General features: G+C 39.3%; 6 protein-coding genes and 1 long non-coding RNA gene across 10 annotated transcripts; 2 read left to right on the forward strand and 5 right to left on the reverse strand.

The window, feature by feature from the left end:
• Positions 1-4,795: 4,795 nt before the first annotated feature.
• LOC137296349 (uncharacterized) lies at positions 4,796-12,803 on the reverse strand. 3 transcript variants are annotated; one of them, XM_067828127.1, is made up of 6 exons: positions 12,728-12,803; positions 10,650-10,825; positions 10,221-10,318; positions 8,431-8,497; positions 7,387-7,531; positions 4,796-5,454 (listed from the first exon to the last, which is right to left on the reverse strand). In XM_067828127.1, exons 2-6 carry the CDS (start codon positions 10,786-10,788, stop codon positions 5,400-5,402), a joined length of 504 nt encoding a protein of 167 aa, XP_067684228.1. In that variant the 5' UTR covers positions 10,789-10,825; positions 12,728-12,803; the 3' UTR covers positions 4,796-5,399. The 3 variants fall into 3 exon arrangements, with proteins under 3 accessions (XP_067684228.1, XP_067684230.1, XP_067684229.1); XM_067828129.1 differs by having other exon boundaries at positions 7,367-7,531; XM_067828128.1 differs by having other exon boundaries at positions 10,650-10,821; positions 12,728-12,775.
• Positions 12,737-19,582, reverse strand: LOC137296348 (uncharacterized). The gene is made up of 6 exons (XM_067828126.1): positions 19,509-19,582; positions 18,106-18,164; positions 16,892-16,917; positions 15,947-16,286; positions 14,058-14,355; positions 12,737-12,807 (listed from the first exon to the last, which is right to left on the reverse strand). Exons 1-6 carry the CDS (start codon positions 19,517-19,519, stop codon positions 12,795-12,797), a joined length of 747 nt encoding a protein of 248 aa, XP_067684227.1. The 5' UTR covers positions 19,520-19,582; the 3' UTR covers positions 12,737-12,794.
• Positions 19,583-41,700: 22,118 nt separating this feature from the next.
• Positions 41,701-57,007, reverse strand: LOC137295871 (large ribosomal subunit protein mL46-like). Its single transcript, XM_067827432.1, has 6 exons — positions 56,892-57,007; positions 55,626-55,836; positions 53,621-53,754; positions 53,236-53,378; positions 45,915-46,040; positions 41,701-42,925 (listed from the first exon to the last, which is right to left on the reverse strand). Exons 1-6 carry the CDS (start codon positions 56,953-56,955, stop codon positions 42,773-42,775), a joined length of 831 nt encoding a protein of 276 aa, XP_067683533.1. The 5' UTR covers positions 56,956-57,007; the 3' UTR covers positions 41,701-42,772.
• A 142-nt stretch (positions 57,008-57,149) lies between these two features.
• Positions 57,150-60,936, forward strand: LOC137295585 (uncharacterized). The gene is made up of 2 exons (XR_010957588.1): positions 57,150-57,306; positions 57,862-60,936. It is a non-coding gene; the product is annotated as an uncharacterized lncRNA (long non-coding RNA).
• Positions 60,937-62,705: 1,769 nt separating this feature from the next.
• Positions 62,706-74,225, reverse strand: LOC137295586 (uncharacterized). Of its 2 annotated transcripts, none has more exons than XM_067827008.1 (3): positions 74,162-74,225; positions 66,315-66,639; positions 62,706-65,932 (listed from the first exon to the last, which is right to left on the reverse strand). In XM_067827008.1, the coding sequence occupies exons 2-3, from the start codon at positions 66,637-66,639 to the stop codon at positions 65,613-65,615; spliced, it is 645 nt and encodes a 214-aa protein (XP_067683109.1). In that variant the 5' UTR covers positions 74,162-74,225; the 3' UTR covers positions 62,706-65,612. The 2 variants fall into 2 exon arrangements, with proteins under 2 accessions (XP_067683109.1, XP_067683110.1); XM_067827009.1 differs by having other exon boundaries at positions 74,133-74,187.
• A 183-nt stretch (positions 74,226-74,408) lies between these two features.
• On the forward strand, positions 74,409-96,898 carry LOC137295588 (complex I assembly factor ACAD9, mitochondrial-like). The gene is made up of 18 exons (XM_067827010.1): positions 74,409-74,747; positions 79,662-79,755; positions 80,264-80,365; positions 81,366-81,472; positions 83,568-83,668; positions 84,199-84,349; positions 86,254-86,356; positions 86,956-87,029; positions 87,570-87,645; positions 88,053-88,123; positions 90,478-90,597; positions 91,994-92,122; positions 92,820-92,899; positions 93,245-93,368; positions 93,756-93,833; positions 94,157-94,285; positions 94,533-94,605; positions 95,384-96,898. The coding sequence occupies exons 1-18, from the start codon at positions 74,541-74,543 to the stop codon at positions 95,482-95,484; spliced, it is 1,920 nt and encodes a 639-aa protein (XP_067683111.1). The 5' UTR covers positions 74,409-74,540; the 3' UTR covers positions 95,485-96,898.
• Positions 96,899-98,448: 1,550 nt separating this feature from the next.
• LOC137297066 (large ribosomal subunit protein eL20-like) lies at positions 98,449-110,244 on the reverse strand. The gene is made up of 5 exons (XM_067829034.1): positions 110,192-110,244; positions 108,199-108,378; positions 105,963-106,092; positions 105,132-105,241; positions 98,449-98,591 (listed from the first exon to the last, which is right to left on the reverse strand). Exons 1-5 carry the CDS (start codon positions 110,207-110,209, stop codon positions 98,496-98,498), a joined length of 534 nt encoding a protein of 177 aa, XP_067685135.1. The 5' UTR covers positions 110,210-110,244; the 3' UTR covers positions 98,449-98,495.
• Positions 110,245-110,716: the final 472 nt, after the last annotated feature.

Here is a 110,716-nt window from a genome sequence, read left to right on the forward strand (position 1 = left end):
TGAAGAGAGACGTCCATGTCTTTGCACAAGAATCCTTGCATGTGTTTGTTGTTCAATGTAACAGTCAGCCATATTTCCAGCAAAATGAATTGAGGCCTGGACATAACCAATTTTGTATTGGACAATCCAGTGATTGATACTTTAAGCAACGATCAACAACATGAGTTATGTTTTATCAGGAAACTCGCCTCCATTGACTGCTGGGGGTGTAGTAGCCTGGACTTCCTGCAGGGTTTGATGTAAGGAGCCGTAACCAGAAGCTTTCCCAATGTGCAACAGGGAGTCTTTGACATGCAACTAAACAATCTTTTTATGTTTGTGAAAGCACTGAAATGGAACATGCATGTATCAGTTGTCTTCCACACTGTTCAAAAACTTAAGTCCATCAAACACTCAGCACTACATAACCAGCCAATCATAATAGAGCACAATATAACCAACCAATCACAGAAGATTCTAATATGATATGGATATAATAAATATCTGATACAACAGGGATACTATAGACATGATACAGCAAAAAGAAATGAGATGCCATATCAAATCAAAATTTATCACCTCAAACATACAAGTACCAAAAAGTATCACAGAAATGAACATTTAATGCAATATGAAACACATCTAAGAAAAGAAATCATGTAAAATGATATTTCCCTTCACATCTCCCTGACTCGTGAAAGTATTTTGGTTGTAGCATGTAAGCATTTTTGTAGTATAAACGTTATCATTGCTTAAAATTGTCAGTGCGATGTATACTGGATGATCTACCTGTACATGAGATACCACATACCGAAGGAAAAAACAATGCCCTGAAAGTTGACCTGAATCATATCTATCCCGTTAATAAAAGAAAGACTTTTATTACCCATATGATGAAGCATAACCTGTGTCATATATGTATCATATGTGCACATATCACTTTTGCCTAGAAACCATTGTTTCCTTGTTTTGTCGTCTGTGATGTCATAAAACAGTTGAATTAGTGGGACATCTCAGCTGCTTACTGTGTTTTAGTGCTCAAATGTAGATGAATAAAATGGATGGAAAGATATTGTTACACTCAAGCAACTGTGCACTGACTTGTACAAATCCATGCAAAATTCACACTCGTTTCATGCGAGTCGTATGAGACACTTGCTATTATACGAAATAGTCAGACAAAACGGCACCGTCAATAATACCTTATTGAGTTACGTAGCTTTTTCATTACAAAAGGACGATGTTGATGTTATACATGACGGAATGACACTTGAGCTGATTTTCGGTTGAGGTTGATCTTTCACAGACCCACCAAGCATTAGTGACTAAAGCTGACTAATCGTTAAACATACAATCAAGGGTTTCATCAGATACGGACTTAATACAAACTGTAGCAGAACCACATCAAAATATACACACACAAACTAAATAAAATGTAAAATTATCAAACCCAAATATTAGTAAAACAATCAGCACCTAAAGAGTATCCTACTAAACAGATTGGTTAAATGTTTAAAGAAAAAATAACGAAGTAACATCTTGGAGTACATCTCCAGTGATTATATGTGAAACACCAAATGTTTATAATGTAGCCCTCAATCAAATCAGAAAACTATAACATTCAGTGCTATATATGTGATAATCTGGATATGCAACACAACACAATTATAATTCCCGTCCATGACATACAGGAAGAATAGACATGCTAATGATAACCATCACAATATCATGAAATACATTCTGTGCAAATGGTCAGCATTTATTCGAAGGTCTTGACAGTATTTATTCGAAACATTTATTTGAAGGTGTGCTTCTGTCTAACTGCCACATCTCAACTGACCTTTCGTACCAACTCAGTTCTTTCCTTTTACACATACATTCTGTACTCTCTCAAATCCATAAATCACATTAAATTTTCTTTTTTATTTAAAAAAAGTAACGTTCTAGTTGGTAATTATAAAGGTTCTTGACTATCATTTTCAATTTGTTACACAATTCTGAAACTCCAAGCAATCCAAAAGCTGAAACAAGAAAGCACCTCTGTCGGAAAACTCATTATTTCTGGGACTGGATAACATCATTTGATCATTCTGTTTGACATGCACGTATGTGTGCAGGAACAAAATCATGACAGGCAACAGATTTCCTAAGAAATTCTGTCTGTTGTTGATTACAGGAAAGAATATCATCATCACATATTTTGAGAGGAACATACAACAAAATATACTTGTAAATAATATCATATGTCAATATATGTTAAAGTTTATACTCCTCAACAAGAATGTTATGGCATTTGTGTAACATTTGGAAATCTAGCAATACTAGCAACAGACATACCAACAAGACAATGTAATAAGCATGTCACTCATCTTTTAAACATCAACACTCTTCCAGTGTACAATATCTGCATTACATCACAATAACTACTGTACCCTCATTCAACCCACAGCACTGCTTTTAATTCAGCTTTGAGGATGTGATGCTTTAAATAATAGTCAAAACAAAACTTTGGTTTCTTGTTAATACTTCCTTCAGACTGAGAAAATGTGTAGCACAATATACACATCTAACCTGGACAAATCTGAATATGTAAAAATACCCTGCCATATATTATACTCAAATTCACACTGCTAGAATCAATCAATACTTGTATGTTTATATGGTTTGTATCTTAGATACTTTAGACAGTAGCAGTTACCCCATCAGTCCTGGACAGGTTAAGAGGATTGGATTAAAAAATATCCAGAAGAAATAAAACTACTGCCCTAACCTTCACAAAAAAAGGAAAATATACTTTGTTTGTTCTTTGTTGTTCAATATCACACAAAGCAATAATTATGTCACATGATGGTGGTCTGCACAAAATCAAGTGAGGACCAGATGATCCAGCAAATGAATAATAAAAACACTTGGTATCTGAATAACATTGTAATACACAGATGATGTTATTAATCATCAATTTGAGATGATTAATAAATAATCACAGTCCTATTTGTGTTTCAGAAGGTTGACCTGAAATGTAAAGGTTGTTCATTCTCTTCTCACAGAGGTTACTTGTCATATCCTACTTCTAACCTCTGTTATAATACAGCCGTATTACCCAGTTCTTATGAAATTCCCCAGTGACAAAAAATTCGCAGCACAAGTTATCTCCCTTCTTTCTATTCAATCGGAACACATGTTACATCGACTTAGATTCAACTTGACTAACACAATCAAAAGTGGGGACACAAACATCCGTTATCTGACGGGGTCTTGAGTTGATGTGACACATAAAACATTCAATGGCTAGCTTTTCCATTGTCAAAGAGGGCAATCTAGACGCCATTGCATGATTGAATTCTGTCTAGAGGACACATTTGCTCATCACGCTGGAGAAGACGTTCCAGTTTTCCTGAAGCATACCAAAATTACCAAAGCCCTACGAATGATCACTTGTGAAATGTCGCTGATTGCACACCTGAATCTGATTGCAACCAATCAGGAATCCTGAACACTAGCACAATGAAAGAGACATATTAGAACAAAGGTTCAATGGAAGATATGACAAGTAACTTTTGTGGAAAGAAAATGAGGTCGTTCATGTTCAGAATTAAACATAAATGTAGCAGTTGCAATTATTACATTAAACAGTAAAAGTCCTCAAAAGTCAGTTGAAACATACAGACCTGTCAGACTTGCCTGTCACGATCATGTGATATCCTACATCACAATTCTCAAATCCTCCATGACACACTGTATCCAAGCAAACTCTTGCCCAACAATAACATGTATCCATGGCATCGAAAATGAGCAAAATGCTCGCGAAATGTAACTCTATTATACATGGAAGCAATGCAAAGGATCGAGGCCTGTAAACTCGGAACACAACCACCTTCATTTTTGCCAAAATAATGCGACATGTTCGCACTTGATAAAATTGTTAAGGACATGTTGTTTAAGAAACATCACATGAATTACAGTTAATGAGGGTGAGATATCATATTGTATAGGGAAAATTCGGATTTCAAATTGTTCTGCTAAAAAGAAAATATCTGAAATAAAGTACTGAATCACATCTAAGAAATTTCAAAATGGCAAACCAAATGGTGAGTAAGTGGTATAATTTGAAAACTACAGGATTACAATGTTGAGCCCAACATACATTTCAAATAGAAATAATCAGAACAGCCAAAGAAATACACCTGTTTTTTATTTTGTCACGTTCATAAATGGAAGACTGTTCAGTACATAATTTGTACATGTTTCTTGATATGATTCTACACTTTATGCCTCTGTATCAAATAAGAATGTGCCCAATCCATTGATGTTTGACCAACAGATGTGCTGTTCATAGAGTTTCAACTGGTACTTTCAGAAACTGGACATTTACATTTAACAAGAGTCATTAGAAAATGGCATATCCCCCTGGTCCCTACATGTTTGAAAGGACAAATAATCTAAGAGTTACTCATTGTGTTTTTAAACTAAGTTTGACTTGTTTCCATGGAATTCATGAAAATTATAAATGTCATACATCTGTAACCAGCAAAGTCACAATTTCATATATCTGTCAAGATCTGTTGAAAGATATGAAACGGTTTTCGAGTTGTGCTCTGGGAACAAAGCCCACCCCTCCATTTTGAGACTAAGTCCAAAACGTTTCCATGGAAACCAAGAAAATAAAAAATCACAAAAACCTGTAGAGAGCAAAAGGCGCCACTTTGGGATCTGCCACACATATCTAGAAAGTTTTACTGACAGATATTAAGAAGTTTTTGAGTTCTGCTCTGGAAATGAAACACACCTCTCACTTTTCAGACTAGGTCCCAAACATTTTCATGGAAACAGAGAAAATAATAAATCACAAGATCCAGTACATAGCAAAAGGCACCACTATAGGTACAGATTGATATATCTACCAAGTTCTGCAGAAAAATATTGAACGGTTTTTGAGTTCTGCTCCGGAAACGAAGCCCAGACCACCATAAGACTAACACCAAAATGTTCCATGGAAAAACAAATAAAATATAAATGCCAAAAATCGCATTTTGTAAATAGCAAAAGGCACAACCATAGGCTGAGATTACTATATCCATCAAAGTTTGGTCTAAATATATTGAACAGTTTCTGAGTTATGCTCTGGAAACAAAATGATTACTGACGGATGAGGCGTCGACTATATCCCCATGCATTACATGCCAGGGGGATAACAATTTAATTTGGAGGCATAGAGTCCTGATTGAGTTGATTCCCTGTGGGGAACACTCAGGAAACTTGTGATGGTATTCAAACCATTCACCTTCAGATCCAAGATCAAATGGTTTCATCATCGGGAACAAAGAAGTGATCAAGCTGAGAGTGATGTTGGCTGTGAGGTGGCGCCAAGCTCCGCTACATGTGCTTGGCACCATGTTGGAGTCATCATGCATAGAATTGGGTCACCTTGGAAGTTTTCTGTTGATGGGTCTTGCTGGCATAGTAGTTACAACAGATCTGAAACAAAAAACAAATGAGTTGACAGGTGTGTCAGTATATATGACATGATGGTTACCTGCTGCTATATATAGAGAGAGACAATTTTAGATTGTACTTTTAATTATTTCTTTTTTAAATTTTGGGGTTGAAATACAGGGAGTTATATTACATCTCAAGTCTTTTATCAGCCAAAGTTCCACACATGTCAACAATATATAACTGAAAAAAAATCATCAGAAGATGACAGAGCCCCCGGCCACCACATATTTGCAAGGACAAATCATCTGACAGTTACATGATGTTTTCTTAGATTAAGTTTGAATCGTTTCCATGGAAGTCATGAAAAATATAAATGCCATACAGCAAAAGGCACCACTTCAAGATCTGTCTAATATATCTGCCAAGATCTGCTGAAAGATATGAAATGATTTTCGAGTTGTGCTCTGGAAACGATGCCTATCCCTCCATTTTGAGATTAATTCTGAATTGTTTCCATGGAAACCAGGAAAAATAAAAAAGTCAAAACATTGTAAATAGCAAAAGACACCACTTTGTGGTCTGCCTCAAATATCTGCCAAGTTTGGCTGTAAGATATTGAATAGTTTTCGAGTAGTGCTCCGGAAACGAAGCCCATCCCTCCATTTTGACACTAAGTCAGAATCATTTCCATGGAAACTGGGAAAATGATAAATCACAAAATCCTGCAAGTAACAAAAGGCACCACTTTAGGGTTTCCCTACATATCTGCCAAGTTTTGCAGTAAGATACTGAACGGCATTAGAAGTCGGGGAAATAAAAATATGTATATACAAAGAGGTGTGTGTCATATAACCAAACCTGAACATGTTCGCACTGGCCATGCTCATATGGCAATAATCTTATGAAAAGATTTGTGTGATTCCAGCACCTTAAGGGATCTGACCCTCCACATTGAATCTGCAGCACTCAAAACAGTTGTCTCTGGGCATTAACCATACAAGTATGAAGAACTTGAAGCGGCATACTATCTGGGCTACACCAGGCTAAAGCATGAAAGATCTCCACAAGACCAAAGTATTAAAGAACCCCAAAAGGATAAAGCAGTAAAGTACTGCTCAGGGCCAAAGTATTAAAGAACTGCATAAGGTCAAAGCATTAAAGAACTGCACATGGTCAAAGTAATAAAGAAGTGCACAAGGTCAATGCACAAAGAAATACAACAAGAACACATGGAGCCTGCAAGGAACATGTTAGAACCCTTAGGATCAGGTTATGCTGAAACTAAACAGTCCCAATACCTTGTGTGTTTAACATGTTGACTGCCCCTCATGAGCATGTTTATAGTATCAATACTGGTTGAATCTGCTACTACAGGTTTTGTCACTGTGGCAACATTGGTATTTCAAAACAAGTTTTACATTACATTATGATGTTGACAAATGAGCACAAGAAATAAACGGCTCCTGGCTTTACCACCAAAAGACAATTGCTCGTACTCGTGGTGGCAAACTGGGCCAGACATGATACAAGCATACTCGTTGTGGCAAACTGAGCCAGACATGATACTACGAGCATACTCGTGGGTGGCAAACTGGGCCAGACTTCATACTACGAGCATACTCGTGGGTGGCAAACTGGGCCAGACATGATACTACGAGCATACTCATGTGGCAAACTGGGCCAGACATGATACTACGAGCATACTCATGTGGCAAACAGGGCCAGACATGATACTACGAGCATACTCGTGGGTGGCAAACTCGTGGTGACATTCAACATTGTCTAAGATGAAGAAGTGGAGAAATCAGTACTCCTGCGTAAGTTCCTGCAAGTAGTCATGATCACACACCAGTTCAATGATATTAGTTTGTTTCTTGGAGGTTCACAAACCTGGTGCCCATCTACACTTCACAAATCCACCACCAGATTCACACTGAACAGTCTCACTTACATTGGTTTTCAAACACCAACCTATCTTTCTGAATGTTAATCTGAGATGGTAGAGGGACAGGCTTTCGGTCCTGAGAGAATTTGTCGATAAAGGAGTTCTGAACAGCTTTCCTGTCAGCTTGCAGTCGTTCAAACCTCTGAAGTCGCTGTTCTTCTCGCTGCTTCTCTGTAATACAAAAAGGAAACTTGTCTGTAAAAATCACTTTAAATACTGCATTTACTAACCAATGTTGCACCAAACAAGAGAATCTGAATAAGAAACAGAGGTTGAAGCAACAGAGGTTAAAAAATCCCACTGTCCGATGCCCGAGACCAGTCAGTTTTCATTTTGGGCAATCAAATAATGGTATCTTACTTGTCCATGGACTACTAGATAATTTCTGCTAATAGCTTGAAAACAAAAAGCTAAAAGAAAACTTGGATTTGATGTCATATCTGATCAAAATGTAGCTATCAAATTTCACATTCATAATTAAGCAGGGTTATCTTTCTTTGCTATTTATCACTTCTCAATGAACTAAACATTTAGAACACATACCATGTTAATGTATTCTTTCATAATTACATCATTATGACTGAGTCATGATAATTAGGTAAAATGAAAAATTCGTCAGGATATGTTTCTCCTGACAGTCACTTGTCTTGTGTGGCAAGTGGCTTTTAAAAAGAATTTTGAACCCCTGAAGCAAAGCAAATACACTAAATTGAAACAACTTCATAAAACTGAACAATACTGGAAAAATGTCGGATAAAATACTGTTATGAAATGTCTTTTTGCATTCATCTAACTCTGCTAAACTGGTGCTATGCCCAAGGCAGGTTCTCTGACAATGTCAAGAATAGCAGGAGAGATTTTATTCCATTATTACTCTCCTTGCCATGCTTTAACAAAACAGCCTCAAATGAGGGTGAGTGAGTATAGTTTTGGGCCACTCTTAACACCAGCAATTGCATAGCTGGGACACCATAGAGAGATTTGAACTCAGACCGAAGGCATGATGTGTAAATGCTTTAACCACTACACTACCCCAATGCTTGGAAGCCAATCAAGACAAAATAACTAACCAAGCTCTGCCAGCCACTTGGATCTCTCCTGTATCTTCTGCAGCAGCTTCTTCTCATCCTCCATCACCTGCAGGGAATAACTTAATTTATATTAGGAATCAACTGCAGGGAATAACACAATTTATATCAGGAATCATCTGTGGGGAATACACAACTTATATAAGGAATCACCTGCAGGGAATAACACAATGTATATCAGGAATCAACTGCAGGGAATAACACAACTTATATCAGGAACCACCTGTGGGGAATAACACAATTTATATCAGAAATCACATGTGGGGAATAACACAACTTATATCAGAAATCACATGCAGGGAATAACACAGTTCATATCAGGAATCACATGTGGGACATAACACAATTCATATCAGGAATCACATGTGGGGAATAACACAATTTATATCTGAAATCACACGTGGGGATTAACACAACTTATATCTGGAATCACATGTGGGGAATAACACAACTTATAGCATCCATACCTGTAAGAGAATAACACAACTTACAACATCAAAGGAAAAGGGAATAACACAACTTACAACATCCATAATCTGCAGCAAGTAATGCAACTCAAAACATGCATCAACTGCAGGCAACTCTCCGACACACACTTTCCTAAGGAAGATTTTCTCCAGATCAACTGTGGGGGGTTAACTTAAAGGTCACATGCAACCAATAAATCAAACATAATTAAAACACAGTTATCACTTATTCGTGACATACGATATAAATTTCTGCTTGTAATAAAACAAATAAACAAAATTATAAGTGTACAATCGCGATTTAGAAGTGCAATAATTTGTACTTGGCCTTACTTCCCTCGAAACAAAGCCCTCGGGAGACTCACTCAAGTGTAACAATGACTTCTCATTGGCTGGTTCATTTGCTGATACGCTGAGTGCTCATTGTGTGTACAGAAAGATGACATGTTTGATGGGCATTTTAGAAGTATGGCAAATAACAAGAAAGTAAGATTCTTCACGAATAACAACTTCTTTTATTGTACTTGATGTTTCGTTTCACTATGGATTTATATGCTGTTGTCAAACAGAAAAAATATACACCAGAGGAAGTTGTTATCCATAAGGAATGTATACAGAGATGTTGGGTTTTGTAAATACATGTTCTCTGAATTTGCGTTCAATCCAATCAAAAAACATCTCAGTAGAGATGGTGAACTACTGCTTGGTTGGAATCTGCCATTCGTCCAAGTACAAAGCAGGACTTGAAACCGACAAAAGTTTGCACCAGTTTCCGTCAGATTCAGTCATCCGAACAAAATGGATGTAGTTTGTTAGCAACCCACAGACATAAAAACATGCCATGTGTACAAGTATCACACCTGCCTAACTACATAATGTAGCAGAGACAGGACTTGGGTGCACGAGTCACAAATCAATACATTTTGTGTATGGCACATAGCCTGATAGGTGTTAAGTTCAAATTTCATGTGGTCAATGACTGAAGCTGTGTATTGAATATTGTCTTTAGTAGACAGGCAGGCAGACATATAGGTGTCAATAAACCAGACATAGAGCTTTCTCTGTGACAGAGGCTGCTTACCCCAATCAACAAGTTTTATTTATGTTACAATTTATGAATCGTTTGAACTCAGATTTCACGGGCTTTTTTTTCATTGCATTTTTTTCAACTTTATAGGTTGAATTGGCAATTTTGATGATTTGTTTTGGTAAGTGCATACCGAAAGGTATCAGAATCTGCAAAGCTGTGTTTTATGTTGCATGTGACCTTAATGAAAGGTACAGAAAGAAACATTATTCACTCACTGGATAATCTGTCAAGATGCTGCCAGCTCGACTCATGGATTGTCTGGTCTTGCTTCTACTCCGCCGACCCCAGGGATCATAGCAGGAATCAAACTCCGCTGGTACAATAAACAGCAGTTACATTAAAGAAAAGTTCTTGAACCAACAAATACACATCACTGATCTGTTAAGAAAACCTTGCAAATGAAAAAGAAAAATGTGTTCATTAATTTCTTTTGAGTTGCACAACAAGAAGTTGTACCCTGTCACTTGAGTACTGATTGCTCCTGTTCTTCATCTTAGATGTCCTACTTGTCATGAATGCATCATTCTAAAATATACTTCATGAAGCACTATGAGAGTTACTATGAGAGTTTTGATGTTAGAAGTACCCTGTCATTAATTCTTTTTGTTTAGTTTCATGCAACCATGACAACCGAGTAAACTAACCTCTCTCGCGTGCCCACTGTGGTTTCTTCTTCTCGGCCAACGTGAGATGTTGTTGTGGTACAAGGGGAGGTAAGTCAATGCTGAAGGAGGGGTCACTCCAGTTGGACATGGAGACTGTTGCAGAAGGGATTGTAGCCATCTTGACTGATTCTGTTGGATGTGGAGCTGTGGACTTGCTGTAAGTGTACAGAAACTGCTGCACCAACTGTGCATTGTACTTCAAGATGCATTCAATCGATAAATCTCCTGATAACAGTGTGATGGTAAGTTGTTCTCTAGACAAAAGAATTTTCCTTAACATCAATACCAGGGCCACGTCCCTAAAAGTGATCGCAGAGCTACAAAAGTCGTAAGTCTAAGTTAAAGTATGGTAGTTACGATCATCTTAGCGCTACGAACACTTTGAGGAAAGGGGCCCTGGGCATCAATGAAGAAGAGCACTGTTAATAATGCTTTCTAGACAAAAGAATTTTCCTTAACATCAATAACATCAACTATAATTTTGCATTAGAGTGAAAACTTGTCACTATAAGATATCTAAGCTGAGTTTAAAAGAAAAATTCAAATTGACATGCAACAACAGTGACTTCATGGTATGTGAAAAGTTGAAAGTTCAACACAAAATCTTAAATCTGTTATTACAGTATGATACTTTTTGGAACATTTAGGCTATAACAGGCACCAATAATGACGATAATCCTCGGAAAACCCATGTAGGGATTGAACCTGGTTCAGGGACAGACACTTCAATCACTTGGTTACCCTTCCTTCTCGAGCAGGCGTTCTAGATTAGCTGTCAAAGCAATTACCATTTCTCCATTGTAGCATTATCTTCATTTATTATGATAATGAAACAATGTCATTTTTTCTTTACCTGTAGTAGGTACAGTTGTTACTGTCTTTAAACAGTTTTGTTGTGGTAGTTTTATTGGAGAAGGTTTTTATTTTAGTATGTATGGTATTTGTTTCCAGTTGGATTGCCCCTAGTTGGACCTGGACTCTGTAATATTATTGTAGGAGTGCAGGGTGTTAATGAAGTAAAATGTGAATAAGAACATTTCTCTCAAACCTTCTTGACATCTTGCACTGTAGTTGTTCAAACACAAAAATATTTTGAAGAGTCACTGAGACCCTGATCAGTGCATGAAACCCCTAAAATACACAGTCGCCTTGACCTTGACCTAAAGGTCACCAAAATCAACTGGGCCCTGCACCTTCCCTAGAGAAAGCTTGCTGTTGAATATGAAGAAAATCCGGTGAATGGTTCTTGAGATATCTCGCTGACAAGGTAAAAAGCAAATGTCCACTTGTGACCTTGAGACGAAGGTCCTGTTTACCAAACCTGATTGAAATCTTTGTTTTACTGTGATAAACCAAGGTACCTTAAGACATCCCAATCCATACATATGTACATATGGATAGAAGGAACCTAGTACTATATGCCCCGGTTCACTCTAAACATGCAATGGGGGATGTAGATGGCCACAAAACAATTATGGTCAACTAACTATGCTAAAGGAATTGTTTTCTCATTCCACAACACAAAAGTATTAACTTTCTTCAAAATTAGAGTACAAACAATCATAAAACAAAAAACATTTGTAATAAAAACTATACAAGCGAGATCTATGAAAAAAATATTATTTACACACCAGTACCAGATTAACAACATCTAATAAAAACATATAGTACATATATTTCAATTGTAAAACGTGTGACACAAGATCTCAGTTCAAACATGATCATATATGACATTCAAGCTGAATCGTATAATGAGTGCAGAGTAATGTCCTTTGGCACTTGCAGAAGGTTCATTCAACACTTAGGCTATCAATGTGAAGCATTCTGAAGTCATTCTTACATCAAAACACACATGCATAGTTTAAAAACCCCATGTTTTTTCTTCTGTTTAGTCACTCAGATTTTGCAACAAATGTCATAACACGTCATTAGTGAAAAACATCCTAATAAAGCTGCTTGCCTATCAAGCAATCTATGTACCAATAATATTTCTTAACTCTCAAGACATACACAAGTACAATATTTAACAGGGGCTGGGATTAGGGGATATTGGGTACCTGTGATGGCTGCTGGTCACATCGTCAGCTGTTTCTACAACAGCTACAGTAGTTCCTCATGGACCTGCTAGGTGGCACTGCTGTCGGAGGAAGACATGGATAAGCACATAACGATTGGCCACAAACAACACAAAACAATGCTACTGTCCTCTCTCATATTGCTTGCTTCAAAATGTTGCATTTTGACTGAATGGGAAGATGGTGTGAGATAATCAAAGGACATCATGTTGGAGATAATGTGTGGAATCAAACCTGTTTTCAGTGACAAGTGAGTGCCTGAATCACCACTGTCCTACCCCACAACAGCCTACAGAAGCATGAACAAATCGTACACAATTCCCATTTAAATCTAGCATTCAAAGCACCTCTTTGGCACCTGATAGTCAAAGATGATGCATTAATCGATTTTCCTTGTACCAAAATATACCGTTATTAGCAAAATCGCGAAAACAGTTATTACTTTAACATTAATTAATGCCAATTTATGAAAGTCCTTTGTTACACAGATTTCATGAACAGTAAGTGCGCAATAATTAGAGATATTCAAAAGAGCATCATGATTAAATACCAATGGGTTTGTCAGTTCAAACTAAACATGAACATACCTGGAAAGGAAGATCTGGAAACTACATCTGGCATTGACTCATATGTCTTTAGTTATTGTGTACATGTTAGCCTGTGATCTGACTTTTATTGCAGAAAAAAACTGATGTACATTAAACAAGTAAGAGAGGACAAAAGCACAGATGTACACAAAACAACATGGTTAGAATAAACTCTATTACTCTATTTCATATCTGGGGACAAGAAAATAGCATAGAAATAAATTAGATGAAATAGATTACTTATGAGTATTGGTATTCAAAATAAAAAAAATAGTTACTGGCAGATGGAAGTGTGAAAGACTGCATATGACACAACAGATACAGGGAACTATGACTGTCTTGAATGTGCGGTAAAATAGCTTTTCTTAAACTAAAATAACTCATAAATTCAACCTGGAAAATTTCTATGCAGCTAAAAAGCTGACTGTATCCAAGCAAGCTCTTTTCTAGCACGAACACTTCAACAATGCCGAATAATTCACATCAGCAAGCAGTGTAAGTTTTGAATTTCTTGTAAACATCAACAAGTTACCTTGAACTTTCATCTCAAATCCACTAATTACAAATCATGAATAATATAACTATATGCACTATTAATGCAATAAACACATCTATAAATGTTTTAAATATTAGATAATAAATTTAAAAAATCCTAGAACAAGAGATGAATATAAAATCTATCAATAAACCCACAGCCAAATGTTGAATATACATCATTATCTCACCTCTCATCTTGATCCGCGGTGCTACTTAAGCGCTTATCATCTGAAGAAGATTCAAGCTCATCCACTATCGGAGACAGGCTTCCACCATCAAACATCCCACTTCGGTCTACCCCCCGAGGACGCTCAAGATCCAGGGGTCGCAGAACTGGTACAATCTCTTTACCCATAGCAGCAGGGTCAAGGTCGTATGTCTTCTCAGAAACTGTGGCTTGACTCTGCTTGGTATTTGGGGATGATTCACCTTGTTGGGAGTCTTTGTCACTGTTTGAGTTAACTTGAATTTCATTCAGTTTTCCATCTGGAAATGGTAAAAATAAAATGATACATCACTGATGTAACCATGGTTACACACTTCTTTGCCTCAACTGACTCATGGCTGACTGTTTGGTAAATGAATTATTTATTCTAATGAATAAAATATCTGATACACAAAAGAATACTTCCTGCAGAAGAGATTTCAAGTTTCCTGTTCAATTCTGCAGATACTAGTACAATTAATTCCTTGGAAAAAAACAAAGAACTCTTTCACAGAAATCAAGGTCAGTCCAATATTCAGACTCTGATACCAAATATATGTACCATATGGAAGGTGGCACAACACAACACTGATCAATCATCAGTGTCAACAATGACTTGGTTCTAGTCTCAATTACAGCAACATTTGTATGGTCAGGAGACTGGGAACGAGATTTAGGGCCAATAAAACTGAAGGTTGAAGGCATGAACAACCGTGCATGCAGTCAAATTGAAACCACTCAATACTCATTTCAACATCTCTCAATACATGCAAAGGATACATGGAACCTTATCAAACATGAACTCCTCTTCTCTACAAACTTCAAACAAAAATCTATCAATGGCAAGTGCTCCCTGGACCCTGGACAACTCTCCCTGGCAAGTGCTCCCTGAACCCTGGACAACTCCCCTGGCAAGTGCTCCCTGGACCCTGGACAACTCTCCCTGGCAAGTGCTCCCTGGACCCTGGACAACTCCCTCTTGCAAATGCTCCCTGGACAACTCCCCCTGGCAAGTGCTCCCTGAACCCTGGACAACTCCCCTGGCAAGTGCTCCCTGGACCCTGGACAACTCTCCCTGGCAAGTGCTCCCTGGACCCTTGACAACTCCCCCTGGCAAATGCTCCCTGGACAACTCCCCCTGGCAAGTGCTCCCTGAACCCTGGACAACTCCCCTGGCAAGTGCTCCCTGGACCCTGGACAACTCCCCCTGGCAAGTGCTCCCTGGACAACTCCCCCTGGCAAGTGCTCCCTGGACAACCCCCCTGGCAAGTGCTCCCTGGACCCTGGACAACTCCCCCTAGCAAGTGCTCGCTGGACAACTCCCCCTAGCAAGTGCTCCCTGGACCCTGGACAACTCCTCCTCAGTCACTACCTGAGTCAATTCCCCTCCTCCACAGCCCCATCCAAGATCATTTCCTCTCTGGTTCTTTCCATGCTAAATCAATTCCCAACAACAACAACAACAACAACAACAAAACCCAACAACTTGTCATTTAACACCAGCAGACAACAGCAGGTAACAAAATGCTGGCATAAAAATTGGAGGGATTGGGAATAGATGTCGACCTAAGAAACAATCAATTCGAAGACTGAGAAACTGGTGATTGACAGCAAGAGCAACAATCCACATCACTGGGTTGTAATTACACACAATCACCCAGGCTCATCCATTATCTGTGCTCCTTATAGTCAGTGAAAAAGAGAATCCTTACCCCGATTTTAGAACTCAGGCCTTCAGTATGAGGGGTGAACGCTTTCACCACTTCGCTACCCCACCACCCCGTGGCCCTTACTGTCAGCATGGTTTACTGGGTCTCACTTGAAACACGTGGCCATTGAAGATTTATCAGACAACAGTAAAGTGAATCTCACCAAGCTTGAACCTAATGGTGCTTTGACTGCTAGGGGACATGTTCCGCACTGCATCCAACAACGTGTTCAGCTGTAAGTCTGTCAGTGTGATGGAGTTGGTGTTTCTCCTTTGAGGTGTGCAACGGTTGATCACATTGTTCACGAAAGGCTTCTCACTTCGGTCGTTGCAATTGCTGTGATATTTACTTCGGATGTCTGTAATGTTTTTCTTCACAAAGTTTGTTCTCGGATGATGTTTAGGGGAATGCCTGTGAGATGTATTGAAACGGCATTCTTCACAGTATTCCTCAAAGTGCATTCGCCTTGGTGGAAATCTTTGATTTCTGCTTTTATAATCAAACTGAAAAGAAAGTCATCAAAGTCAGTTCGTAACACCAAATATCAAGACAAGCAGATGAAGTATAACTTGTGACAACAACTCATGTATTATTCAGTCAAACTACTATCACTCATTACTATAGCACCAACTTAAAGGAGAATTATTTCATACATTTTTAAAGGGAAAGCCACTTCATTAACTCCATGAAATACTTTAGGAGAGGTATCCATACTTGCAATAATTTTTGGCTACAATAATTCCATGATTAACGGTATTGCATCTCATAAAAAGAATACTGGTAGGTACAAGATAGGTTGGTTATTTACATCATATTATATTGTGACCACTTCAGTGTAAATTTACACCTGATTTTTATTAGTGGTAACACCAAAAGGTTTGCATTAGAGGTTACATCAAAAAGTTTGCATTAAAAGGTTACATCAAAAAGTGGGTCATGACAGAGTACTTTCAAATGTGTTCCTTGGAAATGAGAATACTACTAATTCTGAATTGGAACCAAAGTTAATATGCAAAACAAACCCTAACTTTTTAAGATTGGCAGAAGAGAGACAAATGTTTTGTGCACACTTATGCAAAATGCATACCCTAAATACCTGATACCTTACCTTCCTTGAGCTCTTTTTCTCCTTTGCTGCAATAAAAAAATGTCTCCATTATTATGGTACAATAATATGAGAGATTATATTACTAATTGCAATGGTAACTAGCATTAATGACATTAACAGAGAGCAGTATACTACTGGCAAACAAGGATAAGTTGGACCGGCATAGAGAATGCATGTAAGAGAAGTAGGCGGTGCATGACTATGAGCAAACCCATTTGGTTTGTGAACAGGAGAGCAGATGTAGGCTAGAACACGTGCAGTGCATAACAATAAAATTCATTCTTCGCAAAGCTGCACACGCCTTGCCATAAGACTCTCACATGGATGGTGTAGCACGTCGGTCAGTAATATTCTGACAACCTGGTGCCCCTTCACTCCAACTGAGTTGTAATACAGGAAGTCTATCTATAGCTCGTCGAGGGAGCAGTCGTTTTCTTCTTGTTCAGGTTGTGTAATCACAGTTATAGCACAGATAATTATATTATTTAGGGCACCATTTAATTATACGTTTGAATATGCAAGCATTGATGAAATATAGCATATTATGAAACCATGGTTCTAAAAACAACAAATACTCCTGAAACCATAACACGTGATCAAAATAAGCAATTTGATATTGGCTAGTCAGACTCGAAACAAAATGCCTGCTTCCCGCCATGGGGAACAGCTCAGTTTTCTTGAATTCACGAACAAGGTTGGAAATGAATAACTTTATTGATATTTGTCACATCTACTTTTAGATTTATAGCCATTCTATCCTGACTTCTGTATTGAATGGGACATGCAGGTCTTGAGTTCAATGTTTCTCAATTTTCGCACACACAACAACTAATTGAAATACATATCTTTTAACTGTAAAAATAGTGATTTAAGTTCATACTAGTTGTTAAGTACTCCATGATTTTCAATATCCTTTTGTTAAAGTGTTTTTTAATCCATGTATTTAAGGTAAAATCGTATAATGTCCATAGTGTAATAGTCAGTATTGTCAAAATGTCTCGGAAAGCAAAACGAGGAAGATGTGAGCTGACCCTCACCAAAAAACGTACTATACAACAGTGAACTTTCTGTGTGCGCTGGCAACATAACCAACCTGCCTTTCCTGGAACTCTGTCAAAACCAGCATTTTTATGATGCTGGTGTTGACAGAGTACACTGTACTCAAGCAATGACAAAATGGAAAGAAATACATCAAAGACAATAGTGTCACATACCAAGCTGCCAAAAGACAAGAGGTTTGTCGCTTGCATCCAACTCAAAACGAATTGCAGAACTGAAAAAAAAACAACAACAGACAATGCAATTACCTCAAACACAAGTTCACAAATATTAGATTATTAAATCAGATGCACAGTCATTTTATCTGTCCAGTGCCACAGTCAGCTGGTTTTTATCTTGCCCCAAAGCAAAGAAAATCTTCAAGAAAACATAACGCAGATATATAAGATGTGATATTTTGAGGACATAGTTTGGAATCCAAAGCAATCAAAGATCGGTTGATAAGAACAGCTTCACTGCTCTGGATGTTTGTTACAGTCTAGGTTTCAAGGTTTGCACAATCTGTGTCCATCCAAGCAAATGCTGACAAACCAGTTCTCAAATTACATCAGGAACCTTTCCTGTGCAACTAAAATAAAATTGTTCCCCAGCAATGGACTTTGCTTCAATCTCTAGCTTTGGTTCTAAGCTCATTGTGATTTATTCACTGACTTCTGTCATGCTCAAGTCTTCTTTCTGAAAGGGACTAAGATACTGATGTATGCTGCATTGCACATCGTTTACAATGTCAGCATTTACACTCACGCTACATTCCGCCTTTAGCAAATCAGAGTTAACATTATCACATTAAATTATCTAAAGACCATTGATACAAACAATATTAATTGGTCAAGTACATTGATGTGTTAGAATGATATAAGGTTTGAAATGGCAAATATCTAAACTTAGTAATTCTTTAACATATCCTAGTTCCTGCCTTGGCAGGAACACGACATTTAGCTAGCTGAACTATAATAATATTCATGCATGCAACTTTCAAGATTTGTCTTCCTTAGCTAAATGTTGTGCTGTGTTCAATGATCCCAATACTGATGGACTGGGGCCTAATAAGACCATGATAAATTACCATGATCATTCACATTCTTCCCTATACCATTATCATGTAGCTACAAAATATTCTGAAATGTAACCACCCATTCAAAGTCACTGCAGAGAGTATTGAATTAGACGTGACCGGGCCTAGGCTTTTATGAATGACTAAGAACACATTTCCCTCCTCCATTTTTAATAACACAACAATTTCACTATGGTTTGGTGACATCTAGTCTACAAGTCTGGTCAGTCTTGTATTTAACTATTTTTCAAGTTCAGGATTATTGCCAAAGCGCCATGCTATTCTGAGTAAAACCACTGTTACAGTGTCGAAACAGGTAAATGAAGATATTGGGAAAAGCCAACCAACAGAACACGGAGATCTAACATGTGATAACAGCAGTGTTCCTCGAACATGAGCACCCTGCTTATCACGCCATGATATAATTTAATTCAGTGTTAAAGGAAAAAAGCAAACGAAAGATATCATAAACAAATAACAAACACAAGGTTTTCCAAAGTTTACCCGAAACTCATCTTGTCAGTTATCTGAAATCATCTCCAGTTGTGAAAGCTGTCAACCTGATAATTCTTGTAGTCAATCACAACTATCACGGGCACCTGCGCGACAAAGACTTCCGGGTAAGGGGAGGTAAGTAATCGATTAGGGAACTAGTCAACTGGACAGAAGGACAAAGGGGCCGAGAAGTGTCAAGTCAAAGGGGTTGACGGAAATAGTCAAAAGGCCGAGGTGAAAATCAAATGGGCCGTAACAAAAAGTCAAAAGGATCGCATTCCTAGTCACTTGGGGCGAACAGAAAAATGTATAGAAAGGTGTTACATTATTTACTGACACATATATATATCGCATTGAAACATACTATATTAATAGAAGTATTATGGCAATAGTCAGGCATGTAACCAAGTTTTCATATAACACTAGACATGGTTCACAATTTACTTAATTAACACATGTTCTCGTGATTAACAAAAATAATTTACCCATGTTCATTCGTTCATGATTTACACATTAATTCTAGTTTATTAGTTTAGTATGTATCGGACATTTGATATTTTGAATGCCCCATCCACAAACCATGGTGGAGTCTACTAATGCCTACAGGGAATAATGCATGCAGTCCTAAATAAACAACTGTAGGCACCAGTGGTTAAAAAACACTCTTGTCTTGGTTGATATGATTGACGGCCGAGTTAAGAAAACAGTTGTCTTGTTGTCCCTTGACTCAGAAAGGCGACTTAAAACTGAAATCATTTTATGACTTAACAAAACATACAAAGACGGGAGAATAATATATACGGTTTCAAGTTCCGTTTCGCCGATCAAATACTATGCAACAATAACACAATCAGTTAGATTCTCCCTTTCAAATAGTGATGACAAAGAATGTGTTGTTCAAAATAGTCAGTAGAACCCTACTGATGTTTAAAGCAAGGCTGAACATACATGTACATATAATGGCTGTTTAAAGCCTATTTATGTCTTTGGTACATTTGTATACGTTTGGCACGAAGGTATTTAGTGTTGTGGATACAAACAGTTCCAGTGGATCATTAGTGGAAATATCTAGTGAATAGTTGTGTCTACTGTGAATTGGTTGGGTGGATGGTTGTTTAATGTCGCACTCTTCTATGAGTCTTGACCAAACAACCCTGTGATCAACAGTATGAGCTTCGATCTACGCAGTTGTGATTTATGATCACATGATTGTGTCAACGAAGTCAGCGAGTCTGACCACCCGATCCCGTTATAGTCCCTTTTTTGTGACAAGCACGGGTTGCTGAAATCAAGTTCTAACCTCGATCTTCGAATTCACGGTACCATGAAGAGAGACAGACAATAAGGGTTCACAATATATACAGTTTATATACACAATGTAACGGGAGTAAAGCAACCCTCTGTGTCCTTTATAGAATTATGAGAGACTGTAGAAGACAATACAAACTACATGATAAACAATGTTCGTAAAAATTGTAAAATTACCGCAATAGAATTATAAATACAATCCTCTTTGAGCTAAAATTAGACTGTATATTTTAGAACACATTCTGTTGCCAGTACAAAAAAGTCTTGTGTTTGATTGTCTTTAACGCTGCACTAGATCTAAAATTAGAATCCAGAGATCAACATCATGAGCATCGATCTACGCAACAGGAAGCATTTCATATGCATTGCATGGCAATTAAGCACGGTATGTATTAATGCTTGAAATGTACTTTTGTATACATGGAACGCTGCATCAATACATGTATTTCATCCTCAACAGTATTTATATTACATATCGGACGTGTCCTCTGATTTCTGTATCGACTCTACGTCGTATTGACTTTTAGCAAGGGTTCCTTATTATGCTTGGGCATAGTGTTCGGCTCCGTGTGTGGCTGTAATAGTTTTCAGCAATTATGTCTAAGGCTGACATAAGCGTCTTTCATACCTGACTCCGTTAAAGATCACATATACTCTAGGGGGTGCAAATACGTAAATCAGTTATCGGCATCGTTATAAATGAAACCCCGTCATTAAAACTACACATTTCGATCTTTAATTACCTTAAATCGGTCTTTTTTCATAACAGTGCACAATTCTCAGCCGCCAACGAAAATTCAGATCGATGCGTCTCCGTGACGTAATATGAGTTATAAATATGAGGGCCTAAGCAGAATTCATCTGCATTTCAGGGGGTAACTTTTTCATTTACAGGTTTGTACAAACCTGAGATCGCGACAACTGTTGAGAAAAATGAAAGCGGTGTTCTCACAATCTGCTATCATATAGTTTTGTTTCCTGCTTTGCCTGGTTTCCGAGTTACAACCCTTGTTTTCACAGACGATTCTGTCAAAATTACTTGGTGTCACTAAATTGTAATCCGTGTCATGTGGTATAAACCTACTCGTTATTTGTCATCATTCAGTTGATGCTCACTTAATGAATTTATAGCAGGTATAATTAGTGGTAACACCACTTAGATTACCCGACAAAGGTCCCGATAGGGCTTTTCTTGTGTCTGGATCTATCAAGGGATTAACAATTAACACCCTGATTGATTAATTACTCTATGCGGATTTAAACGCGGATTTGTCAAAAGGTAGTGTTTTTGTATGTACGTTTACTAATCTATACTGAATACACTCTGTCGTGCCTGTGTCTGTGTAAAAACAACATCCAACAACTGATTATAAATCCAACTTCACCCAACCTAATCTGATTACAGGTCCAGTGAGTCGACAAAGATTCATACACATTTACAGGTGATTTTCCACAATGTTTAGACTGAGTTCAGACAAAATGATGACTGTTTGAGTTCAGTTGTATACGTCAGTATGTGAATCTGGAAACTTGCCAGAAGTGGGGTTTAATGTATGTCGTATGCAATTGAGTCTCAATCCAGATCAAAAGCCTGCAATGTGTTCGTTAACCGGGTTAAAAAGAAGCATACAGATGTTCATTTCCATCAGAGGCATGTGTACCAGTGTGAATTATGGATGTGAAATTGAATGAACGAGTTCACTGTAAGTTCTCTAACACTATTGTCTGTGTACAAGACGGGACTGACATGTAATGTGCATATGGTAGTTCAATATTCAGAGATAACTGAGTATGGTGTAATATTGGTTTATTGTAGAATCATCTAGTATTTTCAAGAAAATATCTGGTAAATGTTATAATATATTAATGTCATGTACCCATGGGTTCTATTTGCATATTTGCAAGGATTAAGAACGGGGTTCCCCTTAGTTCTAGAGAGGCAACCATTCCAGCCTCTATGATTACTCCTGTTCCAATCTCTAGAAAGCAGATAAACTTTTATAGAACATCCCCCAACATCTCCAACTAACCCAGACAATAAAGACAAAAAAAGACTACCGCTCCTCGTCACCAGGTGTCACGGGTGTTTTTTATTTGTTTAGTTCCCCCACAATGAATTATGGCCCGCCCAAGATACGTGGTTATTTATTCGTCCTTTACCAATATATTCCACTCCCAGGTTTGATGACGTTACTCTAAACAACTGCATTACTTGATAGAGGAAGGTTCCTAATGGAGTGCTAAAGGGTCAAAACGCAGTTCCGTGAAAGTCAACTTTTGCACCCCCGGAAGGGTAATGGTGGATACATCATGGGTTGCAAATGCGCAAAAAGGTGAATCGGAGCTACTTTTTTAAAAAAAAAAAAAAAAAAAAAAAAAAAAAAACAGCTCAAATGATAGCGGAAAGTTCCTGATGGAGTGCTAGAGGGTCAAAACACAGTTCCATGAAAATAAACTTTTGCATCCCCGGAAGGCTAACGGTGGATACATCATGGTTTGCAAATGCGCAAAAAGGTGATTCGGGGCTACTTTTTTTATAAAAAAAACAAAACAAAACAAAACAGCTCAAATGATAGCGGAAGGTTCCTGGTGGAGTGCTAGAGGGTCAAAACGCAGTTCCATAAAAGTCATCTTTTTCGTTTTCTATGCAAAAAGTTGAATAGGACAAATATACCAAAACAATTTCTCATTTTCTGAATGTTAGAACTAACTTCCCACCTTGCACATGTGCAGCAAGAGTCTTGAGCAGAAAAATGTTATAGATACTATAACTAGCACAACTGGCTATGGAAAGATCACAGCTGTGAAGACTGCTGTTGACAGAGCAGTGCAAGTCCAGATGGAAGATGGGTGGCTATGATGTAACAGAGGTAGAATATTCTCTCCAAGCACTGCATACAGAAACACATAGACAACAAGGACTGAACTGCCGATGCAATGTCAAACATCAGATCAAAAAATTAGACCCAGTGGGTGCAGTCGAAAGAAGCTCATACGATACCTTAACAGAACAAGATAAAAAGAACATAGAAATAGCTAAAAGAGTATTTGGCGTGCACAAAAGACCTAGAAAAGTAAGACCACGCAGACCAACATTAGTAGACATTGAAAAAGCAGAACAAGAAAAACGAAAACAACAACAAATACAACAACAACGCATACACGAACAACAACGTAGAAAACAAGAAAAAATACAACAACATAGAAATGCAGCAAATGCACAATTTCAAAGATACATGCAAAGACATAAACAAGGAAGCACCATAAAATCACTCCCATGGACAAAAAAAAAACAAAAAAAAAGAAAAGAACAACCACCACAGAAAATTACAACTCACAATTCCGAAACACAAGCATGGGCCAACTACTTCGATCAAAGACTCAGAAAACTATACAAAATGCAACCCACAAAAAAAAACTTAAGACTACGGCAACAATTATTAAACTACAAACAAAGAACATTAACATACCAAACAGATGCCAAAAAACAACATTTATGGAATCAATACCACAGATCGAACTTCAGAATAACATTGCAAAAATATCTTGCAGGAAACACCCAACAAGGAACACACAACATGTCACAACAAAGCAGCAGCACAGTAGCAGGATTAGGAACAGTACAAGATGACGTCATAGGAGATGACGTATCTGGGTCAGGGCCAGCAAGGCAAGAAACAACAATAAGAGACAGAACAGAACACTACGAAAGGTTCAACACCATCAACGAAACGTACGAAAAAAGTATGTGGATTATTCTACCAGTATACACTGAAAACACATGCGAATACTACTGCAACAATCTACCTAAAAAAGTCAAAATATCACGAGGAAACAACAAAGTAGAAACAACATTAAATGCAGAAAAAGGATGGGAAGATCCCAAAGCGGAATTCTACCAAGGAAATCCACAAGACTACAAACCAGACAACTTAAACCAAATTAAAATAGAATGGTTCTCACCATTTTCCTTCATACCATACAACAGATGTGCAGCCAGCATGACTATCGCAGAAATGAAATATTTCGAACAAAGAGCAATCAAATACAGAGTCAAAAGATTCGGGTTCGAAATCAACGAAATGCAAGGACATTTCGATGCACCACCAGTAACAGAAAATCAACCAAGAGTATCCATACCACAAGACTTCAGAATACTGGCGAACGTAGACAGCGACCACAGTCTAACACCACTCAACATATCAACAAAAATGAAAGACATAAAAAAAGCACAAAGTGGATACGATGGAAGAGTCATGGAAAACGTATCAAACAGAGAATCGCACAACAAAAACTTCACACAACCACTACCAACTGACCTCAATGAATGCGTACTACCCAGACTAGTGATTGGAGGAACATTCCCAAAACAATGGCTAGAGGAAAACACTGTAACAACAGACGAAGAAAACATAGACTGGAACAAAATAGGAAGAACAGAAATGGATCCAACCATTCTATACGACATCTACAACGACCACGAAACAACAACAGTACCATCAACTACAGGATTCTCATACGAGTTTTGGAACCCAAGCAAAGAATGGATCCTAAACACGGTAACGTACGAAAGAAGTCACAAACCATGCAAAACAGAAAACAACGTACCACTATCACAAAAAACATGGGAACAACTAGGACTGCAAGCAGCATCAACGCAAGAACATTGGACAAACGACTGGGATCTGTCTAAAGTAAGAAAACAATACCGCACAGATAACTTCCACGCAACAACAGGGTTAAACTACCACTTCCCAGAACAAGCTCCACTAGCAGCACTTAGCATATATCCAATGTTCATCAACAATGGAAAAAGCATACAATTAGTTAACGGATTCGTACAAGCCAGAATCACTTATACAGCTGAAGTGGAATTAATGGTACAAAACTACATACCACTATTCCCCAACTTCATGCCAAGAATACAATATCACCTGATGGAAAGCCACAACAACAGAGAAAAACTAATACACAGCAACAGACAAGAAGAAGAAGACGAAAGACAAATAACAATGGGACAACACTTCATACCAGGAGACTGGCCACTACAACCAGGAATAGAACCAAGTTCGCTGGACGCAAGCAGAAACATAGTATGTGATGCAACAGGAAGACCAATAGGAGACCAAATAAAAATGCAAAGCAGAATAGAAAACCCACAAATACTAAAGGCAAAAGAAACAACTGAGCTAGAGAGTGAAAGTTCGGGAGATGAGCCAACAAGAAAAAAGATACGAATATAAAAGACATTCGCGTTCGAAAAAAAAAGCGAACAACTAAAAGAACATTCGCATTCAAGATATATATACAGTATATATAAACCAATATTTTTATCGCGAGGTTCGATACGAGTCCTATGTTAAACACATCACTCGAACCTCGAACATATTTTAGACAGATCCCAGTCGTTTGTCCAGTGTTCTTGCGTTGCTGCTGCTTGCAGTCCTAGTTGTTCCCATGTTTTTTGTGATAGTGGTACGGTGGATCCTAAACACCGAACACCGTTTTATTCTTGAACGCGGATAGTTCGGAAAGCGACGAACCAACAAGAAAAAAACAGAGAACGTAAAAGAACATTCGCGTTCAAGAATAAAAAACTAACAGGGAAAAGAACATTCGCGTTCAAGGATAAAAAACTAAAAGGGAAAAGAACATTCGCGTTCAAGAATAAAAACTAACAACAAAAAGAACATTCAAGATTCGCATTACAAGTTATAGTTAATACAGTATATATAGTATATATAGTATATATAGTATATATAGTATATATAGTATATACAGTATATATAGTATATATAGTATATATAGTATATATAGTATATATAAACCAATATTTTTATTGCGAGGTTCGGTTCGAACCCTATGTTAAACACATCACTCGAACCCCGAACCTATAAAAATAGATTCGCATTCAACCTCTGTCTTTCAACTGTTAATAAACCAATATTTTATCGTGAGATTCGATTCGAGTCCTATGTTAAACACATTACACGAACCTCGAACCTATACAAATAGGTTCGAAACGTCCATAAAACCACAAGCTCTAAAAACTACATACGCACGTACGAGACCGAACCCCACGTGTTCGAACCGCTACTTTGCTTATTCTATTATTCGTTTAAACTCCCGAACATTCCATCGAAAAATTTTGATTTTGCAACATTGTATCCTCGAACGATTTTGCAACATTGTATCCTCGAACAATCAACCGGTTGATTGTTCGAGGATACAATGTTGCAAAATCAAAATTTTTCGATGGAATGTTCGGGAGTTTAAATGAATAATAGAGTAAGCAAAGTAGCGGTTCGAATGCGTGAGGTTCGGTCTCGTATGTGCATATAGGTTTTCTTATAGCTTTTTTTTTTCGTACCTTTTTTATAGGTTCGAGGTTCGTGTAATGTGTTTACATAGGACTCGAATCGAATCTCATGATAAAATATTGGTTTATTAATAGTTGAAAGACAGAGCTTGAATGCGAACATATTTTTACATGTTCGAGGTTCGAGTGATGTGTTTAACATAGGACTCGTATCGAACCTCGCGATAAAAATATTGGTTTATATATACTGTATGTAATCTTAAATGCGAACAGAATTTTACATGTTCGAGGTTCGAGTGATGTGTTTAACATAGGACTCGTATCGCACCTCGCGATAAAAATATTGGTTTATATATACTGTATATATATCTTGAATGCGAATGTTCTTTTAGTTGTTCGCTTTTTTTTTTCGAACGCGAATGTCTTTTATATTCGTATCTTTTTTCTTGTTGGCTCATCTCCCGAACTTTCACTCTCTAGCTCAGTTGTTTCTTTTGCCTTTAGTATTTGTGGGTTTTCTATTCTGCTTTGCATTTTCATTTGGTCTCCTATTGGTCTTCCTGTTGTATCACATACTATGTTTCTGCTTGCGTCCAGCGAACTTGGTTCTATTCCTGGTTGTAGTGGCCAGTCTCCTGGTATGAAGTGTTGTCCCATTGTTATTTGTCTTTCGTCTTCTTCTTCTTGTCTAAAAATAATAATAAAATAAAACAAATCTACCCAAAACAAATGTGGCCAAACACGCAAAAAATGAAGAATCCACACGGTTGGATAAAGTACGTACAAACCACACCCAGAAAGATAGTAGAATGCACTAGCAGGTTCCGTGAATTAGCGAAACAAAACAAACCAGACACCACAACGGAACCGGAACCGGAACCGGAAACACACACATCACCAACAACAACAACAACAAAATGTGCAAACAGCCTAAAGTTTCTGATAGATCTAATAAAGCAACACAACCTCAAACATGCAGGACAAATTCTACAGCTATACAACGATGACAAACTCAACGACAAACAAACAAAACACCTTTTTGACATTATTGCCCAAAGCAATTACAATACGCTCGTGCAAAAAGCACTCAGCCTAGAGCAGCAACGGAGTCAGAGTCTGACTTATGACCAACTCCTAAACGAATACACGAACACTCACTCGGAACACGAAAATGAACAGCAGTACGAATCAGTACAAAAATCGATAGACACATTCCATAAACTCATGGAACACAACGACATAAAAACATCAGATCTAGTAAGGGACTTGCATCAAGTCTTAAACAAAACACAAAGCAAGAAAAACACGTTCGTGTTTTACGGACCACCCAATGCAGGAAAAAGCATGGTGGCCAGATCGTTACTACCAATAGCACGCTTCTACGGGGAAGCAAAATTGACTGGAAACACACAATTTATCTGGCAAGACTGTACAGATAGAAATGTCATTATCGTAGAAGAGCCATGCCTAATAGACGAGAACACAATGGAAGAGGCCAAACTTATTTTCGAAGGGGCCGACACAATGGTTAGACAGAAATGTAGACCAGATATACTCCTAAAACGAACACCACTCATTGTAACCACAAACAGCAGCTTAACAAAATACTATCCAAACCAAAATTCAGCCTTTAAGGCCAGAACTCACTTATACAAAATGAAGCCGGCACCGTTTCTAAAGAAAATAACAAAACCATTGAATCCACTTATGTGGAATGCAATTTTTGCTGACGCTTACAAAGAATCAGACTCGGATTGCGTCTCCGATGACGATTCGGATTGCCAAATCCTTCACATCGATGAAGCACCACCAAACACTCCGGTCTCCGACGAAATCGATAGCGACTTCGATTCCGAAGGAGACGCGGAAATATTACAATTGGTTGAGCCAGAAGTCAATATTAAAGATAACAAAAATGACCCTCCCCTTTCTATTCGCAGGACCCCAACTGCCGCCGATCCAGCCCAGATGGTGGCATCAGACATACGGCCGATTGCCGCCGAACATGGAACGGTGGCTCCACAGGTTCGATGCAGTGAACGGAGTGGCGAACGAAGCGTGGAAGAACATCTACCAGCTAATGGGGATCTTCTTCTGCATGGCAGTAGAATTCTACCCAGAGGAAGCGGCGGAACTGTACCACAAGACAGACATGGACAATTACTGGATAGCATCGGTCTACAATCCGAAAACGAATCCCTTCATTCCGCAGCTGATACAATACAAGGGGGGGAACCTGTCCACAATCGCCCAACACATGGAATGGACCAAGAGGAAACAAGCACGCGAACACCTGATGCTAGTGCGGCCCAAAACTCACAAGGGGATGAAGAAAACACTCCTTCAATAAAAGAAGAAATAAAACAGGTGAATATTTTAAACGATATTCATTGGTATGAGTTTCATACTTAGCTAAAATTAGTATTGACCCATACTACCTTAACAAAAAAAAACTCTTATATTTTTCAGATGCTCACAAAATATGACCTTGGACTACTGGACAAAAAGGATAAGAAAATTCTCAAACATCTGATGGTCAGCGACCTAGAAGATTGGGACATCAGAACGACGAAATCAACCATAGAAAGTCTCCGCTGCGTACGATGCACAGAAAACTCAAGAATGCTCTACCACGGATGCCATTCGGGACAAATACTATGCTGCGCGTGTGGCATACCAGAAATGGACCACAACGACACCTGGGATTGCGATACCGGTTCTGGGTTGAGATATACTAGATATATCTAGTACTAGTACTAGGAAATTTCAATAAATAAATAATGAGTACAGTAGAGACAACGGACACAAGTACGATGCGACAACATGCATACCACAACCAATCTGACCTTCCAGTTCCCGGAATACGCACCCATATGCAGTCTCATGGTATACCCGATGTACACCACCAGTGGAACAACCATGACACACACGACGGGATTCGTACAGGCCAGAATAACATACAGAGCGCAAGTAGAAATGCTGATACAAAACAGAATACCACTTTTCCCAAACTTCAATCCCAGAATGCAATTCTGGAACATCAACGCGCATCACAACAGAGCCAAATTCTCAACAGACAACGACAGAAAAACAGAAGACGACAGACAACAAAGTATGCAATCGAAGTTTGTACCAGGAGACTGGCCAGACCAACCAAGCATCAAACCAACCATCTTCCAGGCAGATCGACACATCAGCGTGGATGAACCAGGAATCAACACCGATGAAATGGCAGCAGCATCTTGGTCCTTACAAGAACCGAGATACGTGGCAGCTGACAATGACAATGTAGATTAAATAACGCGTTCGAGTTCGAGAGTGTAAAACTAGAAGAATAAAAAAACACGTTCGATACGTGAGTGATCGAACACGTATCAATAAAAAAAATGTTCGAGTTCTTATTCGAGAAAAAAAAGGAGAGCAAAAAAAACTCTAAGTACGACACGGGGGGACCCCCCGGTTCGACACAGGTTCGTCTACTGTACTCATTATTTATTTATTGAAATTTCCTAGTACTAGTACTAGATATATCTAGTATATCTCAACCTTTCTGAGAAGATGGTTGGTTTGATGCTTGGTTGGTCTGGCCAGTCTCCTGGTACAAACTTCGATTGCATACTTTGTTGTCTGTCGTCTTCTGTTTTTCTGTCGTTGTCTGTTGAGAATTTGGCTCTGTTGTGATGCGCGTTGATGTTCCAGAATTGCATTCTGGGATTGAAGTTTGGGAAAAGTGGTATTCTGTTTTGTATCAGCATTTCTACTTGCGCTCTGTATGTTATTCTGGCCTGTACGAATCCCGTCGTGTGTGTCATGGTTGTTCCGGTTGAGATATACTAGATATATCTAGTACTAGTACTAGGAAATTTCAATAAATAAATAATGAGTACAGTAGACGAACCTGTGTCGAACCGGGGGGTCCCCCCGTGTCGTACTTAGAGTACGTTTTGGCCAGACCAACCGGTTGAGATCAGCACAGTAGCAGGATTAGGAACAGTACAAGATGACGTCACAGGAGATGACGTATCTGGGTCAGGGCCAGCAAGGCAAGAAACAACAATAAGAGACAGAACAGAACACTACGAAAGGTTCAACACCATCAAGGAAACGTACGAAAAAAGTATGTGGATTATTCTACCAGTATACACTGAAAACACATGCGAATACTACTGCAACAATCTACCTAAAAAAGTCAAAATATCACGAGGAAACAACAAAGTAGAAACAACATTAAATGCAGAAAAAGGATGGGAAGATCCCAAAGCGGAATTCTACCAAGGAAATCCACAAGACTACAAACCAGACAACTTAAACCAAATTAAAATAGAATGGTTCTCACCATTTTCCTTCATACCATACAACAGATGTGCAGCCAGCATGACTAACGCAGAAATGAAATATTTCGAACAAAGAGCAATCAAATACAGAGTCAAAAGATTCGGGTTCGAAATCAACGAAATGCAAGGACATTTCGATGCACCACCAGTAACAGAAAATCAACCAAGAGTATCCATACCACAAGACTTCAGAATACTGGCGAACGTAGACAGCGACCACAGTCTAACACCACTCAACATATCAACAAAAATGAAAGACATAAAAAAAGCACAAAGTGGATACGATGGAAGAGTCATGGAAAACGTATCAAACAGAGAATCGCACAACAAAAACTTCACACAACCACTACCAACTGACCTCAATGAATGCGTACTACCCAGACTAGTGATTGGAGGAACATTCCCAAAACAATGGCTAGAGGAAAACACTGTAACAACAGACGAAGAAAACATAGACTGGAACAAAATAGGAAGAACAGAAATGGATCCAACCATTCTATACGACATCTACAACGACCACGAAACAACAACAGTACCATCAACTACAGGATTCTCATACGAGTTTTGGAACCCAAGCAAAGAATGGATCCTAAACACGGTAATGTACGAAAGAAGACACAAACCATGCAAAACAGAAAACAACGTACCACTATCACAAAAAACATGGGAACAACTAGGACTGCAAGCAGCATCAACGCAAGAACATTGGACAAACGACTGGGATCTGTCTAAAGTAAGAAAACAATACCGCACAGATAACTTCCACGCAACAACAGGGTTAAACTACCACTTCCCAGAACAAGCTCCACTAGCAGCACTTAGCATATATCCAATGTTCATCAACAATGGAAAAAGCATACAATTAGTTAACGGATTCGTACAAGCCAGAATCACTTATACAGCTGAAGTGGAATTAATGGTACAAAACTACATACCACTATTCCCCAACTTCATGCCAAGAATACAATATCACCTGATGGAAAGCCACAACAACAGAGAAAAACTAATACACAGCAACAGACAAGAAGAAGAAGACGAAAGACAAATAACAATGGGACAACACTTCATACCAGGAGACTGGCCACTACAACCAGGAATAGAACCAAGTTCGCTGGACGCAAGCAGAAACATAGTATGTGACACAACAGGAAGACCAATAGGAGACCAAATAAAAATGCAAAGCAGAATAGAAAACCCACAAATACTAAAGGCAAAAGAAACAACTGAGCTAGAGAGTGAAAGTTCGGGAGATGAGCCAACAAGAAAAAAGATACGAATATAAAAGACATTCGCGTTCGAAAAAAAAAGCGAACAACTAAAAGAACATTCGCATTCAAGATATATATACAGTATATATAAACCAATATTTTTATCGCGAGGTTCGATACGAGTCCTATGTTAAACACATCACTCGAACCTCGAACATGTAAAATTGTGTTCGCATTTAAGATTACATACAGTATATATAAACCAATATTTTTATCGCGAGGTTCGATACGAGTCCTATGTTAAACACATCACTCGAACCTCGAACATGTAAAAATATGTTCGCATTCAAGCTCTGTCTTTCAACTGTTAATAAACCAATATTTTATCGTGAGATTCGATTCGAGTCCTATGTTAAACACATTACACGAACCTCGAACCTATAGAAAAGGTACGAAAAAAAAAGCTATAAGAAAACCTATACGCACATACGAGACCGAACCTCACGCGTTCGAACCGCTACTTTGCTAACTCTATTATTCATTTAAACTCCCGAACATTCCATCGAAAAATTTTGATTTTGCAACATTGTATCCTCGAACAATCAACCCGGTAGAACATAGGACTCGTATCGAACCTCGCGATAAAAATATTGGTTTATATATACTGTATGTAATCTTAAATGCGAACACAATTTTACATGTTCGAGGTTCGAGTGATGTGTTTAACATAGGACTCGTATCGAACCTCGCGATAAAAATATTGGTTTATATATACTGTATATATATCTTGAATGCGAATGTTCTTTTAGTTGTTCGCTTTTTTTTTCGAACGCGAATGTCTTTTATATTCGTATCTTTTTTCTTGTTGGCTCATCTCCCGAACTTTCACTCTCTAGCTCAGTTGTTTCTTTTGCCTTTAGTATTTGTGGGTTTTCTATTCTGCTTTGCATTTTTATTTGGTCTCCTATTGGTCTTCCTGTTGTGTCACATACTATGTTTCTGCTTGCGTCCAGCGAACTTGGTTCTATTCCTGGTTGTAGTGGCCAGTCTCCTGGTATGAAGTGTTGTCCCATTGTTATTTGTCTTTCGTCTTCTTCTTCTTGTCTAAAAATAATAATAAAATAAAACAAATCTACCCAAAACAAATGTGGCCAAACACGCAAAAAATGAGGAATCCACACGGTTGGATAAAGTACGTACAAACCACACCCAGAAAGATAGTAGAATGCACTAGCAGGTTCCGTGAATTAGCGAAACAAAACAAACCAGACACCACAACGGAACCGGAACCGGAACCGGAAACACACACATCACCAACAACAACAACAACAAAATGTGCAAACAGCCTAAAGTTTCTGATAGATCTAATAAAGCAACACAACCTCAAACATGCAGGACAAATTCTACAGCTATACAACGATGACAAACTCAACGACAAACAAACAAAACACCTTTTTGACATTATTGCCCAAAGCAATTACAATACGCTCGTGCAAAAAGCACTCAGCCTAGAGCAGCAACGGAGTCAGAGTCTGACTTATGACCAACTCCTAAACGAATACACGAACACTCACTCGGAACACGAAAATGAACAGCAGTACGAATCAGTACAAAAATCGATAGACACATTCCATAAACTCATGGAACACAACGACATAAAAACATCAGATCTAGTAAGGGACTTGCATCAAGTCTTAAACAAAACACAAAGCAAGAAAAACACGTTCGTGTTTTACGGACCACCCAATGCAGGAAAAAGCATGGTGGCCAGATCGTTACTACCAATAGCACGCTTCTACGGGGAAGCAAAATTGACTGGAAACACACAATTTATCTGGCAAGACTGTACAGATAGAAATGTCATTATCGTAGAAGAGCCATGCCTAATAGACGAGAACACAATGGAAGAGGCCAAACTTATTTTCGAAGGGGCCGACACAATGGTTAGACAGAAATGTAGACCAGATATACTCCTAAAACGAACACCACTCATTGTAACCACAAACAGCAGCTTAACAAAATACTATCCAAACCAAAATTCAGCCTTTAAGGCCAGAACTCACTTATACAAAATGAAGCCGGCACCGTTTCTAAAGAAAATAACAAAACCATTGAATCCACTTATGTGGAATGCAATTTTTGCTGACGCTTACAAAGAATCAGACTCGGATTGCGTCTCCGATGACGATTCGGATTGCCAAATCCTTCACATCGATGAAGCACCACCAAACACTCCGGTCTCCGACGAAATCGATAGCGACTTCGATTCCGAAGGAGACGCGGAAATATTACAATTGGTTGAGCCAGAAGTCAATATTAAAGATAACAAAAATGACCCTCCCCTTTCTATTCGCAGGACCCCAACTGCCGCCGATCCAGCCCAGATGGTGGCATCAGACATACGGCCGATTGCCGCCGAACATGGAACGGTGGCTCCACAGGTTCGATGCAGTGAACGGAGTGGCGAACGAAGCGTGGAAGAACATCTACCAGCTAATGGGGATCTTCTTCTGCATGGCAGTAGAATTCTACCCAGAGGAAGCGGCGGAACTGTACCACAAGACAGACATGGACAATTACTGGATAGCATCGGTCTACAATCCGAAAACGAATCCCTTCATTCCGCAGCTGATACAATACAAGGGGGGGAACCTGTCCACAATCGCCCAACACATGGAATGGACCAAGAGGAAACAAGCACGCGAACACCTGATGCTAGTGCGGCCCAAAACTCACAAGGGGATGAAGAAAACACTCCTTCAATAAAAGAAGAAATAAAACAGGTGAATATTTTAAACGATATTCATTGGTATGAGTTTCATACTTAGCTAAAATTAGTATTGACCCATACTACCTTAACAAAAAAAAACTCTTATATTTTTCAGATGCTCACAAAATATGACCTTGGACTACTGGACAAAAAGGATAAGAAAATTCTCAAACATCTGATGGTCAGCGACCTAGAAGATTGGGACATCAGAACGACGAAATCAACCATAGAAAGTCTCCGCTGCGTACGATGCACAGAAAACTCAAGAATGCTCTACCACGGATGCCATTCGGGACAAATACTATGCTGCGCGTGTGGCATACCAGAAATGGACCACAACGACACCTGGGATTGCGAAACGAGGGAATGCTCCATCGACCTACACTGGGCAACCGACCGCTACAATATCAAATTCAAAACAACCGCGCACGAACTTCTGTGATTGTATTTCAAACGTAAATAAACTTATGCATAGTGTCAATGCATTAAACTGCACTTCCTGCCATGTGATACTTTCAGAACGAGGCAGAAAGCTTCGGACGACGCCATTTGCAAACACAGGTATGGGACTCTTGAAACTTGGTAAAAGCATAGCTAGATTAATAGGAAAGGCATCCAAAACAAAACCTGCTAAAGCAGCGGGCAGGGGATTCAAGAAACTAGTTGACAAAAAATTGGGAAAAAACACAAAAGGCATCATACACAGCAATGTCAAACATCACATCAAAAAATTAGACCCAGTGGGTGCAGTCGAAAGAAGCTCATACGATACCTTAACAGAACAAGATAAAAAGAACATAGAAATAGCTAAAAGAGTATTTGGCGTGCACAAAAGACCTAGAAAAGTAAGACCACGCAGACCAACATTAGTAGACATTGAAAAAGCAGAACAAGAAAAACGAAAACAACAACAAATACAACAACAACGCATACACGAACAACAACGTAGAAAACAAGAAAAAATACAACAACATAGAAATGCAGCAAATGCACAATTTCAAAGATACATGCAAAGACATAAACAAGGAAGCACCATAAAATCACTCCCATGGACAAAAAAAAACAAAAAAAAGAAAAGAACAACCACCACAGAAAATTACAACTCACAATTCCGAAACACAAGCATGGGCCAACTACTTCGATCAAAGACTCAGAAAACTATACAAAATGCAACCCACCAAAAAAAACTTTAGACTACGGCAACAATTATTAAACTACAAACAAAGAACATTAACATACCAAACAGATGCCAAAAAACAACATTTATGGAATCAATACCACAGATCGAACTTCAGAATAACATTGCAAAAATATCTTGCAGGAAACACCCAACAAGGAACACACAACATGTCACAACAAAGCAGCAGCACAGTAGCAGGATTAGGAACAGTACAAGATGACGTCACAGGAGATGACGTATCTGGGTCAGGGCCAGCAAGGCAAGAAACAACAATAAGAGACAGAACAGAACACTACGAAAGGTTCAACACCATCAAGGAAACGTACGAAAAAAGTATGTGGATTATTCTACCAGTATACACTGAAAACACATGCGAATACTACTGCAACAATCTACCTAAAAAAGTCAAAATATCACGAGGAAACAACAAAGTAGAAACAACATTAAATGCAGAAAAAGGATGGGAAGATCCCAAAGCGGAATTCTACCAAGGAAATCCACAAGACTACAAACCAGACAACTTAAACCAAATTAAAATAGAATGGTTCTCACCATTTTCCTTCATACCATACAACAGATGTGCAGCCAGCATGACTAACGCAGACATGAAATATTTCGAACAAAGAGCAATCAAATACAGAGTCAAAAGATTCGGGTTCGAACTCAGCGAAATGCAAGGACATTTCGATGCACCACCAGTAACAGAAAATCAACCAAGAGTAACCATACCACAAGACTTCAGAATACTAGCAAACGTAGACAGCGACCACAGTCTAACACCACTCAACATATCAACAAAAATGAAAGACATAAAAAAAGCACAAAGTGGATACGATGGAAGAGTCATGGAAAACGTATCAAACAGAGAATCGCACAACAAAAACTTCACACAACCACTACCAACTGACCTCAATGAATGCGTACTACCCAGACTAGTGATTGGAGGAACATTCCCAAAACAATGGCTAGAGGAAAACACTGTAACAACAGACGAAGAAAACATAGACTGGAACAAAATAGGAAGAACAGAAATGGATCCAACCATTCTATACGACATCTACAACGACCACGAAACAACAACAGTACCATCAACTACAGGATTCTCATACGAGTTTTGGAACCCAAGCAAAGAATGGATCCTAAACACGGTAATGTACGAAAGAAGACACAAACCATGCAAAACAGAAAACAACGTACCACTATCACAAAAAACATGGGAACAACTAGGACTGCAAGCAGCATCAACGCAAGAACATTGGACAAACGACTGGGATCTGTCTAAAGTAAGAAAACAATACCGCACAGATAACTTCCACGCAACAACAGGGTTAAACTACCACTTCCCAGAACAAGCTCCACTAGCAGCACTTAGCATATATCCAATGTTCATCAACAATGGAAAAAGCATACAATTAGTTAACGGATTCGTACAAGCCAGAATCACTTATACAGCTGAAGTGGAATTAATGGTACAAAACTACATACCACTATTCCCCAACTTCATGCCAAGAATACAATATCACCTGATGGAAAGCCACAACAACAGAGAAAAACTAATACACAGCAACAGACAAGAAGAAGAAGACGAAAGACAAATAACAATGGGACAACACTTCATACCAGGAGACTGGCCACTACAACCAGGAATAGAACCAAGTTCGCTGGACGCAAGCAGAAACATAGTATGTGACACAACAGGAAGACCAATAGGAGACCAAATAAAAATGCAAAGCAGAATAGAAAACCCACAAATACTAAAGGCAAAAGAAACAACTGAGCTAGAGAGTGAAAGTTCGGGAGATGAGCCAACAAGAAAAAAGATACGAATATAAAAGACATTCGCGTTCGAAAAAAAAAAGCGAACAACTAAAAGAACATTCGCATTCAAGATATATATACAGTATATATAAACCAATATTTTTATCGCGAGGTTCGATACGAGTCCTATGTTAAACACATCACTCGAACCTCGAACATGTAAAATTGTGTTCGCATTTAAGATTACATACAGTATATATAAACCAATATTTTTATCGCGAGGTTCGATACGAGTCCTATGTTCTACCGGGTTGATTGTTCGAGGATACAATGTTGCAAAATCAAAATTTTTCGATGGAACGTTCGGGAGTTTAAATGAATAATAGAGTAAGCAAAGTAGCGGTTCGAACGCGTGAGGTTCGGTCTCGTATGTGCGTATAGGTTTTCTTACAGCTTTTTTTTTCGTACCTTTTTATAGGTTCGAGGTTCGTGTAATGTGTTTAACATAGGACTCGAATCGAATCTCACGATAAAATATTGGTTTATTAACAGTTGAAAGACAGAGCTTGAATGCGAACATATTTTTACATGTTCGAGGTTCGAGTGATGTGTTTAACATAGGACTCGTATCGAACCTCGCGATAAAAATATTGGTTTATATATACTGTATATATATCTTGAATGCGAATGTTCTTTTAACCCTGTTGTTGCGTGGAAGTTATCTGTGCGGTATTGTTTTCTTATTTTAGACAGATCCCAGTCGTTTGTCCAATGTTCTTGGTTTGTGTCTTCTTTCGTACATTACCGTGTTTTCCCTCTTAGTTCTAGAGAGGCAACCATTCCAGCCTCTATGATTACTCCTGTTCCAATCTCTAGAAAGCAGATAAACTTTTATAGAACATCCCCCGACATCTCCAACTAACCCAGACAATAAAGACAAAAAAAGACTACCGCTCCTCGTCACCAGGTGCCACGGGTGTTTTTTATTTGTTTAGTTCCCCCACAATGAATTACGGCCCGCCCAAGATACGTGGTTATTTATTCGTCCTTTACCAATATATTCCACTCCCAGGTTTGATGACGTTACTCTAAACAACTGCATTACTTGATAGAGGAAGGTTCCTAATGGAGTGCTAAAGGGTCAAAACGCAGTTCCGTGAAAGTCAACTTTTGCACCCCCGGAAGGGTAATGGTGGATACATCATGGGTTGCAAATGCGCAAAAAGGTGAATCGGAGCTACTTTTTTACAAAAAAAAAAACAAAACAAAAAAAAAACAGCTCAAATGATAGCGGAAAGTTCCTGATGGAGTGCTAGAGGGTCAAAACACAGTTCCATGAAAATAAACTTTTGCATCCCCGGAAGGCTAACGGTGGATACATCATGGTTTGCAAATGCGCAAAAAGGTGATTCGGGGCTACTTTTTTTTAAAAAAAAACAAAAAAAAAAACAAAACAGCTCAAATGATAGCGGAAGGTTCCTGGTGGAGTGCTAGAGGGTCAAAACGCAGTTCCGTAAAAGTCATCTTTTTCGTTTTCTATGCAAAAAGTTGAATAGGACAAATATACCAAAACAATTTCTCATTTTCTGAATGTTAGAACTAACTTCCCACCTTGCACATGTGCAGCAAGAGTCTTGAGCAGAAAAATGTTATAGATACTATAACTAGCACAACTGGCTATGGAAAGATCACAGCTGTGAAGACTGCTGTTGACAGAGCAGTGCAAGTCCAGATGGAAGATGGGTGGCTATGATGTAACAGAGGTAGAATATTCTCTCCAAGCACTGCATACAGAAACACATAGACAACAAGGACTGAACTGCCGATGCCTGTAGCAATTCCTACTTCCACTAAATTTTGTATTCCCAAATTTCACTTTGATTACTGAAGGAGTGTGAGAGTTCTCATATTTCTTCCTCAACACGTGTAATCTTCTATCGGAGACCATACAGTAGATTCTATTATATGGTCTCTGCTTCTGTTTTTTCACATGACCAAATAATCAATAATCCTGCATGATCATCCACTTTGATCATTTTTACAATGACCGATTCTTTGAAGGGTCCCAGGAGGGCCTTACTCCTGGTTCCACTGGCAAGCTACAGTGCTGTACAAGGAAAAGAAGAACCTGCACGTGTAGGATTTCATCATAAGGTGCCTGCCACAATCAAATTGCCAGTTATGCAGGAAGCGGCAGACCTTCATGGCCCTTGATAGCATTGGCCTCGTAATGACAGATGTTAAAGGGTACGCCGTCTCACAAGCATTGTCCTTTACTGTTTTCCAAGGTATCCTTCGCAATCACCCATCAGGATCACCATTCCCTACCTAGACCCTGTCAGCCATCAGATCTCCTGACTAGTGAAATACATAGATGTCACCTTCTCCACCAACAAGACCATCAAAACCCTGATACACACTAATGGCAAAGGCACCAGTAGCTCCACACCCAATCCCAGAGGATGCATATATCAAATCCTCTGTGATTATAGTGACACATACATCAGCAAAACCTTTAGGCCCCTCAACACCAGACTGAAAAAACCTCAGGCATCCGTTAACAAACTTGACCTCAGATCTGCTGTTTCCGAACACATCAACAAGATCCAGGACCACACCATCATATAGGAAGCCACCAAAGCCCAATCTATCAACAACAGCAACTGGCGGCAAAGAAAATTGCAAGAGGTCACAGACATCAGAAGAAGCCGACCAGCTATCAACAGTGACCAAGGAACACATCTCCCTAGCGCTTGTGACTCATTAACTTAGCTAGCTGACTTGGTTGACACATGTCATCGGTTCCCCATTGTGCAGATCGATGCTCATGTTGTTGATCACTGGATTGTCTGGTCCAGACTCGATTATTTACAGACCGTCGCCATATAGCTGGAATATTGCTAAGTGCGACGTAAAACTAAACTCACTCACTCACTCTTACCAATCATGCCTGGGTAAACAAACCCTGGCTTCCACTCCTGTCCATCTACCAATTAACTACTGGCTTCCTTTGTCATACTGTTGTTGTTTCTACATGTACATAAATAGCTTGTTGTATTCCATTGTTTCATTCACCTGATGAAGAAGTAAGAATGTACTTCGAAACGTCGTGACTCTTCACAATAAGGAAGTTGTCATCCATAAAAAATGTGTGTCTTTGTTGGTGAATAGTCATTATGTTTTCCATCACACTGCCATCATTATGGACAAGCTATATTACTGAACTATAAGGTTACAGTACATGGTTGGCAACTTGGCAAGAAAATCAGACATGCTCGCTCAAACGGTCCATTAACATTTTTACAAATAACAAGTTCAATGTTGTTCGGTTGACTATTCTTTATTTTCAATACAACACAACTCAATGTTTACAGTTTGATCATGATGCTTCACTCACGGAGCAATCCACACAGTGTTCTCTCTCTAATCATGCTAATATTTAATCTGGATTCTGACCCAGTAATTCAGCACTAATATAGGTTATCACGGGAGTGTGTTTTGGGATGGCTAATATCCTGCACTGGGAATAAACATTGTATTTAGCAAGCCTTGGCGAGCTAAATATATAGTGTTTATTCCTAATGCAGGATATTAACCATCCCAAAACACACAAGTGTGATAAATAAATTTATCATACAATGTCATGATTGCAAGACGCCTGCGTAATCAGTCCCGTCTATCATTACGAGACAACAATTTTCTCTCAAGGCACTCACAGTACCATAACCACGGTCATCAATCTGGACACGACCGCCGATAGATGGGTGTGACACCATGTTTGTTTACAGTGTGAAAGCATTCCCTAAAATTTGCATATGACCTCTCTAATTTGCATTGGTGTCTGTAAGTGACCCCAACGTATACCGAAAGTATCCTTTGGCTTTATCCTGTCAGGAACGCTACCCATTGTGTGAGAAATACTTTTTTCTTTCACACTAATTCTTCTGATTGTTGCATCTCAACATTGAACATGAACAAAGTTACAATATGAAAGAAAGATGATCATTCAAATGTAAATGTTTACAGTTCACTAATTCTACAAGGATGATCCATAAATGCATGATGCATCTTCCACAAATTTATCCTATTATAAAAACTGTCAAACATTCACCCATTTTTGAGTGTCATAATCTCATAATCTTAGATTATCAGGCTAGTCTTAAAGAAAATTGCCACTATTTCTTGTTATGTCTGATGGTTTTCTCCAACCAACAAATACATACAAATGTACACAAAGTGTTGAACGAAGGAGTGTTCCTCCAAGCTGACCAAATGTATTCTTTTTTTTTATTCTGATCAGTCATGGAATCCTGGATCTTAGATTTGAGAACCACATATAGTAAACCTCCATGTGGCCTCCAGTGAGCTCAAAGACACACAAACACAACTGACACATTCATATCTCAAGTATAAAAGACTTAACACTGCTGTAGTATGATGGATGCAAGTAATCTCTCAGTTCTCTCTTTGTCACCCATAGAAAGTCTTCAGCACTGTCATGATCAACGTTCACACTTCCTGTCTTGTATGCAGCCTTGAAGAAAAACAGCTGCAAGAAAACACATTGCACACACATAACAATGCAGAATTATTATGCACAAAGCACTACAACTGTATCAAATTAGTCATATTAAGTAGATTGAAATTCAAGATTAACATGCCAAATCACGTTCATTTTGTACTCTAATTTATGTACTGCTGGATTAAAGTCATATGAAGCCTCATACTTAATGTTCAGTTCTCAATTCATTTGTTCAGCTTAATCTACAGATAACCTGGTTTCACATCATAAACCACTGTAGATGGGTCTTTCTCAAAAGATGCCGCTTTTTCACGTATCAGGATTCAAACTTCAATATAACCGTCAAATTTTATCAATATCAATCTTATTTCTCCTTCATTAGCAATATCTAATCTATCTTGTGAATTTTTTATGACAAACAAAATGACCAAATACGTTTTATTTTATTCCTTTTTGTAAAGGACAAGTTTACTGCAAAGACAATTCAATACAAATTTGAAAATACCCAATATATCTAGAAGGTCTTTGTTCATCTATATTTGCTATGTCCTTACATTAGGACCATTAAGTTTATATTTGAAGTAACAATTGGTATTCTCCTTAACAATTTGTAAGTTTCACACTTTTCAAAAATACCTGTTATTTAAAGGACTTGTGTTGTTAGTTTAATATAAATGATCTTTCATTTTTGTTTTTCTTTCCTGATTTATTCAGATGTGCATTAAGATATGAGACAAAATTACCTTATGCTTAACACAGAAGTCTGTTCTTGAAACTTTGCATACTTATATCCATTTTAAAGAATGTTATTTGAAAGAGTGTGTGACTGATCATACTAATTATGACACTGTAATATTCAGTCTGCAAAAACAATCAAAATGTTGAACATCCAGTTTCCCTAAATAAAGTCAATTTGTGATAATCTAAAACAAAAAATCAGTGAAACATTCATTTCTGTATGTTTTTAAAAACTGGCAAAATGGGTATGACAAATACAGAGATTAATTTTGTTGACTTATTTGTTACTTTGACAGCTTGAGACAGATGTTCAAAACTTTGATACTTTATTAGTAGCAAGCCTGTTTAACAGTTTGAGGCAGATGATCAAAAGTTTGGATTCTTTTGTTAGTTGTAAACCTGTTTGACAGTTTCAGGATGGTGATCCAAACTTTGATACATTTGTTACTTGTAAACCTGTTGGACAGTTTCAGAAATTCATGACAAATACCGTAAAACTTTTTTTACGTTTTGAGATCCTAAAAGAAACAAAAATGAAGATGGTAACTGCTACTTTAATTGTTGTTTATTTAAAGCACGAAGTCTATAGTTTTTCAATTCTTCTTTGTCTTCCATTAACTTGTTCTGAAATGTCTTTCCAGTAACGCTGACATGCCTTTAGGGTAACAAATAGGCAAAGTTCTAAAATATAGACTATAAATTTTGGTCTACAAGTATGGTAAAAACAATACTTTTAGAAACTGATTGATATGAACCTAGCTTGTCATCAGTTATCCTAACTAAATATACAATCGAAATGTCTTCTCTGTAACAAGCGTGTCATTGTTAGTCACCTTATTTGGATATATGGATATAACATGTAACACTTACTATACTTCTGAGGGTAACACGCAAAGAATTCTTTCTTTCATTACAGATAGATCAAAGATTTTTGTTACAAATAAATTGTTTTTCAAATTTATTTCACATATTTTCTTTCCAATAACATAGAGTGTCTTTGGCATAACGATGCTGTCTTTCATATAACAGGACTCGAAAGTAAATGTTTTATTATCTAAACAGTAAGACATTTTCAGAAATCAATCAGAAATATCAAAATATTCTCTTCAAATCACCTTCAGTGCAATATTTTTTTATGACAGACAATTGAGGGGATATCAAGAACATTGAAAAGTACCAGCAGATTTCACTTTTTCATCTGACACAGTGTACATCAGGTTTTTGTCATAAACATGTAATCATAGAACTGAATTTTTAAGTGTGTGTAACAAAATAACAGGTAAGGTAGAATTTACAATGCAATATCTTTAGGTGTCAATGCATTTTTAAGAAAAATATAAGTATTACTGTTGTTGCAGGACATTGTGGCTTTGACCTAATTAGTTTAATTAGTCTTCCTGACAATACTGAACATAATTAAGCCTCAAATATTATTGATATGTGAACCTTAACAATGTAGTTTGCCATTTGTGAAAATAGTGATTGATTATTTTGTATTTGAATTATGTTGTATTTTGTACACCAAACAGCTGCAGAATGACTCAGATAAATTTTCTTATTGAACTAAGGTGAAACAAACAAACAGGAAGAATGACATCACAAAAAAAGGGAAATCATCCTTTCTTCTTTTCCACTAAACTACACTCGATGAGATAAAGTGAGTGAGTGAGGTTTTACACCACTTTTAGCAACATTTCAGCAATTGCTGGGGACATGTGGGGAAGCAAACTCATGTTTATAGCTTGACAAGTGAACACTTCAGTCACTAAACTACTCCCAGCCCACTGAGAAGTGTCATTTCTCATCACAAATACAAATATCGTGCATGATGCCCTCGCAGTCTTGCAACTGTTTCCAGTAAGAGCAGGAACAAGGGTAAAGCCTTTACAAGAGCCGCTCTACTGGCAAACAAGAATATGTGACAACTGACCCACATTAGGATGTATGAGTGCTGCCCACTGGTGCTTGCCATTGTCAGTGAAGAGGCCAAAGGTCATTCGTGATCAAATGTAGTGCAATGGTTCAAGCATCCACATGCACTGCACATGTACTAGACTACATCTGCTCTCTCTTTCACACAACCAAATGGATTTGCCCATTGTTCACTGCCTACTTCTCGTACACAGTCTGTGTCTGTCCAACTTATCCTTATTTGCCAGAAATTGAACACTCTAAAATGGGTCAGGCCAAAAGGCAACAAAACAATGAGTCTTTCAAGATCTTAACAGATGATTAACTGATGATGTTAAAGGGTTGATCCATCCCCATCAAGGCTTACCTTTACTCCTGTTTCTGTTTCAGGGTTCGACCTGAAGACGTACTGGTGCACCCCACAGGGGGCGTTCCCAACAAACTGGGCAGATAACTCTTCCCCACAACGGACACCAAGAACTCGCTCTGCAGTCTGTTCAAATAAAATCTACAATAGATCCAATGCATCTATGACGGACAGTAGCTTAAAGTTCTAAATCTAAAATCTATAACCAACCTGACCACCCAAACCTGTTAGTCATCTCTTACAACCAGTACGGCTTGCCGAAGATCAATTCTGAAGGAGAGTTATGCGATACACATCAACAATGCTAATAACCTATGAAACAGAAGTCAAGACCATATACTTTAATAATATGTAATATTCTGAATAAAATTGATATTTTATACTTATCCTGACTCATGCTTAATTGTTTATCTCCTCTTCCTGGCAAAGGTAGGAACACCTGAAATCCCTTAAGTTCCTTTCTAAAAGAAGCGGACGTACAATACACTCACCCATGAGTAGCCTCCCTTTACCCACACGCATGGTCAGCTGATCGGCCATGATAACCACTCTCTCCTTAATAATCGCCTGACACGAGAATATAGGAATTCCGTGAGTCTGTGATGGGCAGCTGGGAGGGCTTTTGTCATGAGTCAGGATAAGTATGAAATATCAATTTTATTCATAAAATTACATATTTTACCTTATTCTGACTCATGCTTAATTGCTTACAGGATCAGAAGGAAACGGCAATGGGCCAGATCACGCTGGATTCTACTGTCTGTCTGTTATATTAGGTCCATATTTTCCCCCTTGGGAACTTGTAACAACACTAATACGGTCCTGTTCTTCTAATATTAATTGCAGATTCTGGGGGGGATCACATCCAGTCGAACAGCTTCGCTGACTGGCATGTGATGACATCAAAAGTAACTAGTCTCCTGCTAGTTTCTGATGCAACTAAATGTCAAAATATAGCAATCAAGACTATTTGCAACCCTTCTTCATGTACAAATATCTTCAGGGTCATAATCACTAATGCTAGTCTGTTCAAGACGTGCGCATGGACTTTCCACCATTATACTCCGCAGAGCATCTGGCTTTACACAAGTCACATGATGAATTGGGTGAGTGAACTCAGCGTCTTCGGGGAACTGTTAGTTGCTGAGCAACAACAAGAGGCCCAAACTGACGAATACCAGTGACGTCCTCCTTGGCTATGTCTTGTAGGTAATGGTTGGCAAACACCATGTTTGATTTCCACAAGCATCCCTCCATTACAGTTGATAGCGTGACGACAAGCTGAGAGCTGCCAAGTTTGTAGATAATGTAGAGCTTTCAGACCTCTGAAATGACGTAGATGGCATAGATAATCTGCTATCTGAGGATGAGTTGCCTTAATCATAAAGTGTGCGAGTGGATTTATGTAAGGCTAAGGTGACTGCTTTTGCTCCTCTCGCTGAATATCCTCTGTGTTCCAAACAGGATTTAATATGGTCCATATGTGAAATCGGAACGCAGATGGCTTGCCGTGCACCTGCTTTGTGTGGGCAAGAAGATTCTTCCACTCTGGTAGTTCTAGTACTGGTTGTCCTAACTCTTCTATAAGCGTTGGAAACCAATCTCTCGTTGGCCAGTAAGGCACGACCAAAATCAGTTGTAACCCCTTCGTTTGTCTGATTGTACTCGATGACTTTTGGTAGCAGCACTGGAGGGGGAAACACATACGCATTTAGTCCTTTCCACCAGATGCTGAGAGCATCTGTTGCCCAGGCTAAGGAATCAGGTACTGGCGACAAAAATGTTGTTGTCTGATTGTTGAACCATGTTGCAAATAAGTCTATTCACGACAATCAGAATGCCTGACTGATTAAATAAGGCGAAAGGGATATTTCAGCCTACAATCCTGTCATTGAGTCCTTGCGGATGGAACGTATGGAGCTCAAAAATCCACTTTAGTTGAAAGATCTTTTTTTCGTGGTTGTCTCAGGGTCCGGATTGTCTTTGAGTTGGGTGATGATTTGGAATTGTAAATCGTTTTTGCCATGATGTTGCGAGTTGAAATGAAGTGCGGTGGGTTTATCGCGCTTGTGCGTGATATCAGCTTTGTGTTCTGTTACTCGGATTCTGAAACGTCTTCTAGTTTCACCTACATATTGTTTCTTGCAGCATTTGCAAGTGAGAAGGTATACAACATTGCAGGAATTGCAAATGTAGCTTCGTGTTTTGAAGGCCGTATTGGTGACTGAACTGGTGAAGGTGTCACTGTTGCTTAATATTTTGCAGATTTTGCAATTCAAATTGTCGACGAATTTGACTGTCTGTCCACTAGTTTGTGGTAGTTGTTTGGGATAGGTCAAATTGGCTTTGAGTAAGTGATCCTTAAGAGTCTTATTTCTGCGATAAGCAGCAATATGTGGTGAGGGGAAAGTGGCTAGGCAGATGTCTGACCCCCTTTAGTAGGTGCCAGCGTTTTCTGACAATGGCATTGAGTTCCATGTTCATGGGATTATAGTTAATAACTAGAACCATTCTATTGTTTATTCACAGTTCTTTGGTGGGGGAGGATAAGAGAGATTTCCTGTCCTTTAAGTCGGACCTGGTTTTGTTTTGTTGTATATATTTCTTTGGATACCCTCGCTGTAGGTAATACTTGATGAGGTTGAGGCTGTGTTTTTCATATACCGCAGGAGTTGAACAGATGCGTTTCAATCGTAGAAACTGACTGAAAGGACCTTTCATTTTGATATGTCTAGGGTGACAAGATGTATACAACAGGTATGAGTGTATGTCGGTGGGTTTGCAATAAAGTGTGAACTCCAGATTGTGGAGATCTTTACTGTATGAGACCCAGGTGTCAAGAAATGCAACTTTGTTTCTTGGGAATTCAGCCGTGAATTGTACTGTGATGTGCGCTATTGAAATACTATCCAGTTGGACATTTTACAGGTGGATTTGCATGCGCAATAAGTTCATTGCGTACAGTTTTCACGTTTGGGCTCTGGTTTGGGCGAGCTCAATGGGGTATGTGGCTTGTATCGGTGGTGGGCTGGCCACAAAATGTGAGGGAATTATGTCTCCTTGGAGGCATGTTTCCAAAAAGTATGTGTGCACTCGTAGACGGGCCCTCTTTTAGTTAGCATTCCGGACGTCCCTGTATGTAGGCATCAGAGAATCGGCTAATTTAACCACTTTTGACTCGGTGGTTACATTGGACTTGGGTTTGAACTCGAATTTGAGTCCTCTTCTTTTCCTCACGTCCGGTGGGTCGGGTCCATGGACCTGTACCTCAGTGGTGATACTAGAGAAAGTGCTCTCTGATATGATCGGTGTAACCACTGTGGACATCCTGTCCGTGCAGTAGAGAGGGAGAAGTTGAAGTAAAATGTGTGACAATAAAAAGTAAATAAGGTGAAAGGGATATTTCATCCTACAATCCTGTCATTGAGTCCTTGCAGCTGGAACGTATGGAGCTCAAAAATCCAATTTAGTTAGGAGATCTGCCTGACTGATTAGTTGAAATGCTTCCCGATGCAGCATCCACTCTGTTGGTGATGGACGAAGAGGACAAGATAGGGCATCTGCCATGATGTTGTAGGTGACATGTTTTTACTTGGAGGTTCAAACTGTCGACCAAGTCAAAGAGTTGAAACGTCAGGTGTAGTAGAGATGGTGATCTTGTTGACCCTTGTTTGTTAACAAGTTCCTCTTACATACAACATACTACGCAGACATTCAATCAGCGAGTCCACCAAAGCAGAAAGGGCTTCACACTGTCTGGGAGCAGAATCTGTTCTCTGTTGTTGAGATGAAGATTCAAAAAATGTTGTAACGGATGCAGCTGCAGTCTTCCTCTTCTGGTCATATCTTGCACTGACGTGAGGAGACCTAGTAGACACTGCCATTGTCGAAGTGTCAATGGAGAGAGTAGAGCTTGTTTTATCATTTCTTGAATCTTGACCCACCGGTCCTCTGGAACTACAATCTGATTCAACGTAGTTGTTCTGAAGGTTCTTGTGTGAAAATATCTAATCAACTAAACATGATAACACTTATTGTCTGTGAGGAACTAAACGTGATAACAATTATTTCTAATGAGCAGCTGAAGAACTAAATATGATAAAACCTATGCGTAAAAAGGAATGTGTGAAGTACTGATTAAATGATCAAACTTTTTGTTGATGAATTTCTAGGAATTTAGCTAAATTTACTAACTCCTAGTATCTAAATGCTAACTCTGCTAATGTTCCAAACCCGACTAATACCACACTAATCTAACCTCGAAATGTCTAACTTCTAACTTTCTTTACTAAAAAAACCCAACTGATTGTCTAAACTGAAATATAAACCTAACCTAACTCAAAACGTCTGTAATCTGCGATGTTGAAAAAACAACTAAAAAAATGTTGAACATTGAATCTGGGATCCTGTAAGTTCACTCACAGGTAAATCTCGTGCAGTCAGTGTCTATGGAATGAGCAAAATGGATGTGTTCATGCGAATGTTTGTTTATTCCATAAACACTAACTGAATGAGATGCATTTTTGTCAACACTCCCAAACAGTAGTGATGAAACGAATCCAGAGGAATTTGAGATCTTGTTGAGTTTCCAATTCCGACTTTAGGTGATTTACTAACCATCTCAGTAGTGTTAGTAGCCTGATTGTGAAGTCTAACTGTAGTCTGAGTTGACTTTTCTCTTGATGCGCTTGTATGTCATTGTCCAGGTAAAAAGTCGTGCGTAGCTCCGAGGTGTAGATGTGTAGGAAGCTCGTCATTTTGCTGATTTCTCAACGTCAGTTTATAAAATCAAGACTGCTTACTACACATTGCTGACCAAAAGGATTTTGCAAGTACATAACGCTTTCTTCCTCGGAAGCGAGGTTGTGGTCGAAGTGACAATATTATCGTAAGTAATATTATATTGACCCTCGCCTCGCTTTCAATAGTGAAATTGTTATGTTAGAAGCAATGTCATGTAAAATCCTAATGTCCATCAATAAAATACATATTTCACTACCAGTGGAAAGTAATTTTGATTTTGTAAGTCGGTGAAAACAAACTTAAATAGCATTTATCCTCAGACAGGGTGCCGCCATTTTTTAAAATTGTGAAGTCACGGGCTAAAGTCCGTTAGAATTAATGAGATTATGGTTTGTTTTCATCATTAAAAAATCAAAACTACTTTCTGCTAGTAGTTAAATATGTATTTGGATCACGGCCAAAAGGATTTTGAATGACACAACATAACGACTTCTTCCACGGAAGCCAGGTGGGGGTCGAAGTGACATCAATATCGCAAGTAATATTATATTGACCGCCACCTTGCTTCCAAAAGTGAAACTGTTATATTATAAGCAATGTCATGCAAAAACCCAAAATTTACACCCTGAAATGTAGATGAATTCTGCATAGACCCTCATATCTATACCTACTATTACGTCACGGAGACATTCCGCTCTGATTGGTTGAAATTTTGTTTGTGGCTGAGAATTGTGCACTGTTGTAAAAAAGGTCGATTTAAGGTAATTAAAGATTGAAATGAGCAGTTTTAATGATGGGATATCATTTATAACAATGGCAATGAGTCATTTGCAACCCTTAGAGTATATGTGATCTTTAAGGACTGCAGTCAAAGTGTCAATGGATTTGATCATTATGACTTCCTGGACCTTGAGCAACCATTTTTGCTACTTCTTCCATCTTCCCGTCAAACACAGTAGGTGCAGACCATGGGGCTTGATCCAAAGACTTTGGCAGACAGGAGCCCTTGTCAATGCAGAAGATAAGACCAGCAGCAGTAGAGGCTAGATGTTTGGACATACACTGTTGATCCTTCCTCTGAGTGATAAGTGCAGACAGAATCATTCTCTCTTCCTTGTTGGCAGGATTGGTGAACTTTTTAATCAGAGACTTGTTGATGGCTCTAGATCGAGCTAGTCTGAAGAATGTTCGTCTCGTAGTAGTGTCAAGCTGAGCAAGCCTCTTATCTTCTACCTTGTAGGATCTGCTGCGGGCTGTGCTGATTACCATGTAACCTTTGTCTACATCAGGTGCTCTGATGAAGGGCTCCATGTGATGAAGAGGGAAACGACGCACGTTGAATGATGGCACATGTTGTTGTTGAAGTCTCAGGGGTCGTGGATATGGAGCTAACAGCGGGAATGTTAAGGTATCAAAGTCATCATTCTTCATCTTATACGTATTAAGTTCATTGGAATCCTTAGATTGTGAGACTAGGTTTAAGCCATCCGTGATCCTCGATGTGACTTCCGAATCTAAGAGGAGGGCTTCCTCCGGCGATGACTCTCGGTGGTGTCTAACTTCATCCCTCCTAGAGTGAGATGCATTCACTGAGCACCGACAATCCCTTCCATTTGAGTCCAAGTCTGAAGGGGACGATGACTGCAGACGGCCCCTTCTATGAGCTGGGGAGACTGAGGCAGATCTTCTGCGTTGACGAATCGATCTACGAGTGCACTCACACGAACGAGTGACCTCACTCACGCCAGTGTAACCACTCATGCGAGTGCACTCACTCAGCATGAGTGGACCCTTCTCTGTACTGCAACGAGATGATAGGAACCTCTTCTAGAGCATATGTGTGCATACACCTGTTCTTCATCTTCGGGTGTGAGTGCAGGTCTAGATGAGTGCTCTAGGTGAGTCACAGTCGACATTGCTGACGAGTGCAGACGTCTCTCTTCTTCCAACCGTCGCTCCATAAGGCTCATCATCTGCATCATGAATTGCTGCATGAAGGCACCTGCATCAAATGGCTATGTTGGGTGCAGTGACGGCTGTGTTTTAGAGTTGCCTACTGCAATGCCCGAGGTGGCTGGGATGTCTGATGAAGATCATAAGGGTTCTGAGGCATTAAAGATGTCATCGGTGTCGATCTAGTTGACAACACACATTGATTATGTGGTTGATATCTTGCTCACTGTGTATCATCAACGGAGGCTCATCAAAGATGTGTCGTTCTTGTAGGGGGACGATCTCTTCCCTGATTCTTCTTTCGATTTCTCCATCGAAGACTGTTGATTCTGCGATGATTTGGAAGATGAAGACTTCGATTTCGACGACTTAAATTTCTTTGACTGTGACTGCGATACGGAGAGAGTGAGTATCATGGCTAATCAGTTGACCGTGCGCGGGAGGGAAGGCTACTCATGAGTGAGTGTATTTTTCGTCCACTTCTTTTAGAAGGGAACTTCAAGGGATTTCAGGTGTTCCACTACCTTCACCAGGAAGAGGAGATAAGCAATTAGCATGAGTCAGGATAAGGAAAAATAATCACTTTTGAGCTTATGATACTGACTGTTGTAACCTTGTAACCCACCTCTCTCAAAGATTCTCCCTCCAACCAACTTCCCTGGGGAAATACCCACAGCAGCTTGTCCCCGACTTTCTGTTTCACTAAAAGTACCAGCTTCTCCGACAACTTCCTGTCAGTGGACTTCTTGTCTCCACATTTGTCTGCATCTGAAACATCAGGTATTGGTGACTGAAACATCAGGTATTGGTGACTGAAACATCAGGTATTGGTGAAGGATATATCAGAGGTCAATATCTGCCTTGTGCAGATTAACCAAATTCAGATCAATCCTGGAACAAGTCAAACTACCTTTGAAAATAATGACACAGAGAATTGTTTTATTTTCTCTCTAGGAAGCGATCCAATCAACCCTTTTGTTCAGTGAGCAAGGGCCAACTACAGTACTGACCAGTGAGGCGGTCAGCTGGTGTGAATTGTTTAGTCTCCATCTCCCACATGTCCTCAAGGTCGAGAGCTGTCTGTGTGACGGCCTCAGCTTCCGTCTCTTCAAAGTCATCCTCTTTGCGTCTCGCTTCTCTCAATCTGAAAACCACAACTACATGTACAGATAGTTCAAGCACTGTGTGCATTAAAATACATCGAACTGTTTGAAATAACAAATGGTTGAAATATCTGACATTGTTCTTGACAATTTTACCGTAAAACCTTCTGTTCAGTATTCAAAATAACCACTAGCCCAGTAACCCAAAGCTAACTAAAACTTCCACGGTCGCGTAAGATTAGAATCACAGTAGCCCGGTTCGATATCGTAAATTTTCAGTCTGTGTAAAATTCTCTTCATGGTCCTTTTTTCAATAAAAAATTTCTAATTCTTTTAGCAATTCTTGTTTTGTTTTCAAGCCGACAATTCTGAGCTTACTGAAACTACACATGAATCTGAATCACTTACCCGTTTCTAAGACGCGTCATGATAAGAAGAGTTTAGAAATACACACCATTTAAAATAGCCAACGCATCCTTCATCATTTGCAAATGGTGAGATGGTGTCGTTTTCATCCTGATTGACTGACAGAGTGCATTCTGGACTGTCACTGTTTGAATAGCTACAAATCTGAAATTTGTGCTGAATCATCTGCTCCTGACAATTTGTAACATAGATAGAATAATTGTATATGGTTGACAACTTCTTTAATACTGGAACACGACGTTTCGATACAGGTTCTTGTATCGTTTTCAAAGTGTGAAAAATATGCCTCTCAAGCAAGTCATGTAACATAGATGTTTAACTTTGAACTTTATCAAAAAAATATTATAGGAATAAATGACTACCTTTTGAGAGATTTGTATCTTTATTTAGTTTGGCTGGTAAGTTTTCATTTGGGCTAGTAACTTTCAAAACCTCCTAGCCCGGGTTGCTGGTGATTCTGAAAATGTCTTTTATACACCGCTTATGTATAAGGGTTAATGTATCCTGCAAGTAGCTTAAGTTCTTGGTGGGTAGAGTCAGACACAGTAGAGAACACTGTCACTCAGTACAATACATAAGAAGAAAAACATGCTGATAATGCCATAATTGTCAACAGCCAGTTAAATCAAGTGTAGCAGAGCAGGGAGTCATCAACAGATGACAGCCTTTCCTTGTTAGCTTGATTAAGGGTTTAAGCTCCACATAATTGGATATGGCACTTGACCTCCCATCGCATGACTTGTCTGTTTTAAGCACATTAGCACCAAATGTAGATTAATCATGTTCATATGATTACTGTACAAACTTCATCTCCATAGTCTATTAAACCTTCTTTTAATAAAAGAGCATGTCAGGACCTGATTTGAATCCCACGACACATAAGCAGTCTAAGGAAACTTAGTCGCTGTATTTAATTACACTCCACCACTGAGGCTAACAAAACCTAGTAGAAGGTTGCATCAGGTAACCTTTGAGCGACCAATGACCATCCAATCAAGCGTGAGACCATTAAATAGATTTAACCAGTTAGACAACGGCTACTACTTAGGGATTGGAGGGACTTTCAAAATATTCAGGTCACTGACACAGATCGCTCCACAAACAAAAATCCGCATATAACACCTGCAGTATATACGCTTTGGGGTTTCTGTTGACATGGTTACCATTAGCTAATATTTCCACAAGATGACATCCTTGAATATTGCCCAAAACACTACTTTCAGCGACTGTTTACTCACCTTTGTATACGCCGTGTAGCATTCGCAATCATTCCGATACAAACCTTTTCGAGATAAAAAGTTCAAAAGGTATGTGCAAATGTCCACTTTCGCAATTTGGTAAGCTGTATTCTGATTGGTCAATCTCAAAGGTTACCTGACGCGACCTCCCATAAGGTTTTGTTAGACCCCGTAGTGGAGTGTAACGAAGAGTACTGAGGATAAGTTTACTTATACTGGACACATAAGTAGTTTCACTTGAATCTTACATATCATTCCTGTGACGTATCTCATGATTTGATAAAAGGCTGTTCTCAAACTCCATCTTGTCGAGAAGCTCCCCAAACCTGTCCTCCATCTTGGTCTTTAGCTGTGTAATGACTGGGAATCTCTCCACACACACTGCACTCTTCAACTGCCATTGCAGACTTGACTTTCCTGCCTGGGAGCTGCTCACACAGCGTTTCAGATAATGAAATTCTAAATGAAAACGAATCATTAATTTTCAGAGGTTTGTAAATAATACAGCAAGTCATTCTTGGAGAGAGAGAATTCATAAATGCCTATCATGAATCAAAAGAGGGATAGGTACAATTGTTAAAGCCAGTGTTTCAGTTTTTTCAACAGCCTGTTTTAGCTGTGGAGTTGCTACTCACATAATTGTAAAAAATCTGCATCCCTTAATAAACATACTTTACAGGTACATAAGTTAATTAAATATACTTTCAGTTTGTTAAAATGTGTCTCTTTAACCTTATCAACTCATCCTTCAGGCAGTTACACTTACGCCCATATCTTTATCAATATACTGAACAAAAGAAACACAAGTTTAGAAAAAATGAAATCTCATATAAGCATGCATTCATTTCGCACTCGGCAATATTCCAGCTATATGGCAGCAGTCTGTAAATAATCGAGTCTGGACCAGATGATTCAGTGATCAACAGCATGAGCATCGATCTTCGCAATTAGGAACCAATGCAATGTGTCAACCAGACCACCCAACGCCATTAGTCACCTCTTATGACAAGCATGAGTTGCTGAGGGCTTATTCTACCCTGGATCTTCATGGGGGGGTTGGGGGTGTCCCTAACCCTAAGATAGAAAAAAAAAGGGGGGTGTCCCTAACCCTAAACCTAAAAACCCTAACCCTAAGATCGAGGAGGGGGGTCCCTAACCCTAAGATCGAGGAGGGGTGCGCTATAGCAGGGCGCTAATGTAGAGTTCCCGGCGCATCGCGTTATAACGCGATGCGCGAGAAAAGCCAATTAGCTAGGTACGCCAGGTACACTGCATTCTAGCCATGAGTTTGAATCCTGCTTCACACGTTCCTTGGTTTGTCTGCACCTGGATGTAGTAACTACATCGAGAGCTGTGGCAGCCTGTGCTCCCTAATGATTAACAAGTTACATATTGGCATTATTGCTTTGTTACTTTGCAGAACGACATGCAGATTGTTCCACTGTGCTAGATCCAAGACCATAATGGCGATATGAATATATTACTGGCACTATCACAATCCGTTTCTACTTCACCTTGAAGTCGATTTCTTCGAAAAAGTGAATGTAGTACCGCAAACCTCGAACAACCAACAGCCATGCTGACAGATAATATCACGAGAGTTACTTCCCCTGCATTCGACAAAATAAAGTAGACTGGTACTCTCCCTATGCTACGCTCAGCAAGCGCGGAATAGGGAAGGGGAACCAGTCTACAAAATAAAGCTCCACCCAGCGACAACCTGTTTCCCTTTGCGCGCTTCAACTTGCATATGTATATAGTGAGAAAATTGCGAGACGGAGCCCAGCTAATCTAAACCCACACTCCGCGGTGTACTGATTTCTTTAAGAATAATTATGATTGTTTAGATGAATACATTCTACTTTCGGTATTGTCTGCCATCGAAATAAGTTGCCACCGCCTTGATCCATCACAAATCGGTGTTTAAAAGTAAGTCTAGAAAACAGATCAACTGTGTCTTAAAGTTGTTACATTTCATCGAAGGCGGAAGAAACATTAAAAGAACTCAATATTATTAAGTTGCAGTTTTCATATTTGTAATACATTTTGTCCATGGTAAAACAGCTTGACAAAATAAAATGATACTCACAGCAGAGAAGATGGAAACCAAAACAGTAACTAAATGACGTAGTTCTAAATGTAATTGCCAAGTTTCAAACTTAGTATAACTTCATATAACGGATCAATAACATCCCAACTACACTAACTTGAAAATACTCAGCATCACATGAAGGCAAGAAGACAACACATTTTCCACCTCCAAAGGCTAGTTTAGTTGCATCAGGGGGCATAAACCATTTTATATGCTTTCCAGCCAGAGACCATACATATTGGTCTCTGAATGCTCAGACTTAATTATTTTAAGTTGCATAATTTGTGTTAGTGTCATTGTATCAGGACAGAAGGTTTTATCAGCTACATTAGCATATTATAATATTTGATCTGCAGTCATTCCAAAATATATCTGGCTGTTATTCATTTCAGGTTTTTCATAATGGAAGAGGCTCACCGGAATGTAATACGAAACAACTGGTTATACTTACTGGATACAGTCATCATATCTACAGGTGTGTCTGACTACTTGTTTCAGGAGAGAGTATTCTCTCAGGACATTCTGGATACGATTGACAGTAAACCAACAAGAAGACAAAGAGTGAGCGAATTCTTTAACTTTCTTGTAAGAAGAGGTCCAGATGCCTTTGAGAAGTTTTTAACTGCCTTGCATAACACACAGCAAAAATTTATAGCTCAAAAGTTGCTTCAAGATTTGGACGTTCTACAATGTGATGTTGCTGAAGCAGAACTTTGTTGAACTGACATGAATTTTGTTAGCTTAGGTTTTGTTACCTTGACGATATGGACTCATTTGTTTATCAGTGAAACTTGTGATTTGTGACAGTTTTAGATTTTCTCAAGCCTAATGTAAATTTGTACATTTTTCTATATGTTTTAGTTCTAACATTTACTCTTAAAAAGGTACTTTGTATTGTGTTTGTAGTTATCGTTACATGTGCCATGACATTACTATAAATATCAAAGTACAGTAGAATGTACAACATGTGATGTGACCAGAACTTAATACTACAATATACGCTGTAATAATAATGTGACTTGCTGAACAACAGTCATACAGCTGTAGCCACTGAACATGCTGAACAACAGTCATACAGCTGTAGCCACTGAACATGCTGAACAACAGTCATACAGCTGTAGCCACTGAACATGCTGAACAACAGTCATACAGCTGTAGCCACTGAACATGCTGTTCATTTACCACGACTGAAATGAAGAATTATACCAGTGACTACAGCACTATGGCTGTCTTCACCTACTGTTTTGGTACACAATAGGTTTAGGGTTTCATGAAGAAAATTCTTGGTATATTGCCGATTGCGTCATGTGATGTAATTATTCACTCTATTTACACAACCCAACCCAACCCCTCCTGAGAAGAATAGTTTTCAGTAAGTATGTGGCAAAATAATGAACTGATTGATATAACAAATGTTCAGGGGTTGGGGCTCACAGCCACTTGATGCATCATATATATTTGTTTTTAAATTTGTACAACTTAATACATTTAAAGAGACCAAAACTCCCAGAGAGATTGTAAGATAAATTTACAAGTGGACTGTAGTGACTTCCAGCTATTGTCATTTTACAATTGTTTTGAGGAACAGGGTCCTGCTCACACTGTTGCAACCATTGTTTACCTTATGTCCTTATAATTGAGATTTGTGGTGTATGTAACATATCCAGATCTGAATAGGAAACAATTAACTAGATCTTACAGTTTAGCTAGATCTTACAGTTCACCTTCTTGACCCGCTTATGGTATTAGTTCCAAAGTGTTTAGTCCACACAGGAACAGAGTGGACATGTTGGCACCCAGACAGTGAGATGCACTGCATTGGAATCTCACTCTGAATACTATTCTGTGTATTTTCTTAATGTGACCTCACATCAGACATTTCAAGATCACTTGACAGTCTGGTGATGTGGGTAAGGTATTAAAGACTCATCATTGAAGAAGTAGATGTTTGTGTTGACCATGTATTGTTATGGATGGCACTAGTCTACGAGAGGCTGCCTTCAGACTGTCATGCTGGACTCCACGTGTGCCTCGAGTCTTTCTTCATAATCCAGTGTATCACATGTCAAATCTTCCACCAAGTATTTTTGTTTTGAGTAGGCAGTGGAAGAGCATTGTGAAACAGACATTCTCAGACAAGTGAATTGTGATCAGTACAGAATCCGCGATTGAGGCAGCTCATCAATGCCAGTCATTCAGGAGCAGAATAGATGTGTATTTTTTCTAAGACTGCAATTTGACAGTTTTAGATTTTCTCAAGCCTAATGTAAATTTGTACATTTTTCTATATGTTTTAATTTTAACATTTACTCTTAAAAAGGTACTTTGTATTGTGTTTGTAGTTATCGTTGCATGTGTCATGACATTACTATAAATATCAAAGTACAGTAGAATGTACAACATGTGATATGACCAGAACTTAATGCTACAATATACACTGTAATGATAATGTGACATGCTGAACAAGTCATACAGCTGTAGCCACTAAACATGCTGAACAACAGTCATACAGCTGTAGCCACTGAACATGCTGAACAACAGTCATACAGCTGTAGCCACTGAACATGCTGAACCAGTCATTTGTATTGTTGAAGATTATTCCATGCAGCATTAAGTTGACTTCTAAGTTGAAATCTGTGTTCCACATCAGTCCATTGTTCATTAGAATAAATATCAGTGACTACTGCTGCAGGTGGTATTAGTTGAATGAATTGCAATGAGTGTCATTTGCATATTAAACTCAAGATAACATGCCCAGTTTTGCTCAGAACTATATTTTTTTAGAACTATTTCTTTTTATTACCCATATCGTCAAAAATTACCAGTCTCAACTATATAAAATGTGCACATATCACTTTTGCTTGCAACTATTGTTTCTGTATTTTATCATCAGTGACATCAGTTGAACATGACATCAAAGAAGAGGGAAGTCACACTTGCTTACAGTGTTTTACTTCACAAATATACATGGATTTGTTATGGAATAATAATTCATGAGAAAATTCATTATTATATATTACTACTACAAGCAATATATTCATGAATTTTCTTATGAATTATTCCATGATAAGTAAATGGATAATGAACAAATCATAGCAACTGAGCAAGTGTATCATTCAAGTGTGAAAGTTTGCTTTGTGAGAACATATATATATATCATTACCACTTTTGTTTCTGCTTCAAACAGAAATAAACTTGTGGAAACTGGATATATTGTGCCTGTACTCATCACTATGGTCTCGCACAAGTAGCTTAGTTCTTCTCTATACCATTTCCAGTTATGTGGTATATCAGAAGTTCATCCTAACACTTTAAACAGAATGTTTTATTTTTTTACATAAAGCAATGTGTATGATGAATATATTGTTTATATGTATGTTTATAGTTGCTATTGCTCATCATGTGTGAATGAGATGTGTAATAAAATTTGAAAATATTGAATAAATCACTATAGTAATACATTCTTACCTCCTGGGTACAATCCTTCATTTCAGTTGATGAAGCAATATATGAGTGAGCTGGTTTGTGGCAAGAACACGTTTTGGAATGATTGGTGCAGTTGCACTGGTTTTCATAAATGAGGCCTACGAATAACTGAGGTAATTTAAAGCAGAATGGATTAACATCACCATAACAACACCTCACTTCATGCTTTAAAGGATATGTTCTGGGTACAAGAGGACCTTTTCTGTGTTCTGCCTTGGAATCCGGTGTGGAAGTCAAGATGATCAGCACTGGTCTTGAGGAACCGAGAATTGTGTCCCTTTATCTTTTCAGGATCTGATGACCCATGGGATCTTATCTTTAGCACAGACAAGTCCAAGTCAACAGGATCAGCTTTCATAGAGAATATTCCAGAGTGTGTCCCTTTTTCTATACCAGGAAGCAGTTTAGATCCTTGGCCAGTGCAGGGGTTAACGCAAATATCAATGTTTACATAGATATACCTCTAGACCCCGACGTTTTTGGGGTTTTTAATTTTGCAGGTGGTACCATGTAACAATAACATGCTACAAACAAAACCTGATAAAACAGTGGAAATCTCAACATGAACACTCGCTCAACATTGCCAGTAAATGTTTTGTTTGAGTGACCTCTCAAACAGCAGTCAGTCAGTATCATACTTACTATCAGATCATTTCATCCTGACAATGACAGAGTGGTTTAACGGAACACAGCTGTTGTTTATAGTCAAGACATGGCAAGATTTAAAGTTGGGAGTGCACAATCCCATAGTCAAAAGAGAAAAAGTAATCAAACAGTTGGTCATGCCACAGAATATCACAGACACATCATGGTTCAATTGTACTCCTTTAGCACTGTATGTTTGTTGTTTATCACCTCACACAGCAATACTCCTGCCATATACCAAAAAATACTGGGATATATATATATTCCTGCCATATGGTGATGCTCTGTAAATAGTCAAGTCTGGTCCAGACAATCCCACAATCGAAACATGAACATTGATTTTTACAGTTGGGATAGGATGCCATGTCAAAGTGTGCAAGCCTGACCACCTGATTCCATTCTTTGCCTCTTACAGCAAAGACCACTTCTCGCCCAGTCTTCACAGTAAGATTTTGTTTTAACCAGTGATAGTCTGCTTCCAGACAGAGGTAAACTAGTTGGTAAACCAATGGCCTCTGTCATACATCGGCATCTCAGGATGATATGGGGCAAGATATGGAAAAAGAAGGGTCATGATATTTTTATCACTTGATACTATTCAAGCACAAATCTGTCATTTTAAAAAACCTTGTCTACTCTTCAAAAATATGTCACTAAAAAAACATCCAGTTTGTTAAGAGTTCTAATTCTCCCCAGCTAGGTGTTGAGCGTCTTCTCATCAGATTCCTTTATTCTTCATGTGCTTCGGTTTTCATTCTTTCAACAAACTTTTGTGTCTCAAGAAACTTTTCCAAAGGAATTTTCTCCCACTCCACTAATTCATCTAGTATTTCATTAATCTTTTGGAATGTGATGCTTGGATCTGATCACCACAGATTGCCGACACTAAATATGATGTCATTTTATTGTTTGGCATTACATGACATCATACACAAAATTTGGGGGTCAGATATTCATTATCTTCCCTTGTCAGAGAAAGAAAGATGTGGCCATCTTGCCAGGTCCGGATATTTTGCCAATATTGGGCTAGGAACAAAATGTATATATGAGGACATTATTACTGTATTAAGAGATAAACTTTTACATGAACAACAACAAAAAAGAAATGTTTATCATGTTTATTTACATCATGTTTTTACTTCTCAGTTACAAAGTCATCATAGCTGTGATTCTAGGTTCGACAGGTCCTGAGAGGTGAAAAAGTGAATACAGCTGCATCATCTGATGAAGGAACTAACCAATAATATTGGGTGCATACATGAAATACAGTTACCTCTTACTTGCATGTACTTGACTGGCTGGGGACGGTGGGTGTCTAAGTGAGTTTAGCTTTTAGCAATATTCCAGTAATATCTTACCAGAATATGGGCTTCACACATTGTACCCATGTGGGGAATGGAAACCGGGTCTTCAGCATGCGAATGCCTTAACCAGTAGGCTACCCCACTGCCCCGAGTCTATTCAGAGATCAGATCAGAGATCAGTTTCTGGACTGAATCATATCTTACTGACCGCCTCTAACCCAGTATTTGATGCAGCATTTCCAAAACATGCAACATTGTTTCAAAACCCCTTCCCCTTTAATCCTGATGACACATGAAAGTCCTCAATAATCAGCCTGCAGCCTACATACACTGGACAAAAATAGTTAGGGATGATATATGTACATTTTCAAATTATGACTAATGATATATAAATTCATAGACACACTTATAAAATATCAATCCCCCAAAACCAATATCCATAACTTACTTTGTCCGATACACTTGAACCAAACTAGAACTGTTCACGTTTCACCATAATGTATTTTGGTAAAATCCTCTTGGGCAGCCATTTTTTAAACCCCATCCATCTTTAATCTCACTAGCCCAACCGACCTTTAACAAATGACCAGTCTCTAAATAGATTGAAAGACACCATTTTCAGCTGTTCCCAAATTTGTCCAGGTGATAATCTGATTTATTCCACGGATTCAAGTTCAAAGAAATCAAAACAGGAAATTACAAGAAAATCAGAAGTGATTTCATTTCAATGAAAACTAACTGAACACATATATTAGATCTTAATACGTCAGTGTGCAGGGTTTATGGACAAACCTGACTTTATCAAAAACATGTGACCATCACAAATTTCTATCCATCAGTACCGAATACATTTTTAATAATGATGATGAAGACAAACCTTATAATGGAACATACATCTGTTGACTGAGCAAGTGTTCCAGTGGTCAGTAAAATGCATATGTGCTGAACTGGTTGACCTGAACTCTTGATGGTGGAATATACGGTAGAAAAGTACTGGACACAGTCAATTAGGATGATGATACTGTACATCAATGAGAGGAATCCTCCGAAACACTGCCATTTATACCCTACACTGTTTCCATATACTTCACATCATCACACTGCAATATATAACTGCCAATAGCATCACAATACACTGTGTTACATCCATCAGATGGACCAGCTCTGTACAAGGACTATCAGGACTTGCTGGCTTTAAACCAGACATACATATTTATTGTTATACATAGTTATACACTGTTATCACTATGGCTACAGAAAGATAAGTTAAGCATTACCTCATTGTGGACAAAGCTGACACTGGGATTCATAACTTTTAAAACATATGCAAAAAGACATAAGTTTTACTAAAAACATGAGTCTTACTTAAAGCTAATACAGAACTCATGGCAATATATCACAGTAAATTCACATACATTAACATCTTGTAACAGGTATGGTAAGTATGAAGCATCTGTGCTCCATGACTTACTGACGATTGGTAAGTAATTTTTATACAACACTTAAAGAATTCTAAATCTACATCTATCATAAAAAAATATACTAGGGGTGATTTGTCAAGTCACCTAGTTGGTACCCTAGGGGAACCTTCAAGGCATTATATAAATATGATATACATTACCCAGGAAGTTGAGAATGTGTTTGACACTTGTCTGATGATCTTCGGAATTGTCAATGTACTGTATTCTTATTACCTTTCTTATACATATTCAAAATCATGATTCTAAAATGTGAAATTCCTTCTGAAAACAATTCATTTAGAAAAACATACTACATGCAAATTGGAATGAAAAAACATCACTTCTGTTATACAGCCAGCATCTCCACGGCAGACCCTGGGACATTTATCTAATTATACATCCTCAATCCTTCTCAGCTCCACCAGCTAATACCCATCCCCATTTCAGCTTCAGCGAGGAGCGTTGTAGGGTCCTGTAATACTTGTGGGTTCCCTACTGCATTATTAACACATGACCATATACATAGCATTATGTACATGGACCTGATTCAGGGATTCATGTCACGTGTTGGATTGTGCTCATCCTTGTTTAGCAGTAGTATCTCCATTAGATTGCTATTTTGTCCTGGGACCTCTTTTCCAAATATAGTCAAAAGTTGTTGTGTCATACTGTTCTTTACAAGTAAAGCATGGTTTTCATTCATTATTCAGAAATTTGTTGACATTTTTTCATCATTTGATGATTGTGTTGACAATAACTCAAAGTACTTGTCCCTTCAAGTGCAAGACATCAATGTTTGGATGTATCTTTCTTTACATGAGGAATTGATGAAAATTGATAATTACATTATTCTCTGATGATGTGACAAACAGTTATTTGAGCCTGTTTTAGTTACATCATGTCTATAACAGAAAGAAAACACTCTCCTTATCTTAGTGCATCTCTTCAACCTAAACAACAGCAGTCTACAACAGTTTTCAAATCCTTTCTTAACTACTTTACTTCAACAACATGGATGACAGGAGATGAATGCCTAACTTTCACTCGGAAGAGACAATTTTGATTTGTTGTTTGACTTGAACTGAAGTTCATGAGGAATCAAACTTCTCTCTAAAGTTATACAAGACAAGAGCCATGGAGTTTAGTCTACAAAGAGGGCCTGTGTACCAGTAGATGCACAAAGGTCTGGGATGTTAATGGTAAAATAATGGAGATACAATTTATCTAGGATGCACGCTACACCTTGTGTCAATGTGAGTTTTGCACCGTATGCTTGATGATGTCCCATTCTATAGTACACTTGTCCTCACAGGCCCGAAGTGCCTTTACAAAAGCCTGGAACGTTGCTTTGCCTGCCTCACGCTGTCTCCACTTCGTAAATATATTAAACATCTGCAAGTATGGCGTATGACCAGCTAATTTGGCCTGTTCAATTTGGGCTTTGGTCATTTTAAGTTCAACGGCAATGAATTCCCAACCACTGCCAAAAGCCCCCACCATTCTGCTCAACTCTTTCTCTTGTATCTTGTCTGTCCTGCGTGAACCTGGCACACTCTCAAACCAGTCTTCTGAAACAAAAGACAATAAAATTCAAATAATGACACCATACTTGACAATCTGACTTAAACCTGAACATCATGGTGAAGACACATCTTGGATCTATAAACACATGGAATGTAAATATTTCATCAAATAGCTCTCAATGACACCAAAATGACTTGTTTTTCAATGAGAATACAGATAATGAGCTACCAGATGTCATATATATTCATCTGTCACACACACCAACAGGCAATGCCAAATATTAGAAATTTAATTAGTTTTTTTAAGTTTAATTAGTTGGATCACTCGCAGATCACTTATTCCAAGTTTGGTTTAATATGGACAATAACTTTTACTAAAAGTTAACAAAGGACAAGTCTTTTTCCATAGGTGAATTTTCACGATTACCTTCCTCAGCTTCGGAAACTAGAACTGTGTTTTCGAGAATTTCAGCAACATGTGAATATCCAGCTTCTTTAATCGCATCTAAGAACACTGTATAACCATTTCTTCCCGAGTTGAATAATTTAGTCAGGAAGACATCAGTCCTCTTGCTTCGAATATTTGGCATGGCATTTTTAACTTCCTCCATGTCATCTACAGAGAAAATACGACTCTGAAACATTTTATCAACTAAGTCTTTTCCATCAAGTTCACTTTTAAGGAGTTCATAGTTCAACTGTAACCGTTTTTCATCTTCTGGAGGAAGTCTGCCTCTTTGCTGAGTTGCCATCTGTGAAGAAACCAACAAAAACACCATACAGAAATTAATAAAATGTTCATATGAACTGTTCAAGATATACATTCATATAAAGTCAACAAAGATAAAAACGTTACACTCATTTCAAAGTCAATAATTTGAACATTTTTAAAAATGGGTTTAAATAACGATTGCATTCAATTCTCTTGTCATTAAAGATGCTATAGAACACAGATCATGTTTGTCATGGAATCGGTTCCACCAGAAATGCGACTACAATGACCATGATCAAAAACTGTGAGTCACAACATAATGAAATTATGTCAATATCGGGTGTGTCCTCCATGGGTGCGATACAACGTCTCCTCATAGATTGGATGATGCATCTGAACACAGCTTGGGGAATGCGCTGCCATATTTGTACCAACATGGCACCAAGCTCCTGCAAGTTCTGTGGAGGGTTCCTTACTTGATCTTGATTCATCTATGGACACAACCCTATTCCAATATCACTGGGTCCATCTCAGGTGCCGGTGTGCCAGAGAAGACGTTGGCGTCGATGGAAACGGGTTAGAATTCGTCCACGATATAGTCGACGGGGACAGTCAGCTGTGGTGCCAGTTTGATGGACATGTATCTGGAGATTATGGATGGTCTATCAACTGCATCCAATAACCCTCGTAACATCAGTGACGGACAATGCCGTATTCAGCATGTCAATGGCACATTCATGCTTAATGTTTGACAGTCATGGCATTGCAAATCAACGAATAATTAACCATTTCTGAGATGACACTCTACTCTGCTACCGTGAGATCAATTGCATGTGTATCAATAGGTCACTTGACTTGTGGCACATGGAAACGTGATGCAGTGCTCTCCCTCTTGCTAAGTAGGCCAAACCAGTAGAATGAATGTGTGACGTAATACCCTTGACAATGCATTTAACCATAATCACAACAAGAGCTCTTTCAAGAAAAGTTTCAAAACACTATTTGCAAAATAAAGAGTGTCAAGTTTTTATTTTTGCTGAGTTTATTATATAATCCTCCTTGCATTACCTGTCTACTTAGTAGATCTTAAGGGTAAGGTATGGTGAAGGCATCTCAATAAAACAGCAACATAGTTTGCCAGCTGACCAAACATGACAACATGATCTAGGGAATTGGCATGTGCAGAAAACCTTGCATGTTAACAACCTTATTACTTTATTTAACACATATCTAATACATACATGAAGACTCAAATATGTAACTTTCTTAATGAAATTGATGTTTTATTCTTATCCTGACTCATGCTTAATTGCTTATCTCCTCTTCCTGGCAAACGTAGTGGAACACCTGAAATCCCTTGAAGTTCCCTTCTAAAAGAAGCGTAAAAATACACTCACCCACGAGTAGCCCCCCTTTACCCATTCACATGGTCAGCTGATCGGCCATGATTGTCACTCTCTCCATAACAATCGCTTGACACGAAAATTATAGGAATTCAGCACGCCTGAAAGGGGTGGCTGGCAGGGCTTTTGCCATGATTCAGGATAAGTTTAATATATCAATTTTATTCAGAAAATTACATATTTTTCCTTATCCTGAATCATGTTTAATTGCTTACAGAATCCAACAGAAACGGCGGTGGGTCAGACCTGGACGCTGGATTCTGCTGGCTGTCAAAATTACGTCCTATAATTTTCCCCCTTAACGGGACCTTGTAACGGTGATAATTCGGTCCTATTCTTCTAATAGTCATTTGTAGATTCTGGGGGGGATCACATCCAGTCAAACTTGTCTTCTGCAGAAGGCTTCGTTGACTGGAACGTGATGATATCCAAAATAACTAGCGTTCTGCTAGTGTCTGATGCAACTGAATGTCAAGAAAATAATAATAATTTCTAGGCTAGGGCTCTGACTTCATGCGGGTTGGAGGCTTGCAGATGTTCCAATCCTGCTGCTTTATATGCTCTAAGTATACCAGCTCTAATCCACACTGAGATAGTGTTGTGGAATACTTCCGTAGGTGTCTCAGTAGATACAGGGATGAACAGGCACTTGAAACGTTGTCTTCTAGACTTGCTCCATGTGATGTATATCTTCAATGCTCTGACTGGACATATTGATAAGTCTTGCGTATCATGACATCAGGATTGAAGACAAGGCCGGTATGCGGAACTGTCTGTCCAAATGACCTGGCAGTTGATTCTTTGCAATAAAATCCCATTGTAGACCCAGGTGAGCTGTTTTTTCGTGACTTGCATCAAACTTCGTACAATTAAAGTCTACAGCAGGAATTTGACCTTCGTGCAGCTGTAGCCAAGGCAAGTGAAAAAACAGCATCTTCTGAGTCAGCAGTTCAGCAGGTCGAGCGGACTTGTGAAATGCTGGAATACAGCATTTAGATCTAAATCTGTGTTGTTGATCTTCAAACTTGAAGGAGGGTAGTAAGGCAAGTAACTTGGGTACTTTAGTCAGCTTGGTCCCCATTTCCATGGTGACGACTGACCTGAGAGCTGCCAAGTATGTAGATAATGTAGAGCCTTTCAGACCTCTGGAATGGCGTAAATGGCATAGATAATCTGCTATCTATGGATGTGTTGCCTTAATCGCCGTGAATCCTTTCTCCTGGTGTATGCCTCAAATTGTTTCCACTTGTCATCATACTAGGGGCGAGTGGATTTCCGTAACGCTAAAGTAACTGCTTTTGCTCCTCTCGCCGAGTATCCTCTGTGCTTTAAACAGGTCTTGATAGGATCCATACGTGAAGTTGGAATGCAGATGGTTTGCCATGCGCCTGTTTTGTGTGAGGATGGACGAGAAGATTCTTCCAGTCTGGTAATTATAGCACTGGTTGTCCTGACTCTTCTTTAAGTGTTGGAAACCAATGTCTCGTTGGACAGTATGGCGCGACCAAGATCAGTTGTAGCCCCTTCATCTGATTTTCTCGATGACTTTTTGGTAGCATCACTGGAGGGGGAAACAAAAACGTGTTTCGTCCTTCCCCCAGGATGCTGTTGCCCAGTCTAAGGGATCTGGTACCGCGACACAAATGTTGAACCTAGTTGAAGGACCAAAGGAATGAAAAACTTATCGCCATATACGTGACCCCAGGTGCCTCCAGCCGCCCTCGTCGGGCAATAGGGAGAGAGTGACAATCATGGCCGATCAGCTGACCATGTGTGTGGGTAAAGGGAGGCAACTCGTGGGTGAGTGTATTTTTACATCCGCTTCTCTTAGAAGCGAACTTCAAGGGATTTCAGGTGTTCCATTACCTTCACCAGGAAGAGGAGATAAGCAATTAGCATGAGTCAGGATAAGGAAAAACATGTTTACTGGAGTTCAGTTGATCATATGTATGGACATATATTGTGTTAATTACTAAATTAAGGAAAATATACACATTTGATTATTTGCATCTGTAAACTGATAAAACAACACTTTGTCACTGCTAGTTAAATCTGAAAAATTTCTTTGGTAAATAGGCTTTTAACTTAAGTACACAATAATGCGTGTATGTATTTCTTTTATGTAACAATAAAGTTCTGTTTGTTCGTAGCACATAACAGTGTTGGCTTATGCATTTTTTTCAGGCAATTAAAATGGCATGCAAAAAAGTGATTATTTCTCCCTTGCTGTGACCCATACACGTTATTTGTCACCATTCACTTTATGTCCAATCATGAATTTATAACAACACGACAAATGTTCCCATTTGGCATTTCTCATGTCTGGAGTAAATACTCCAAAATTACAAAGTAAGGTCTGATGTGACAAACTTATTATATGTTATGTGACAGATGCACAGAAGTGCAGCAAGGGGAACTATCAGCTGAGTTACAAAAACAAACATCGATTATAGGATCAACTGATAACACACTGATTGATTAATTACTCTTATCTCCCACAGCAGATTTGTCTAAAGGTAGTGTTTATGTGTGTGGATTTACTATTCCATACTGAACATACCCTGTTGTGAAGTGCCTGTGTAAAATCAACATGCTTCCATCAAAGAATTAACCACCAATATGTTGACAATTATTGGCTAACTAAATTACTCTTTTAAAGAATGGTGGATATCATACAATTACTTGCCAGGTGTGCTATCTTGAGTGGCCAATGAGGCCATACACCAATGTGGAAAACCTGAAACGATGTATCAGTTCTTTCGCATATTAAACTGTTAAACAAAAAGACATATTACATGGATCAGGATTATTTACCAGCTGCAGATGATTGGTATATTGTTCTTTTATGCGGATATTGATGGATATATTCCTGAACAAGGTAATAGCCTGACATTGTTGCTACAACTTCAGATAGTTTTAATTTCAGTTGTTACAAGAGTGTATTTTCTGTAAATTGTATTATTTACTACGTGGTAACTATTATTGGGTCACAATGTTTAAAGTTTTGAGTGAATGTCATAATGGGTTACATTTCGTACCATAAATGTTCAGTGCTTTTCATACTTTGGCAGCAGGCTTCAAGGTAGTGCTTTAGATTTACCTCCCTTTGATACGTGTTGTGCGTACTTCCAGGAGGCTACCAGAAGCTTCTACATTAATGGCAATGGTCATATTGTGCTCCAACACTCAGGAATCAGTAACAGTGTATATAAAGGCAGATTACTGTGTTGACGAGACGCACAGATTATCTGGAGTACACTAAACTGCCTGCCTTTATCAACGTTCACCCTACATAACCGGTGCCTGACCGCTCGCCATGTTATAATCAGTATAGCTGTTTTTCACTCTCAGACCAAGACTTTGGTGAGTTGACATTATATTTGTGACCCGTTACTTTAGATTTGACTCAGTTGTATTGTACATAAAATCTCTATTGTGTATCTTTGTAGCTTGCCTGTGCTTTCTGCTCAATACAATATTATTGAAAATTTCAGACTTGTCAGTGTTATATTTTGCTGGTTCTGAGGGGATTTCTTATACCTTTTGTCACTTATTAACGGTAATAACCATTACACAATATTTGCATTTCGTTTTTACTCATTTGTTGTAGCATTAGTGGGTTTGTGTTAAATATGATTCATGTTGGCAATCTATACAATGTCTTGATATTACAGCCATGTCCTAAATTCACTATAAGTATAAGCAGATTGTGTGCTTTTTGATTAAGTTTCAAAATGCATACAAATATGATAATAAACTAATAAGGATTGTTGCGGTCAAATGCCCTATTTATAGTTACATTGAGATCATGTGGTCTGTTGTAAGTCACTTGACTGTAAAAAGAGAGGTAACTTGGGGCAGAGGCATGCGATGCTATGGAGTTTTGGGAGGCTGACACAAGTGACAGTGTCAGTCAGAATTCAGTGTTGCAATACGGTTTTTCAACTGGCAACAACAGGGACACAGTGTACACAGAATTAAGAACAGAATAAAGGTTTGCTGTGTTGGAACCGTAGAAGTTATTTGTACAGACATTTGCAGCGGTGACAAGGATTGTAAGACAAAATATACAGACTGCCAAAGTTGACATTCACCTTGCTGTCGCTAATTAACTAAACAAACAACAAACACCATTTTTTTATATTATTTACTTTATTATGTTGTCTAAACATATCAGAAGAAATAACTGAAAAAGATTCAATAGTTTTTCTGTAGTATATACGAATAACGAAAATATTCCAGGGTAATTAGCCAAATCCAGTCAATTATTGGGAGCCAGTGATACAGCTACTATCAACTGCGCATGGCACAGGCAAAGTCATGAACCAGTCACAAATTCTGGGATATCATCCAGGTACTCATGGGAGAACAGCAATAACAAAATCAACAACCAGTCCACACAAATTGCTCTGGATCAGTGCCCTCATAAACACAGTGACTTACTGCTGTAGTTAAAAGTTTGGCCTGTCTTTTGAATCCCTCACCAAATACGTGCACAAGAAATCAAACATATTTGTATCTTTTTGTTTTAGAATAGTGTTGCAATTCATGATCTGTCCTTGTGTTCAACTGTGACATTGCAGTATTGTTGCACAAATGTATTACACCCACTACGTTGTATTCAGTACTGACGTCATTTTGTTATGGGTTTGTAAGGCATCAGGGCTGTGTTGTTTACATTACGAAAATAAACATATTATTTTACGCTGTCATTTTATTTTTGAGGAATACTGTCATTGTAAATGTTAAAAGAGCCAAAAGAAATGTACAATTGCAATATGTGGAGAAAGGCATTTTTGTAAGGTTTCAGTGCAGTGTTGTATATGAAAATGAAGATTATATTATGCTGTCATTTTTAGTTTTGAGGAATACTGTGATTTTAATTTTTAAGGGGGGTGTTAGTGGGGCTTGCCCCCATTTAAAAAGAGCCAACCAAAATAATTAATATTACAATGTGTGGGGCTTTTTGTAAGGTTTCAGTGCAGTGTTGTTTAAAAGGAATCAAACAAAATTTTAAATTACAATATGTCTTGTCTCTCAATACCACAGAAGTGTGGCCTGATCTTTGATCAAAATGTTTTTCTCAAGCATTGAAAACTTTGTCTTGATAGCATTTACATTTTCCTAAGTGGCTAATTATTCCCCTAAGTAGAAGCAGCAGGTGTATTTCTCCATTTATATGTTGTTTCAAACATAAATGTTTTCTCTGTTTCTCACATTCTGATCACTGCTTAAAAGCCTTTCATGTATCATTCAGGAGACTCACACTTTGAACATTACTTAATCCCCTTTCATGAATAATTTAAAAATTCAGATGCTTTTGCTTGCCCGATTGGAGCTCTTTATACTCAAGTATTGATAGAACATACTTTTTAATGTGTTTAATGACTATTCTGTTTCTTTTAATGTGTATGAGATATATAACCATCTAGATGTGATACAATGCTTCTATAGTAATATATAGAGAGTTTGTGTCATTTTTGTGTCAAAAATGGAAATTCACCATAGATCATGGTAGTGATATGGAACAACATTTTGTTATCAATTATGAATGACTGATATGAACAAATTTCATTTCTGTGACTAAACATGTCATGAGTTTTTTATTCTTTGGCTGGAATTTATTAGAGGTGGATTTTGTCTTAGGTTGCAATTTTGGGGTGGATTTTGTCCTAGATTCACTGAAGATTTTTTTACTAATAAGAGAATTAAATGTTAAATGTTAACAACTTAACATGCAAAGTCTCACTTTTCTTGCTGATAAACCCATATTCTCTATTCAGAAATATAAAGAAGTCTACATTCACAATAAGCATAATAACCACATCAAAAACTGCACCATTCGCATCTACACCAATAACGTACAATTGTAACAGTATGCTGACAACTGTCGTAATCGACAGCTGGTGAATCATAACTGACTGACTGGCAGACAAATGTCGGACCTGCCCCTAAATCAATATACATCTTGGGCACATATGCATGTATTTCATTTCCTTACAAGACGAAGGCCTATATATATGTTGCAAGAATAGCGGAATATTCTTCGCTGAATGTGTGTTTTTTCGGCTATGTGTGACTGATTATATATATATGAACATGCAAGAACATGGGTCCTTTACTTAAATACCTACGTCGCCCTGTCTTTCACAAGCTTACCTTTGAAAGGTCCGATCGACAAGGTAACAAACATTAAAGAAACCGGAAGACAAATGTTGGGAGCGGTTATTATTGATAGTGAGAAGTGAAAATGTATCATGCATTACTTGAAATTAAGTAAAATACAATATAGAAATTTTTTGGAAGAATATAATGATGTCATACAACTCTGAGACCAGTGTCATATTTTAGGAACATTTTATCAATAAATACGCCTCTAGCTCATCACACTTTAATGACGTCTCCCGGAGAGGGTCTTGTTTTGTTTTCAGAGCAGAAGAACAACTTAGACTTCGACCCCGAAAGAACTTTGACTTACACAAGCTGCAGACAGTCAGAGAGCTACTAAGTCTTGGCCCGTTTCAGTTATTTTACAAATATGATTTCAACGCTGAGGCATCTTACAAGACGGTCAGGGATTGCATACAGAGTGTTCATTGCACCATCATCAAGCAGTCCAGCGCAAACACAAGATTCGCTGGAACCGTCTGCTAGTGCTACAGATTCAAAGACTGAAGTCACCTCATCCAAACCTTCAACGAATGTTCCTTTTGCCAAAAACCTCTTTCTTGGAAGATTTGATAAAGTGAGTTATTGCAAATTGTTCATCCAGCAAGGGAGGACAGTTGGGGTAGCCCAGATGCAGGGTGATGTCTGGATGTCTGTAAGGGTAGCCAAGTAGTAAAGCGTTCACTCGTCATTCTGAAGGCTCGGGTTCGATTCCTCAAGTGTGTATGATTATTAAAGCCCTTTTGGTGTCCGCGGGGTTTGCTTGAATATTGATAAAATCCACATAAAGTATATAACTGATCTGCCTTTAGGGACCTAGGGTCTAGTTCATATGAATAAACTCGTATTCCAGCCAAGGCCTACATCGAGTTTATACGGCGAGTGCATTTTCTTTGACGCACCTTTCCACAAGAAATTTGAGCGGAACGGTTTAAGGCAAAATCAAGACTGAAAACCCAACCTATCGACTGATATTTTTGCAGGTTTTGCTAAAACAAACATTCATCGTAAAAGCGGGACACTTACCTCCAACAAAATACACTCATTTTATTTCTGACAAGTCTTGAAACATATATACACCCCTTGATTGCCGGCCATTGTGGATATGTAAATGAGAGGTTGCTTAAAAAACGGAATCCATGAAAACGGACCATGACGCTCTGCAGTAGGCGGGAGGGGAAACGAACCGTTAGTGGTTTATATCATTTTGTGGATGGTACATTTCAGGTTCCGAGATGTCTTGAGACCTACAATGTCATTTCTAGATGTTTTTGGTGTTGGATAGGTGTGCATAGTGTTCTTATTATCCAAATGGGAAAGGTTTTTTTTTCAGACATGACATTACCATGGTGTCACATGTCTCATGCTACTACTTGGATTAAGACTGAAGTTCCTATAACGTTGGAAGCCTAGGGAATAAGTCAGTGGTGAAAATCAGGGTTCGAATTCCAATTTGTGAAGTCCATTTCTGGTGTCGCCCGTCTAGATAGTCCTGGAATATCGCTGAACACCGGGGAGTGAAACGGACCTCCATCACTCACTCACTTCAAATACGTAAGGTACACACGCGTGTTATTGGTAACGTATTAGAATATGTGCCATTTACACATGTTTGACACATATTTTCGGAGAGTTATTCACCATCTGCCAAGCTTTCTAATATGCGACATTTTAGGAAGACTTCTGTATGGGGAAGAACCGTATTATTTCAGTTGACTTTATTAAATACAGTATGGTTCAAAATTATTGAGAATAGCTAAAGCATTTCATATTATTAAACGAGAACAAATCAGATAAAATTGAATGTATTGTGAAAGTGAACTGACCTTTTCATGTTGTGTAGGTAACAATTAAATATTTTATCAAGTCTCCTTGAGCTTCATGGCACAGTCTAAGACGGGTAGGCATACTTCCTATCAGAGAGGTTAGTGTCTTGTGAGTTATGCTGTCCCAGTATCGGACCACTTCTCTCTTCATGTCTTCAATTTTTGTCAACCCCTTTTGATTCACACATTTCTTCATCATCCCCCAAATGTTCTCAATGGGATTTAAGTCAGGACTAGATGCAGGAAATGGTAATGCAGTCACATTTTTCTCCTGAAACCACTGCTTGGCATGTTTTGCGGTGTGTTTAGGATCATTATCTTGCTGCAAAATCCAGTCATTTCCATAAAACACATGTGCACTTGGTAGGAGAAAATTATCTAATATGTTAGTGTAGCGTTGACTTGTCAGATTTCCCTCAAACACACACAGCGGGGTCGTTCCTAATAAGGATATCCCTCCCCATGCATGAAACTTTGGGCTGTATTTAGGTCGTCGATACAACGGTGCTGACGCAGACTTTGTCCATATTTTCACATTATTGGGATATACCCATATTGAGCTTTCATCAGTAAAAATCACATTTTCCCAGTCAAAGTTTTCATGTGCCAAACACCACTCAACACGCCTGTCTTTATGTTCTTGTTTCATGAGAGGAGAAGGAATTCCAGTCTTTTTCTCCCATCCAAGATCAATCAAATTTCTTCTAACTGTGGATTTTGATACAACTGTTGATCCCCTTTCTATCAATTCATACCTGATGTTGGAGATGCTTGTCCTTTGCTTTTTAGACGCTAAAATTCCCAGCCGGACGCGATCTGAGAAGTCCAATTTTCTGGGTCTCCCTGCTCCTTTCTGGTGCCCAAAATCCTTTCCCTCTTTAAAATTCTTCCTAATCCTATATACAGTAGAAAGAGGAGTTCCTGTTCTCTCTGCCAATGTATTTACATCATCAATTCCTTGATTACACAACTCAAAAATCAACCTTCTTTTAACTTCAGCAGACATTGTTGACAGTGCTGAGGAAAATGACGTCTGCTACAAATTCAGGGGAGGTAACTCTAATTGTACTATACTCAGTAGGCCAAGATGAGTTACCTCCCTTATACCATTACTTAGTTTTAAGTATCAGTGAATCAGTTGAGGTGTTAAGATAGCTCAAAGTAAGAAGAAAAATTCTCAATAATTATGAACCAGACTATATTTGGTGGACGTCCTGCCCTATCGTCTATAATGTCCTTCCCCTCTAGCGATAACCTAGCCCCAAGTTAACTGTAAATATACGACCCTTCCTCCATTAAACAGTGATGCGTATAATTAGTTATTATGTTTATATAGTTGTATGTATGGATATGAATCTAAGAATGTTATGTGTAATTAGTGCTCAAATAATTCTCGGTACTTGATGTTATGTTTATAGAGCTATATATGTGTGGATGTGAACGTATGATGTTTACGTCGTTTCGTGAAACTGTAGCTGTGGTATTTAGGAGACATCTTGCATGTACCATGTCCCCGCTTAACCACCTCCGACTTGTATTTACTGAAGCGTAATTAAAAACGTTTTTCGTTGTGTTAGTTTTGTTTAGTCAATTGTTGGGCCTCCCCTGTTAACTTTCTGGGAGAGGGATTTGAAGTGAATGTGCCCGCATATGAAACACTATCAAATTATTCTTGATGAAATACAATCCCAAGAGCGTGTGTCATACAGTTTTTCTTGTCTTGGAAATACATTCACCGATTTGTTGAATATGTCTTCTTTCGGCGTCATGTAACTTGCGTAATGGCGCCATTCTATTACTGAAGGATAGGATATTGTATGGTGTAGACATGTAGAACGTAGAGGAAATGAAACATTTGAATGAATCAGTGAAGAAATCCTAATTTGGAAATATGTCAACTTTACAAAGTGCATGAAAGTGAAAACTGTCATCTCGTAAGACCCACTATGTATCCTACACGCACACTGCCATTATGATAATGGTGTAGAATTATAATTACTTACAGTGATTCATTTCGTTTTAGAGTAATCAATGTAATTTTAAGAGTTCAGTGAATGGTGCGATGATATGTGGGATCCTGAAATGTCTACAAACGATGAAGAAATGCCTTAAGTTCGTTTCCCCGCAACCACAGTCAATTTATTGCTAACCGTTTTAGTGGGATTCCACTTTTTGCTTAACCAATCAAAATGTCCGTCAAGTGGTGAAAAACGGGGGGTGGTTCTGTATCAGGGCTTATATAAAATAAAGTGAATGGATGTTAGTGGATGTAAGTATGCCATTTTGAAAATGAGTGTTTGCTTTAGCAATCCGTGCACCTGTTCTAGTCGATAGGCTGGATTTTTGCCTTAAACCGCTGTACATATCTGTACAGCGCACTGTGCGTCAAAGAAAATTCACTCGCCGGCTAGACGTCGAGCACACCTTGGTATAGTGCGAAGTCGTCTAGTTATATGCTGGACTACCTAGGGTCATGATGTTTGGTCCAGCAATGAAAACATTACCAACTGATGGCCCTTCATCCACTAGTGTCATGTAATAACTGTTAGACCTTATCAGAACTATGATATTGGAATAAGTTAAAGCCAACTTGAGCAATGGGCAGTGTTTTTCTTACCAGACTTTGTGAAAGTCCCGGGGTACAATAGTCTTCAGCAACCCATGCTTGCCATAAAAGGCAACTGTGCTTGTTGTAAGAGGCGAGTAACGGGATCGGGTGGTCAGACTCGCTGACTTGGTTGAGACATGTCTTCGGTTCCCAATTGCGTAGATCGATGCTCATGTTGTTGATCACTGGATTGTCTGTTCCAGACTCAGTTATTTACAGACCGCCCCCATATAGCTGGAATATTGCTGAGTGCAGCGTAAAACTAAACTCACTCACTCACTACTAGAATTTGTAACAAAGAAACCATTATCTTCCATATCTTCCATGGTTTACTTGATTGCATCCTCGATATCTCCAGGGTACATGTTCCGATCAGCTAGGCCGCCATTATAACCGAGCTTGCCAGTATCAACAAAGGTAGTGGTCGCAACTGCGAAGGTTTACTGGCAGTGCGACTCAGATTTGGGGGAAACAGACCAATTTATATGCAAGAACTCCTACTTCCTCTCTCAGAGAACCTCTGCATAGTTTGTGTTGTCAAGTTTAATCTGTTATATAATTGAGAAAGTGAAAGTGAGTCAAGATTGGTTCGCTCAACTTCCCAGCATAGACACCTGATTGGATAAAAAGCCAGCCAAGGGAGGGAATAAATTTATTGGGCTGAGCTGTAGATGTGTCTTATTGGAACGTATACACTGGGGATATCGAGGATGACTTGATTGGGGCCTTGCAGTCATGTAGATATCACTTACATATACCTTTAACAAAAAGAAGGGGTATTTAATAAAATCTGTCACAACTACTGTTTCTTTATCTCAAAATAAGTTAAACAGTGTTACAGTGACATGTTGTTAAGGTTTTCATTAGTTGTTGAAGAATTGCCTTAGATGTGTTTGGCAACTGTCTAAAGCGCCCTACCGTCCATTACATCCTTCATATTATTTTTACAATCCACTCACATAATTTGTGAATTCAACTCATTATTAGCTATCACCATCCAAAGAAATGAACCAGCACATACAGACAATGAAAGGGAGACAATCTGCTGTTCTTTCAGGATGTGTTGGTTTACCCTGAAATAGCAGACAAAGAAGAATGGGATGATTTGAATCAGATGCTGCATCCTATCGAGCGATTTTTTGATGAAGGAGGTAATAGTCTTAGCTTTCATCATTATTAAGAGATTCAGAGGTATGGAACCATTCATAATTTATGGCTAGTGGGAGTGGTGGTGATTTTAAAAGGGGAAGCAGCAATTTTGTACATGTGTTCTGCAAAAAATATCATGTGTAACATAGTGTCATTGGGGTGTCATTGATTTTGGGGATGGAGTGTCATTCACATTGTACATACCTATCCATAAAAATCTATATTTTTGCTTTACTTTGAACACTAACACAGGAAGTGCAAAGTTCAGTATAGTTCATATGTTTAAGAACTTCAACTTATTCCTTCCAAGCTATTTTCATGAACAAAATGGGTGGGAAAATGTTTTGCATAAAATACTTTCCATATTTTTTATTCAGTGAAAAATATTTTCTGAACAAACAAAACCACATGTATTTGTATTCTAATTTTTCAAATTGGAGCATACATACTTTATTGTGTTTTCAAATATATGTTGTGTGGGGTCACAACCCAGATGTCTTATTTTTCTAGTTGATTCAAGAGCCATTGATACAAATGCGCAAATCCCCGAGGAAACTATGCAGCAGTTGAAGGACCTCGGCCTGTTTGGTCAGCAAATTCCACAGGAATATGGTAAGAAGCCACAAGCATGCTAGAACAATATTTGTTCAATATGTGAGAATGTAAGCTTTCTTCTCTGAACATGTTGAAATAACCAAACTGAGGAACCTGGGTCAGACAGTCCAGTGATCAACAGCATGAGCATCAATCTGCGCAGTTGGGAACCGACAACATGTCAAGCAAGTCAGTTGACCACCCAATCGCATTAGTCACCTCTTATGACAAGCATAGGTTACTGAAAACGAATAATCTAACCTGGACCTTTGCCCGAGTCACTGCATTCATTTTAGCTAAACCATGCTACATTTTATTGAAATAAATGCTTTTGAGCAGATGGGGTGTTTCATATACTCAAGGGAAAGATTTGTTGTCATTTTGATCACCTTCATATATCAATGCCTTGAAATATGAGTTATTTCACTCACATTATGATACAATAATATTGTGTGTGGTCTTGTGCATAAAGCCACTTGAAGTAATGCAATGTTGGTCAAGGAGCATCTTTGGATGGGTGACAATGTATGGCCACTTTAGTCCCGAAAGTTTAGCAGCCTGACTCCTGAGAGTTTGACAGCTTGACTCCTGAGTGTTTCTGGGACTTCTGTCTTGTCCCACAGTAAAGCACACTTGTCGACTCACCATTGGCAAGTGTTTGATCTCATTTGCCTCTGTTCACCCAGCAGAAAATGGTGAGATGTCAAAAGACAATTAACCTTACAGCACCTCACAAGTACCTTTGGTTTTCGTTGGAATAATGTTTGCCTTGCTGCTCCTTGCAGTGTGGAGCTCAGCGCTGTATAAGTGGTTTTATTATCATGATTATCATTATTAAATTTAGCTGTGTAATACCAGTAGCTTCGGTTCAAACATATTTAAAACACAATGCAAGTAAGACTATATTTAGTCTCACTGCCATCTAACCAAGATGTTAAAGGCATTACCAGTCATCACTGAAATGTAATTTGAATGAACATGTTGTTATAGGCACTGATCAGTTAGCTTTTTCCCTCAGGTGGACTGGGACTGAATGCAACTAAATTTGCCAGAATAGCTGAGATAACATCACAAGATGGTGGTATTGCTGTTACTCTGGCTGCCCACCAGTCAATTGGCCTCAAGGTAAAACCAAATAATAATATCAATGAGTGTATGTACAACACACAGATTCCACACACCACATGTCCCATTCATCCACTCATGTGAGGTACTGGACAGAGTTGAATCTGCCTTCAGCCCATGATTGTTGTTTTTGGACTGGCATGATACAGACTGAACTCATGTTAGCTGTCAACACTGTTCTGATATATGTTGGTCTTATGGTGTCCCAATACACTGCTATGGTATATACTGTTCTAATTGTAGCCCTAATTCTGTAATGATATACAGTGGACTCTGTCAATACCAGCAACACTCTGGACCAAATAAAAATGCCGGTTTTGACAAAGTGCCGCTATTGTGCCTCATGACTCTGGCGCACACCGGAAGTCGTACTGCCTCGTTAGCATTAAGAATATGTATGTATGATGTTAACCAGCCATCTGATGCCTTAAAGTCATTAATGTCTAAATGTTGAGCAAACTGAACAGCTGTTTCTTTAAGAATAGGACCTGAAATTGGCAGGATTTTACTTCATGCTGCCACAAACCAATCATATGTCGTGGTGTTGATCTTGTCAAATTTACTGTTCTCCAACACACGCTTAGCTTGATCATTCATGTTAATTTCAAACTTCTTAATGTATTCACCTCTCCTCTGTCAGACACAGACACAGTCTCTCTGCCGATTCTATATGTTGGTAGTAATGCTTTCTGTGTGGGTCGAGGTGTTTTATCAAAATTTTCTATCAACTCACATCTTGCATGTTTTGCAAGCCGAGACATTTTGGCAATACCTACTGTTACAATATTGACATTATATGATTTTACCCTAAATATCCTCTAATTACTCTATGTAAGTGACACGTACCACTCACTAGTTAACAAGATCCTGATTGACATTTCTGAGTAATCTTGGGAAATGCGTTGTTACATTGTTTACAGTCAAACTGCCCACTATTCATCACTCTATGTAAGGGACATGTATCACTCACTAATTAACAAGATACTAACTGACACTTTCCATTTCAGAATAACCTTGGGTAGTAACCGCAAATTGTGTTATTACATCATTTGGTCCTAATTGCATTTCATGTGCCGGTTTTTACGGATTAGTTTTCATAACAATTTGTTTGTTGGGACTAAAAAACAATGCCAATATCTGGATGAGACGGAAGCCGATGTTTGTGGATGTTTCTATATCATAATTAAGTGCATTCCTGTCGGGACTGAAACTTTGTGCTCCTGTAGACAGAATGCCAGTGTTTACAGAGGCCAATATTGCCAGAGTCCACTGTATATTGTTTTCATGATTGCCCGAAACACTGTCATGGTATATATCTTGGTCTAATACTATCCCTAGACACTGTTGTGATACATATTAGTCTAATAGTAGCCATAAGCATGGCCATGATATATATTAGTCTAATAGTAGCCTTAAGCATGGCCATGATATATATTAGTCTAATAGTAGCCATAAGCATGGCCATGATATATATTGGTCTAATAGTAGCCATTAGCAGGGTTCACGGTTGGGATATATATTGGTATAAACCTTATCACTGTCAGGATGTATACTGGTCTTATACTATCCCTAAACACTGTCTTCATACGTATAGGTCTGAGAGGAGTCCTAAACTTGGTCATGATTTATCCTGGTCTAATACTTACCCTAAACACTGTCATGATCTATATTGTTCTAATAGTAGTTCTAAACTCGGTCATGATATACATTGTTCTAATACTATCCCTGTTGACTTCCATATTATATTGGTCTAATAGTAAACCAAACACTGTCATGGTATATACATATTGTTCGTGTGACCCTAAACGCTCTTATATTAGACATGTATACTGGTCCTATGATAGCCCTAAACACAGGCAGTACAAAAGATACATGGACATGCTTGTATATTTCTGGAAGAGTGCGATATTCTTGAACACAGTGTGAAACCCAATTCACATCAGTGCTATTTTCGGTTTGACTCATGTGTTCCCTGTAGTAACATCCATGATTTAGGTGTACAATTCATCATATCTTGTTGGCCTTGTGAGTGTTGTCCTCCTGTTCTGATGTCAGGTGGAGACCATGATATAAGACAACCATGTGGTACTTGTAGGGAATCTTGATTGCTGGTACCGAGGAGCAAAAGCAGAAGTACCTCCCTCGTCTGGCCACTGGAGAACACGTAGCCGCCTTCTGCCTCACGGAGCCCTCCAGGTAGTTCCATGATAACAACACTAGTTCTTTCAGCATTTTCAGGCAAAAAATATGATCAGGCAAAAAATGTGATCATCAATAAAGTTTTCACCAATCAAGCTGATGTTGAGGTTTCACTAACATGTTGAGACTTTGTAGGAAACTATGTTTAAAATATTTCATGGGGGAATCTTTAAGAATGGATGAATATCATTGTTGCTTTAGATATTTCAACAGTTGGAGCAATAATTATTAGTCCAAGAGCGTATCTTCATTTAGTGAAATTGTACCTTTGTACTTGTAGCTCAAATGGAATTCCAATGGAACTGAATTTTGAGGCCAACTTTTCCAGTGATATGTTTGCTCCAGCAGTAACTAATCTCATGTAGCTAAGCATGGCTGACAGATGTGTAGATATACTGAAAATAGAGGCCATTGTCTTATTGAATGAACCTTGCATACTGAATACATCAATCACTGGCACTGGGTCTTTTGCATTCATGTAAAGTTGTGTTTGAGAACAGTTGCCATGGTAACATTTCTCCTTCCAGTGGCAGTGACGCAGCTTCCATCCAGTCCCGTGCCATTCTGTCTGATGATGGCAAATTCTTTCACCTCACTGGGAGTAAGATCTGGATCTCTAATGGAGGAATTGCAGACATCTTTACTGTTTTCGCAAAAACAGAAGTCACAGACAGTCAAGTGGGTTTTAATGTTAAACTTGACACTGAACAGTTTCTGAAATGGGTTTCCCATACACTCCGCAGTTGGAACTTATCATGACTTTCAAGCTATCCATCAATCATATTTCAAGTAGAATTAGGATCTTGGCCGAGCAGTTTGGGTAACAAATCATACTACATGATTGGAAGGGGGTTACTCCCACATAACCCAAGCAGTCACTTCTGGTGCTGGACACAGTTACTTCCCTTGGGTAGGTCAGACACTACTGATTGTAGGTTCAAATCTCCCTGATTTTGTTGTCAGTTCTTTTCAAAATACATCCTCCTTGGGGTATATTTAATCACTTTTGTGTCCATTACAAATCCTACAACAGTTGTAACTATTTTCTTAATAAAAGACGTCTAGAGTTACCTGCTCTTGCCCATAAAGGGCCCTTGTTGGGCCCTGTTGTGACAAGACAGAAACAAGGTTTTTGTTTTGTAAATCTTTTATTAAAAAATATAGTTACATTGGTCGTAAGATATTTAATGGGCATAAAAATGCTTATATGTACCCTAAAGAATTCCTAACCTCTGCAGGTTTGTATAATACTGTCAGAAGCAGCATCCAACTCCACACTTACACAGGATGTTGTGTGTTTTTGAACGAAATATCCACAGTGCCTCAGGCTGATTCCTGTAAATGCATGAATGTAGCATCATGCATCACGAATGTTTTTGTGATGCATGGAACATGTTGCTAAGCTCTGTATCCTTGTTTGGGAACTCTCAGACTTTAGTCAATTCACACCAGATTGTCAGTCATACATACTGAATGTTGAATGTTGAACATGCTTCTTTGAGGATTGTGCACATTATAGCACGACTGGTTTTTCCTAACATTGCAAACAGTTTCTGTCAGTACAGAGGACTTATGTGTCCCACAGCTGAAGGGTAGAAAACTACGAGTGCATGTTTATTTTATTTAGGTTTCGTGTCTGTAAGTTTCTGTTAGTATAAAATTTTATAAGAAATCTTAAGTTCTTGTGACTGGGGATCTGTTCCAGTGAATAATCCAACTTTGATCAGTCAGTCATAGCGCTATGATCACATCGTGCTACCATCTCCCATTAACAATTCATAAAGCCAAATTTGGACATGTTTATAAGGTCAAATGCAACGTAAAACACAACTTTGCAGATTCAGATATCTTTCCGTATGCATTTACCAAAACAAATCATCAAAAATGCCACTTCAATCTATAAAGTTGACAAAGAGTGTGATGTTAAAAAGTCCCATGAAATCGGAGTTCAAACAATTCACTGATTTTCCCCCAGTGCAGGGTGAAAAAGTGGTTTGAAAAGCTGTGCTGCGCTGTGCTCATAACGCATGCGCAGTGAATGGGTTCGCGGAGCTTCAAACAGTATGCCTGCCCTGGAGTATGAGGTCATGGCCAGTAGTCTAATCTTGGTTGTGTTCACAAACAAGTAAATAATCTACTTGCTACATAAAAAAACAAAAAAATGTTGATTGTGATAAGCAGACTCTGTCACAGACGAAACACAATGTCTGGTTTATTGAGCCTTATATGTCTGTCTGTCTCCTAATGACAATATGGAATGCACAACTTCAATCACTGACCAGATGCAGTTATCACCTGTTAGGCTTATATGCCATAAACAGAAAAAATGAGCCAGCCAATGAAAAGATTTCATTATACTTGAATGCACACCCAACAGTATCCTGGGTCCGTCGATTCAAGCGTAGTAGACCCAAGTACAAAATATTGAACTTTTGATTTGCGATAATACACTTGTAATTTTGTTTATTCGGTTTTTTCTTTATCAGCAATGCATTTTATATATCATGAACAAGTGATAACTGTATTTTGATTATGTTGATTTTTTGGTTGCATGTGACCTTTAAGTTTCTCCAATGCCACAGGGTGAGAAGACAGACAAAGTGACTGCCTTCATTGTGGAGAGAGATTTTGGTGGTGTTACAAGCGGCAAGCCTGAAGACAAGCTTGGAATCAGGGGATCAAACAGTAAGTGTGATCTGTGCTCTAAAGTTCTACCAGTCTGAAACTATGACTCACTCTCACCTGACTTCCTGTAACTTGGGGTACATCGTTCTAGCCAAGGACTAATCATAAGGCTGAGAAAATATAAAGGATAAACAACACAAAGATCACTTCTTGGAAAAGCAACTGTAGAGCTACAACCATCTTGAACTTGCTAAATTTACATATTTTACACCTGCAGCCAAACACTGGTTAATGAAGTGTATCTCCATTAATATAAGGTATTTCAAACCAGCAGCCAAACACTTGTTGTTGAAATGTCTCCTTATCTGTTAAACACCCTTTTTCACTTTGTTCTTTTCTGTCATGGAATGGTATGTGTGATAATTTCATGTCCCAACCTTTCATTTCCTCATTTGCTACCTTCCAGTTTGGGTTATAAATAATCCTCACCAAGCCATGCTAGTCAAACGAGTTGCCGGTCACAATGCGTGTTCTCCAAATTGCTTAAATTGATGCTCATGATACCAACCACTGGATTTTCTGGTCCAAGCTTGATTATCTACAGAACAACATCACATAAATGTAGTGTTAAACTTCAAACAAAACTTACTTCATTTCAGCGTGTGAAGTTCACTTTGACAACACCCCTGTTCCTGTAGAGAATGTGTTGGGGGAAGTGGGAGGAGGGTTCAAGGCAAGTGTGTCAAGTTAATTCTGAAGGTCGTCATCATATTGTACAGATCCTTTATCAGGAAGGGTGTTATTTATAACCTGTAGCAGTGTATGAACACGATGATACAGTATTGTGTCATGATTCAAGGTTCACAAGACAATGCATCAACCACTGAATACATGTGAAGCGTCTGTTACAAGTTATACTTGTGCAGAAATGTGTAATAACAGAAGCTGTTCAACAACGAGCTTCTGCAGGTTCTCTAGCCTTCCAGAGTTGGCTATCAATATTATTACCACAGCACCATGTAGTCTATATGTTTCTGTCCTACAATGTTCCGTCCTTTTTAATTTGTAAACCACAAATGATTCAAGATTAAGATTCAAGAGCCGAAAGAAAGAATAGCAACTAAAGTTGTACTAATGTATCATCAATTCATAAATTGTATCACACCCTTTGTATCAATGTGTATCAAATCACAACTGCACCACATCATTACACAGATAACTAAATGTGCTCTACATTACCTCATACATTACCGATGTATGATCTCCTTTAAAGATGGCCATGAACATCCTCAACAGTGGCAGATTTAGCATGGGCAGCTCTGGAGCTGGCATACTCAAGAAAGTTATTGGTGATGTATTATTTACACTTGTTTATCAACTATTCTTTGAAAAGGGTACGAGGTGGTTTTGTTGGAATCAGGGTTTTCCTGTTTAGTTCTCCTGTGATTAAAATATGGTCAACATTTACTGCTATGAAGTTCAGATCTATAGATGTTGGCCTGTACACATGTTTCAGTGGTTTTGTGCAGCAGACTTTTATTTATCTCTTGAAAGTTATGAACAGGTTCTTAACAGAACTATTCTGAAACATTATGAATAGAATTATGTGTATTAAGAACAGCAGTTACATGTGAGGAAATACTCAAATCCTAAAATGATAACTTTAAGCCACAATTATAAGCATTTTGCATTGATAGTTGCTCATATTGGATGTTGCTGTGGTATAAAACAATATTCACGGCTTGCTCTCCTCCAGGCTGGACAGCAGAACATGCAGCTACCAGGTCTCAGTTTGGCCGGAAGCTGGCAGAGTTTGGATTGATTCAGGTACTGCATTCACATCTCCTGCTACTCCAGTATCATCCTGTAACATATAACAGTAAAATATAACAGTATTTTGCTGTATAACACGGTATCATGCCATATAACAATGCTTTGGAGTATAATACAGTATCATGCTGTATATATGTTCTAGAAACTTTAACACTATAGTACAATACAGTACCATGCAGTATGAAAGGTATAACAACGCATCCTTCATTATAACACAGTACCATGTGTAATACTGTAGTTTAGCATGCAGGTTAAAGGGGCACTGATGCGGAGCGAATAATGTTTCTCGCCAACGGTCTATTTACGGAACCAAACTGCAAATTGGTCAGCGCCCGCTCCTTCGACCGTGACGGACAAAGGAACTGGGCTCCTGTCCATATTAGCCGAATTTCTTCACCCGAAAGAGTCAGGAGGCCGGATGCCCATCATATGCCATTATTTAAAAATATCCATGGTATTCCTTGTCTGATCGTAACAAAATATCCCAGCAGTGTCGTTTTTTTCGGACGCTTGGATGGTATAGTTACTCAATTTGATCCTATTTCTGTGTTTTTAACCTCGATATTTAATCATGTTACATGAAAATATGATGCTTGGATGGTATAGTTAGTCAATTTTATCCTGTTTCTCTGTTTTTAACCTCGATATTCAATCATGTTACATGAAAACATGATGTCTACAGGCACGTAGCAAGCCATTTGTTTCACTCCGGAAGATTGCAAAGCTTCATATTTAGGTAGTTTTGAGTGTTGGTTCAGCTGTGATAGCAAATATCATACGTAAATTTTGGTAGCTATGGTAGCTACAATGGTTTATTATTTATGATAATAAAAACACACAGTTGATTTATTTGAATTCGCTTTTGATTTCACTTTGCCTTTGGTAGAGAAATCTGAAAATTTTCTTACGTCAAAAAACCCCCTTATTTCACCTATTTACCCAAGTACACAGCAAATGCCTGTATGTATTACTTATGTAACGAAATTCCGTTGGTATTCTCAAAACAGTTTCGGCCCATAAGTGTTTTCAGGCTGCATGCGACACAGAGATTACATCTTCCTTGCTGTAACTCGCGTTTGATGGTGTAAACCTACACGTGTTATTTGTCATCATTCTCTGGATGGTCAATTAATGAATTCATAACAGGTATAATTAGTAGTAACAACACTCAGGTTACTCAACAAAGGTTCCCATTTGGCATTTCTCCTGTCTGGAGTAAATACTCAACATTATAAATTAAGGTCTGTAATGGCAAATGTATTGTATGTTATGTAATATGTGCTTGTAAGTGATGCAAGAGGGTTTATCAGCTGAGTTACAAAAACAAACATCGATCAAAAGATTAACCGATAACACACTGACTGATTAATTACTTTTGTCAAAAGGTAGTGTGTGTAGATGACTACACCCTGTCGTAAAGTGCGATTGTAAAAACAACATCCTCCCTTCAAAGAATTAACCACCCTTGCGTTGATTGATTGCTCTTTATTGGTTAACTAAATTACTTAGAATAGCGGACATCATACAATAGGTGCCAGGTGTGCTATCTTGGGTGACCAGTGAGAGGTTTATCAGGTTTTCACCAACGAAAGACGTGAAATGATGTGTTGCTTTAGACAGTTGTGTAAGACACGCGACACAGAGCAGGATTATTTACCAGCTGCAGATGAATGGAATACGATTGTTTTTACGTGGATATCGATACATTCCTGAACAAGGTAGTAGCCTGACTTTGTTGCTATAAAATTAGTCTGTTTTACATTCATTATTTGCATTTTGTCTTAATTTATTTGTTGTAGCATTCAGCAGAATCGATATGACAGAAAACACACACTAGATCGCGTATGTGTGTGAAATAGGATCCACATTGGCAATCTATACAATGTATAAATGTTGCTGTTATGTTAGAAATTTACTAAGAGTATAAGCAGACCGTGTGTTCTTTTATTAATTTTCAAAATCATACAAATATGACAATAAACTAATTAGGGTTATGAGACAAAATATAGAGACGTATATTGGCTTCGGTATTTTTCCGTCCTAATAGTTTTTTACCATTTCTACCACTGGCAGATGATTAATCTTCAAAGTGTTTCATTTGTTTTCATAATACATTTGTAATGAAGTAAAAATGACTTCACCTCAGTTGATCTGTCTATAATTAAACTATCAGTTGCACATACGGACTGCGCAACAGAGGTCACGAACCAGTCACGAATTCTGGGATATCATCTGGGTACTCACTGGAGAAAAACAATAACAAAGGTTTACACCAGTCCACGGAAATTGCTCCGCATCAGTGCCCCTTTAATACTACATATCGTGTGCTACTGAATGTCATTATCCAGGAGAAGTTTGCCAAGATGGCCGTGACTGTTTATGCCATGGAGAGCATGGCGTACCTGACTGCTGGCATCCTGGACCAGTATGACAAACCTGACTGTGCTGTGGAAGCTGCAATGGTGAAGGTCAGTCATCACAATATTCAGAAGCTGAACAATTCAGGGATTTACAAGGGTCTGTGTATGTTTAGTCCAGAGGACACAGCTAGACTGGTCTGAGGCATGTAACACTGGGTGCATCTGTGATGGCATATAGCACACTTCACTTATAGTCTGATTCTTGTGTAAGAAAATAAAAAGCAAGATTTACTGATGTCAACTTCTTTATTTTTATTGTGAATAACATGATGTTTAGGGTAAGGTTTATATGGATGGAATATACAGTTTCAGCTTTAAAGACCTTACATTTCCATGTGACTACAGCAGCAAATAATAGTTCATCAGTTGATGAAGCAGTGTTGTTAGGTGGTGCTGCTGTTGATGAAGTAGTGTTGTTAGGTGGTGCTGCTGTTGATGTTGCAGGTGTTAGGTGGTGCTGCTGCTGTTGATGAAGTAGTGTTGTTAGGTGGTGCTGCTGTTGATGTTGCAGGTGTTGTTAGGTAGTGCTGCTGTTGATGAAGTAGTGTTGTTAGGTGGTGCTGCTGTTGATGAAGTAGTGTTGTTAGGTGGTGCTGCTGTTGATGTTGCAGGTGTTGTTAGGTGGTGCTGCTGTTGATGTTGCAGGTGTTGTTAGGTGGTGCTGCTGTTGATGTTGCAGGTGTTGTTAGGTGGTGCTGCTGTTGATGAAGTAGTGCTGTTAGGTGGTGCTGCTGTTGATGTTGCAGGTGTTGTTAGGTGGTGCTGCTGTTGATGAAGTAGTGTTGTTAGGTGGTGCTGCTGTTGATGTTGCAGGTGTTGTTAGGTGGTGCTGCTGTTGATGTTGCAGGTGTTGTTAGGTGGTGCTGCTGTTGATGAAGTAGTGTTGTTAGGTGGTGCTGCTGTTGATGTTGCAGGTGTTGTTAGGTGGTGCTGCTGTTGATGAAGTAGTGTTGTTAGGTGGTGCTGCTGTTGATGAAGTAGTGTTGTTAGGTGGTGCTGCTGTTGATGTTGCAGGTGTTGTTAGGTGGTGCTGCTGTTGATGAAGTAGTGCTGTTAGGTGGTGCTGCTGTTGATGTTGCAGGTGTTGTTAGGTGGTGTTGATGTTGCAGGTGTTGTTAGGTGGTGCTGCTGTTGATGTTGCAGGTGTTGTTAGGTGGTGCTGCTGTTGATGAAGTAGTGTTGTTAGGTGGTGCTGCTGTTGATGTTGCAGGTGTTGTTAGGTGGTGCTGCTGTTGATGAAGCAGTGTTGTTAGGTGGTGCTGCTGTTGATGTTGCAGGTGTTGTTAGGTGGTGCTGCTGTTGATGAAGTAGTGTTGTTAGGTGGTGCTGCTGTTGATGTTGCAGGTGTTGTTAGGTGGTGCTGCTGTTGATGAAGCAGTGTTGTTAGGTGGTGCTGCTGTTGATGAAGCAGTGTTGTTAGGTGGTGCTGCTGTTGATGTTGCAGGTGTTCAGCTCCGAGGGGTGCTGGACCTGTGTCAGCGAGTGTCTGCAGACTCTGGGTGGACTGGGCTACATGAAGGACTACCCCTATGAGAGGTTCCTCCGTGATGCCAGGATTCTCCTCATATTCGAGGTACAAATAAGGGCATCATTTTAGCAAGTCTTTATTGTGTGATTATAGTTTGATGATTTTGAATATCATTCATCATGTTGACCCAAGTGGTGAAAAATTGGAAAATTTGCATTGCTGTAAGATAATGATATTCCATTTCAGCTTTTTGATTACAGGATGAGTGTATGTAAGATCGGGAAGATACAATTTTTCATTGTTTATGTCTGAATGGTCTAATCTACTTAGTTCATGGCTATGGTTGTATGTGTAGTAATCCTGAGATGTGCAAAGAACAACATTTTGATAATGTTATTTCAAGAGATGTTCAAGGAAACTGTGTTTCTTTGTGAGAACATCAGCCAGGGTCATTACACAAAACACACTCTTCCAGCTTTTGCCCGTGGTGTTTCAGTATAAAAGTTAGTGAATGCCAGGTGAAAGCCAAAAGGAGCTATCATTTGTGGTGGAATAATCTCATTGTTCTGATTTGTTTGATTGGCATTACTAGAAGCTGGTAAGTGATAAGAGGGTAAGATTCTTTATGGATAACAACTTCTTTATTGCATATGATGCGACGTTTCGGTATGGATCCTTATACCGTTGTCTTCCATAAAGAATCTTACCCTCTCATTGTTCTGGTGAATAAGGATAGGAAATTTAATAAGGAAAACAAGCAGTAATATCCTGTTACTTGTAAATTTTTCTGTGACTATTTCAGGGCACTAATGAGATCCTGCGACTGTTTATTGCCCTGCAAGGAATTCAGCATGCTGGCAAGGAACTGAAAGAATTGGTCAAGTAGGTTCCAATATATCCTGTAAAACCTGCAGGCTGGGATAGACAGATGGTGTGAGGGTGGGGTATTGATGGTGTGAGGGTGGGGTATTGATAGTTGGAGGGTTGGGATATTGGTAGTGTGAGGGTGGGGGTATTGATAGTATGAGGGTAGGGATATTGATAATGAGTGTGAAAAGGGAGGTGGGGCTGTTGTTGTTAAGGTGTAAGGTTTAGGGGCTTGGGGCATGGTAAGTTGATGTGGAAGGAACAACAATTGTGTGACACATGCCAAGTTCACATAGACATTTGTTAGCAGTATGTCTCAGTGTCAGACATATCCCGCAATCCCTGTTTCTTGCAAAACAGGAAACTGCGGAACCCAATGGCTAACCCAGGACTGGTGTTCTCCACTGCTGTTGGCCGACTGAAGAGTTCTGACAACCCCAAGCTGTCACTCCGTCTCAATGAAGAAGTGCATCCCAGTCTCCAGGTAACAGTTGTATAACTCCACCATGTCTCATCACTTGGTACTATCAGCTGACTATTGACTCACTCTAGGCAGTCACTGCAGAGGGTTGATGGTTTGATTCCCAGCCTTGTTAAGCTCTAGGAATTATGGGGATTGAACAGAGTTGGTATACTGTTTCTTGAGACAAAGTGTATTATAATAGTGGCATGGTATCTAAATGTAAGTAGTTATTATAAACTCCATAATTCCAAACTAGCTCACATGCATGACTGCTAATGTGGAAGTTCACCAAACTAGTTAACCTGATCATGATGGTATGACATCTAGACCTGTATGCTTTCTACTGGAAGTTGCAGAACATGTTGTATTATTTTGCAGAACTTTCATGTACTGGTATCATAATTTCAGGATTCCTCTGCCATGCTGGAGAGGGGAGTTCTTCGATTCCAGAGGGCTGTGGAAGCAGTTCTCACCAAACATGGAAATGTAAGTTACAGTCATGAGTCAATTCTTGTAAACAGCTGTTCCATTTCAAAACCTACATCAACACCTAACTAACCTATCAAATGTTATCTTATGCCAATTGTGAACATCAATGGTTATGTTGTTGATCACTGGATTGTCTGATCCATACTAAATTATGTACTGACTGTCACCATACAGCTGGGATATGCAGCTGAGTGTAGTATTAGGTAATGATCATGGAATGTAAAGTTGATGCTGACTACACAAAAGGCTCCATTCACTCCTGTGCTGTGTCACTTTGATCAGGTTTACATAAACAGAACTTCCATGTTTTTTCTTTTCAGAAAGTTATTCATGAGCAGTTGGAGCTGAAGCGTCTTGCTGATATTGCCATCGACCTGTATGCCATGACAGCCTGTATTGGACGTTCGTCGAGGTCCTACTGTATAGGTCTCCGCAACGCCGACCATGAGGTCTGTACTTGTTAGGTGCATATGCACCTGAATGTGGCCCCAAATATACCAATTCCTCTTCCTGTTGTGTCAGAATTATTAACAACAAAGATGCCAAAACTGAAATCAATGTCAGTCATTTGTGATACATGATAGTGCATGAGAGATACATCTGGAAATGTTCAAATGTTACAGTCCAATTGCATCTTACATTACAAATACACATTTTTGCATTGATTATTTTGTGATTGATATCTTGTATTTCCAGCTTGTCCTGGCCAAGACATTTTGCAATGAGGCCTACTTGAGGATAGACGAGAAGCTGAAGGAACTAGCAATGGGTTTGTCCTTATATACACTTGCACTTTGTTATCCATTTCCTGATCCCTTTCCTGAGTGACAGACTGTGTTTATCCCTGTGGGCTATGGAATAAATATGGACCTCTAGAACAAATAAACACTGACTCTGGTAATAACTGAGTCTAACAAATTGCAGGTAACATTCATCTCATATCATGCACATTTTGGTATGAAGAAACATTATACTGTGAATGACAGCATTTCAAAGCATATATCCTCAAACATGCATGAGTATTTCAAAGCATTAGGATTAGTGAATTGTGGAGCTTCATAAGCGATGGTCACTGCCCATACTTCAACAAAGCTGATAACAATGCGGCTCTATTATTTTTTGTATAGAACAGGTCCAAGGTTCTTTCATTTGATAGAATGGATAATCATATATGTTCATAATTTGTCATACTACTTTCTTATCTGTGGGAAATAATGAGGAGAGTGGTGTTACCTCCGAAATGCACAGTATGATAATTGCAGACTTCTCACTAAAGATTTGTTGTTAGAATCTGCAACCGAGTATATTCTCGTAGTAACATGTGACAAGAGAATTAATGAGTCTAGCTTGCTAACTACGTACATACATATCATATGCAGAGATCAATGTTTTTCATGTCAGCCAAAAATCTGTAGTGTACACACTTTCAACATTTAGCTAGAATATTGCACAGTGTGGGGTAAAAAACATTTACACAAAGTGACTCTTAAGAGATCTTCCACTTACAGCTGTTTCTAATGTAACAGATGCACACAAATTTGTTTCAGGTCCAGTAGCGAACATGGATGCAAACTATCGCCAGATCGCAGAGACAATATTTAAGAATGGTGGATACGCTGCTGAGCACCCCCTACAGAGGAACTGGTAGTAAGGAGACAACTCTTCCTGGATGCTATGCACACGTCTGCTTCACCAGATTCATATTTGCAAAGAAAGTTTGTTAATTTGAACGTGTTCACGTTAGGAACACAAAGCCATGTACAATATCATCCAAGTCCTAAAACTGTATGAAGTGATTTTCACACTGTGTCAGAGGTATAAACCTTAAACTTGAGGAAAAGAATCACTTCCATCTCAGGTTAGAATTGAATCATATGTATTAGCAAGTCCTGATAAAGACTTGCCTAAAACTGAGGTCCCAAATGATTGCTATCATTCTGATAAGCTCTACAGACATTTGTTCCTTTAGCAAAAATATCTATGGATAATAATTTCATTCAGATTTTTGAGTTTTCATCCATGGCTCTCAATAGTGGAACGAAATGTTTTAGACATAGAGCTACATCTGATTATCCGACTGCACATATTGTTCTCCTTTGGGACTGTTATACAATGTGTTGGGTGCCAGGTGAAATATTTGGCTTGTTTCATAGGATATCAGATTAAGATGAAGGGTTCATTTGCAAGATGAAAATTACTTGTATCATTCTGTTTTCCTGTCATTATTAATTTATGTCCTTATGATGTCAATCACTCATCCTTGATTCGTTATAAAGAAAATTCCAGTGTTTCTTTGCAGTTCAATGGATGTAATGTGTTGTGAACAAAGGTGTTAGGTTAATCAGTCCATTGTATTTATTCCTTCACAAATATCATTACGGTATTATTCAAATGTGCTCCCTACCTCCATAAAACCAGAGCTGGAAATATTCAGCATCACAGATATTGGGGTCAGGTTATGGAATCTCTGATGGTTCAGGTGTCTTGCAGAAGCAATTTAGTGATTATTGGGAAATCTTGGAGTGTTTTCTCTCCTGTGTACACCAGTTTGTAACATTCAAACCCACACCCAAATGGGACAAAAAAAAGTACTTGAATTTATACTAAGAGCGTGTAATCCCAAATATGAGATATGTTACATTTGACCACTTTCTAAATGGCATTGTGTAGTCATGCCAATTTGTGTAAGAAAGTATTAATTTCACAAAAGAGAAGAAAACACTTAATTCTGTCAAGTGGCATCTGTTAAATTAATCATGGCAAGTGTTTCTGAACATCTTTTCAGTGGTATATAATGATAATGATGCTAAGTACCAGTTCTGTAAAAGGTTGATGTGTATCGTGATTGGATGTGCCTTGAGATTTTTCACCTGAAATACCAAGAAAGTAATTTTGATGTTCTGTATATTTACTTGTGTCTGTGATTATAAATCAGCAGTGTATTAATCAGGAATTGTATCAAACATGCTGCCATGACCAGCTTGTAGATTCACACCTTGAACATATTGTACAATTTGATGGATTATGAAAACACGAATGTAAATAAATCATTGATATGTGAATGTTGTATTGAAGAACTGATGTACACGTTCATGTGAAGATGTATCAAAGTACCTGCTTAAGGCAAGACTTACTGAATCTAGACCAGACAATCCATTAATCAACAGCATAAGCATCAGAAATGAGCTTCACACTTTGTACCCTGTTCAAAGCCTGTGTGACAAGCAAAGTGCTATAACCACTGGGCTAGTCCCTGGGGACACTATGTTGCAATCAAAGTGATCATATCTCTCATACTTTAACATAGGCTTATGATGTCATTGCAAGTTCTCATGGGATTGAGACCCATGACCAAGCAAGGAAGCAAGCCACTCCTTTTTCAGAGAAACAAAGAGTGTTTATGAACCAAGGTGTGTTTACTGACAAACATTTTCTTGTTGAAATTCTAACTGGTAATGTCTTATAATATAGATGAGTTAGGATGGTTAAACTCCACTTCTAACCATATCACAGCAAGGGATATGGAGTCACACCTTAAACCAAAGGGACTCAAACCCAGGCCTTTGGCATCATAAGACTTACCCACTGCCCTTAAGATAGACGAGGTTGGATATAGATGATGCCAACCCTAGCCATCTCAGTGATATCACAAGCTCTTATACACAGGTCCAAAATGCTAAGTCTGAAGAGGAACCTGGGCAACACGACCATGCTTGTGTCTTTCCAATAATGGATTGGGCACATTTAACCATGAGAAATTCCACAGCTATTGCACTTATTTACTGATGAAAACAAGTATGAGAATGGTGCAATATTGACAAGGTCCATGCACATCACTAAAGTTTGAATGAAACCATCAAAGCAGCCAAAGAAAAGTATACTATGTCAGTCCACTGGTTTCCGCAGTTGTCAGGGCTGTCTTTTTCCGAATTAACTTTCTTTGAATGATAAATGTTCAAATCATGTTGGATTGAACATCAAAGATATGATGCGAATTCACCAAAGAGGCATTAACAACATAGATGACAGGATTTGTATCCTTATCCTGTAATATTTCATATTCTGTCTGTAAGAATCTTGAACATTTGTTCCTAAGCTTCAAATAGAAAAAAGACACTATAGAGGCATGTGAAAAGGTTGGATGCATAGCAGATTCTGCTATTTATAGCCCATCTGGAAATGCTCTATTGATTCTTGAACAGTTCCTTATTAATTCCAGGCAAATATTTTCAGCATTAATTTGTAATGAAATAAAAGGGAATGTGAATGAATCTACTGTAACATGAGCCTCCTACTGGGATACATAACTGCAGTTCTGTAGCATTACACCACTTTGAACCTGTGAAGGTCCAGGTTAGAATATTGGTCTTCAGGTATTGGCCCTGTTGTAAGAGGAAACTAATGGGATCAGCTGGTCAGGCTTGCTGACTTGGTTGACATGTCATCGGTTCTCAATTGCACTGACGAATGCTCATGCTGTTCATGACTGGAAACTCGAATAATTACTAACTGCCACCATTTAGCTGGAAGGTTGCTCAGTGCAGCATAAAACTAAACTCACTCACTCACTCACTCATAACTACGATAATTGTTTGAAAAGATGAAAACAGACTTGTTTCCCCTTGTTATTTATTTGCTGCTGTACACAATATGGACCACCTAGTTGAAAGAGGTGGTTGGTCTTCGTGTGGTGAACCTGGGAGCATGCAGCTTCCTGTCCACACGGTGGGGCAGTGGGAAGATGATCTTGCTGTTCTGTAAAAAACAATGTGTAACATGCAATGATATATGAAAATACATATTTTGCCTAACTTATCATTTGGAAATTACAAACACATAAGAATTCATATTCCAATCAGGGTCACCACCTAGAAAGTTTCAAAAGTGAATAATGCCATTTTATATTAATCTGCATCTGGAAGTTCATAGTGTCACACCCAGTCGTAACTCGTCAGTGTATCATAGGCTTTCTAACACTGTAGTGCTTTATGCTCTGTGATGCTTTAGCAGCATCCTACAATACCCTGTGAACAGTAGTCTGCTAGAGACAATCTATTGAGGGATTATGTGAACAGTGCATGCAAACAAAATCACAAAGCTTGACCACCAAGTTAAATTTCCACTAACCAACACTGTTGGCTATGTACCAATTTCAACATAGAATCACAAAATTTATTAAAATCTAAATATTTTAGATATTTAAATACTTACCTTACCATAGGTCTTATGCATATTACCTCAAGCTTCGCTAGAAGAGATCAGACAGTCGTTGATTCGCCATTCCCTAGATGGCTACCTCATGTAATCTACGAATGTAGTCACGGAAGTGACGTGATCTCCCCACTCGCGCAAGCGCGAACAATCCAAAAATCACTTTTACTGGCAACAGGAAGGTCCGAAGAGTCCAGAGTGGGGAGGAGCATCCAGCGTTGGGAGGGAGTCACCGCCCTATGGTAAGGTAAGTATTTAAATATCTAAAATATTTAGATTTTAATAAATTTTTAACTTACCTTACCATAGGTCTTATGCATATGGCTTCGACAGATGGATGGTGGTGTGGACTCCAGAGGACCATCCTTCAGCAACCAGTGCACATGCATTAGGAGAACCTGGGAGACCCATGTCAACAGTCACAGGACAAACCTGGAAGCAGGACAAAGAGTAACCCTAGGGAACTCCAAAGAAAAAACCGACGCACCCTGAAGGTGAGGTTAATCTTAAGACCAACGGTAAGAAACAGTGTTATTACCTAAAGGGCGGCCGGCCGGGTAAGTTGCTGGGCAACCACCAACGGACTGTAGTCCCTCCATGTCCTCAACTGCCAAGTCCCCCAGGTAGTGGGAAGCGAAGACAGTAGACCACTTCCAAAAGCAGCCTTCCATAGTTCGTGGCACTGTGCAATTACTATGGAGGGCCAAGGTAGATGCCAACGCTCTGATCTCGTGTGGGTTGTTCGCCACCGGATGAGGTAGATGCTTGGCATCAAAAACCGTCAGGATCGTAGATCGAAGCCATAAGTCGACTGTGTTCCTGTTCACCTCCCCTTGCAGGTAGTCGAAAGTGGGATGAACATTCTTTTACGGGAACGTCTCTTAGAAGCCAACTTCCGGATGTAACATCTGAGGGCTCGAACGAGACACAGTCGCACCTCCTCTAAGGCATGTTGTCCCAAGACTGAAGATGCAGGAGGAATGGAGAACAGCCTGTCTGGCTGTCCAGGAAGCTGATTCTTGGCCACAAAATCCCATAGGAGACCCAAGGAGGCTTGTCCATGCCTTGACTGCTCAAAGCGAACATGTGTGACGTCCAGGGCATGAATTTCACTAACTCTAGCCGCAGTAGCCAACGCTAGAAGGAAGACCGTCTTTTAGACGAAATACATGAAGGAGGCTTCCTCTCATACGGCTCATACGGAGGTCCTCTAAGATGTTGTAGGACGATGTTGAGGTCCCAAGCTGGAGGATGAAGCTTAACTTTCTGGTCCTCCAATTTGAAAGGCTTGAGTAGCGCAATAAGCTGTGGTATCTTGGAAATCTGTTTATCCGCTTTAATCGCCAAGAAGGAGTTCAAAGCCGACAGATAAGTCCCCAAAGTACTGCCTCTAAGATGCTTGCAGTTATGCAGGAACAGGAGGAAGTTCGCTAAAAACTGTGGAGAAGCTGTCATAGGATCTTGCGGTCTTGAACACAAAAACTCTCCAATGAGCGTCACTTGTCGTCATATAAGGACCTAGCGGACATACGATGCACACAAGCTAGGACGCTTGCCACTCACTAGCCCTTAACTCTCAATGCCTTCTGCAGATGACCCAACCGTGAAGATGAAATCTCAGCGGGTCCAGATGAAGCTGCCGACTGTGCGGATGTCAAAGCAGACGTAACTAATCTGGAAGCTGGTACGACTCTCTGCTGGTGAGAAGACGCAGGTCGGGGAAGCATGGCCTGGCTGGCCACCAAGGCGCGACCAAAGGCAGTCGCAGGTTCTGAGTCTGCTTGACCTTGGTCACCACTTCTGTGAGAAGGGCTGATGGTGGAAATGAGTAAGCGTCCAGACCTTCCCACGACAGGGACATCACATCAATCGTCCACGCCTGCAGGTCCACTGAGTGGAAATCCTGTGCTCCAGGGCGATTAACTTCGCCACTTGAGATGAGTACCCCTTGGCCCTCAAGACTTCACAGATGGTCCAGGCACAAAGATGAAATTGCGGCGGATCCAGGTGCAGTGTCCGATTGTGAGGATGGTACAGCAATTGGTCCCACTCTAGAAGCTGATTATTTGAAAGTGTTTCGACACACAATATTCTCTGTTGGTGATATACGTAGGGGGCGAGATAAGGCGTCTGCCATGAAGATGCAGGCTCCTGGTATGAGAGATACTTTTATTTGGAGGATCTGACTCGACCACGTCGAAGGGTAGAAACGACAAGAAGTGTAGTAGAGGTCGAGGCCTCCTTGACCCTTGATTACCTAGAAGGCTACCATAGAGTTGTCCGTAAGGATCATCAGTAGCTTGTCTCTCGGTGCTGTCAACCAATGATAGACATGCATCACCGCTTTCATCTTCAACTGGGTGATGTGAAGAGATAGATCTCCACTCTTCCAGAATCCTGCTGCAACCTCCTTGACTAGATAGGCACTCCTCCTTGACTAGATAGGCACTCAATCCTTGGAGAGACGTGTCTACCTAAAGATGGTTGTTGAATGACGGCTCAAATGTGTAAGTTCCTACGCAAACATTGACCAGCGCGTCTACCACGGGTGTGGTGTCGAGACGTCCAATGTCGTAAACCTGTCTTGAAATCATGATCCCTGTCATAGACGTAATAGTGGACGTCTACGTCTGATCATATCCTGAGGTGAAGTGAGCAAATCGAGTAGACATTATCACTGACACAGTGACAACGGGCAGAGTACAGCTTGTGTATAACATCGCCTTGAACTTTGACTCCCGAACCTGGGACGGCGATGTGATGAATTAAATCCCGCGGAGTTAGATCCTCAAGTCATCCAAGCTGACTTAACAGCCTGATAATGAAGTCCATCTCTCTCAAGAAAAGCTTGTATGCCGTGAAGAATGCGTCATTATTTGACTTCAGAACGACCACGCTGTTTATTATGAATGTGTTGACATTTCAATGAAGTCTATTTAAAGCTGGCTGTCTGTCCGATCAGAAACTGCCATACATCGCTGCATGCCTCCTGACAGGCAGCGTTCAGACTAATGTTAGAGGATCTCTATGCCGACTAGAGGCATCCAATGCTGCTGTAGACTGCTAGTCTAGAGTGTAAACGACATCTTCCCATCGTAAAATGACTGTAAGTCACTGCAGACAACTTGCTAACACTAGAATAAAACAACACATTCTGCGCAGGGCGTTGTCCCTCGATGAACAATCAGATAGTAGATGTAACGACCCTGGGATCCTTTGCAGGGCGTTGTCTCTCGGGGACCAATCAAAATGTAGACGTGACGTCACCGGTGTAGCACATAACTGATCATCATGAAATCTTGTAAACGGTGTTTCCTTGCTAGCCTGTAGGCTTGACCGTAACCATGCTGTTTGGCGAGCACGTGTGTAAATGAGTAAAGCGTGCGAAAACTGTTCCGCCGCTTGAAACTGAAGTAGACAATAGCTTTCCAGGTAGATGTGTTGGCAATTTTTCCCCGAGGATAAATGCCGTCCTCTCTTGTAATCACGAGGTGTAGTTAGACGTGGCACTTAGTTGTTGTCTCGAAGAATCTTCGTGACCAAATGAGTAAAGCAAGTGAAAGAAAACTTTCTCCGCTTGAGGCTTATGTAGACAAACTGTAACGTAAGGATCTTCGAGGATGCGACCAGTCCCTCCAAAGGACACCCAGTCTCCCGCCTACCGGCATAGGAATACCTGGTAAGGTGATTGATCCTCGAGGCGTTGTCTTCAGACCAGTCCATCGCCGCCGCCGATGTAGCTGACGCCAGCGCAGAAAACGGCTTAAACATTTGCTTGAGTTCAGTCTTCAATGCCACCCGCTTAGAATCCTGCACTCTGTAAGAGTGCTGCGAGGAGCCCAATAACTGCTACAGAGATTCACCCAGGACAGCCACGCTGTTCGCGAAAACCAGGCTGTGTATCTTGTAATCTGACTTCCTGGACTTACACGCTTGAAATTCGGATTAGATGACAATTTCGCAAAGACCGCATTTAACAACAGCGGGATGAGTAGCTCCGGCGATAAATGAATTGCTGCAAGGTTGCTGGAATCAACCGAAGGCGAAGGGCAGTCCACTCGAAGACAACTGATAAGGGTAGTTAAGTGCCATCACCGTCGCCGTCGTCTCCTGCCTCCTCGTCGAAGTCCGGGCAAAAAAATCTGTTCCTCCCGGTCCTCCCAGGACACGGGATTCGAATCACGCCACAGTGTAGAAGACGAAGTCGATGCATGAGCAGCAGATTCCTTGGACGGGATTCAAGGTGGTTCCGGCTACCGCAAACGCCGAGATCTGGAGGAGCACCGAGGTGATATGGACTGGGATTGCAAGCAACGTCTTCACCTGGTAGTAAAGCGAGAGTCCTCATTCAAAAGGGCGACGCGGGGACCGTGAGCTTGACCGAGAGCGCCGACAAAGACTACTGTGGAGGGTACAGGATCACCAACTCCCAGGGAACCTGGAGCGTGATCTGCGCCGAGATCGCCCTTCATCCAACTGTCGTGCAAAACCTCTTCCCTGGACAACGTATGCAACACCCTGGGTGTACGGTAAGGCGCAGGCGCTGGCGCTGGCACAGGGTCCGGCGTCGGCATAGGCGCTGGTGTCGGGATAAGCGCTGACGTCCGGATAGGCACTGGCGTAAGCACAGGCGATGGTGTAGACATAAACGCTGGTGACGGGATAAGCGCTGACGTCAGGATAGGCGCTGGCGCAGGCATAGGTGCTGGAGTAAGTACAGGCGATGGTGTAGACATAAACGCTGGTGTCGGGATAGGCGCTGACGTAGGCATAGGCGCTGGCGCAGGCATAGGTGCTGGCGGAAGCACAGGCGATGGTGTAGACATAAACGCTGGTGTCGGGATAGGCGCTGACGTAGGTATAGGCACTGGCGTAAGCACAGGCGCTGGTGTCGGCATAGGTGCTGGTGTCGGGATAGACGCTGGCATCGCAGCAGCACCGGGCGTCAGCAGGGAGCGCAGGAACCTCTGGACTTCCGGATGAGACAAGGCATCTGGATGAAAACAGATCCACGATGTAATCCAGGCGAGGTGGTTCCGGGGCATACAGCATACAGGCGTCACGGACGAACGCCCCATCCCAGGCGTCGGCACAGTCGCTGAAGGCGGTTGTAAGTCCCAACGACCACGCTTGAGACGACATCCTTCTCTACTGCTGTGCAAAAAGCTTCTTCTTAGCCGCAATAAAGTCTTGAAATCCGCCACCAATAACGACTCGCAGTACTGGCAGCGTCCGTCAAAAGAGCAGGCTAGAGACGCACAATCCGGGCACCAAGGGTGAGGAACTTTCGCTGATTTCTGCCCCTAGCTGATAGTGTAAAACTGGCGAGACATACACAGTTAACTGTAACAAAACAAGACATAACAATGCGTGGAAACCAACGCTAGGAGGTAGAAGAAAAACACCCCTACACCAGAAATGCAGCACCAACGCACCCCCACTATAAAGTAGGCACGCCCGTAAGCTCGTGACAGCGAAGGGCAAACAACCAGAAAGGCTACCTGCATACATCGCAACGTGGCACGAAAAAACGTATAAATGCAGTGAAACATGGGCAAAAATACTAATCGACATGGAAACCACATGGAGGAAGAAAAACCAGCAAGATATAATACCCCCACGGACGCCATGCCTCACTCACACACGACGCGGGCGAACCCACCCCGAAGTGAGAGAAAAAAACAAAACAACACGAGGTAGCAAAGTAAGTGCAGTTAAATGATTACTTACCTTAACACGCACACCTAAGGGATACAAACCATACCTACCCGTGAGGAACAACTTTATTGAACCACAAAGTAGGTAAACTAAGCGAACCAAAAAAACGTCCGAACAGACGAACGCTAGAAGTAAAAGTGATTTTTGGATTGTTCGCGCTTGCGCGAGTGGGGAGATCACGTCACTTCCGTGACTACATTCGTAGATTACATGAGGTAGCCATCTAGGGAATGGCGAATCAACGACTGTCTGATCTCTTCTAGCGAAGCTTGAGGTAATATGCATAAGACCTATGGTAAGGTAAGTTAAAAATTGAGCTAAATATTGTGTTAGTAGATTCAAGTCTGTAGCCCTAGCAATACCTACATGGAACTGCTGGATGTTCGCCCTCCTGCATTTGTTAGCAGGGATGATCTCAACACGGATGATCTGAATGGACGACGCCCTTGCTCTGTGACGGGCACCCATGTCACAGTCTGAAACAGGAAGTGTTTACGTGAGACCCATACTTCAACCAGATTAGCAAAACTAGTAAGGTTTGGGAATAACATTTATGTCCAGTTGTCAATGCTTCACCTCACAGATGAAAAACATTACTGAAGAGCAATTCCCAACATCTAGTTCAAGAGGGGAGCACATGAAATATTGAGGCTATGGTGGGTGAGCACTGTCATGACAGTCTCTCAAAACAGTGGGGAGGTATGAGGTATTCAGTAGTTCTACCTTGCTAAATCACTGCAATACATGTTTTAGCAGAGTTGCTGTGAGTGAGCCAGTGAGTGAAGACGGCTTTTAGCAATATCACGGCAGGGGACGTCAGACATGGGCTTCACATATTGTACCCATGTGAGGAATCGAAACCAGGTCTTCAGCGTGACAAGTGAATGCTTTAGCCACTAAACTACCCCCGTCCCTCACAGTTACAGTAATCAACATAGGGCGCAAGTCCACTCCTCAATATTCCAGATATGGAGCAAGAGTCTGTAAATAACCGAGTCTTGACCAGATAATCCAATGATCAACACCATGAGATCAACATTTTAACAGCGATCAACACGGTGACTGTAATCAATGTTGTTACTGCAATTCGCATGGTTAGAGTGTGCCATGTGGTTTCTGTGTGCCACTTGGTTACTATGATATGCATGGTTATTGTAAGCCACTCAAACATTGTGTGCTTCTCTAACAGGTACTTACAACACTGTGTAACAGCCTTCGCTGCGGTGAGATCCCGGTACTCCCTGTACATGTTGTGGGTGCCACTACGGGATGTGTATCGCAGCCAGATGCCAAAGTTCTTGATGGTGGTTGGTTTCTTCTCGAACACCTGACAAAGAAGACTTAGCTTGAGAAGTCAACTAAATGTACCAGTAACCCCCTGCTTCACGCTTAACTCGCGGTGGTGGATAATAATATAACAAGAAGACACAGTCATCGATCTACCCCACATTACCTCCAATTTCAGTCTAAGTCACACTTGTTGCCATGAAAATGCAAAACACATTTCATTAATGAATGAGTTTAGTTTTACGCCGCACTCAACAATATTCCAGTCATGGCAGCATTCTGTAAATAATCGAGTCTGGACCAGACAATCCAGTGATCAACAACACGAGCATCGATCTGCGCAATTGGGAACTGATGACGTGTCAACCAAGTCAGCGAACCTGACCACCCAATCCCGTTAGTCACCTCTTACGACAAATTTTATTAAGAATACCTAAACTACCAAAAGGCACTAACACACCACCAGATCTACCTATGTGCCAAGTTTGGTGAAGAAATACTATATGGTTTCAAAGTTCTGCTCCGGAAAAGATAAATGTGCACGGACGGACAGATGCATGAACTGGGTGGTTCAATACCCCCGGGAAAACGTCTTGCGGGGGATAATAATAATGCATTTATGGTGCACCTAATATCCACCATAGAGATGCTCAGTGGCGCAGTGACAGTACTGGGGAAGGAAATAGTTCACATAGCTTTTACATAAAGGCAGCAGTGAACAGACGAGTCTTGAGCAGACATTTGAAAGTTTCTTTTGAGGATGTGTTCCTAATTCCCTTTGGAAGAGAGTTCCTCTCCTCAGGGCTGGCAAAAGAGAAAGCTCGATCAGTAGGTTTGGAGATTGGTGATGGGCGAGGAGAGGGTCAGAGGAGGATAGGAGACTATGGTGAGGTACATACATGGAGACAAGTCAGGAAAGTTATCACTGTAGAGACAGTCATGAGTCAGAATGACTATTTTGAAGGAAATTCTAGCCATGATGGGGAGCCAGTGTAAAGACTGAAGTACTGGTGTGATACGGTCATGTTGAGGAGTGAGGATGATACATCTGACAGCGGAATTTTGGATTGTTTGTAGTTTCTGAACTGATTTAGTGGGGAGGTTGGCATACGGTGCATTACAGTAGTCGAGTTTAGAAGTGACAAGACAATGCATCAGAAGTTAACACAACACAGAAATGTGCATATATTATGCACACCTGTACAGAACTTTCACAGAAAAATAAAAAGAAATAACATGCTAGAAATGTGAGCAGCTCTACTTGTTCTACCTCTCCAGATGTGAAGAGGCTGAGGGACCAAGTGCTGTCTATCTAGCCTCATCTCCACATCCAGACAACAGTAGTGAATGTTTAGAGTCATAGAGACAAGGCACCTTACTGTTAAGTGAGAAAATTCAATTAAGAACTGTATCAGCATGGCCACAAATACTGTAGTGTCTGACTGTGGCATCTCTCAACTTACTTGTTCAAACATTCGGATGTGGCCACAAGAGCTGATTAAAGACATATCAGTATCACTGATATTATTCGAAACTAACTATCAAGATGAAGTGAAGTTTACTTTTACGCAATACATAAAGCTATGTGCATATGCCTGGCTGCATCTAAATTATCTGCTTCTGCTTGTGTTTTTGTTTGTAACCTTGCAAAACGTGTTGCCTCTCATCAGTGATATGAAATATGTTCAGTTCTCTCAGACTTTCTGCCACTTTTTTCTCATTTACTTCTGATATTTATTGATCATGAACTAATGTTTAGTTAACAATTATCGATTCAAATGATCCATATACACAGCCAACACTATTTGTACTGTATCTCATTGCTCAGGGAATGCCTTTTATAAATGTAACTGTACCAGTTTTCAATACAACTAAACCTGAAGAATCAGGAAGCTCCATAAATTTATTATACTGCTGTCTTGAGTAATATTCATTTAAAATATATTCCCAAGGAAAACTAGGAATATTTTAAAGCTTAAGCAAACACATGGGAGAGGCCTTGTTACATGTAGTCTCATTGTAAGAGCAAATACTTTATCATAAAATGGTCAACATCATGCAAAGGAAGTGACATTGTTGTGGGATGTTAGGAATCATACCCAGGCTTTGGTCCTACCAAGTCGCAAACTGCAGACTGAAGACATACCTCAGAACACTGGATGATCTCTCCATTAGCCTTCTTCAGAGACTTGAGGAAACTGACAAAGTACCAGAATCGGGACTTGGCTGTAGCTGCATCTGGAGCAAATATTCTCATCTTGTAGATTGCTGGGGTTCGGTTCTTGGGGTTGGGGATTCCCCTCCCCATCACCTTGAATTCTCTGAGCTGTCAAAGAAAAATGTCAAATTAGTATTTCAATTATATCTTAGAATTTCACCTGAAAGGGAGCATAAGTCTGAAGCTGTGATGTAATGCAATTTCACCACTGATTTACCTTACAATTTATCCCAAGACTTAACCCAAACATTAATCAATATTTGACTTGAGTATACATGATGTGAAATATATCGCAAAACTGAGCTCCATTTCTTTAAATTACAAGGGCTATGACATTTATGACTTTTGGTTTGTTTTCTTGCTTTAATACTAAAATATTACAAATCTGCTAACACACACAAAACAATCATGCCGTTCAGTGTTTGAGAGACTAATTTGAAAAATTCACCACCACTGCTCTATTTCGACAATTTATGTCACACCCAAGATTCACTTCCAAAACAATAGGGTTTAGTTAGGGAAGGCGACTGGTTGCATTTGTTTTAGCACTGAAATATTAATTCCATATGGAACCTGTCCCCCATGGAATTCGAGTTAGTGCTGTTGGTGCATAATAGTACCAGACTTAAGTACATCCACATTAAGGCATCCACATTTCATATATTTAATGAATGTCTTCAATATCACAGGGTGTGTTCCTTCATGGGAAGAAAAAGGAGAGCGAACAAGAGAGGGAAAAAGTAACCCCTCAAACATCTGAAGAAATAATATCACCACCAATGAAACTCACATGTTGGGACACTACTTTCAGAGGCCGAACATTTTAAGCTAGATCTTACACTAGGACACAATTAGTGTTGGAAACATACACCTCAAATTCACATTCTTAACAGCCCGTCATAATGCTCAGATGTTACCAGTTCCTTTGAATGAATGGAAGGGCTTGCACACAGTTCATAGGACGCAGCACCAGCCAGCACTACAAAGCAATTATCTCCACCGCTACGATCCTTAAGGTTAGAGCTTGCAGTTAGGGTAAGGCACCCTTTACAATCCTTAGGGTTAGAGTTAGGGGTTTGGGCTATGCACCCTTTATGATCCTTAGGGTAAGGGTTTGGGGCTAGGGTCTGGTACCCTTCTCAATCTTTAGGGAGAACTAATTATTCTGAGAAAGTGCACCCGTAAAGCGCAGTACCTCCCCATGGAAGTTTCATGAATAAAGCTTTCTTTCAAGAACATAATACTACATAAATATACATATGCAAGACTGTTGACAAAAAAATATTTGACTAAGTCTTGATCTGACTGTTACCATCAGTTTTCTTTCAATTTTAGCGTTATACTGACTACCATTAGCTGAGCTTACTAGACAAAACAGAAAATTACTGTAGGTTTCAGACTGGTGATTTAAGTCACAGACTCAAAATAATGGTTTACCTTATAGACATAACCACAGACAGACATGATCTGTTGCACCCAAGATTCACTTCCAAAACAATAGGTTTAAGTTAGGGAAGGCGACTGGTTGCATTGGCTTTTGCACTGAAATATTAATCCCACATGGAACCTGTCCACTTGGAATTCGAGTTAGTGCTCAACATTAATTTTCACGCTACTTAGATTTTGGCATATGAATATACTAGATCCGAATTAATATCATTAACACACATTTAACAAGGAAGTGATAGTTTCCCTGCCGGAATACGGTAAAGACCAGCACGTGTGGAGAGGCCGTCCGCCATTAATATACCCAACTCACTTTCCACCGACGTCAAATTCAGTTTATTTCCAATTCTTGGTATAACACACTCTTGTGTCTATATTACGCATGCACATAAATATATTACAACCTTTGTGGTCACGTTCAATGTTTTATTTTGAACATAATAAGTTCGTTTTAAAGCAAAAATTAGGCACGCACCTCACCACGAGCCTTCATGTTTGCTACCACGAGGAAAAGGATTGGTCACGTGACCCAACGGAATTAATTACAGACTATATGGTGATTAAGATGTGCTAAAAACTAAAATTTTTACTTTTTATTTTGTGCTCTTGAATATAAATACAAATATTTTGTGATTAATAATAAGTCTCGTAATTATGAGACTTTGTCCAGGTTATTTAAAAAGTACAACAAGATAGTTTAACGAACTAGGTTTTGTGCCACACCCACTGGTTACAACACCCACCCACCCCCACCCACCCCCACCCACCCCACCCCCCCCACACACACACAACCCACACACACCCCACCCCACCCCTACACACACACACACACCAAAAAAAAACATACGATAAAGAAACTAATGACAATCTTAGCATCATGGTCGATTTATGGGACAGTGGGACAGAACACTGTTCTGTTCCTACGACTATATCTTGCCTCTTAACAGTTATACGACAAAACTAGGAATACGTACTTGACATACCCGCATGTAGACAATAT

Source organism: Haliotis asinina, chromosome 9 (genome assembly GCF_037392515.1).
Source record: "Haliotis asinina isolate JCU_RB_2024 chromosome 9, JCU_Hal_asi_v2, whole genome shotgun sequence".
Lineage (NCBI taxonomy): Eukaryota > Metazoa > Mollusca > Gastropoda > Lepetellida > Haliotidae > Haliotis > Haliotis asinina.

What these genes read in the sequence shown, in the direction of transcription:
- LOC137296349 (XM_067828127.1), bottom strand. Translation starts at nt 10,788, where the DNA reads ATGGCTACAATCCCTTCTGCAACAGTCTCCATGTCCAACTGGAGTGAC. An exon ending in GCATCTTGACAGATTATCCA is followed by an intron (nt 8,498 to 10,220) that starts GTGAGTGAATAA and finishes TATTCCCTGCAG; the next exon opens with GTGATGGAGGATGAGAAGAA. An exon ending in ATTAACATTCAGAAAGATAG is followed by an intron (nt 5,455 to 7,386) that starts GTTGGTGTTTGA and finishes TTTTTGTTTCAG; the next exon opens with ATCTGTTGTAACTACTATGC.
- LOC137296348 (XM_067828126.1), bottom strand. An exon ending in TCTTGTCTTTTGGCAGCTTG is followed by an intron (nt 16,918 to 18,105) that starts GTATGTGACACT and finishes TTTTTATTGCAG; the next exon opens with CAAAGGAGAAAAAGAGCTCA. An exon ending in CACCATTAGGTTCAAGCTTG is followed by an intron (nt 14,356 to 15,946) that starts GTGAGATTCACT and finishes TACCATTTCCAG; the next exon opens with ATGGAAAACTGAATGAAATT.
- LOC137295871 (XM_067827432.1), bottom strand. Translation starts at nt 56,955, where the DNA reads ATGGCTGTTGGTTGTTCGAGGTTTGCGGTACTACATTCACTTTTTCGA. An exon ending in ATACGTCACAGGAATGATAT is followed by an intron (nt 53,755 to 55,625) that starts GTAAGATTCAAG and finishes TGTGGTTTTCAG; the next exon opens with ATTGAGAGAAGCGAGACGCA. An exon ending in ACCAGCTGACCGCCTCACTG is followed by an intron (nt 53,379 to 53,620) that starts GTCAGTACTGTA and finishes CTGATGTTTCAG; the next exon opens with ATGCAGACAAATGTGGAGAC.
- LOC137295586 (XM_067827008.1), bottom strand. Translation starts at nt 66,639, where the DNA reads ATGGCAACTCAGCAAAGAGGCAGACTTCCTCCAGAAGATGAAAAACGG. An exon ending in AGTTTCCGAAGCTGAGGAAG is followed by an intron (nt 65,933 to 66,314) that starts GTAATCGTGAAA and finishes CTTTTGTTTCAG; the next exon opens with AAGACTGGTTTGAGAGTGTG.
- LOC137295588 (XM_067827010.1), top strand. Translation starts at nt 74,541, where the DNA reads ATGATTTCAACGCTGAGGCATCTTACAAGACGGTCAGGGATTGCATAC. An exon ending in TGGAATCAGGGGATCAAACA is followed by an intron (nt 86,357 to 86,955) that starts GTAAGTGTGATC and finishes ACTTCATTTCAG; the next exon opens with CGTGTGAAGTTCACTTTGAC. An exon ending in GGATTCTCCTCATATTCGAG is followed by an intron (nt 92,123 to 92,819) that starts GTACAAATAAGG and finishes TGACTATTTCAG; the next exon opens with GGCACTAATGAGATCCTGCG.
- LOC137297066 (XM_067829034.1), bottom strand. An exon ending in AGATCATCCAGTGTTCTGAG is followed by an intron (nt 106,093 to 108,198) that starts GTATGTCTTCAG and finishes CTTCTTTGTCAG; the next exon opens with GTGTTCGAGAAGAAACCAAC. An exon ending in CGAACATCCAGCAGTTCCAT is followed by an intron (nt 98,592 to 105,131) that starts GTAGGTATTGCT and finishes TGTTTTTTACAG; the next exon opens with AACAGCAAGATCATCTTCCC.